Source organism: Gymnogyps californianus, chromosome 3 (assembly GCF_018139145.2).
Source record: "Gymnogyps californianus isolate 813 chromosome 3, ASM1813914v2, whole genome shotgun sequence".
In the NCBI taxonomy this organism is placed as follows: domain Eukaryota; kingdom Metazoa; phylum Chordata; class Aves; order Accipitriformes; family Cathartidae; genus Gymnogyps; species Gymnogyps californianus.
The window spans coordinates 12,793,990-12,923,540 of NC_059473.1; the positions used below are offsets into that span (position 1 = coordinate 12,793,990).

The following is a 129,551-nucleotide window of genomic DNA, read 5'->3' on the forward strand; positions in this document are numbered from 1 at the left end:
ACCTCCCACCTCCATTCCTTTTTGACATAGATATGCCCAAGGCTGATGTGAGTTGTCATGAGCTTTGCTAATGGGATTGGAGGGGCCAGTGTAATTACGGCACAGAGCTCTGCTGACACAGCTCTGCCAGGAGGGCTGTGGTGGTTCAGAGGAGCCTGGGGTGATGTTTTCAGGGAAGTAGGCACAGAGAAAGGCACATAGCATTAAATAGATGGGAGAGATGCAAAAGATGCAAGAGCCCTGGGTGGCTTTAGGAAATCGCTTCTGGTGTAGTCAACAGTGTAGCTTGGGGGCCACACACTTTCAACCTGACAGCTTTCCAGTGTGGAATTCCCAAGGGAGGAGGGTGGTGGCACCGTCAGGGCCCCTGAGACGGGGGCGATGCTGAGCATTTGTGAGCTGTGGCGAGGGATGCCTCTTGTGGTCAGGCTGGGAGTTGCACAGCCATCAGCATACCCAGATGGGCCTCTTGCTGAGGATATGATGTGGACTGAAAGGCTTCCAGCACAGTGCTGGAGGGACTTGGGGTTTAGCATCTTCTTGAGACTGAGGATTAATGAAAGGATAAACTTCTTATTTGTAAAAGAGCTGATATGAGATCTCCTCCTAAGAAGATCCTCTGTCTTCTCAGGACAGAGGATGCTTTGGTGACACATGTGGAAAACCTGAGCAAAGGTGGAGGGACTTTGGATGTGGACTTTGTACATACAGGTTGGGAAAGCTTCTAGGTGGACGCCTGGTTACAGTGCGATAAATGTAATAGTTTATTAAATCTGTTTTCTATCAGCTGATAGTGTAAAAGTTATTTTTTTGTTCTGAAGACTCTTAGGCTCATGGCAGAGTTTAGATGGGTAGGGACCTCTGGAGTTATCTGACTTAAAGCAGGGCTAACCCCAAAGCTATATCAGATTGCTCAGGGCCACATCTAGTCAAGGTCTGAGTATCTCCCAGGCTGGAGACTTCTCAGCCTTTCTGGGTCTGTCCCAAGGCTGCACTGCTCTCGTGGGGAAGAATTTTTTCCTTATGGCCAGTCAAGGTTTCACTTGTTGCAGCTTGTGCCCATGGCAGTTTATGCTTTCATTGTGTCTGTGAGCAGAGCCTGACTGTCTGGTCTATAACCCCTGTTAGGTAGTTGCAGATGGCTGTAGGACCCCCCCAGCCTTCCCTTCCCCAAGCTGAACAAACGTAACTCCCTCAGCCTCTCCTCATATGCTGTGTGCTCCAGCCCTCTTTAGCAGGGAAAAAAAAAAAGATTTCTTTTTCTGATAGGCATTCCAAAGAACGGCAAGAATGTTACTCGCTTCCAAAACACATAAATATGCAGTTGTTTCTTAAGTAGCTAATCCTCCCTTCTAGTAGTTTTGAGGAGAAGGTACTTAAGTTTGGGTCTCTGAGCAAAACAGACTTTTAAATTCAACTTCAGGAGCAGCTTGTTTAGTAGCAAAGTTGTTAAACTTTGCTCCCAGTTTAGACTAGTCGATGTCATAGCAAATTCCTGAGGCTTTTGTTATTGGGCCGTCGAACTGGGACCAGCTTGTTTAACACTGAGAACTGATTTCAAAATTCAGAATTGTTTTTCCAGTGTTGGGGGAAAAGGAACAAATAGGACAGGCAAGACAGATATGAAAGAAACATAAACCTCCTCTGTGATGAACATTTTCACTGAAAACAATGAAAACAGCTTTTTGCTGGAAATTAATTAATTTTTTTCTTTTTAACAAAAACACGTACATATTTTTATCCATTCTTCTTTTATATTATTAATGTTTTACCATGCCAGTTATAGCAATATAATAGTATATAATTGTTAATAATAATAATTAACAAACATCAATTAGTATGGAATGAGTTATATTAATATACCATTAAATACACTAACTGCATAGCCTACCTTAAAGATTTTATAATCTTACTATCCACTTCCTGCATTAGCCTGGGGATCCCTAAATCTCCAGTGACAATGTGACATTCATACCTCTGGCCTTTGCAAGGCAGGGTGACCATACCCTGCCGATACCAAGAACATTTACTGTGGGAGCACGCAAAAATGAGAATCTCTAACCCATACTGCTGCACAGCTTTAAATGGGTAATCAGGGGACTGTAATGCATGAGGAAACAATGTATAAACAGGTTGCAATGGCAGGCATCCAAGGTGAGGAAAAGCCAGAATTAGAGCATAATTCAGTTCCACCAAGTGCTCTCTACTTCCACTCTTAGAACAGCTCCTCTCAGGCATCTGAGACCTCAAAATGCTTGTGTCTCTCTAGGTCCCACTTCGGCAGGTCCCCTTGCCCAGTATATCACCAGGGCTATGCCATCAGTCTCACAGACGGTGATTCAGTGAAGGATGCAACATGAAGAGCATCTGTGGTTACCCTCCACTAACACATGGAAACCTGCAGTTGTCATGAGGGGCGATGCATCTAAGAGGAAAAGCTCACAGGAGAGCATTCCCCGCTCTGCTATGCTACAGGTGATGACATGAAACGTCTTGGGTCCAGTACAAAGAAAGAGGTTTGTCTGATATGGAGAAAAATAACCTACATGAGGTTTTAATGAGAGAGAAGTAATACTTGTAGAAGGAGGGGTCATATGAGGATGTGTCATTGCCCTGTTACCTATCTTCTGTTCTCATGCGCTTTCAACTCAGGGCCACATAGGGCTGGAAGGTAGCCCTTTGGCATTGTATCTTATCTCTCGGGTTGTAAAACCACTGTGGGTTCCTGGTATCAGAAGTAATTTTTCCTTATAGAGGGAACTCAAAACAATACCTGTACAGCATGGAGATTTAACTGAGGAGCTTCCACATCACACTCATGCAGACAAGGAAAATGTTTGAGCACAGTCTCTGTCCTCTGCAGAGCTCAGGAGTGAGGCTTTGAAACTGGGACACTGGGGATGCCGCCATCCCCTCCTGTTCCAGGCACCACCAGGAGCTCTGCTATATGACTGCACTGCAAAGTAGGTTGACCTTGGTTAAGTGGGTCCAGAAAATCTTCCCTGTTTTACCAGAGTAACTGTCTTTCGTGTGTCCTCTAGCTGCAGCCTGCAATTTCCTGAGTCACCCCTCGGTTCTTTGTTACATTAAATAATTGCATTACATTGGCTACTTCCCAGCATTTAGGGCTCACTGCTGGACTCCATGAATATATAACATTGCCTGCCTGTCCCTGGTTCTTCTGAATTGCCAAATATACGGAGCAAAACTAGTCAGTCCTTCCTCATCACTAAAATAAACAAAACATGCACCTCACCGCGGTTTGGAGTGAATGCTTGTCCTCTGTTCCCCCTGACTGCCAGGTGGGGAAGCTGTTAACACTGTCCTCACCAGGGACCAGGGTTTCAGTCAGCCTGCGTTGGCTGAACAGTGTCTGGCTTGTTCCTAAAGGATGCAAAAAGGGGTTGGAAAATAGGACTGACATTTGGCCCTAAGACCCTGGATGTGGGCTGCTTTGTCAAATCCTGCCTCTGCTGGCAGTGAACGAGTCATAAGCTCACAGCAGAGTCTAGGTGAGTAGGAACCCTTGTATGTCTCTAGTCCAACTTCCTGCTCAAATCAAGGCTAACTCCAAACTAGATCAGATTCCTCAGGGCTGTGTCCAGCTCAAGTCTGAATATTTCCCATACCGGAGTCTTGGCAGCCTCTCTGAACCCTACAGTATCCTGGAGAAGAATATTTTTCCTTACGTCCAGTTGGGGTTTCCCTTTGCTGCAGCTTGTGCCCATTGCCTTTCACTGTGCACCTCTGGGAAGAATCTGGACTCCATCTGCTTTATAGCCCTCTTGAGGCAGTTAAAAGCTGCAAGAGGATCCCCCCCTTCACCTTTTTTTCTCAGTACTGAGCAAGTCCCACACCTTTAACTCGTTCCCATATGCACATACATGAATGCATGTGCACATTAGCAGTGAGAGCAAGCCCTCCATGAGGCTGCTTTCCTAAACCACCGTCAGGCCTCCACCCACAGCAAATCCAAGGTTTGCCTGATATGCTAGCCCACCACAGGGCAGTTTCTTCATCAACAAGGAGATGTTATTGTTCCTCTGCAAGCTCCCCACTGGACAGGCTCAACACCCAGTCACATGAAGCCATCAGCAGACTGTCTTAGCCTGCAACCCAAGCCCATGGCCCCCCTGCTTTAGGGACAAGAAATGGCAAAGATGTGCTTGTTTCTTCAGAGCTGAGCATTAAAGCCCAGAGAATAGTTTCAGGGTGTTAAAGCCACCAGATTCCTCCATCGTGGCAAAAGAAAGTATTTTCCCCTTTTGTCTCTGTCTTCCCTCCAGTAGCCAAATCTGCTGAGCCCAGGAACCAAAGCTGAGTGCCACCTCTGCCATTAGTGATCGCCATGATTCTGGCCACTGGTGTTCAGCAAAGAATACTGCCCTGGTGCCTTAAACGAGCAGCTGGCGCTGCAGCCCCCCAGAGCAGAGTGGGCAGTGTGTGAAAGTTAACGGAGCCTGAGCCGGCACCCACTTCCCATGAGATCCCCAAGGGAGAAGGTGTGGATGGACAGGGAGGTCCCAGTGGGTTGCCTTCTTTAGCTATGCCCCAGGCATAGAGTCAAAGACTGGAGCGAGGTGCCACTGAGGCAGGTGGGATTCCCGCATGAAGCTGTGCATGGAGGAGGGAGGGGAGACAGGTCATGCAGCCTGTGCTGCATTTGTGGGACCATGCTCACCTTTCCAGTGCTCCCCCCACATGGAATGGCACAACTGGGAGAAACAATCAACTGTACAGAGGATCACTTGTTAAAAAGACCGACCAAATACCCCAAGCATCAGCATGCAAACAGGCAAAGTTCAGTAAAGCATTTACAGCCTAGCCTTGATGGACAACAGTTACTATTTGTTTGGCTTTCTGTCCCATTCTGCTTCTGAAATCATGACATGGGTAACAGTGCAGGGGAATCCATATGCACTTTTGCTGCTTCAGTTGTTAAACATCCACAATTTTCCTAATAAATGCTTGGAATCTTCCTGATGACTGTCTCAATCCTGCTGGCTGAGATTGCTGTCTGTTTTAAATATCCCACTTGGAGAACAACCCCCAGTCCTCTAAAGAGAGAAAAAAATCAGTGATTTACTCTCATCACTCTCGCACTTTGTTTCCAGCTAACTCTAACACAGTTGTCATTCAAATACTTCAATTCAGCGTGATACCTCAATTTAGGTCTTAAATGGTAAGAGCAAAAAAGGTCTTTCTAACCTCGTATTTTAGAGACCTTACTATAAATGCAGCCTCACAAGATTCTCTAGCACACTAAGAAGCTAGATCTCCATACACAGTCTTAGAAGAAATCAGCTGGAAATAACTGTGGGCACTGAAGATGCAAAATACTTTAAATACCATTTTATGTGCTGCACATGCAACATTAAATAGCTACGGCTCTAGCTTTTTCCAATAATATGAAAAATGGTATTATTAATCCCACTCTTCATCCCATGCCAAGTACATTTTAAACTTACCCCAGGCTAGTTGAAGATCCTTCAGCACTGGTGGTTGCTGGAGTTGGGAATTAGCACTGTGCAAGAAAGGAGAGAGAGAGAAGAGCAATGGTGGCTTGACTTTTCCCAGGATGGGACTGTCACATGCTAATCACTGATTTGAAATGCAGGCATAACAAATGCCTTCTAATTATGTAATCTTCGGGTCACATCCTTGCATCCCCATGCAATAATCAGGACTGTGTGCTTGGAAGAAGATGATACCGACTTTTTTCCTTTTTAATTAGAATTGCACACTGCTGCGAAGGGAGGGTGAGAAGCCTTGTGAAGTGACAGGCAGAGGGGGCCATGTGGTGAGAGCCAGGTGCTGATGTGGTCTCTGCTACTTCGCTGAGCTCAGAGGCTCTTAAGTACCTCCTGTGGCACCCAAGCGAGGCAGCCTGCAGTTGGTGACAGGGAGACGGAACAGCTCCTCCCCACTTTCTCTGACACCCTCAGACTCCTACCGTGCATGGCCTCACTAGGGATGCCAGGGCCAAGAGGGCTCCCCTTCTTTCATTCAGGGGCCAAGACCAAGGTTGCCAAAGTAGTCAGGGCAGGGGAGCAGCAACCACCAGCACTCGTGTATTTTCTGTTGCTTGTTAGATCATGAAAAATTTCCTTTGAGTAAAAATAAATAAGTGCTTGGAGGGAGGTGGGAGAGTAGGAGGCAGCAGCCCTCCACGCCTGCTCCATTTCTTCATTAAGGTCCTGCAGGGCTTTTTGCTCTGAAGGGTGTCAAGAAAGCATGGGGAGAATGCAGGTAACCCAAGGCCAGGTGTGTCAGGAAAAGGTTTGAGCCAGTCCAGTGAGTTACTCCAAAGCCTAAGAGCAGGGAGACACAAAGGAGGAGGAACAGTAACAAAAGGCAGACTAATTTCTCCCTGAAAGACAAAGATCTGCTTCAAAGATACCCTTCAGGCAGAAAACCTGAAGCGTAAAACCGCACAGCCTGAATCAGTATAATTGCTGTGCAGCACAGATAAATGTTGTGATGTGGAGTCCTAGCAAAGGAGCTGAAAGGACAGGCTCATAGATTAACAGAAGCTCTGTGGAAGATGCTGCTACCTCTGAAGTCAAGGACTAGGGAGAGAGGACACTGTATTTCTTTTTTGGAGCTGGCTATTTTAGGAGCAAGACACAACAAAATTGAACAAAATAAAATGATAATTCTGAAGGAATTTGCTGGAAAGTGCATTTTTGGTGGGTCAAAGATACCTGTGAATTCAACAAACAGCTCAAGCAAGGAAATATTTTTTTTTAATAAATAAAAAGAAAAACATTTAGCTTCATGAATCTATGAACAAAACATTTCAAATAGAGATTTTCCTAGACAGCTTTAAGAAAAAGGGCTGAAAGGTGTTATATTGCCAAATGATCCATGAGCTGCTTTGTTTCAGATGGCCCAGTATGTTTCAGTCTGCTGATAATGTGTTGTTTTTTCATTTTGCTAATAAACCACAGGCCCCAAGATTTTTCCGAATCCTAGCAAAATGAGCTGAGTATTTGAAGGCACATGTGAAGGAACAGCATTTGTACATTGTGTCTGCAAATGGAGGCAAGGACAGGTCTTTACTAAAACTCCATTAATATCTGGCAAGCAAAGACTCAACACACATTTTTTCCTGACAGCACTGGTACGTTGTGGGGTTTTTTCATAAACTAGAAAGCAGTCTTTCTGCTTTGTAAAGCAAAGTATTTAGATTCATAGTGCAGAGACCTCTGATGACCAAACGCAAACAAAAATAGAAATAGATTTTTCATTGCATTACACTTTCTGATGGGACAGTGGCAGCCATCAGTCTCCCCTGCACGTTCTCGTGTCTACTTCCCTTCCCAGAGAAAAGCAGCTTTGGTGCATGGCAGAGGTCTATCCTTGAGCAGTCTGGTACCAGAGCCTGGGGTTTATGGGCTTGACATATGAGGAGTAACTACCATGTTACAGCTGCACTTGCTCTCTGCCCTGACCCCACTATGCAACACCTGGCTTAGGGTAAACATGATCATATGAGCACTGTGTTTGCAAAAGCTTCTGTGGGTGGCAAGGTTTGTTTTCTGGGGAAAGTTACAAAAGTTGAGCATAAATTAGGCTTCATTTGTTGATGACAGGTTTTTCTGAAACTCAGGGAGAAAGACATTCCTAGGGCAAGTTAAAATAAAAAAAAAAAGAATTCTAGTCATCAACTGCTCCACTTACAAATTCACCCTTATCCAACTTCATTTCTTCAAGGTTTTCACTTAGGAGACTTCAGCTGATCAGTCTGAAAAGAAAAATAATTTTATTTACTATTGACATGCATCCTCAGGGGTTATTTTTAAGAAATACATGAAGAAATCAATGCCTGTTGAAAACTGGTCACAGCTGTTGAGCCCAGAATGTAATCAGAGAGCTGCCTTTAACCCATGCTACTGTCCATGCCAAATAGCTACATTTTCAACTTCTGCTTCAGTCCCACTGCTGCTGAGCCATGAAATGTGCCACTCCACTCCATTTTCATCTATAAAGTCTCCTTCACCTTCCATCCTGTAATGACATAAATCCAGCCTGTTGCAAATGCAATCAGTTTATGGCAGCACAGTGATGTATGCTCTACCCAGATAAGCAAATTGCCAGGAATCAGAACCTTCCCAGTGTAGTGTAAGTACCTGACTTAACTTTCTCCCACATTGTAGCCTGTAAAAGTTTTGACCTACAAAGCACACAGATTAGACAGCCAAGGAACATATTCCTTTCTTTGCAAAACTGTATTTATACTAGCGGCCTCCCAGCATGTAGCCTCTACAGGAAAAACTTCATAGTCCCAGTCATGATTTGAAGTTACCAGGGATTAAGTCCTATGAAGTTTATCCTGGCTTTCATTAGAGGCATCTTAAAGATGTGTAAGTGTATGCAGCCAGTTACTGTGTGATCTTCTTGCTGTAAAAATCCATCCTCTCTTACCCTTTCCCCATCCTGCTACGTGCTGTTATGAGAAAGTGCAAGGATTTACAGCCTCCTGCGGGGAAAAAAAGTAACTGCCGTTTGAATTCAGTCCTCATAAACCACGTATTTCTGCTGATCTTTGAAAGCTGTGATCAAGCTCATCATTATACCTGAAAACTGCTATAAAGAAGAAATGTCTATGCATCAGCATCCCTTGCAAATGAGGGGAAAATAACTTTGAAAATCAACTACTGGAAATTTGTTACCCTTAAAAAAATGAAGCCACCTAGCAGTCACAGCAAGTTGCTATGGTGCTGCGTATTTATGTTCTCTCACGAAAGCTGCAGTGATCTGGTGAACTGACACCTACCTCGTGTGAGTAGGTCGAAACTAGCAATCCTGAAACTTGGCAAAATAGCCTGCATTGGGCTGTCAGGGAGTGGCGCGTATTAACAGTTACAAACCAATGTCAAAAAGGAGAAGTCTTAATTCCCTGGTGAAAATGGCAGTGGCTGGCAAAGATTGGATCTCTGCTGCCAAGGGTGTATCTACATCAGCATTTTAGTTAGTTGAAATCACAAGTTCAAATCAGAACCAGCTGGTTTTCTCTACAGATCAGCTACTAGTGACAAGCACTGTGCTGGCCCCTTTGCGATGGGCTATATTTCCACAGGAGAGTAGAGGCATCACCCTAAGATTTTTGAGAGAAAATGCCTGTAAAGCTACATATGTGATCTACTGCTGAATGCCCTCATTGAAGTGATGAGTACTCACAGGTTTAGACTTCATGCAGAATTCACATCTGTCATTCAATATGACAGCAAAAGACAGAAGCTCTGTAGCAGATTTTAACATACCACTGTAATAGAGATGCAACTTAACTCAATCTGTTCTAAAGCATTGAAATAAATGTCTTTAATTTTTCCCCAAACATTTGAGTTTGTCATACAGGTTCCCATTTTGTATCCAGGTACATTCTGTAACATATATTTCATTTGGTGTCTGATCATTTAGAAACAGAATTGGTCATCATTCTAGTACTATTGTGGCTATTTTTGGTCAGCAGGGCAAGACAGAGCATTTTTTTCTGATGAAAGAACACATATTAACAAACATACATTTTAGATTTTTTTCAGATACTGGACTGGGGAGGTACTTAAAGAAAAACCTAAATCAAACCTAGCAAATGTGACAGAGAAGTCATTTAAGGAGAATAAACATGAATGTTCTCATGTCATTTTTTACGGTTAGTTTTCTCATTAAATCTGCTTTGTGGATTATGAAGCGAGTATCGACTTCTTGTTTTAGGAAAAGATGGTATCTTGGCAATTCAAAACACACGCCCTTATTCAAAAGAAATGAACTCAGCTGATGTTTATATAAGTGGCACTACAGTATTTTCTTCTGAGTGATGAAAATAAACCTCCACATTTTCCCATCTCTCTGGAATTTGTACTTTACCTCAAAAAATAAGTGAACACAAGCTTTGCAAACTATCAGCGCAAATCAGCGCTGTATTTCCGCATGCATCCGTAGGCAGAGAGCTTGAAACAACAGCTCTGAAAGGGGTCTGAACTGTTCTATTCTTCTGAACTCTGCCTGAACCCAAAGACCTGCTAACAAAAAGTGGGTGGGTGGAATAACCATCTTGAAAATTTCTGACTGGGAATGAGTCACAGACTTTTGACTGATTTCATGAAAAGGATACAACTGCGATCAGCAATCTCAGATACCCAGTGCAAGTTTCACTGGTAGCAAAAGAAACCTACTCCCATGCTGGGTGAATTTTATTTGGACTTTACAGCTTATGAAATAAAAACTAATAAAAAAGACTACATGACTTTTCCACTTCAAACGTACTTGTTTTCATTGAATAGTCCAACGTACTTTGCTCCATTTGGAAACGTGTAGGTTCCAGCCCCATGAAACATATTGTCTTTGAACTCACCTTCATAAACTGCCCCAGAAGGATGCTCTAGCCTTCCAGTACCATTCATCTGCATTTAATGAGAGATGAAGGATAAAGAAAATGGTTAATGTTTACGCTTACAGTATCATTTCCTTTCATTACAATTTCAGATTGCTGCCTTTGAGCCTGCTATCATATTCAGATATGATAATGGAGAGGAAAGTGACTATTCTTTCAGATTTAGACAGGTTCCTGCTTCTACAAGTATTTCAAGTAAGAGCTTAGAAGTTTTTGGCCAGCCACAGTGTCCAATAAACCCCTCCTCTGCTGATAGTCTCACAGGATCTTAACAATCTATGCAGTATGGAACTGCTGTCCTCAGCCCTGCAAATAACTCATCTACCCTGACAGCCTGAGGGGTTAATTAAATTTTCCGGAATTTCTTTCTGTGGATCAAGGCAGAGGAAGTCTTTCATTTGTTCAGCCTAGGCCACGAAGCCATGCCTGGGGATTTAAATCTGTGCTATAAAACACTTCTGTGCCATAATCTTAATTCTTATCATTGCACCAATATTTTTGTAAGAGACTGAAAAAAAGGCCAGACTAGATCTAATAAAGCCACAAGATGCTGTTTCCTAATTGCAGACCCTTATTTGTCTCATTTAAAGGACTGTCTCCTCTCCAGCATCAACAGAATAAGCAATTTTCCTATACTTACTAATTCATTCCTGGGGAACTCAGTAACCAAGGGCAGCTAAACAATGGTGTATCTGTCGATGGCCAGAGCTCCTCTGTTTCATTGTGGGATGTGAGTGTGGCGTATATACACATGCAGGAGGACCATGCCTAGCCCACTATGTGTGCACAGCCCATTCATGCAGTGCTTTCACGGTGGCTGTGCCGTCTGGGGAACCACTGGTGCCACACTGCCCGTGTGTTTCACCAGGGCCTGCCTGCCAGCAATGACTGGTGTGTTTGCAGGAGCCTCAGGAGGTGGCAGGACATCTGAAGACCCCAAGTGTCTCGAGTCTTCAGATTGGGCTGTGACAAGATTCCCAGGTGGAAGAAGAGCCTGCGGTGTTGGTCTGATCCTTCGCAGGTTATGACTTTCCTTTCTGGTACGTAGTTCCGTTGGCACCAGTGTGGACTCCATGACCGTTCCTCTCGAGCACACCCTCAGGTGTCCTTTTGCACTCCCCCTCTAGAAAATGAGAGTGGTGGAAGACAGGTATTTTCACTTCAAGACAGACAGCATCTGAGAAGCAAAAACGTATGAGATCGTGCAATGCATTTCTTCTGTTGCACAGAGCCGTTTGTCCCAGAGCTGACTCTCCATCTCCTGTGGACAGACTGCTCCCAGAGATGGGCCCTTGGAGCACACAAGCCCCACTGGAGCAGGCACCTTTGGGTGCCACGCACAGAGTGTGAGCCAGCAGCAGTCCCGGTACCCATTCTTCCACCACCACTGAGCCCCACTGTGGGGGTGGTGGGGAGCTGGCATGGGGCAGAGCAGACCCCAGTGGACCATCAGGGCGGTGGCTGTGACTGTCTGCAGGAGGACCCTGAGGGAACACCCCCACGGCAGCTTCTGTGTGTCTGTCAGGAGTTCTTACACAGCCAAAGCAGTGTGTTACTTGGGTAATAGTCCATTTTTGCTGGTAAAATTTTTTGCTTTAAACTCCAGCCTGGCACAGGTTGCCCGGAGGGGTTGTGGAGTCTCCGTCCATGGAGATATTCAAGACCTGATGGGATGCGGTCCAGGGCAGCCATTGTGGGTGACCCTGTGTGTGCAGGGGACCAGGGATCTCCAGAGGGGTCTCCCCACCTCAGCTGCACTGCTTCGGCATCACTTGTCACTTACATAAACCTCACCCTGAAACCGGTATAGATTTCCTCCATTTTAATCCCATACGCTCAGTTTTGCAAAAGGAATTAGCACCTACCAAGATTTTCTTACCATACTTGTCTTTATTTGGGAATATGAAAGACACTTTAAAACCCGCATCATCTGTTGAGAAAGAAACAACCAGTGTCACTGTTACAACTGTTGGCTGAAATTCAAATATATATATATATACAAATAAATATTAAAATACACAGCAGCTTGAAACCGCACATAATTATGAGTTTGCTGCTTGAGCGTGCGATTCGTTATAGGGGAGCCCTCAGTCCTGTCCGTGGGGCACCGTGTGAGGGGAGCGGGGCGGCCGGGGGCAGAAAGTGTCACCGTCTATGGTTGCCAGGCGGAAGTGTCCGCGGTTGCTAGGGAGGTCGGCGGCCCGGAAGGGGAAGCCGGGCACTTCCGGGTCAGGGGACGCTGCTCCGGGCCGGTGCGGAGCAGAGAGGTGGGACCGGGGAGTGGAGGCGCGGGCGTTCCTGGGGGTGTAGAGGGAGGCGGTGGAGAGCAGGGGTGCAGAGGAAGGGGGTGCGCAGGAAGGGGGTGCGCGGGGGGTCCGTGAAGGAGGCTGAGGGGAGGTGGGTGGGCAGGGGATGGGGTCCCGGGAACATGGGCGGGAGGAGGGGACGGGGACCCTGCGGTGAGGGAGGGGCAGGGCCAGGAGAGGAGTTTTGGGGGTCCCCAGGTGTGGGGTGGTGGTGACCGGGCACCCCTAGGAGGTGTGCTACGTGGGGGGCGCGGGGAGGTGCTGGAGGAGTCGGTAGGGAAGCGACCCAGAGGAGCGGAGCTATTCTGTGCCGGGGGCTCCGTGCTGTGTGTTGAGAGGAAGGAGACTGAGACCCCGTGTGACGGCGTCCTCGGGGACGGCTGCAAGCGTCTATGTCCAGCTGCCGTGCTCACCCTCTTAGCCTCCCTCACTTATGCCAGGCTGCTCTGAGCGGGGTCAGCTTGTCTGTTAAATCCTGTCCAGTCCTGGTGGAGCTCCAGTGGGGGGAACTACCACAAAAAGTGAAGTTTGCTGCTGTCCGAGCCCCAGACTGTTGCCGCTCTCCAAGCCCTCATTTGGGCAGGAGCAGGATGCGGGGGCATGTGTTAATGTTGGGCCATTCTGTCACTGACAACAGCTGCTTAACGCTAATGGGCTTGTGTCAGAGCTGGTGAAGATCCTGCTGTGAGAAGGAGGGGAGGGCTTTTGTTTTCCAAGACAGGTCCCTATTCACTCCCCTGCCTAGGCTCCACAGAGCGATCAGCCATCTGGGCAGCTCTTTGCAGAAGGGGATGGGTCAGGAGCAGGTTAATGTGGAAACAAACTGTATCTTTGGCTTTAGCTCCCCTTCGACCTTTTACTCTCAGCCCTGCAAACTCGCGAGTGGAAAAGTGGCAGGGCACAGGCTGCTTTCTGCTGTGAAAGTTCCCCTGAAGGTTTGTCCTTTGGGCTCCCATGTCCAAGAAAATTCCATCAGAGTGGCAGAACTGGAGCTCCCAGGCTAGACAGCACTGCTGGTACACTCATCCTTTTGCCAGAGATCGTGCAGTTTTTGGTTGAACAGCTGTGAGGAATATTACTTTTATTTTCTAAAACCACAGAACTTGTTTAACAGTGTTCTAGAAGAATGTGCTTTGGTTCAGGTGCATACAAATACGCCATCATACAGATAATTAACTGCAGTTTGAGAGGGTATCTTCTCTTGTCACATGGAAAAAAAAAATAATGTAATGTGTGCCTGGATATTTGCAATGTGCTAAGTCATCTTCCGTACTAAGGGCTATGGTTTTTTCCCTTCCTCAGCAAGAGAACATGAGTTCAGCAGGGAGGAAAAGAGGAAAGCCCAACAGAGGAGGAGGAAGAGGGAGAGGAGGAAGAGAGAGAGGAGGAGGCAGCAGTGGCCATTCAAACAAGTCTCAACTTGGTGGAAATAGGAAATGTTCAACCAAAATTTGGGATGATGGAGATGATTTTTGTCTCTTCGAGGAACCAAGGCTGGAATCCAGGTCTTTCTGTTAATTTGGCAGGGTTTGGCATAGAGATGTTTGGGATACTTGGGGGCTGGTTTTTGGACGTCTTCGAATATACAGAAGAGTGAAGGGGTGATGAAGCTGTTTCAGTATGAAGCAGTTTTTACATGTCTTTTTTGATTAACATTTTTAACATTTTATAGGTAGGAAAGTGTGTTTTTTAAAAAGATTAGAACCCCTGATTTTCTTCTTTGGTCATAAAGTAATTTCAGAACATCTTTGATCAGAAAACACTAATAAACACAGGATATTCATTTTTGTGTATTACAAAGCAGAAGCTGGGCCATGGAAAATAAGCAATTTAAAATTAATTTATTATCCTGAATGTATTCTGACCAATCTAGCTTAGAAATATGTGGTTGTACTGTAGTCTGAGAACAACTTTACCTAGCAAAGTGTCTACTAAATCACTTTGGATTTGGCATGGGATAAAATACATATATGCATGCGTGTGTGTGTGTGCAGATGTAGACACACACATCCTGGTCACATAAGAGTGAACCCTGAATAATCCTTAGGTGATGGACTTGTCTTATTTTAGTTTTCCTGTTTTGAAGTACAGGATTGGGTCCTAATACATCCCAGTTCAGTCAAGATCATTTGAGCCAGGCAAATAAGTCATTGTTATGTTCTATTTTAATTTTTAGATTAAATGCCTCTGCCAGAAGAGGAGGGCAAACAAAACAGAGACCTGAAGTGAGAATGCCTCTGCAGACCATACACATGACATCGGAGAATCAGAGAAGAGTGAAAGAACTTCTTCAAGAGCTTCAAGGGCAGGAGCTGGCTCCTGAATCAGAGTTAGTTTAAATGGAGGCACTACTTCTAGCTCTTCTAGATGAGCACGCTTTAACAGGCACAATGTTAGAAATGAAAACAGTATTCTTTTTTCCCTTAACTTTTAATTTGATCTCAAATCCTGTGGTTTTGAGTCTGCTTTGTTCTTCTACAATATTAACTCTGGGAAAGGGGTAGCAGAATCCTCCATTTACATGGAGGATTTAAAACTGCAGACGCAGAGTTTTGTGTCTACTCAACAGTATAATTTTGTTTCATTTTAATTTGATAACTCTTTTTATCAGAGTAGCTGGTTCTGGTGAAGATGATGACGAACCTGATTACCTTGATGATGAACAATGCTGGTCAACAGATCAGGAAGTTTCTGACATAATGCCAAGGTCGTCTGCTGAGCCAGCTGAGCACAGAATTGTGGAAAGTGAAGTGTCTTCATTTGCTGTGCATAAACTCTCCAGGTGATGCTTTTCAGTGAATAATTTGTATCCTGAAGAGGTAAATCACTAGTCTCGATACTGTAAGCCCTCAGTGCTTGGACTTCCTCTTGACTCCAGGGAAGTTCTATGTGCAGAACTGATGAGTTTGTATCTTCTACAAATTCAATCCTCAACTAGATGAATTTAAAATAATAGCTTTAGGAAAAGAAGTCACTCCAGCCTTTTTTCAGTGAAGTTTTCAGTTCTTTCTCCAAGGCAATGAAACAGATATTGGGAAAGGGAGCATTGCTGTTATATGTATGTTTCTTTCAGGTAGGTAATGTTTCAAAACCTTGTAAGTGTTCTTCATCCATTTTGCTCAGATATGAGCATTTATTAATTATTTTTGCTTTGTTTGAGAGTGTTTTATATGTGAGAGGACTCAGCTTTTTCTGAAGAGTTTAATTTGTATAGTTCAACTGGGAAATCTAATCCTGTAACTATTATGTGCTACATTCTGATGTGTGAGATAGTTCCCACATAAGGTAATTTGTCACCTTATAAACAACAGACTAGCATTCACAGACACCAAATTACTGCCTGCCACTGTCATTTAAAATAGCATAAATATTTTGGTGTGGGTTTTTTTCCCCAATAGTAGTAATAGTGTCTCATGCCGTACATGCTTCCTTACTGTAAGCCTAATCAAGCAGATCTGTGGTTATTTTGCTTCATACAAGTCTCTGTCACTCACTTGTTGCCATGTTGTCTCTGTTCTGTTGCAGGTATGGTTTTGACAGTGAGCGTTGTAGGACAGTACTGAGATCCTGCAATGGTAATATTGGTGCATCATTGGAGTATTTGCTATTGCAGTGCTTTACCGAAAGATATGGAGAGAAGATGCAGGTTTCTGCAACAGCTGCTGAAGCCAGTCAAGAAGAATGTTTAGAACAGAGACAAGAAGAGGCTTTTGCCCTCCGGTCAATCTATGGAGAAAAATTTGTAGAAAGAATTCAAAACCGTGTTTGGACTTTTAGTTTGGAATTGGAGTACCTAGCAAACAGACTTAGCAAATCTAAACAAAAGGGCGGTTGTACTAGGGACACAGCAAAGCAGACTTCAAAGGAAATATGTAAATTTTATCTCCAAGGAGGCTGCAGGTTTGGTTCAAAATGCAGATTTGGACATGAATTCCCTCCAAACCACCCACTAAAACCAGCCAGGAACTCTGTAGATGATGCTCATCTCAGACCTAACAGTGATGGTCCCGTATATGAACTTGAAGTAAGATTTCCTGAAGAAAACAAGTATCCACTTCAGGCACCTCTTGTGGCATTTTATTCCACCAATGAGAATCTGCCTCTTGCTTGTCGTTTACACATTGCTGAATTCCTCTTTGGAAAGGCCTTGATAGCTGCAGAGTCTAATGAACCAGTGGTGTACACCTTAGTGACTTGCTTAGAAGATGAATCTGAAATAAGCGAGTTACTTAAAAATACTCATCATAAGTATAGTGTTCCTCCTATGTCCCTGCTGGCAACACCTTCGGTAAAGCTACAGACAGAGAGTACATCTGGTTCAAATCGAATGTCCGAAGGTACACGAAATTTCCCTCTATGGTTTCTGGGCTAAGAACAGTCAAAAAGATTAAAATAAAAAGAAGAGAATGCAGAGAGCTCAATTCAGGCATCTGTTCCAAATCTATTTCTGGAGATTAAGGTCATGTGGTGAGCCAGATCCATAATCTGTGCCTCAGGAAGTCCCTTCCATAATAAAGCTGCAGCAGAGAGGTTTTCTGCTGGCAAGAACTCAGTTAAAGGAGCACAGAGCTGATGAGTTTGGGTTGGCAGAGTGAACAATGCCTGTTCCCACACAGTCAATAAAAAGCCATTGAGAGATATGGTGTGAGCTCACCAAAACTGACCAGAGAAGTGTGCATGGAAGGGAACGGGGAAGGTTGTTTGCAAGCTTTGATGCATCTGCTACTCATCAATTCAGAAATATCTTTTTAAAAAAAAAAATTACGTAAAATTACCAACCCCTCCTCAAAATTAATTTTATAAATGTGGATTTAAGGCTAAGTAAATGTTGCAAGCAGTTCTAGAATGTTGATCAAGGTATCATTCCTTTTTTTGCATGCAAGTGCAACTAGGTTGATTTCACAGGGAGAGAGTTGGGACTGTGTCACTTATGGCAGGGTGACAGCAAGTCCATGGCATAGATGACCTTCAAGCTCTCAATTCCAAAACTTTTTTATCTAAGGCAGACTTTCTTCAAGAGAGTTTTCAAGAACATCTGCATCATGTTTTAGAGCACCTAAATAGTGACAGCCTATTTTTTTATTACAGTAAAACAAATTATTCCATTTTTTTTAACAGCTCCACAGAAAGACAGCTTTGTTCCGGAAATTGAAATCAGAGATTCCAAATAATCTTCCTTATGTTATAAAATTTTCCTTATGTTATAAAATACCTTGTTTAGGTAAATGTAGCTTTAAAACTTTCAAGGGCTGGCATACCGTCTGAGCAAATCCCACTTCAGTTGATAGGCAGTAGGTGCCAAAGTACCCGGTCCAGTTTCAGCCTTGGTTTTAAAGTACTTGGCAGTGGCTTAACATTTAATGTTACAGTGTAGTTTTAATTAATTTAAGCTGGTGCTGCCATCACAGACTTGTGCTCCATAGAAGTGGTTGTGTGGTGAATTGGAGAGGGGAGCTGAGACACATGAAAAACGTTCGGGAAGGCAAACAAGTTACCAGTCTGGTTCACCATGTGGCCACCCAGACCATGGTGTTGCAGAGCACAGCTGGTGCAGGGGTAGTGACAAGTGGGTTGGAGCTAGAGAAGTTGTGGTTTGTTTCATGGGGTGAGGGGGAGGTTTGCTGGTAGTGTTGAACTAAATGCATTTCAAAAACAGTTCTGCAGACCCCCAGCTCCAGTCTAACAAGGTTCTTTATTGAGAATGCTCCTGGAACGTGTCTCTCCTCCAGTGCTGATGAGGTCCTCTTCCTTAGTAACAAGAATACCTAACTGTACATTCTCTGTCTCAAGCCTCAACAGTGTCAGAGCCTCAGGAAGAAGAGGAGGTGGCAGAAGAGGAGGAGGAAGATGAGCCTGAACAAGTTGTTGTGGAGAATGAGAGTTACGTGAACCTCAAGAAAAAGCTTTCCAAAAAGTATGATGTGCAGGCAAAGTCTCTGTATAATGAAAATGTTAAAATCTGCACACAGTTTCGGCTGAAAAAGGTATAGTGTACAGGACACTATCTATTTTCATGCTTACTTTAGAGAAATAAATTTTTAAGCCACAGGCTGCTGTTTCAAATGGTTCTGTTCCACTCCAGTGGTGTTCTTACTGCCATGCTGTCTTTTTTTGTGCATCAGTCTTCTAGGCACTTCCAGTCCATGTTGTATGAAAGACGGAAGCTCCCTGCATGGCAAGAGAGAGAAACCATTCTTGATTTACTGAAGAGCCACCAAGTTCTTGTTGTGAGCGGCATGACAGGGTAAGAGTGTGATTGCACATACAGACTTTATGTATCAAAGTATACACAGAAGAAAGTGAAATATGTATCCATGTCCTGAAAAGGTTAGGGTCGTGGTCCATCTGTGACCAGTGACAGCAGTCCTAGGTGAACTTCATGTGAAGGATGACACTAATGAAACAAAGCAAATTTCAAGTGAAATGCAGTCATCTTAATTTACATGGATGGAAGGTGTTGGGTTTGTGGGGTTTTTTTAAATTAATCCCTGATTTTGTTGTGCAGATGTGGGAAAACCACTCAGATTCCTCAGTTTATTCTGGATGCTTCATTGCAAGGATCTCCAAGCAGAGTTGCAAACATCATCTGCACTCAGCCTCGCAGGATCTCTGCCATTTCTGTGGCTGAACGTGTAGCTAAAGAAAGAACAGAAAGGATTGGACTCATTGTTGGATATCAGATCCGTCTAGAAAGTGTAAAGGTATATATGCTTTGCTTGTTGGTTTTCATTTAGTTCTATTAAAATGTTCTTAGTGCTTCTCTGGCATACAGAATCTCTGCCCTATGTCTGCCGTGTAGTGAGATAAGCAGGTCTGTATCACCTATATTTTATATTATATTATGAAATATATTCTATATTTTATTTCATCTCAAGTTGCACAGTCCACTTTATAGAATGAGAATGCAGTACTATGTCTTGTATTGTTGTTTTGCTTTCTGTTGAGACCGGTGAAGGGGTCTGAGAGTATGAGTAATACTTCTGTCCTCTGGAAGGCTACCCCCCTCCATTTCCATTTGTCTCCCAAGTGGAGATTGAAGGGTACAGCTTCAGTCAGCCAGAAGCGGGGGTTGAATTCAGACTGCTGTCTTGGAAGTGAAATTTTGTCTATGTTGCAGCTGATTGCTTTTTCCAAGAACTATGTTAAAAAAGAGATTCACTAAATCTTTTTAGGGACAGAGATCTGAGTTGTTTATCAGAAAGCAACTTCCACAGGAAAAACAGTTCAGATTTTTTGTTTACCCCTCATAATTAGCAATGCCCCTTGGTAAGAAGCAGGTGTTCTCAAGTATTAATCAAGAAAGAAAAATCGTTCAGCCCATCTCCAGCAGGGATTGGTTGTTCCCTTTCTGTCAGACCTGGCACTCAGCTGAAACAGAATGCTTTACAGCAACACGTATTCTCTTTGCACTATGTTAAGTTGCGCAGTCAACTGAATGCTTTGTCTTACTGTTCAAGTCCTCAGCTACCAGACTCTTGTACTGCACTACTGGTGTGCTGTTGAGAAGACTAGAAGGAGATCTGACTTTGCAGGGAATCACACATGTTATTGTTGATGAAGTTCACGAAAGAACAGAAGAAAGGTAAATAATCTCTTATCCCATAAGCAAAATGAAGAAACGTAGTCAGAAGGATAAAGATGACTCAGGTGTGAGTAACTGAAGTCAGACTTGTTGATCTGTGGCAGTAATGTGGGATGGTGGAAGAAGTCTGGTTTTAGGTTCTTGTCTTTGGGCAGTAGGAAGTTGTGTTGCAGCAGCTTGCACAGAAAGCACGTCTCTTAAATTTCTATACCTCCAATCTGCCATCACATTGTAGTGGTGTTGAAAAGAGGTTTTGGATGGGGCTGGAGGGTTAAGTAACTTTTTAAGCACAGTTGTCTGGTTCTTATTCTTCCCTTGTTTCAGCTTTTACCAAATACCCTAATTCTTCACGTGTCCTTCCAGGAATTATTTCTCCTGATGCAGGCTTCAACACAGCACCTGCAAGGGACAAGTGCTCATGTTTTCTTCCAGTCCATAGATTTTACTAGTTCTAGACAGTCTTGTCCTATCCTGCTCCAGCCTCCTGCAGTTTTACCCCACTTACCTGCTGATGCCAGTCAAAAGATAACGTCTGTCAGTATCGCTGTAAACTAAGTGGCAAGGATCCTTTCCTTTGATGTTTTCCTTGTGAAACACTCCAATGCAGTGGGTTTCCAGGAAGCTTTGGCTGTGACCCGTTGTTATTCTACAGCTCAGATTATATTTTAGCCTCATAAAAGGGCTTGTATCTCTCAAGGATTCTTCTTCCTTCTCATCTAAAAGCACTTCAAGCTAGTCTTCTAGGCATGCCACAAAAGCTATAAATATGTAGGGAAGAATACAGTGAGCAAGGAAGAGTGGGTAAGTTTGAATAACTCTTCCAGTGAGGAAGAGGAGCAAAAAGGACTCATCTGTTACTTTGAGTTAATTTGTTATCTAATGTTCTTGTGTTGTAATTAATGTAATTAATTTATAAGGTAGCTAGAGCTTTTTGTTGCTTAAATGAATTTGCCAAGTAATCCTGACACTCCAGTAAGGTACAACCAAAAAGTAAGCAGATTGCCTTCCATTAATTTACTGCATTATTAGCCTCCAGCCATTCTGAGAAGCTCATGCTTTTGTGATGGTATCACTGTGCTATTGAAAACACCAGGAAGGTGGACAGAATGGGGAGAAAAAAAGAGACTCTGAAAGTTAACACTGAAGAAATTCAAATGTCTTTTTGCTTGTTTTCTTCAGTGACTTCTTGCTGCTGGTTTTGAAGGATATAATGGTGCAGAGGCCAGACCTGCGTGTTATACTAATGAGTGCCACCTTGAATGCAGAGCTTTTTTCTCAATACTTTCACTCCTGTCCAATTGTTAACATACCAGGTGAAAACTATTAATTTTTATTATCTTGTCACATTCATTGTTTTAGGGGTTGGTTTTCAGTATTTCTGCTTGCAAAGTGTTTCTCAATTCAAGTGCAAGGGGCTAATTTGCAAAGTGGCAAGATGAGGATTTATACAAGTATGATTCCAAGGCCTTGGAAGGAAAGACCAGTGAGATTTAGGAGAGAGAAGACTTGGAAATGGAGCCTTTTTTGTGCTGTCTCTATACCAGCAGAATTTCCTTCCCCAAAAGACAAAAATGACATGGCGTGCATGACATGGTTCCCTGAGCTAGTTTCAGCATAGCTGAAGACTCTTCTCTATCCTTGTGAAAAAGAAGCAGTGAGAGGATCCAGCTGGATGTGTACACATTCAGCCAAATGTGCCTTTTAAATTGCTAAGTTATTACATGGAGTATGACAGAAACACGTAGCCTCGTGGATATGTTCCCGTAAGTGTATCAGCCCTTCTCTGACTCTGTAAGTGCAAGTTACGAAACCATGTTTGGAAAACATCCACTGTTTGTCCTAGACAGAAATTGTGTTGAAGAGTGCAGTATAGATAAGAGCTGTGAAGCCAGTGTATGACGTAATAACCTGTGTGAAATGGTGACCATCTTCTGTCTTTTTCCTCTTTTCTGCGTGTTGTGTGGCATGGAGATTTATTCTCATGTTTTCTTTTAGGTCGAACATTTCCTGTGGATGAGTTTTTTCTGGAAGATGTGATTGCAATGACAAGGTATGAAATTGCCAAACATTCTCAGATGTATTTGGCCTCTGAAGTTGCACTATTGACCTTGAGACTGCAGTAGTTCTGTGCACAGATTTAAAAATTAAATCCTCTCAAATCTCCCCCATCACCTGCAGTCTTGGAGTTCTACTAAAGCACTGACTTTAAACCATACTGCTTACACTGCCATGGGGTCTAGGATCTCATGCCAAAACAAGCCTTTCTGCATTAGATACCACATAAGTACTCAAGAAAAAGTGAGCTTTGCCATGAAGAGTTTGTCAGTGCTTGTACTTTACTTCTTTCAGTGGTGGTTAGACATTGGCAAGCAAAAGAAATTTGAAGGTAGGTTTCAGCACTGAAGGTGAAAAATGCAGGATACCAAACAATTCCTTTTTGTAAGCCCTACCTTGCAGCTTAGGTACCAGATTCCTGTTACCATTTGTAGTTACTGGAAAGTCACAGCAGCTCAGATATTCCAGATAGTAAATTGATCAGCTATTGTAAATTACTTGCGGATTGTTGCTCTGAGCTGCCCACTTAGCTGTCAAGATCAAGTTTGCAGTCCTAGTCTTTTGCATCACAGCTTTTAAAAGACTAACATCCCAGTGTGGAAGGACACCTTGACCTTGATACTGTCTATGGTTTTGCATCCCACTTATACAAAGTTCCTCTCAGATTTATATATAAATACTCTTGATGCCCTATCTCTGTAGCTAATTATTAGAAGGAGACTGTTAGGCTTCTTTCCACACCACTAAATGTTCTTCTGCTGTTCAGGTATGTTTTAGAGGACAGTAGTCCCTACAGGCGCAAGACAAAGCAAGAAAAAAAACAGAATGGAAGACACAGAAGAACTGCATTTGAAGAAGTAGAGGAGGACCTGAGACGTGCTGGCATTCTGGAAGGCACTGACACAGTTGTCAGAGATTCAGACCCAGACCAAAAATTAACTCTGAAGCAGCTCCTTACACGATATAAAGGTGAGCTCCTTCTTAAATTTAATAAATTGGCGTATAACATTTGCCAGCCAACATGATATGTTGGCAATATAATATTGTATGTTTGACTGCATGTATATAATTCAGAGTTTTGTACTTGTGAAGTTAAGCAAGTCACTACTTCTAGATGAGATCAGAAACCTCCTGCCAGCTTTTAAAAAAAAAAAAAAAAGAAAACCCATTGTTCTCTTAAAGTAGAACAAACATCTTGGCTGAAAACAGTTCTTAGCATCTGAAAATGGACAGTTTTCAGCTACTATCTGTTTCCATCCCTTTTCAGATGCCTTATTAATTCCACTTTCTTCTCTGTATCTGTTCTTGCTGGAGCAGCTTTACTTAAAACTCAGCATGTATCTGCCCACTTCAGGGAGGTCACTTCAGCATGACAAGCCTACCTTGAGAAATTCAGTCGCTCTTTGAATGGCTTAATAAGAGAGACAGACCTTTTCATGAACTTCCCACTCTGTCATCATCAAAATCCTCCTTGTGCTTAGTCCGGAAGAGTTCCTCCCTGCACACCCTTATGGTGAGCTCCACAGTGGTATTGAGTGAAGAGCCATTGCTTGAAAGCTTCAGATCCCTGCTAGACAGTTACCATCTCAGAAGAGTAAGGCAATCTGTCTTTTTGAGTTGGTGTAAGAAACATTGGAAGGGAGAAGAGAGAGCTTGAGAAGGTAGTCCTGGAGGTATCTGTAAGTGGCCATATGAAGGCTTTCGGCTCCTCTTACCACTAGTATGTGTGTGTGTTGTTCTGCTAGTAGATGAATCCTCGTCTAGGCTGTGCACAGGGCAGGTGTGAGCCCCAGCAAGGCATGAGAAAGGAAGGGAAGAGCTGAAACAGAGGAATGCATGGAAGGGGGAATGTGACGCATTGAGTCGCTTACGGAGCTACCTCTGTCTGGTCTAAGCCAGATGCTGTTTAAACCAGGGTGTGGTTGGTTGTGCAGCCACACTGGTTCAATGCATCCAGCAGATGTTTTTTACAAGAGATGGACTTACTGTGTGTTTTATTTCTTTTTCCCCAGGGGTTAACAAGACAGTGTTGAAAACAATGTCTGTCATGGACTTGGACAAAGTTAATCTGGAATTAATTGAGGCGTTGCTGGAGTGGATAGTTGCTGGCAGACATTCATACCCCCCAGGTAATTTCATTGTCCTTGAGAAATAAACAAAAGTAGATTCATGGAGGCCGTGCGCTTATAGACAGCCCAAAGCTAATGTTTTGCATGCAGAGTTTCTGTAGTTACTGACTATTTTTGAAGAAAATAAAGTTCTAGCTGAGTAACAAAGCCCCTGATATACATGGGATGGGGAAGGTGAGAGAATTGTCTACTTTGGAAAGTCTTTGGTGAGGGACTGTTGCAGCCTGTGTGGTTTTTGTACAATTGCAAAACAGAGCTGGAGTTTTGACTTGGGCCTTCTGCACATTGATAAAATATCATGCTGTCCTTTCTGTTGAGTGATATTTTTTTTTAAATTTTTTTTTAAATCTATGTATATAGGTGCTGTGTTGATATTTTTGCCTGGTCTAGCAGAAATCAAGATGCTTTATGAGCAGCTCCAGTCTAATGCTCTTTTTAATAACAGGCACAGCAAGAGGTAAGGCAGAAAAGCTCCAAAAATATCGGTCTTTACCCATAAATAAAGAGTAGCTTCCTGCACAAAGCCTGCCTTTATCCAGGGATAAATAAAGGTTATTAAATGTGTGAGACAGCTTGTGATAGGAAGGTCTTGACTCCAAGTCAGGGTAATTCCTTTTCTACTATCTTATTGGCTTGTTCTTTTTGTTTTTTCTCCTCAACTCAGGAAGGTTAGTTGTTGAAGTTCTCGGAGACCCTAGTGATGAATGTTCTCCATTTTGTGCTCTGCATGATCCAGCGGACCATTGAAAACTTCACCTCAGCCCTTGTTCTGTTTCAGAATGTTTGCTGAGACACATTCAGTTGTGGCTGCATTTGGCCTTAGATTGTTACATGGAGATGTAATTGGATCTCCTTGACTAAACAGTTTTTACACAGATGTCCATGACAAGGTTAGCTGGATCGATTTCTTCCAGTCTGGCGTTATAAATGGCAGATTCTAGACTCTTCAAAAGAGGCAGAGGCTCAACTCTATTCTGAGACCTGTCCCTTCTGTAAGCTTCTCCACCTTCCCTTAGAACATGTATCAGAAACAGTGTGGCCAGCAGGACTAGGGAAGTGATTGTCTCTTTGTACTCAGCACTGGTAAGACCGCACCTCGAATACTGTGTTCCGTTTTGGGCCCCTTACTACAAGAAAGACATTGAGGTGCTGGAGCGTGTCCAAAGAGCAGCAACGAAGCTGGTGAAGGGTCTAGAGAACAAGTCTTATGAGGAGTGGCTGAGGGAACTGAGGTTGTTTACTCTGGAGAAAAGGAGGCTGAGGGGAGACCTTATCGCTCTCTACAACTCCCTGAAAGGAGGTGGTAACGAGGTGGGTGTCAATCTCTTCTCCCAAGTCAAGCGATAGGATGAGAGGAAACGGCCTCAAGTTGCACCAGGGGAGGTTTAGATTGAATATTAGAAAAAATTTCTTCACCAAAAGTGTTATCAAGCATTGGAACAGGCTGCCCAGGGAAGCGGTTGAGTCACCATCCCTGGAGGTATTTAAAAGACATGTAGACGTGGCGCTTAGGGACATGGTTTAGTGGTGGACTTGGCAGGGTTAGGTTAATAGTTGGACTCGATGATCTTAAAGGTCTTTTCCAACCTGAATGATTCTATGATTCTGTGTCTTAAAGGTGATATGGCAGAGAGGTTTGCTGGTTTTATATTGCTGCGGGCAGTGTCTAGTACTAGTGAAGCAAAAGTGTGTGCAGGCAGATTGTTCCGAAGAGGGAAAAGGCTGGAGATGCACTGAGCATGCTGTCATATTGTCCTTCCAGGTGTGTTGTTTATCCGCTTCATTCTTCACTGTCTAGTGAAGAACAGCAGTCTGTGTTCCTCAGGCCTCCTGCAGGAGTTACCAAAATCATCATCTCTACAAACATTGCAGAAACGTCTGTCACCATTGATGATGTGGTCTATGTGATTGATTCTGGAAAAATGAAAGAGAAAAGGTACTCAGGGCTTTGTGATCTGGGAAACTGCTCTATGCCTTGAGCTGCATACTTTAGCTTTCCAAGGAGCTGGGAAAAACTTGAAGGAACTTGATCTGCAGAAAGCTGCTGCAAGGTGGAGGAAGCCAGTCTAGACTCAGATCCAACTGCAGGGGTGGGAATTGTGTCCATAGAGAAGTTGGCAGCATCTGCCTGCTTGACCTCCAGTCTGTTCACTCTGCACTCGTGAATATTAGCCTGTTTCTTGCTCTCCTGTAGATACGACCCAAGCAAAGGAATGGAAAGTCTGGAAGACACATTTGTGTCCAAGGCCAATGCTCTGCAAAGGAAAGGGCGAGCAGGCCGTGTAGCCTCAGGCGTCTGCTTTCATCTTTTCAGTAGCCATCACTATAACCATCAGCTTATAAAACAGCAGTTACCAGAAATACAAAGAGTGCCCTTGGAGCAGCTTTGTCTAAGGTGAGCTGTCATTCCTGTATTGCCTGAAAAAGCCAGCATGCAGAATGTCCTTCCTCCACTGAGGGAGCACCTGGAATGCCATTACCAAGCTGTTTAGTTTCCTCAGTCTTTTCTCACATTGTGAAACCAAGAAACTTGCTCTGGAGATCTAAGGCTCTGTTGACTGGTTGCTTTGATCTTACTATCACATTGCCTCTGCATCCAGAGCCCTCCCTAATCGCACCCTCCACCAATTCTCCCTGTCCTTCTTCACATTCCTTAGCTCTCATCTGATCCTAGGAAAAAGATGTGTCTCAGATCTCTCATCACCAGAGAAGACAGTTGCATTCCTGTACTCCAGACCCATGGTAGATGTTTGTCCCTTTCCGCTGTAAACTCTCCTGTGGTGTTTCTGTGCAGCATAGTGCAGTAAAGCCACAATCTGGATCAAGCACCACCATCATGCAAATACTAAATGAAGAAGCCCCACTATCCCTGCTGCACACTGTGCACCCCTTTGTACAAAAAGGAAACAAAACAACACAGATTTCTTTTTTTTACAGGAAAAACTTTATTTTAAACCCTAGTGTCCTAAATAGGAATCTGTTCTTACGGACTCTGTGAGGTTGGATGAGGTACACTGCCACCCAGCTATTATTTCACAATGCTTCCTGATTTGAAATACGCATTACAGGCCCTCTTCTAGGGAGCATGTTCTTAGAAGCATGTTTTCTGTTGTTTTTTTGTTTTGTTCTGCTTTTATAAAAGCTTGCTTTTTTGTCCTGTGTATGGAACTAAGCTGCTTTTTTTTTTTCTTTCTTTCTTCCTTTCTTTTTTCTTTTTTAAATTTTTTTTCTCCCTCCTTAAGAATTAAGATTCTGGAGATGTTTTCTGCACAGAGTCTTCATTCTGTCTTATCACGACTAATTGAGCCCCCTAGAACTGACTCTTTGCGAGCATCAAAGCTGCGACTACAAGACTTGGGAGCATTAACTCCGGATGAAAAGCTCACCCCTCTGGGATATCACTTGGCTTCTCTGCCTGTTGATGTCAGGATTGGCAAGCTAATGTTGTTGGGCACCATCTTCCGCTGCCTGGATCCTGCGCTAACTATAGCAGCCAGTCTGGCCTTTAAGTCGCCTTTTGTAAGTATTCTTAACCGTGTATCCTGCTTTGAAAGCAGTATGTTTTTATGCAGCAGCAAAATGCTGTTGTAACTTGCAGCATACTACAATTGAGTATTTTAATTCTCCTTTTTGGCCTACATTGTTTATATGTTAATGCAGTACTCATTTAAAAAGTCAAGTTATAAGCAGAAGACCAAAACCATGCAGCAGCGACAAGAATGTTATTTATATAGAGTAATGTAGAACAGTAGAAACAGAGTGGATATGAGTTTTAATTTGAACTAAGTACAGCCAGTCCATTTTGTCCAAATTTGGTGTAAAAATTGAAAATGAATGGTAATATAAGAAGCAGTTAGAAATAATTACAGAACAGTGATAATGATGAAGTTGACTTGTCTGAGCTGTGAATGCAGAGTTCAGTTTGGATCTCAGTTTGTGTGTTCACTTTCACTTTGGCTTTTTGAATCAGCTGCTGTACTTAGAGGTGCTCTTACTGTTGTTAATCTACTGCAATGTACAAACTTGCTTGAAAAGTCAGACTTTCTTGAAGTTTTGATTGCTATCGTTAGTAGTGCAAATAATTTGTATTGAGGATAGTTGTGAAGGAATTGGAAATAGATTGTTCTAGTTATTTAATTGCATATTGTTTTCCATATGCTTATTGGGCATTTTCTACAGCATTTTGACTTCAAGTGCTCTAAGTTTTTATATGCTGATATAGAATAACTTAAATTCAGCTTTTCGAATGTCTTGAGTTACTATTGCCTTCTCTCTCTCTCAGACCCAAGTGGATTTTAGACTTGCTGTGCTCTTCTCTATTATAGGCATTCTCATTTGAGTTTCAGCTCCATCAACTTGCTTAGATTTGTCAGACGGTGTTTTTCATGGATCTTGACATTCTGCAGCTGCAGAGAGGTCTGCCCAAAACGAAATATTTTCTGTGAGCTGGTCAATCACAAATTTACTTTTGGATCTCTTGTGGTTAGATAGAGCAATGGGCTTAGGTGCTCTGCTGTTGACTAGGCATTTTTGAATGCCTCGTATTTTTTGTTATTCATGGAGAAAATTTGCCTTCTGACCTGTGAGCTGCTGTGAAAATATCAGATTATGTGCCATGCAGCTCTCACAATGGCTTGTCTAAGTTGTGAGGGGAAGAACGCGCTTAATCCATTACTGCCTGTCTAGGTGTCACCATGGGATAAAAGGGAAGAAGCAAACAAAAAGAAGTTGGAGTTTGCAGTAGGAAACAGCGACTACCTGGCTCTTCTCCAGGCCTACAAGGTGAGCTAAAATTCAGTAGCCTCTCTCAGAGGTTTGTGATGTGCTTGAGGTTCAAGATGAAATATTTTATTAAAGGTTTCCTCCCATTGTCTTAATTAGGGATGGAGTTTAAGTATCAAAGAGGGCTCTCAGGCAAGCTACAACTACTGCAGGGAGAACTTTTTGTCAGGAAGAGTTCTTCAGGTAAGTCAGTTTTTGTGGCCTTGCACAGGGACTGGTTGTGAGACACTGGCAGAGTCCTAGTGACGAAAATAAGCAACTGGTGAAGACTCTCCTTGCCCTGTGTGGCACCCATCACAGCCCTTTGTCTGTTTGTAGGAAATTGCCAGTCTGAAACGGCAATTCACAGAACTGCTTTCTGACATTGGGTTTGTGAAGGAGGGATTAAGAGCCAGGGACATTGAGAAGAAGTGGTCCCAAGGAGGTGATGGCGTGTTGGATGCCACAGGAGAAGAGGTAATTCGCAGCATTTCAGTGCTCCAAAACGATACTGCAGTTTTTCATTTGACCTGGGTGCCAGGTGGGCCCTAGACTGGTGGGCTTCTTGCCACAGCCTGGCTTTGTAATCTCACACTGGCAACAGTCACCTCCTACCTCCTCTGTTCCTCCTCCCTGTACATCGTATGTGCTGGTACTAGCCTCGATTGCATGAGGCCTTATGTGCCCAGGAAGAACAGGCCCAGATGCGGAAATGAGCTGAAACCTGCTCCTTTGAGACAGTGAAACACTGCAGACTTGATACATTAGAAGTCAGCAAGTGGTGGAAAGGCACAGGTCTGACTCATGACCTGGCCTGAATGTTTGCAATTAGTGCCAACCTTATTTTGGGAACAGAATTACATTACAAAGCAGGCAGTGAAATATTTCAGCATTGCAGACAATCTTCAGAAAGCAGTACCTCCAGAGCCAGAGATCTCCCAGGGCTACATGATGAGGTGATAAGGGTTTGGTAATTGTAGAGTCTCACTGTGCATTGGGACAACTTGTGCTTGCTTTCTCTTGGGGGCAAGCTGCTTTGTAGCCAGATGTTAGGGAACAATTAGGTTAGGTACTAACTGCATCAAGATAGTTGGTGGCCAATTTGCTCCATTGATAGTGGGGGGGAACACAGCCCAGGTCTAGCCTGAGACCTTAGGAGCAGTAACTGGTCCTCCCCTACACAGCAGTGTGGCTATAAAAGTAAACCAGTTTCAGGAATTCAATCATTCCAGAAGCAGGGCTTTACCTTTATAGACTTACCTGTAGAATACCTAATGCATGCATTAATTTCACAGGCAAATTCGAATGCAGAGAACATCAAGCTGATCTCAGCTATGTTGTGTGCTGCACTGTATCCCAATGTTGTCCAGGTAAAAGAATGCTTTTTTATTTTCCCTTCTGCTGTCTAGCATATCCACACAGCCTGCTTTCACTCTAGGCTGATTGTGGCACCCTTGAGCCTGGCTTAGGTTGCCAAAGCTTGCTGCTTATAGTGTTAGAGCCAGGCAGCTGGGCTCCAGTTTGTATTGCTTGAGACTGCTGCTGTTCCTACAGGCTGATTTTAGTGTCACACAGAAGCAAGCAGCAAATGTTCTTAAGAAGCTACATTACAGCTTTTTAGAAGGCTGAGGTTACAAACGAACAGTCAGGGTTAGACAGCACCTGGAGTGTAATACCTGTCTCTAGTGACTTGACGGGTTACTACTTGAGAATTTCTGGTTTTGATAAAATTAAAATATAAGTGAAAAAGGTTTTCTGGTACAGCAGATTTTTATAACTTTTTATCTTACCATACAGGTGAAAAAGCCAGAGGGCAAATACCAGAAGACCAGTACAGGAGCGATCAAAATGCAACCGAAAGCAGAAGAGCTGAAGTTTGTTACCAAAAATGATGGTTATGTTCACATTCACCCTTCATCTGTGAATTATCAGGTCAGAATTCTTTTTTTCTGCAAAGCATGCTCTTTTTTTATAAAAGAAATCACCTTTGCTTGAGTAGTTGAGATTACAGTGAGGGTCCCTATTGATGTTTAAAAAAAAAAAATCTTCATGATTGAACAGTGCCCTGTTAGAATTGTAAATAATGGTGTGTTCCTGAGTTAAGAGTGTTCTCTTGGGCACACAGTTAAACTCCAGCCCCTGGAGTGGAATTAGCAGATGCCATAACCCCCCCAGTTCATGTTTTCTTAAGTTGCATCTGCAAAGCTGCACACAAAAATGTTGCAGTTGCAGTGCTCCCCTGCCTTCTTCTCGGTATTGACTGAGATTGCATGCACTTGTGTAGCACCTTCACACATGTAGATGACTTCTCCCCACTACCCCTCCCCAGGCTTTGTCTCTTCAGCTGAAATATTATTTATTGGTAAATAATTCAGGGAAATACTCTGGTTTGTTTCTTTGTGGGTCCTCAAACTCTGAAATTAATTTCCTTTTCAGCTTAATAGCTAATACTTAGATAAGAGCTCTTCTCTCTCTGCCATGATATATGGTATTTGTCTCATGAAGTCTCTCTCCATATTTGATGATTCATTGCTTTTCCAGGATATAAATTACTTGCTTTTAAAAAGTGGGTTTTTAAATCATTAACCACATATTTGGGTTATAAAGGCTTTGAACTGTTCATCGCTCTTGCTTTGAAAGAGCATAACAAACATGCACATGAAAATGTCCTTAGCATGAAATGGAGAACTTGGGGCCTTGAGGCAACATTGATGAATTAGCTGATGAATTGATGAATCACTGCAAAGCAGGAAGGAGCAAGGGATGACTGGCAAAGTTATTGGCAGCTCTTACAGGTCAGAGAGTCTGTTAGTCATGCAGGTGCATTTTAGGTACATTTGCTGTTCTTTGCAGCCATAGAAGAGGCAGGGGAGGTCTGTGTGGAAGAGGCAGGCAGGCCCATATTTGCCTGAGCAGGTAGGAAGAGATGTGGCACTGTAATGAGGATGTTGTGTACATGTTCCAGACTAGGCACTTCGAGAGCCCCTACCTGGTGTATCACGAGAAAATCAAGACCAGCCGTGTGTTCATTCGAGACTGCAGTATGGTGTCAGTGTACCCGCTGGTCCTGCTTGGAGGTGGGCAGGTTCACATGCAGCTGCAAAAGGGAGAATTTGTCATTTCTCTTGATGATGGATGGATACGGTTTGTGGCTGCCTCTCACCAGGTAAGGAAAAGGAGGGATAATCCTGGGTAGTGCTGCAGAGCTGTGCTTGTGTTTAGAATGCAGGAGATGCATTTCATGAGCCTTACACTTGCCTCTGTGTTTTACCATGTGTGTTAGGTGGCTGAGCTGGTGAAAGAGCTGCGCTGTGAACTAGACCAGCTGCTGCAGGATAAAATCAAGAATCCCAGCATGGATTTATGTATGTGCCCCCGTGGATCTCGGATCATTGGTATGATTGTAAAGCTTGTGACCACACAGTAACACGAGAACAGCTTTCTATAAAGACTGTTTGCTACTGCCTAAGAACAGACCAAGTAACATCAGTGTCTTGATGTATTTGTTGTCCCAAAACATGGTGCTGATCTCTGGAAGACCAAGTTGGCAACTGTACTATTGACAGGTTTTGGGGGTTTTGGGTTTTTTTTCCTTTGTTTGCAGAGAGCTCGCTTTTTGAAAATAAAAAGTGGCTTACAGTACCCTCTGGGAAATGGGAAAATGGCAAATCGCCCAGAAGAATAGAAACGTCCAAGTAAGAAAGTAAAGTGTTTTTTTCATGAGGCTATAAACTGGCAATTGTGTTTTCTGGTCACAAAAATACCTGCTACCTAGCTGCTCCTTGTAATGTCTGGAGGCAGCATGTGACATCATAAGCTGCTCCCAAATTGGTTTAAACTCACTTCTGCATTTTGGCCAAGACTTTACTGAGGTAGTCAAGTCTTGGCTGACCAGGGATAGATTTGCTTACAGTTCAACCCAAAGCCCTTAAAAAGGTGAGCGCCTTTTGATTCATGTCAAGGGGTTCTGAAATGGATTTAGAGAGCGTCCTCTGGCAAGGAGACTGTACCGAATCAGTTGGGAGTAACGTGTTGGATCAGTGCAGGCTGTTCTGGTTACAGTGTAAAACTGCAAGAGAGTGTGGACATTTCCACTAAAAGCCAGGCTTTTCCAGCCCCCTGTGCTGTGAAAAAGTAACACAGATGAGATGGGACTGTTGTAGTGCATTAAAAACAGATCCTTGGGTGGATGGTATTGCCCACTGTTAACCTCCTCTGGTAGGTGGTAGTCCTCCTGCCACCCTGCACAGCTGAAAGAAGTCCCACTTTTGAAAACTTTTAGCCAAACTCCTGCTCTGGGGAGTGGACTGCTACAGAAGAGTGTGGCAAAATGCCACAGTAATAATGAACTATTACTTCTTCCCTTTGACATTGCTTAATTGCAATGCTGAGCATTGCTACAGCTGAGCTGCTTGATGTACTAGCAATTGCAAGTAATAGCAAGTGCCTTAAGTGAAATTACTTTGCTGTCATCTGTAATAGTAAAACCAGAGTAAACACTGTCTCTACCACCAGCCCTGCCTAGAAATAGCCTTCAGGCTGAGGAATGAGCAGAGGGAGGCACATTGTTTGGGGATTAGTTCGATTTTTTCAAAAAACACATTTGAATGTTTGTAGAAGCAGTTTCACAGCAACACACCCTTGCATGAGGAAGTAGACAGGAATATCAAGACCGACATACCCATGCAGTAGAATGGTCTCTGCAGGTATTTTGAACTGCAGCAGGCTAAACTGTTCCCATAGCTTCATGTTGGTCAACAGTAGCACCATACTCCTGTAATTGCACACCTGGACACTTGGGGTTTTTTTCTGAGGTTTAGTGAAGAGCTGTTAATGCCTAGGAATCCTGGGGTGGGGTATTAAAGCACTGCAGAGGTATCAGAGTGTGTTGTCAGCCATTAGCTCTGTGTGAAGTGAGACTGTTAGATACGGCATTGCTTCTGTGTGTGCCTGGCAGCCATGCCAGTAAGGGGGTAAGCAAATACTGTTTCTGTTCAGGTTGGCTGTGGAGTGAAATAGGAACAGATTCCATTTTTCACCTCAGACTTCCATACACCTTCTGAGTGGTATCCTCTTGAATAAATGACTTCTCAACCAGCAGGGACTGCTGTTTTGGATGGAAACTAGTGCTCAAGCAGGATCTGTATGACTCTTCACCCAAGTACATGCTAAATTCCACCTGAGCTATCCTCAAGTGAAGGTGAGGGCAAGGACAGCCAATGATGCAGCAGGTGATAATTAGCAGCATCCACCCTGCTGGAAGGAGGACTTGTGAAATGTCAAAGAGCCACCTCCAGCAGCAGCTGAAGAGTGGTTCCTTCTCCAACCTCTGCCATAAGCACATGGATGCAGTCCCAAGCTAACCCCTTTCTTGTCATACTCTTAATAGTGGAAAGATTGAAAAAGAAAGTAGCACTAGAAGAGTTTTAGTCTACAGGTTTATTGTGGAGTCAGCTTGCTTCAGCAGTACAGAGGGAAAAAAGAAAAAGCTACCCCCCCCTTTAAAAGCACTGTTGCATGGGGCAATTTTACTGTCGATGCTGTAAACTGCAATGGAGCAGGGAGAAGGGAACCCAATAAATACTCCCCCCCAGCAGTGTTAACAAGGGCTTTTGGGTCACCCTAGTTTAATGCTGTTGCTTCCAGCTCCCTCTTCTGCAGCTTATAATGGACTATGATTATAACAAAATATTAATTGCAGCATCATCAGCAAGAGAAGTCACTTTTATCCTACCAAGCACCAATGCACTAAAATGTACAAACATGGGGAAAAGAGAGGAGGGGAGGGATGAGACAAACATGCTGTAGTACACAGGAAGAGGCTTTGCAAAGTCATGTATAGGGTCTCATTATCATTCTTTTAATACCTGGACATCTTGTAAAGCAACAATGACCAAAGTTCATCTGAAAACCTGGGGCTGGGTGCCCATGCACAGCAGCACTGCTCTACTCTTAACAGTAGACTATCAACCTGCTGCTGACAAATTAGAAGCCCCAAGAGAATTATTGCTGGCCTGTAAGACACAGCAATAATGGTGAGAACATACTATAAGGAAGACTTTTAAGTCAAAATCAATGGCACTCTGATTTCCTTACTAGTCTGATAACAGCCATTATCAGCTGCAAAGACAAATCAAACTGGCAAACACTTTGCCCTAGTTTATCATACTTATATTAAATCCTTCAGTAACCTATCTGTGGTGAGATGGGGACCATCTGTATACAGGCAGCTATAGTCCAGTTTCCGAAAGCAACAAGTGATCAGGACAGCAACAAGTCCCTTGCTTACACTTTACTGCCAAAGGAGAAGACATGACCAGGAAGATCAGGTCAGATCAACAGGAGCTGTTGATTCCACAAATGTACTACTACTTAAACAGGACCTGCAAGTTCTGCTTGTGACCTTCAATCTGTAAGAAAAGCCTTAATTTCCTAAAAAGAGTATCTAAATGTATTATCTGCTGCACCAGAACTGCCAATTTATCATAAGCATCACAAAGAAGTAGTACTATTTTGACAACCAGGACATAAAACAAGGTTTCTAAAAATATTTACTTCAATAGTTTACATTCCAGAAGTATTCCAAATACCTTCAAGTGAGAAGTTCACTCACCCTTTAATCAACAGGACAGACAGACCAGCATTCACACATTCCTTGGTTTTTTCCATCTGTTAATGCCCTTTGTAGACATTTTTGTAAGTCAAATCATCAAGTGCATAAGCACCTCCAGACAGGTTTTCAGCTTCACTGAGCTTTGAGGAGGTGCAAATAAAACCACGAAGTACAGATCACTGTAACATTCAAGACCAAACAGTAAGAATGACAGCTGGTACTGGTAACTCTTCACTCTAATCAGTGCTCTGTAGGAATGAAGGCCTACAACAGGTACATACTTGCAGGACAGCCATTGACTGGCTGCCACACTACGCTCAATTTAAAAGTGCCTGTAACAGCCTGCCTCTTGCTTTTCACCGTAGTGGCACGTGACCTGCTTCAGCTACCCAAATATTAACGGAAACAGCAGGGTTATCACAAAATATTTCTTCATTAGAAATGCACAGTTTATTTCAATGCGCCAATAAAAAAAGCCCAACATTTCCAGGTCACAGAACATTAACACAACAAAAGTTTTGCATTAGTCTACTAATAAGACTTTTAAAAGATCCAGATTCATGCCAATTGTTAGTCAATAGAAACAGCCTTCTAGGACTAAGCCCTTACATTTATAAAGACACCACAAAATCCCTTATAATAATGTAAACAAAATAAATTTTCTTCTTAAACTTTTTAAATTTGAATCCATTCATTTCAGGACTTGCACTCCCTTCAAGGGCTTCCTGATGGTGAGTGACTGAAAGGGAAAGAAAAAGATTAAAAGCAACTCCTACAGCAAAACCAACAGAAACTATGAATGCTACCCCAGGTTTCCTCTGCTCCGGAACCCTCCCCCCCTGCCTCATAATGCCCCTCCCCACACTGTTTTCATTTACAGTTCATGAATAATGAGGAAAGCGTTATATTTTACACCTTTACAAGTAACAACTGCTTTAAGCTTGAAAAGGGCAGGCAAAATAAGAGACATCAGCTGCGACAGCTAGATGAGACATCTAGCCTGCTCAGAAAGCACCTTGGAGCCTGCGCTCCAGCTGTGCAGAGGAATTGTTACTCTGCCATAACCTGCACGGTTCCAGTTTAGTGCCTCATGGCTAGCCCTATCTCAGACTACTTAAATTCCAGCACATACTTCTCTGGTTACATAGGAAAGCTTGCTTCTTACTTCACAGTGCACAGCAAAACTTGGCAGCTGTGCAACTGAGAGCCAGCTGTGAGGAGCCACCAGCAGGAATTTAATCCTACCACGTATTCATGGTTTGCTCCATACCTTACATTACTCACTTCTTCCCCAGATTCTAAATTCCTCAGGAACTTCGGGATAGTTGATTCTCATCTGCCCACATTTTCTGTTGTCCTTTAAAACTTCATTAAAGTAGGTTACCTTAGTGTTATTATCATGAAGTTCTGACTATCAGCGGTAGGGAGTGCCCATAAAACTTCATCTTTTCATAGTTCACAAATTAAGACAAGTAAAAAACTTTAAGCTTTTATCCTTGCACAAGTTAACTTCTATAGCAACCACTCCAGACACTAGTTGTACGTAACTGTATGGCACACTCCACTTTTTAAGATATTCCTACCTTCTCTTTGGAGATGGTGATCTGGACTTTGAGCGACTGTATTAAAACAAACAAACAAACAAAAAACAAACACAAAAAACAACACACCAAACCAAAACAATCAATGTGGTAAACTTGTATACACTTAGTAACCACTTTTGACCATTTAAAAATAGTAATAACAGTTTGGTGTTGTTAAATACATTACAAGACAACACCCTTAATGCTGCTAATAACAAGTATACCTAATTACTTTAAGCAAGAAGCTGCAGTTTAGAAGGAAAACTGCTGAAAGCTGGAGCCCTCGGGAAAAGAGCAACACACAGCTTCAAAGCAGCTACAAAATGATCGCAGTAATCCTGCAAAGCAGGAGCAGTGAATCAAGTAGAGGAGAGTCAGGAAGACCGAGAACTACAGACAGTTGAGAACAAAGGTAGGGAAAGATATGCCCCAAATCCTGTCAAAAATACTTTTTGTCACAATCATGGGTTAAACAAAAACTGGTATCCACAATCCTTTTGGAAGAATTGCCTACTGTCCCACAAAAATCAGCTATAAAAATACATAAATATATGAAAAATATTTTAAAGTCAGTATTAAAAAAACAACAAAAAAAACCCCAAAAAGCCTCTTCCACATGCAACTGAAATACTGGTCCATGCAGAGATTTTGAATCATGACAAAAAAAAAAAAAAAAAAAAATACTGAGTGCTACTTGTATTTATACGCTCACCTTTTAGCAGGTAAGCCAGATTTAGATCTACCATGGGACCCAGACCTATAACAGGAGAAAAATAAAGCTCAGCAAAGCAGCCAGTGGCGTGCACATACAATGAAAGTTAGCTAAACCAGCAACTGCAAATTCATACTACATAGCATCACAAACCAGAGAGGAATGCTCTGGTGCTGCAGGTTTTTCTCATGACATTTCAGGAGAATCCTTTAGCTCTTATTCCAGAGACCCCACTTATCAGAAGACAAGCATATAAGCACAAGAAGCTCCCCAGCAAAGCTTCAGCTACCACTTCCACAAAACAGAAGATCTTGTACCAGGCTCCCAGACTTTCTCCCCGCCTGCAAGTACCCCTTCCGTAAAGGGAAGAATAGTTTCAAGTGTCGTCTTAGAAAGTATTTTAATAGCACATTAAGAGCCTGGAATCAGCCACAGGTAAGCATGTGTGCTGAAGAGCTGATGCATTCATTCTTCAGATCAAGTTCCCACTGCCACTTTTATTCAAGTATAATACAGCTTTTTCATCAGTTATCCCAATGAAAAGAGCATTTCAGTTTTCTCTTTGATATCTGGCTACTAATGTATAAACTACTCCCAGTTCATCTTATGAATTAAAATCTACTCAAACAGTGAGACCTTCCTCCCACATTTATCATGTTACTTTATCAACTCAAGTATTTGCTGTTACTTAGAAAACGTTTGTCCTCCTAGAGAGTGGCACGTGGTATTACTGAACACCAGTATCTATTCAAGATAGATACTTGTTTAATAGACTTGGCCAAAAAAAGGGAGAAACTTTTGTTCTATTTCTGCTCAGAACTGTTTTTAAAGGGTAATCAAGATTCACCTTTACCTGGCCTATTAACTTATAGAAATACTACGTGGCCACTGTTGGCATAAGTTAAACAAAAAGTTATGTGCCACTGCTTCGAAACCTTCCTGATCACCATGCTAAGCCATCCTCTGTCACAGTTCCTAACACTATAAGCAGTAATTTTGTTACTGTATCACAGTTACACAGGATGGAGTTGCTCGCAACTACCCAGAGCTTGTATTTTGTAGCATGAGCATGACTTCCTTTGGTAAGAAATACAGTAAGGCAGCACACGAGCATCATCTTACTACAAGAACTGCTGGCAAATCCTCATTCTGAGAGGCACAGCAACAAAGCAGGACTGGAGATCAAAAGCTCTAGAAGCAGCACCGGTTACATACTAGTGTTTTGCTGTATTAGCAGAGGCTGGAGTTTTCACAATGCTTCTGTAACTCCAGTCCTGAACTACCACTTCTCACCACTGCAATTGCAGACCTATGCAAAGTCATCATTCCTCAGAAATTCAATACAAGTATCAAGTCTTTCATGCAGGAACATGACTGTCCCAGAACTAGAAGTCACCAAGCAACATCAGCACTATCCAGACTCTTCCACAGTAGCAGCATGCAGTTTGAGCCTGCCTAGTCATCTCCTGCATTACAGGCCTGTATGAGTAGTAAGTCAGGACAGCTCTAGTAATCATCATCATCATCCCCTTCAAGGCTCAATGTGCAAGTCCTGAAGTAGCAGGCAGACCCCTAAAAAACATTTCTCTTCCCCCATTCTAATGCAAAACAAAAGACAACTTTTTCCAACTTATCAGCTCTCATGTCCATCACATTTTTATCCTACTCTTTCACCCTTCTTCCAACTAAGACTTATCACAAAGGATAGAGGAAAATAATTGCAGAAACATTTACTCTATACCCATTTACCTCAACTTCCATTTCATCATGGAAAACATCCAGATCCACAAAACCAGGGCTACATGTCAGAGAAGTCCTTCAAAACACTACCTGTGGCATTAGGACTCATGGTCCTGTTCATTCAGCCCTTCAAACCTCTGGTCAAGCGTCCTACTCCATGTAATGTAGTTCTTAGCACTACAGCAATTTAATTTGATCTGACTTTCAGAACTAGAACTGACAAAGCTGAAAAGCTGTAAACAAGAGTTCAGTCAATAGTGGCAACCTTCCCATCACTTTTTTCTTCCCCAGCATTTGGGATTTACAAAAAAACATGCCAAGAAAAACCTAAGCAGCATTTCCTGCAAGACACAAGGTCAAGCATTCTCTACGTCCATAGGCATTAACTATTTTTCAAAACTTCTCTCCACAGACCTTAAATCATATATATGCTTTGTTTATGGCTACATATACATAGACTATATATAGCAGCCACAGACCAAAACAAACTCATGTTTATTACAAGAAATCAACCACTACTGTAGTCTGTGAAAAAGCATAAATTATTAATGTTAAGTGCAAATATTGCTATGCTGCACAACCTTCTAACCCCTTCCAGCCAAACTCCCCTGAAGAAGGCGGGGGGGGGGGGGGGGGGGAAGACACCCAAACAAAAACCCCAAACAATTATTGGTTTGAATTAAAACAAGTATCTTACCTGCTTCGAGGCCATACAACAGACCGGGACCTTGAGCGTGATCTGGACCTAGATCTAGAAAAAAGCAGTGAAAGCTCAACTACTACTACATGATCCATACAGCTGAGACAGTATTCTTTGACTTTTATGATACTGACCTCAGAGAATTTTGTTGGAACTACTGGTTTTGCAGAAGTAACTTTTATTACTAGAAAGTTGTAGTACATTTGGCCAGTACCACCATCCACATAAGAAATCCCACTTTCCTAGCTGACTAAGCATAATTATTCCCTGTATCCTTGAAGCTAAAGTAGGAAACCTTAACCATAGATCAAGGCTCTAACTTTGGAACAGTATAAAAAAAGCTGAGAAACAGCAGTTCCAAAGTTATATGCTTAAGTTTTTAACTTCAAAGAAAGCATTTACATTAGTTCGCAGGGATGTAACACCATGAAGGTACCTGCAACCACATGGACTGCAAAATATAAACTTAATTTTAACTCCAAGAGTTACATTACCTTCAACAAAGTTGTGGGCTTAACAGAAAACACATACCTTGATCTCCTTAGAGAACCAGACCGAGATCTGCGGGGTGAAAATGATCTATACCTACGAGGAGACATTGACCTGGACCTGCGGTAGGAAGCCGACCTTGATCTACATAACAAAGGGAAAAGACAGCCAAAATTACTGCAAGGTACTTCTCACAAGGACTACATAAATGGGTGGAGCAGAGGGAGGAGTAAGAGAAAGAATGAAAACACAACACCTAGAACCCTACCTCCTACCACGACTCCGACTGCGTGACCGAGAATACCTTCTTCCTCGGGACCTTGAACGGGATCTAGACCGGGACCTGGTTTTAGGTTAGAGAAAACAGGTATCAGAAAACAGCTGCAGCAATCAGTGCATGTGAGGCCCTGCTGAAGTCAAAACTGATTTCAGACAACTAAAAAGAAAAAAAAAAAAAAAAAAAAAAAGCCAAACCAAACCAAACCAACAAAAACACACCACTAGCATCTGTCGGTTGGAAAAATCTCTGGGCCTACTTGTCTTGAGCATTTTACTACCTAGAAAAATGTTAAAAGCTGAATTACATTGCAGAATTACATTAGAATAGAAAACACTGTAATGCGTATTTAAAATAAACCTTGCAAGTTTGCAGGTCGACCCTCTTTGGCCCAAGGTCTAGCAGATCTAGACGATCTAGAAGTATCTATAGCCGATCGCTGCATCTAGGTGTTCTCTTCAATCTAACGACGATCAAACTGACAGCCCAATGAGCCAGGGTGAGGCTTGATTGACGCAAGAAGATTTTTCTAGGTGGGAATGTGGTCAATCTGGTGTTCCTCTTTCTAAACCGGAGGGGGGCCCCAATTGAAAGCCAAATTTACTGTTACGGCGATCACCGTCTCAAATTTTCTGCCCTTAAAGAATAAGGTGAAGCTACGTGTAGATGGCTCGAGGGGATCTGGCCTCTTATGCTGATCACCTCAAGGTCTAGGAGGATCTTAAGTGTCGGATTTGCAAGGCGCCTCAGCATGAAATCTTAAGGCTCGTGACATTCTGAATCAAGGCGACTGACTCAAACGAAGAAACCTGAAAGGTTTTGACCAGGTTGATTATTAAGATATTAACATTTTATATGTATTAGCAAAAAAAATTCTGATATACACCTGTTGACTTACAACATTAAGAGTTAAAACTGGTGTAACATTCTGTTCTTTGCTAACAAGAGCTACACAAAAGTGAACTGGCGAAGCAACCCAGCCACTCTGGCCCCACACATACCTGCTCCTCCTTCGGCGACTATAGCGGTGACAATCGTAAGCATAGTGGCCTTTCTCACCACACTCATAGCATCTGTCATTAGGATCAAAGGGGCGCCGTGCAGGAGGCCTGTCGTAACGGGAGCGACGAGGCATCCCTGTTGACACTTCCACTCTAACCCTGGAGCCACATATTATCCTGCAGGACATAGTATGTATTAACCACAGGAATACTTTTCTCCCCCGTGCTTGTTACACACAGAACGGACATTGATGATTGGTGCGGGCTGAGGAGGTCAGAAACTGCAGCCAAAGCAGTCAAGGAGGTTTTAGGCATGCACATACTTCCCATCGAGCCCGAGCACAGCATCTTCAGCATCCCTCGGGTCTTCAAACTCCACGAAGGCAAACCCTGGCGGGTTCCTCGCGATCCACACGGTTCTCAGGGGCCCGTAGTAGCTGAAGGCTCTCTCCAGCTCGCCTTTGCCCGCGCCCGTGCCCAGGTTCCCCACGTACACCTTGGTCTCTGCCGGGACAGACGCCATGTCAGGGCCGGCGCCCGGCCCCGCACAGCGGCCGCAGCACGCAGGCGCGGCGCTGGACACGAGGCCACGCGCGCGGCGCGACCGCCGCCGCCCCTCCCCCCACCGCCCGCAGGCGCCGCCATCTTTGACGCCGCCTCCATTTTGGTGCGCTCCAGCCAATGCCGCACTTTCCTTCCCCCCACCCCCATCAGGGCCCACTCTTCGCCAGACCCGCGGCCGCGGCCACAGCCCCAGCGGCCCCACGGCGGCGGCCTAACCCCAATGTCTCTCTCCTCAGCCCCATCTTCTCTCACAGCCGGCCACCCAAAACAACGGCCACCTTCTCCCACCCTCAGCGCGGCGCGAACGCCGCCGCCCCCTCAATAGCAGCTCCCAACCACTCCACGCTGCCCCCACTCCCCATCCCCCCTACCGTAACGCCCGTAGCGCGACATCTTCCCGGCTACAGGCCGAGCCTCACACGCGACCCTTATATAGAGGGAGGGGGCTCTGCGACTGCGCGCCGCGCCCCGACAGCCGCACGGGGGCGGGGTTCTGGTCGCTTGGCAACGCGGGGCGGGGCGGGGCGCGACGCGACAATCCCGCTCCTCGGACGCGGGCAGGTCTCGCGAGAACGGCGGCGGGCGGATGCGCCTGCGCATTGCGGCGCGGGGCCGAGTTAAGCGTCCGGGTTGGAGGAGCCTCGGGCGCGTGGTTAGCGGCTCCCATCATGGATGCTCCTTTCCCGGGTGGTTTCCACCAGGAAAGCTGGTCGTGCCTGCTGTGCAGGCCCGACGTCCATTGTGGCCATAGCCACATGCCTCCCCTGGGGCTCATGTTGTCAGTGAGGCTCCTCATGGGCACAGACAACAGCCACTTACCCCCAGCCCCACGCAAGAGCTCCCACCCATAGCGCACCTGGCTGCAAGGAAGGCACGGTGGTGCAAAGAGGGAGCAGAGGAAACAGGAACCACTTGTTCCAGTCATCACCCCTCATGTGAGACCAGTAACTCAGCTTCTGGCCCTGCTGAGACTGGAGGTGAAGGAGCCTACCAGGCTCCTTAATTCCCTGGGGAGGAAGTAGGCAGCATTACTTTCCTTGTAACAAGGCATTCTCAAGCTATTCTTAAATCTCGAGCAGAGTTTCACCTGACGCTAGCTCTCACACCAAATACATCCCAACTAGTCTTGGGTGCCCTGGAGTTCAGGCACTGGTTGTTCCTCTCATTGAGACAGGCAGCTGAAGCATTTGTGCATTGGCATCTACTAACCTTTTCAGGGAGATACACATAGAGGCATACGTGTGGTAGACAATTTTTAAGAAAAATCAGCACGAACCTGACTGAGCCGAAGTAATTTTAAATAAATGACAGCAGGAATAAGGACGGCCTTTTTATTAATAAGGGTTAGACAGACTTTTCAAATGCATTTGAGCACACTAATGTGTTTTGGTGCTATCTCATAATAAGACAGAACAAATCAATACACTAAGAGATAAATGAGGGCTCTAAAGGCTCCTGACTGGATTAATACTCTCAGGAATAATCACATAATGATTCTTGCATGGTGTGTTGCCATAAGCTAGAAACAAAGCATTAAGAAACACAAACTTACTGAATTGTAAGAAGTTCTAAGGAACAAAGGTCTTACTGCTGCTCTAAAATAACAAATATAGATAGGAAATGTTTTTAAAGTCTGCTCTTTGCCTGCTAACTTTCCCTAATAATTTTACAAACTTGGACCTACATTATGATTCATGCTCTAAAACAGGAGAACAGTTGTGGGAAAAAAACAAAAAAAGCTTTCTGAACAATTTTTTCATCTGGTTTGGGAAGTCCAAGTGTCACAATTCTCTTTCTGAAAAAAAAAAAAAAAAAAAAAGAATTCTGGTAAGCAGTTCAAACAAACATGCTTACACCACTAGATAATTAAATGAATTTTAAAAAGGCAGAGGAAAACACAGTTTAAATTTATCATATATCATCTTTCATAATACTGTTACAAAAAATACTTATTAAACTGATATATCAGCTTACTACTGATATAGTGAACTGATGTATCAGTTTAATACATCATAATTATCCAATGGCTTGCTTTTAATAGAAAATAGTGCATGGAAAATGCTTCGTGCTTTTAGTTTATACTGCTTGTTTTATCCCTTTCTTAACATACAAAAATCAGACAAAAGGACCTAAACACAGCATTTTTGCAAATAGTGAATATTGATACCCAGAAAGGTTCCTAAAATAGGATGGGTAGACCCATTCCTAAAGACAACTGCTTTAAACAGCAGACATCATTGTTGTTTCTCAAGATAGCCCTGTATCAAGCCTTGAACCCGAGACAGAATAATCTCGTTGGAGCTGCTGCACTCTTCTGGGCCGTATGGTGGGTCAATAGTTAATACCCCCGCCACGCATAGCGTTCTTCCCAATTCACCTTGCTCTGTTACAGGGATGTGGTTTGTTTCTAGCCAAGTCTTCAAGTTGTTCTTCCTCTTTTCAAGTTCCTCTGGGCTGTAGGCTTTGCTTTCTTCAGGTGCAAATATGCAAGAAAGCCGTTGCTTCATTTCATCGTCCCCTTCTTTCAGTATTTCGACCTCCTGGACAGCATGGCCCAAGACAACTGATATGGACACTTTTCCATTCTCCAGGAATGTTGCAAGGACAACACTGCCAAGGAAAGAAGGATGTATGAGTCACTGTACTTAACTGAAGACTGAGAAACACAGGCCAAGATTCTTGGAGATGAGTACTCATTAGCATCAGTGTAACCCAGGTATTTAGGCAGTATCGAGTACCCAGCATTTTTCTTGAAAAGCATGCTGCTATACCCTTAAAATACTGAAAACGTGGGGCTTTGTGGGTAACTTCTGGCCTTGAATTTGAAAATACTCTAGATACTATCAAGCAGAACGTTACTTTAAAAAAGCAAAGTGTACATTAAAATCAGGGCTGGGAATCTAAATATTTTTGTGCAGCATTCCCAATCTTGCTGAAGAACCTTAAGTTTTCCAACATTCAAAAACAATGATACCTTCATACATTCAGCACTTTGAATGCTGAAGGCAGTGGTGGCAGCTAACAACATCAGAACCTTTTAATGACAAATTATTAATATTCAATTATTTGTCATTACTAAAAGAATAATTTTTTTTTTTTTAATGAGTGTTGCTAGTTTCTTAACAGAAAACTATAGCTTGATGTGCTGGTTTTGGCTGGGATGGAGTTAATTTTCTTCATAGTAGCTAGTATGGGGCTATGTTTTGGATTTGTGCTGAAAACAGTGTTGATAATACAGGGATGTGCCAGTTATTGCTGAGCAGTGCTTGCACAGAGTCGAGGCCTTTTCTGCTTCTCACGCCACCCCACCAGCGAGTAGGCTGGGGGTGCACAAGAAGTTGGGAGGAGACACAGCTGGGACAGCTGACCCCAACTGACCGAAGGGATATTCCATACCATATGACATCACGCTCAGCATATAATGCTGGGGGAAGAAGAAGGAAGGGGGGGGACATTTGGAGTGATGGCATTTGTCTTCCCAAGTAACCATCACACTGATGGACCTTTCCTGGAGATGGCTGAACACCTGCCTGCCAATGGGAAGTGGTGAATGAATTCCCTGGTTTGCTTTGCTTGCACGCGCAGCTTTTCCTTTACCTATTAAACTGTCTTTATCTCAACCCATGAGTTTTCTCACTTTTACTCTTCCGGTTCTCTTCCCCATCCCGCTGGGGGGGAGCGAGCGAGCGGCTGTGTGGTGCTTAGTTGCCAGCTGGGGTTAAACCACGACACTTGAGTATTACAACGGGAACACACCACAGCAGATTCAGGCTCATGTTGTAGCAGCCTGGTCTTTTCCCAAGGACATTTACATCCCAGAAGTCCTAAAATACAGGTAGGAAGGCAGGCTGTTATATTTCTAGGATCCCTTCCCCATGTATCAACGAAGAGGATCAGAAACTATTTTCTTCCTCTTGTGGGATGAAAACCTCCAGAATTTGATGCCAGCACTTTGCTAAGCTACTGTTGCCACCATTAGTGGAAGTAATGACTTTTTGGGAAGTGTGCAATGAAATATGCCTTGAGGCATATTTGTTAGCCTGGGCCATCCCCAGAATCACTCAGAGCTGCACGCACCTTTCCTACCAAAATGATAAGCAACTCCAAGAGAAGATTAGAGTATCGGAGCTACTCCAGAGTTGAAGCAACCACCAGTTCTTCTGAAACACATCAGAAGCTGGATATTTCAGTTTCTAACCTCCATCTTGTGCTCATGTAGGACAAGCTCACAACCAAAAAGGTATGAAAAAGCTCTGGCAGCAAGGAGCCAAATTTCTGCCTATTCCCTGGTGCATTCTGCCTTTCAAACCCTGTTTTCAATTTACTCACTTGAGATACTAGGGACCTGTGGTACCACTTTCTGTCCAATGCCCTTGCTAATTTTCCCTGCTTCCTCTCCAAAGCAGCCACTACACCTTCATGGGTGTCCAGCTGGAGGGGAAAGCAGGGCATCGATGCAAGAACTCTGGACAAAGGATAAGGATTTCAACACCTAAAGCATTAAAAGCATCCCTGTATCCCTGCTCTCTTTGTGAAGCAGGGCTTGGTATATTATTAAGAGTAGTCCTAAACACGTGGATATCATTTAAAGTACTAACCTCAGGACCACAATAAAGTCAGCATGAATCCAGATACTATCCATTCCCCAAACTCATCAGTCCTTTGAATGAGATTAAAGGCGATTTAGGTGAACTGGCATCATCAACTACAATATTGCTTTCTTTTAGGCCTTGCCAATTAAAAAACCAGGACTCACAGCCCCAACGTGCAGTTTTCACTCCAAATAAGTTTGCTTCAGTCTTGGGATCTTTTCTCTTCCTGAAAAACTTGTTTTCTCTCAGCTTTACAGAAACAAAAGCTTTGGTACTCACCTGGCAGAAACTGGATCAACTGTTAAGACCCAGCCTTCATATTCATGTTTCTCAATTGCAGCAACTTTCACCATTTTGTTCACATACGTCTCCCAGTCTAGAGGGCTTTTCCTCTGCCAGTCATTCATATTTCCTACATCCAGAACCTAGAAAATAGCCAGAGCAATTAGCAGAAGCAATGCATCCTTTTGCTTTGCCCTTTGCATCAGAACTGAGTTTGCCTCCAGGTAAAGATCTTCCATTTGTCTTAAGCACAATTTGCTTTTTTTAAAAGCAAACATTCACACAAGTGGTTTGCATATTGCTGCAGTTCTGTAATTTCTCACCCAGTTCACTTGTTTTTAAAGGCACACAGCAAAGCCTCAAAAATCACTGTTCTACTAACTTAACACTTCCCCGTTGCATTAAACATTCCATTTATTTCTCTGCCCTCTTACAAAACCTTCGGGATCCCTGTCCCTTGAGAGCAGAGGTTTACCGCCTTTGCTCTGTGTACTGGCACATCCCTTGTCTCAGGCTAGGGCCACGCAAGTGTTTGTCTCCATCCCACTATCCCTCCGCGAAAGGGGCTGGAGAGAGATGGGGGCAGCGCAGTGCAGAGAAGACAAAGGGCTGGAGGAAGCTCCCTGCTTTGTTCCCTCCAGGCTCCCTAGCACTGCCATCCCCCTCAATGCCTGCCTGCTCCCAGCTGAAGCAGCACGCGGCGGGACGGGCAGCGCAGGCAGCGAGCTGGACCCGGCAGGGAGAGCCGCCCGGCTCCCCGCGCTGCAGCAGCCAGGCTCCATGGGGGCAGGAGAGGGGAGCACCCCGGTCCCCCCTGGCCCTGCACCCGCACCCCCGCTCACCGACTCGGTGGCCGCCGGTCGCTCGATTCCCGGCCGTTCCGTTCCCGACCCTGCCGAGGGTGCCTGAGAGGTAGAGCTGGCCCCGGCCTGGCCTGGCCCGGCCTGGCCCGGCCCCCTGTGCTCCCTGGCGGAACCGCCGCTTCCTGCTGCCACTGATCACCCTCCCCCGCGACAGTTTAGGGGGTTTTTAAGGACGAAATTTGAGGCTTCTGAGGCAGGGAAATGCTCAGATCTGGAGTGTTTTATACATATGGGTGTGCATATAAATTATATATAGGTTTATATATATGAGGCCAGATTGCAAAAGAAGGAGGCGGGGCGTGTAGCACTTAAATCCGCCTGGTGTTGTGCCTCACTTAATTGGGTTTGCCGGTGTTGCTGCTAGTGGTGTGAGATTGCTAACTTGAGTACACAGAATCGTGGCTCAAGCCTCTTCAAGCAATCTGTGTGCATAAATAGGTATAGATGCATGCTGTGTATGTATCTGCTCCATAAAAATAAGATATTTTTGCTCCCTGGTTTTGTCTTTACAAGCTTTCCTGTGCAGCTGTGAAGGTGAGAAACTTGATTCCCCCCACCCCCCAAAGTTGCTCTATTTTAACACTACTAATGAAAAGCTTCCAATGAATGAAACAAACAAGCTGCCATCATTTCAGTAATTTAAGTGAAAGCAAGCATGCGATGATTTGTGAGTGTAACAGAAAAAATATCAAGGGTATAAAATGAGATAGTCTTATTTTGCAGGCTTAAGGAGGTAATTTCCTTTTTTTTTTTTTGAAGTTTCAATTCAACTTTCACAGTGCTATGGGGATTATTTATGAATGGCTTATGCCACTGTATGCAGCTACTGTTTTCTTTCAGAGTTATAGTTTATTAGAAAGCAGGGATTAGCAAATCTAATTGTTTTCACTATAAGAGCAAGCAACACAATGGGAAATCTTAGCTTCTGTTTGAAAGAAAAGTGGTGGAAAGAAGGAATGTGGTTTGTTTTTATATATTTATATGCGTAACATTTTAGTTGTTTACAGTCTAAATAGCTTCCTAACTGGTCCCCTTCTGGATCACAGACTGGAGGGCGGTTTGTTCAAAGTCCCTTTTGAGCAAAATACTCCAAACATTTTCAGTTTTACTTCTTGCTAGTCTCAGTCCCTACTGATTTTTTTTTTTCTCCATTGTTGCCAGTGTAGCTATTTAATTGTTCTGAACCATGAAGCCCTGAAGTATTTTTTAATCCTGTCATCTAAGCCATATCTTATAGATACAGGTCACTATTGTGGGCAGTTACTGCGGCTCTCCCACCGTAAATTTAACCTTAATCGCGGTCACAAAGAGGTGCAACTCTCCCAACTCAAGTAACTGTACTAGTGGAAGCTCCTGGCGCAGATCCAGTGGTAAATACGCAATTCGGGAGACAAAAGCCGCTTTTCTGGTGAGAACAGCTCTGCTGGTATTGCTGCACTGCTTTCCCAAGCCTACAGTGCCCTTTCGGGAGGATCGGCACAAGCCTGAAGCGCTTCCCTCCGCGCCGGCGGCGGCGGCAGGCCCGGGGGACCGGTGCTTCTCACGCGCTGCTGGCCTCCGCTCCAGAGGCGGCTTCCCGCCGCGGTCCCGTTCGTTCACCATGGGGCCCCGCCGCTGCCGGAAGCTCCCCCCGGTAGCACAGCGGTTACCGGGCGACCCCTGAGGCCGCGACGGGCGCAGGAGCCCACCCAACGCCGCCTCCCGCGCCGGCCCTAGCGCTGCCCCCCTCCGTCCCCTTCAGGCGCCATCGGCCGCACCCCGCCGTCGCCGTGGCAACCGGCGCCCCCCGGCCCGCCCTGCCCCCTGGCGCGCGCCACCGCCCCGTGCGCATGCGCAACGCCTCACGCCGCAACCCCGAGCCGCCTGGGGGAGGTGGGAGAGGAGGGCAGGGGGCAGGCGCGGGCGCCGGCGCGTGCGCGGGGAGAGGCGGTTGGCGGAGCCGTTAGGATGTCGCGTTACGGCCGCTATGGAGGCGGTGAGTTCCCGGGGCGTCGCGAGTGGCGGGCGGCTGCGCGGAGGGGAGGGTGAGGGAGGTTTGCGGAAGGGGTCATTACCGTGGGGAGCGGAGCGGCCGGCGAGGGGGAAGGAAGGTGAGGCGGCCGTTGCTGCCGTCGCCGCCGCCGCCATTTTGCGTCAGTGGCCGTGGGGGAGGGGGTGCGCCCGCGCGTGCCGCTGCTCGTGGTGAAGGCGGGAGCGGGCCGCGCAAACAAGATGGCGGCGCCCGAGGAGGGTGGGGGCGCCGCTTCCGCGCGCCGCGTGAGCCCGCTCTTGCTCCGGCGCTGACACCGGCTTCGCTCCCGGCAGAGACCAAGGTGTACGTGGGGAACCTGGGCACGGGCGCGGGCAAAGGCGAGCTGGAGAGAGCCTTCAGCTACTACGGGCCCCTGAGAACCGTGTGGATCGCGAGGAACCCGCCAGGGTTTGCCTTCGTGGAGTTTGAAGACCCGAGGGATGCTGAAGATGCTGTCCGTGGACTTGATGGGAAGTACGTGTGCATTTCAGATGTTTGCAGGAGCTACAGCCGGTTTTAAGACTAGAGAGAGAATCGGAGTTTTCTCTCTGATTCTTCTCCTGTTTGTAGTTCTGCCATAAACAGTAACGATTAACTTAGAGCCATCATGGACTTGTTGCAGGGTGATATGTGGCTCCAGGGTTAGAGTGGAAGTGTCAACAGGGATGCCTCGTCGCTCCCGTTACGACAGGCCTCCTGCACGGCGCCCCTTTGATCCTAATGACAGATGCTATGAGTGTGGTGAGAAAGGCCACTATGCTTACGATTGTCACCGCTATAGTCGCCGAAGGAGGAGCAGGTATGTGTGGGGCCAGAGTGGCTGGGTTGCTTCGCCAGTTCACTTTTGTGTAGCTCTTGTTAGCAAAGAACAGAATGTTACGCCAGTTTTCTTTAAACTTTAACGCTAGAATAAATGTATAGGTGTATATTACAATTTGTTGCTATTTCTATCAAATGTTAATATCTTAATAATCAACCTGGTCAAAACCTTTCAGGTTTCTTCGTTTGAGTCAGTCGCCTTGATTCAGAATGTCACGAGCCTTAAGATTTCATGCTGAGGCGCCTTGCAAATCCGACACTTAAGATCCTCCTAGACCTTGAGGTGATCAGCATAAGAGGCCAGATCCCCTCGAGCCATCTACACGTAGCTTCACCTTATTCTTTAAGGGCAGAAAATTTGAGACGGTGATCGCCGTAACAGTAAATTTGGCTTTCAATTGGGGCCCCCCTCCGGTTTAGAAAGAGGAACACCAGATTGACCACATTCCCACCTAGAAAAATCTTCTTGCGTCAATCAAGCCTCACCCTGGCTCATTGGGCTGTCAGTTTGATCGTCGTTAGATTGAAGAGAACACCTAGATGCAGCGATCGGCTATAGATACTTCTAGATCGTCTAGATCTGCTAGACCTTGGGCCAAAGAGGGTCGACCTGCAAACTTGCAAGGTTTATTTTAAATACGCATTACAGTGTTTTCTATTCTAATGTAATTCTGCAATGTAATTCAGCTTTTAACATTTTTCTAGGTAGTAAAATGCTCAAGACAAGTAGGCCCAGAGATTTTTCCAACTGACAGATGCTAGTTCTTTAGTTGTCTGAAATCAGTTTTGACTTCAGCAGGGCCTCACATGCACTGATTGCTGCAGCTGTTTTCTGATACCTGTTTTCTCTAACCTAAAACCAGGTCCCGGTCTAGATCCCGTTCGAGGTCCCGAGGAAGAAGGTATTCTCGGTCACGCAGTCGGAGTCGTGGTAGGAGGTGTGCTTAAGTTTTTCTTTATTCCTCTTTGCTTCTTTTGCTTAGAAAAAGCTACACTTGTACAACTCTCTAATTGACTTCTTTGCAGGTCCAGGTCAGCTTCCTATCGTAGGTCCCGGTCTGTTTCTCCTCGTAGGTCTAGGTCTGTGTCTCCCCGCCGGTCCCGATCGGGTTCCTTGAAGAGATCAAGGTAATTAGTAGTAATTTTTAATAGGTTGTGTGCTTTGTTTTTGTTGTTGTTTTTCCTTGTAGTTAAGGGATTCAAAAAGGTATTGGATAACAGACTTCAAAAGTTGTTGACCTCTAGAAAGCAGACTTTAGCATGCTTTAAAAAGTTTCTGATAATCCTAGTTGAATTTACAGGCATGGTAATACGATTAGTTTTGAGACCTTACACAGCTGCATATCCCATGATGAATTTTGATGTTTAAAATATCTAATGAGCATGTAGGTTTTAAGTTCAACATGTGGACATTTATCTAAATAGTGCTGCAATTGTCATCACTTCTGGTTGAGTTGACTTCTTTGATTTTGTTTTAATTTGTCTTAATTTTTTATTTCAGGTCTAGATCAAGATCCAGATCTAGATCCAGATCTGTTACATGGCCCCGAAGCAGGTAAGATCTCTCCGTGACTGCAGATTCTTAGTAAAAGTTGCTTAAAAGTCTGTTTAGGCTTTCTAACAGCTGTTAACATTTTCAGAAAAAGCTGTTTTTTCTCTCCACTAACTTAGGGGTCTGTAGTTTTAAAAAGCAGTGCAGAAGATTGTTCTTTCTCTTTTTATTGTTTTACGTATCACTGTTATCCAGGTCCCGATAGTCATCACAAATACTGTTTTGGTCAGGTTGTATTAACAGCTAACATAGCAAATAAATCTGGAATTAATCTGAAAAGTTTTTTTCTTTTTCGTTGTGTAGCACACACGAGATTGTGGATTCTTCCCGTTATTTGTCAGAGAAATCAGGATACCTTTCCGGTAGTGTGTTAAAGCATTAATGCATATAGCCAGGCAAGTCGTGAAGGGCTTGCTGGTGCCGTGAGTGTTACAGCTGTTTCCAGCTCTGTTGAATAACAAAGTGTCAGTCTGCAGGAGCTGAATTAAATTTGAGATAAACACTTGTCAGAATTATTTTGTACCAACAAATGTGCAATAAGAGTCACGGTCAAATTTTAAAGGAACACAGAATGTCATTCGTTCTCTTAAGTTGTAGTTTAATCCTTCCATAGTAAGCGAATGCAGCTTGTGCTTTGTGCAGCCTTGTCCAGGCAGCATGGCTGACATAGGTTGACCTGATGTCCTCGGCGAGCTGTCATAGGAGAACAAGAGTAAATTGAAGTTCTGCTCTGAAGGAGATGGTACTGCTGTTGCCCCAGCCCATTCCCAGGCCTACTGTTCTGGTTTGATGGCCGCTCTTTGAAATAAATAACATAATAGTCAACCATGAAGAAACACAAAAAAATAAAGGGAAGCTTTAGGTGAAGGGAGTAAGTGGAAAAGCCTACAGCTGAAGATGGGAGATTCAGTGCTGAAAGGTGGTGGTGGTGGCATTTTCTGAGGGTGGAACAGCAAGCAGTGACAGGAGTTTTTAGGGAATGAAGAGGTGAAGATCAGAAGATGGCTTAGTTAAGAGCAGAAATTCGCACAAACAGTCCAGAAGCTAGTAAAAAGAGAAGGGAAATTCCCTGAGGCAGTAGAGCAATGCCTTTCACTGGTCAGGTACACTTTCTCTACCTGTTGCTAAAATATGTTGATCTTAATACCAGTTGTTCCAACGTTACTTAATCATGGCTCATCACTGTTCACTGTCAGTGATGAGCAGAAAACAGCTACAGTCAACACGCTCTCAAAGAGAAAAATATCTTGATTTTACCACCATTGTTTTCTTTTTTTAGTACCAGGATGGTTTTCTGCAGTGTAAAGGATGCTTTATGTTAAATTTCTAGACTCTGTTGTGTGACACCTTTCATTGTAAGTAGAGATTAAGTGACTGAGGCAGAGGAAGTTGCAGATGTACAAGTACAGACAAGTGGCGAAATATTGGTGCTTAACTCTAATGAAGTCACTGTTAAACTTCCACATGAGGCAATTGAAAGATGGTTTCTTTACAGAAGAATCAAAGGAATGCATAGCACCCAGAGACAGGCTCTTGATTCATAAGGAAGACAGACTGAATAAGTATTACATGATGTTGGTGGTTTGACAGCATCAAAGCATACATCTGGAAGTTGTGGAAAGTAGAACACTTCCTTTGGGAACCTAAAAATTTCAGTTATTGTTTTAGGCAGTATTAGTGTTCTTATGGTGCAGCAGTCTTATCTCAAAGACTGACATTTTTGACAGTCTTTTCACAAGGGTTAAGTTCAGACAGATTTAAAAAAATAATTTGGGCAAGTGCATATATTAAGGTGAAGTGCACTGAGGAGAAGGTATTTGTAGGAGCATGCTGCCTGCAGCCAGTTTCAACTGTAGTGGTAGATGTCACTCAAGCCTAATAAAACTTGCAAGTTTAGAGCATGGCTTTTTATTAGCTTTGTGAAAATACTGGTCAGGATTTGGGTTGTTCATGTATTCCTGCCACCTGCATCAGCAAACACCAGTCATCAGCCAGGGACCGAAGTACAGAGCAACATGTGCAGCATCCATTTAGAAAGCTTTCTTCTGAAACTTAGCAGGAAAAGCCCTGGAAACTTGCAGGATTCTGTCTGTTCAACATGACAGTTGCTACACATTTAGTGTGAATCAAATGTGGGAACATGCATGCTACCAGCTTCCCTGCTGAGCTGTGTTTTTTCTTCTTGTTGTAGGTCTAGGTCTCATGGCAGATCAAAATCTGGCTCGCCGGCTAAGAGGTAAGCATACAGAGATAAAGCCTGCAGTAGTATCTAGAATTCAGTATTAGGTTTGCATGATTAACAGAGCCTGGTGCTTTAGAAAAAAATCCCCCAAACATGGGTGCCCAGCTAATCTGTTTGCGATATGACTGAGATTATAAAATTTCCTGTGCAGCTATTTGGAATATGTTCCTTACCCATCTCTTTGTTTTCATTAACTCTTTGTAGTTTTCAACATAGTACTGATTTTTTTCTGTCTTTGTGCTCAGTTCTGTTAAATTTTTCTATCCATCAGATAAAGGGCTTCAGCTTTATTACTGCTGTTGATACAACAGCAGGAATCTGTGATGATGTTTCTTTTCTCAAAGCCTCACCTCAGTACTATTCCTTGTTTTCCTGTTTTGCCTACTGAAGACAGTTGCTTAAAATTAATCCATGCTAAATGAATTGAGAATCCCTGTCAGAGTAAAAGTTGATTTGAAAACTTTGCTGTTTTAAAGAGCTTCTGGCTAGATGCCCATAATAATTCCATTGCTGTCTAAGATGCTTATTTTTTTGAATATAAAAGTTCCATTTGACCTTTAAGCTGCATTGATGATATTCTGTTTTGACAGTCGGTCAAAGTCCCGATCACCATCTCCAAAGAGAAGGTATGTTGATCTCCCTACTAATAACGTAGACTCCATAGAGCTGGCATTTTAGTATCTGCAGTGATCTCTGCTGAGGAGTTTGACTGCTGCTTGTAGGAAAATACTGGAAAGGTATTTTGCTGAGATCTCTTTGACAGAAATAATGTTGTGATTGTGGTTTTATGGTCATATATATGTGGTAATAATTCCTCAGGATACTGGTTACGTAGCAGTGTTACATCTTGCCTTTGTCTGCTCCTCTGTTCATTTCAGTTCACTAACAGTTTTATTGCACAGAGACTTTCTACTGGTGAGCTTAAAGCACATAATAAATGTGGGAATCGGCTTTGAGTCTCGTTAAAAGCTACAGTGACATTGGGGAGCATAGAGTGAAGTAACCTGGCATAGCAGTCAGGAATGGAAGATCGAGCTTGTTATTTTTACTGCTGTTACTCAGATTTTTTTTTTTTCCCCCCAATAAGTTGGTAAATCATTATCTGTGTGTGTGTGTATGCATATATGTGTAGTGACAGAATCAGCAGCATTTTTTGCCATGGTTTGAATTCTTTAATAGTTCATTTTTACAACTTCAGCGTTTGGGATTTGTGGGGAGGGGATATATCCTAGTAAGAATAGCTGTAGACCTGCCACAATGTGTCCCTTGCCTTGGTGATCTTTCTGCCCTGCAAGTTGGTTGTTTTTTTGTTTGGGTTTTGGTTTGGTTTTTTTTTTTTAACATACTTACAGAACTTCTACACTTAGGTTTGCTTCATTTAAAAACGTGGCTGTATGTAGTCTAACCTCACAAACAATCACAAGGGACTTGAATAAATGCTCATAAATGCTGAGTGATCACCATAATAGGTTTTGACAAGCTGCTGTATCAGAACAGTGAAGAAGTATCCTGCCTCCATGAAGGTCACTATTAGTAGTACCCTTTAGATGATTTTACAATGATCACATTTACATTGTATTATAAAAGTAACAGTAGAGAAATGCAAAAATGTGAAAGTAAAAAAAAGGTATTATCTCTAACATTAAATCATCAACACATTAACTTTGTCAATAGTGATTGGTTATTTTATTAAAAAACAGTGCTTAAAGGGTGCCGGAGTAGTCTAGGTATCCTCCTGTTGCTTTTTCCTGTATTTGCGAATCCCAAATGACTACTGAAATGTTAACTGTGGATTCTTTTCCTTTCAGTCGTTCACCATCAGGAAGCCCTCAAAGAAGTGCAAGTCCTGAAAGGATGGATTAAAGTTATGAAGTTAATCTTTTAGGAAGAAAGTTATTTTGCTTACATTATTATAAGGGATTTTGTGGTGTCTTTGTAAATGTAAGAATGTAGATAGAAAAGTATATCAACTAAAATTTGGCATGATCTGGGTCTTCTGAGTTAGTCGCACCAATAGACTAGCACAGATCTCTTTTTATTGTATGAATTAACTTCCTGTGATACAAAAATGTGGGACTTTTTTATTGGCACATTGAAATAAAATGTGTATTTTTAACTAAAACTTCTCTGTAGTAACCCTGCTGCTTCTGTTAACATTTGGGTAATTTTAGCTGTGTGCCATGTAATGTGGATGAAAAATGTCTAAAATGGGAATGACTAATATCGGTGCCCTCTCAAACTAGTCACTTTTCACATTTATTGTTGAATGGTGTTTGGTGAAAGGATCAGTTTCTGCTTTCTTTGAAATGGAATTTAAAATCCATCTCTGTCTGCAGATGGCTAAAAATTTGCATATGCCCTTTTTATTTCTTTATGATACTTCGTGGGCATTCATTTTTCTCCCTGATCTAATTATTCTGCAAAGTTTACTCTCTAGTGCTTGACTAGTTGTGATACCAGATGCCCAAAAATTTAAGGATGAGATTTTATTCAAAACACATCTTCTAAACGAGTAACATCTGCAGAAGCCTCTAAATGTAATAGAAATCATTAATAACTTGACGATTGCTACTTTCGCTTGTTGCATTTTTTAGTTCTTCAGACTATTCACATAAAGAAAACTTCTTAAAATGTCTCAAGGCATGTTTTCCTTTTTTGAGGGAAGACATAAGGTCTTCTGACCTACTTTCTGAAGGACCTTAGGAAAATGTGTTTGAGAGGCAAAAAGAAAGCTGTTATTAGTCTTTCTGCAGCTCGCTCAAACTTTCCTCCTTAAAGTGAAAGATTCTCACAGCTGACCTCAGGAATTCTAATGTGCTTCACAGAAATTGGTATGGTTTTAAAACAGCCCAGATCCTGGAGATGATTTTGTTGGATTAAGATAATTTCTTACAGCACATACACACCTTCCAGATTAATTATTTGTGCATAGGTATGTCAAACTGTGTTTGTCCTCATTCTGTAGTCAAGAATTGCATGATAAGGCACTTTGTTGACACAGATCACAGCAAAAGACTGGAAGCAATGTTAGATTATGAACAAACAGACTGGTAGGCGAAGGGGAAAAAAGCAAACATTTTTTTACTGCGATGGGATATCTAGCAGAAATAAAGGCCAGTTTCGGCAGTAAACAAGCACTGAAATGGAAAGTGAGGCCTATTTGGGCTTCTTATGAAATCTATCATGGCAGTTTGCTTCCAATGTGTAAACCACAGCAGAGCGTCTTAAATGAAAAAAATTATGAGATTAATTTTGGTCACACCTTGGGTAACCCATGATTTTCAAAAAACAGGTTTCCTGTTAACAATGACTATGGAGCTTTTTCAGTGTGTAAGTAAATAGTCCAGATTCTGAACATACTGTCATGCTGCAGCATTGTCTGGCCTTTATGCCTAGTCCTTGCTGTTGTGGTGCTTGGTGTCTGCCTGGACACTCCTGTGGTGCTCAGCAATGGGGATTAGTGTTTGATCTGCCGGGTGCAATGATCAATATTCTGGCAATATCCATTAAATTCCACTGTCGCCACAATGGGAGAGCGGGGGTGACACAGATGTTGCCCTGCAGTGATTTAGCAGAAATACCCAAAGCCTGTGACTTGTGTTTGGAACATTTATTGGTTGTGCGTTGCCCACTCGGTTCATAGTGTATGTGGTGAGAGGCACTTTTTTCTCTTCTGTACTCTTAAGGGAAGCCTACTCCACAATAAACCTGCAGACTAACACGGCAGCTGTACTGGTACCTGTTTTTCAGTACCCAGAGACACTGTGGAAGACAGAGCAGAGGAGCCTGGGGTTTCTGTAGGGGATGGGGATTCCCCTAAACTCAGGCCTAGCAGTGAGAACCTGAGCAAGGAGGCGGGGCTGTGCCGGTGGGGGCAGCCCTGCCTGCAGCTGTGGCAACTACAAAGGACAGCCAGCACTTCTGAGGTGCAGAGAGGGAGCAATGGCAAATCTGGTATCTGTGCAGCTGTGGTGACCAAAACTGAGGGTGGCTGTGGTTCTTCCCTCAGCTCCAGTTGTCATCCTTGGAGCAGGCAGCGCAGCTCCAGCTTTCACCTGAGTTTGATAGGATTTCACCAAAAATTCCATACAGAGTTTGCGAGCTCTTGGAAAAGATGCCCGGACAGGGGTGTGTTTGTGTGACTGCTGCTGCTGCTGTGACCCTGGACCCTGCACCTCTGGGCGGCGTGTGTGCACCCTGCGCAGCCTGGCTGGGGGTGGGGGGCAAGGGGATGTGTACCTGAGGTCTCTAGTGCGGTGGGCAAACCCCACTCTCATAGGGGTGATGGTGCTTCCGCCCCTGGCTTGCAACCTAGCATTTCCCGAGCTTGGATCAGCTGGGCTTTATTCTCCAAATGATACCAGCCCTTACACAGTATGAACTGCAGCCACATAACGTGTGACCACTGTGCATGTCCGTGCGCTCGGGGCATTGCAGGAGAGTAGCGGGGTGCTCATTTTGGGGGTCATGGTGGCAGAACTGACTGTGACAGGTGTGCATGTTTGCGAGCCCGATGGCCAGGCACTTCCACTGGGGGCAAGATCATTCCTGCAGCTCTGCAGCCAAGGAAGCATGCTGGCGTGCTGCGGGCCCTGGGCACAGTCTGCCAGTGGGAGCTGGGGCTTGTACGGCCCCTTCAGCAGCAGCATGGCAGGAGAAGGTGGGAGTCAGGCTGCAGTGCCTCGCACTGGGTTCCGTCCCCCTGGCTTGTGCCAATTTTTTATGAAACCTCAGAAACGTGGAGGTTTTCATTAGACAGGCCCCTGTTACAGGGTTTTGGGGATGATACATATTTCACAGGGAAACACAACGTCAAGATGATGGTTTTCCTCCTGCAGTTGTATATTCAGGACTGTAGATGGATGCACCTGCTTCACTTCAGCAGCCAAGGCGTAGCATGGAAGATGCTCTTGTGCAGCTATCACTGCTGGCTTCGAAATAGGAGTTAAGCCAGAGGAGCCAGGGCAGCCAGCTAGGATAATCCCAGCACACCATCCTCCGCAAAGCTATTCAGCGTGACCACTGTGTACCCGTGCCATCGCAATGCTGCTGTCAGACCTGGCAGCTCTGGCTGTGAGGGCTGCCCTGTTGCCCGGCATGGGAAGGACAGGGCACCCTTTGATGAGCTGACACCGAGCTGTGGGGCAGGTCAGTGGCGGGGAGAGAGCAGCAGCCAGCGCAGCTCAGAGCACTTTGCTGGGAATAGCTGATGTTGTAATGAACAACCATAACTTTATCAGCCTTCCCACATGCTCCACATGAATATTACCAGATATTCCCCTGCTGCAGTTTGAGCTGCAACATGCCATGTCCCTAAACAAGGTGTTTTCAGTGCATTTTTACTGCAAAACAAAACCTAATGCCCAGTGTGAGGCTGGACAGAGGGTGAGAGGTTTGCACAGACCAGACAGCAGCAGAGGTGGTGACAGGAGTTAAAGCCGGCAGAAACCACGGGTGAAAACCACAGAGGAGGAAAAAAGTTCCCAGATGGGATGCATCACCCAGGGTAGTTTGAAAGCACCATTCAGCACCTGGCAGGATTTCTGGCTAACCTGCTAGAGGCACTTACCCCTCTCTGTGGTAGGAGTCAGCATCCCCTCTCCTTAAGCGGTGTTGAACACGAGCCACGTGGTGTGGTTGTATTCCTCGCCCGGCCGGAGTAGGGCGTTGGGGAAGTGGGGCTGGGGAAAGACAGCAGCATGTCAGTGATTGTGAGCGCACACCGCGGGACCAGAAAGGGTCATGAGGGCACTGCCGCGTCCCCTTGGCCTTCCTGGCGCTGCATCCCATGGCTCCCCCTGGGCATTTCCAGCGGCAGTGTTTAACCGCCCGTTACTTGCCAGCTGGCTGAGTGGGCAAGTCCTCCCCCTCGTTGAATTCAGGCCCCGTGGAGAGGACGTGGCAAGGCCCCAGTGGGGTCTTCTGCTCTAGACCCTGCGCCCTTGGGAAGCTGGACTGCATGGGACTGGTCCCCACTGCACTGGCCGACTCCTGCCTAACGCCGCAGGATGCTGTGACCTGTGCCTGCCCCAGTTCTGGTGTCTACAAAGCATCCCCTCACCAAATGGACTCCATTCACATATTTAATGCCCCAGAGACATCGGTGATGGTGGTGGTATGGTCCCCTGCCGCAGGACTTGAGCAGCTCCCAGGGGTGGGGGGATGGTTCACCTTGTTGACGGCGTCAGGCCAGTTCTGGGTTTCCAGGCAGAAAGCCGAGTGCTTGGGGTACGCGATGGCTCCTTTGCCCTTCAAGGAGCCGTCCAGGTCGTTCCCAGTGTAAAACTGGATGCCAGGCTGGGTGGTGTGAACCTCCATGGCCCTGCCAGTGGGCAGGTGGCAAGCCCTGGGGAGATGCCAGTGGAGGATGCCAAGGGGCTGGCCAAACGGGTGCCCCGCGGCTCCAGGGGTGGGGGACCCCTGCCAGCATCCCAGCCTACCTGGCCACGAGGCGTCGAGCCTGCGCCTGCTGCAGGCAGAAGTTGTGGTCAAAGCCATCCAGGCAAAACTTCTGCAAGTGCTTCCCCAGCTCCACAGGCTGCCGGAGATCGAAACTGGTGCCCTGCACAGCGGCCACCTCCCCTGGGCAAGGAGAACAGCAGTGTCAGCCGCTCACCCACACACCAGCAAACATCCATGGCACTGGCCCCTGTGCAGGGTTGAGATCCCTCGCTTTGGTGAGCTGAGCGTTTTAAGCCATTTGTGATCCTTGTCTTGTTGCGGTGCCCTGCTTCAAGCAATCTTGTCTTGTGGCCACTGTGACTTGGGCTGGGACATCACCACCTCGTCCCCCAGCAGAGCTGGCAGCCCATGGGAACACTACTGTGCTTAGCTGGAACAAAGCAAAGCCAAGGAGCCAGAAAACAAGAGGGGGGGCTTGTATATGTAACTATACAGCTAATTAATATAAACCCAAAACTTATTAGCTGTTAATATTTGTATATGCATAAGATTTATATACATATACTATCTCTCTCTAAATAAATAAATTAATCCTCCCAGATCTCTGAACAAACATCCATGAGATGACCACAAAGGTGGCCCACCTGCTGGGATGGTGAATATGGGCTGTATACTGGGACCAGTCCCCTCCTGCTTCAGGGCATTGTTTCAGGAAAAAAAGGTTTAAGACCATAAAACCAGCATCTTCTCTCAAGTCCTTTTTTAAGGTCTGATGTGGGGACGCAGCATCCTGTGACAAAGCTCTTGCAGTGAGAACAACCCTAAGACATACTAAACACAGTGCAAAACACAGCCATCCCAACCCAAAGGCAAGGGGTTTTGCATGGGGGAGGTGAGAGAGGAAGGGCAAGGGAGGGGATTTTTCGCTAAAGTCACACTTTTCTACCCCTCTCTGAAGGGAGAGGTTTCCAAGGGTCATCAGGCAGCTGCCAGTGTTGGGGATGGTGGTGCGCAGGCATCCCGGCCCCGCTGCCAGCCCCGTGCGCTGTGCTCTGCTCGCTGCAGTCACACACCCAGCTCGGCTGCGGCTCTGCACCGGTTCTGCTCTGCAAACCTTGAGAAACATCAGTCTCCACCTGAAAAACAGCACACTTCTGTGGCTTCTGATCCTATCTAAAAGGAGTGTATTTACTGACTTCAGCAGTGGGGTGCAAAAACACCTTGAAAAAAATAAACCATTTTGATTTAGGCACTTAAATAAAATACAGCAGCCATTGCATGCAAGGGCTCTGTCTTTAATAGTTGCACAATCTTGTCTTCACCCCAGGGCTAAGACTATACAGTTTTATCAGCTTCAAAGGCTACATTTACCCAAAACACCTAGAGGGAACTGCAAAAAGCAGGGGCAGCAAGCTGGCCGCGTGAAAGCAGTGAGGAGAAGCAGGGCAGCGGGTTTGGTACAGTCTTAAGCTCTTCTCCAGCTTGAACCCAGGCATGACACACTAAGCTGAGCAAAAGCTGCCTGCACTGGGACACCCACTCCTCCAGATGCAAGCCAATGCATGCACACACAGCGGTTTTGGTTCCTGAACACAGATGTAACTCTGGTTTTAGCAGGCGCCTGAGCCAGAAAGCTTTCTTGCTTTCTTTTTTTTGCTTTTTAAAGCTTCTCTTCCTCTCCCTCCTGAAGTCAGAAGGTGCACTCAGCAAAGCAGCCCTGCAAGAGCATCAGGGAAACAAGCCCTGCCATTTCCAGCAGAGCCTACACTTACCAGAAACCACCTCACGGGCTCATGCAGCCCTCGGGCACACATCCCGCCCCACACCCAATTTCTCTTCCGTTGATGCTACCTGCACTTAGGAGCACAGGCTTCCTGGCATTTATGCCCCAGACTGGCTGCTTGGTGCTCCCATCACTACTCTGTCCTCCAGAGACCTCCAGCACAGCACTGCACCCTCACCTGCCATGGCTCAGCATCTGCACTCTGATGGCCTCCATTTCTCTAAGCCAGTCGGGCTGGATGAAAAGCCATCACTTAGGAGCAAATCTAGAAATCCACTTTTTTGATTATTTTAATCTATTATACATTTTTCAAAAATTAAGCCAAATGCAGCTTTTTTTTTTTTAAATAATGCTTTTCACTCTTAAAAACAATAAAACTTGGTATCAGATTCATTTTGCAATTAGATCAACTCTTACTGCAACTCAGCACAGTCACACTAAATGCAAAGTGAGTGTTGGAGCGGCACAACAGGAGGGTTGGAGTCAAGCTACCCAAAGCAAGGTGCCCCCTTGTTAGCAGTGGGACCATTGCCGAGTGCATGTGTTTGCTGCTGGCTCTCCTGCGGGTACGGGGAACGTGATCCCTGTCCCAGCTTGTTCAGATTATTTAACTTAGCGGCTCAATCGTTTATGGGCAGGAACAGAGTGGAAGTGGTGGGGGGAAAAAAAAAAGAAAACTAGAAAGCCCTGTTTTCTCCTTTTTACCCCCTGAATCAAGACTGGGTGCAAGAGGCTGCCAGCTTGCTTCTCCGCGCTGAGGCTGGAGACAGCAGCAATACCACCTTTGTTTAAATAACCTGCTTAGCATGCAAAACATGCTGTTCTCCTTAACTTGCTTTCCTCTTTTAGCCATGCAGGACATTAAAGACAGGAAAGAAAAGTGTTGGTTTTGTGTCTTCAGCCTCCTGGCCCAGTAGCGCCAGCTCTCCTGTCCTGATGAGGGGACTGATGGCTCAGCTCTTGCAGGGAAGGACGATGCTGGGCTCCCGAGCACCAGAGATCCCAGCAGCTCTAGAGCTCAGTGCTGGGCCTGGGACCTGCCCTCCAGATCAGGGAGTCTAACCATGTCCTGGTGTGCCATCGCACTTATCGACAGTAACCCTGTGCCTGGAGCATGCTGCTTACATCTCCCACATTTTACTGAGGCTTAAGAAATTAATTCTCCTGCTTTCTGTGGATTTTGAGCATGGGCTGATCTTATGGAAATACTTACTTGTGGAAGTAAGACCTTGACATCACGTGGAAAATCCTGGTAGAGAAGTATGATAAAGCTGAACAATGCTGGAGAAAGCAAAGCAGGTAAACCCCAGGCCAATCCCAGCTCTCAAAGTGCTGAGTGACCCTCTCTGGTGGCCCCACTGGCCCTGGGAACAATGGATTGGCCTGCAGGGAAATGCTGGCCAAACAGGTCTGGAGGGACATGCTTTGGTCCGGTGTCATAGGTAGCTTGTCTCGTGGATGGGCTCCTTGGACCCACATAGCAGCCTTGCATTCCACTTGCCTCTGGCCCCATTTCCTGCTGTTCCTGCCTGCACCCCCTGGACAGACCCTGGTCTGCCCCCTCTCCAGGTCTGGGGCTGGCGATGGACCCTGTTACCAGCACCTGGCTCTGCCCACTCTGCTCAGGTGCTGTGGGACTGTGCCCATGGATGAGGGTCCTGCTGTGTCCCCCCTTGCCGGGCAGGGCTGTTCCCCGATACCCACAAACACTCATCTGCAAAACCGTCTCCGCCATGTGCCACAGGTGTTGCACCACCCACCAGTAGGGATCTTGGTGTCGTCCACAGGCAGGTAGGAATCTGCTTCAATAGAAATCTCATGGTCGTAGATATCCCGTGAGCCCTGCAGGAAGATGGGAAATACTGGGATTCCTGCTGCAGCCCTTCCACCATTTGAGCAGCCCTAAGCACACCCGGGAAGCGACTGCCCACGGTGGTGCTACAGCTGATCTGGTAGTGCCTGGGGGACCTCCTGGCTGTCATCCCACCTTGATCCTGGGCACAGGACAAAGGTATCAGCACAGGCAAAAACCTGCATGGGACCTAGGAACTGTAAATCCTGGAGGGCTGAGACTATCAGTCTGAACTTGCACCTCACCAAGCACCACCACCCTGCAGATCGACTAGCCAAAACGTGCTGGTTGCTGAGTACACAGCAGTGGGCAAAAGGGGAAGGAAGCAAGTGTGGGGAAGTGCAACCCATCCTCCTGGCTAATCTCCTGCAGCGTGGGGGGTTGCACTCCTCTTCCTGTCCCGCAGCCTTGGCGATGCTGGCAGGGAACCTGCTGGGCTGGAAGGGGAGCAGGGTTAAAGCTGAGCCTGCACGTCACTGTCTAATCTGAGCAGCAATTTCATGCCCAAAGGTCTGCTGTTCCTCTGGAAACATGCCTGAGTTGCATGCTGTAGGTGTTGATATTACTCTACCGCTGGGAGGACAAACGGAGGGTACACTAACAACTGCATAGCCATTATTAGGGCAGTAGCCTGAGCAGACCTCCTGCACAGAGGAGCTGGGATGTCTCTCGCTAGCACTTTTAAGGGTCTTTGTCTCACGTCCAAGTGTGACTGCACTGTCCCATCCTATTGCTCTGCCCAGCAACATTTTATTTCCCAGACCCTTTTCCTCCAAGCCCAGTTATAAACAGGGTGAAATTAAAATGCAGCTGCAATACAGTGCCGGTCTAGTCGGCAGAACCGTGGACTGGTGTGTGGGAGCCCTCTGCACCCTGCTACTGCCCTGCTCTGCAACCTTGGCTGCCTCACATCCCCTTTCCATGATGTTTCTCCTCCCCATTTTGACCTGGGTATTTTGGTGCTGCGCTGACTCTGGCTGGCACTACAGGCCCTGATCTCAGCTGCGCCTTCCACGCAAGGGTTCAGTACGTTGTCTCAGAAGCAGCAACAGAAGACAGCTAAGAAATGCCAGTCAATCACTAGGGCATGCCAGTTCTGCACCTTCTCTGTAATCTTCCTGAGGGACCAGAAGAGACTGAAACTCCCCAGTTACACACAAAAGGAGAGTTAATATTCATGGGATGTCTCTGTTCACGACGCACTGGGATAATGCATCCTCAGTTGAGGTCTTTGTGATTTAATCCTGTTCCAGCTCATAGGCTGCATGCAGCCCACAATGCATAGAGACAACCCCCATCACTGTGTCCCCAGACCAGCATGTTGGTCCCAATGATCCCATGGGAAGCCCATGGATCATCCCATGTGTCCCCAGGCTTTCTTCCCCTGCACAGTGTCCCTCCACGGGGTTCATCTCCCAATGCTTACCTGCCCTGCGAGGTTGAAGTATGCATGGTTTGTCAGGTTGATGGGTGTCGTCTTGCTGGTCTGCGCTTGATAGTTGATGGCCAGCTCCCCGCCACTGAGCGTGTAGGTCACCCAGACTTTCAGATCACCGGGGTAGCCTTCCTCACCATCAGGGCTGAGCCGGAAGAAGCAGACACCATTCGGGAGGACCTGGGGGCTCCAGAGAACCTGCAAGGAGCATGCCCGTTGGTGGGACAGTCATGGGAAACACGGTGCCCTTCTCTCCTGCCACAGGCTGGGCTGAACCCAGGGACAAAAGGTACTCAAGGAATGACGCACTGAAACAAAGGTTTTTTCAATCATCTTTCCTGCTCTTACTCCTATAAGACCAAAAAAAAAAAAAAAAAAAAGCCCAAACAATCTTATTCTCCCTATGAAGGACTAAAAAACAATATCCCCTTGCTGAAAAAGAGAAAGGGAAGTGGGAGAAAACACAAGCACCAACCTGCTCTTGGTCAGGCAGGGCCAGCAGCAGGGAACAAGTTTTCCAATGAACAGCCAAACAAACGAGGCAGTTTGCTCTGATGGGGGTCTGTCCCAGCCTGTGCTACTCCATGCCTAAGAGGGTCCATGAGTTTGTTTTTTTGCCCTGCAGCTGGACTGATTTCCCCCTCCCATGGATCTCCTGGTGTGCAACATCACCTCAACAAGCTGCTGCCCTTCCCTCAGCTAACTCAGGGCTGGCTTCTAGGACAATGTAAATACACACTGGGAGCTCCTGCTTAGGGCTTGGGGTTGGGTTAAATAATACCAGACGTATTGCCAGATACATCCACATGTCAGTGCTGATCCAGAGAACTGGGACCTCTCCTTTCTTGCCCCTGCCAGAGACCAGGGCTCTGCTTGGAGCTGAACCTGCTGGCAGGCGAAGCAAGCCAGCACACTGTAAATTTAGCTGGCCAGCCAGCCTGTTTGACCCTGGCCGTGGACCTGATGCTAAGCAGATGTCTCAGCCCCTTGCACAACAGATGTGTGACAAGAGGCGAGGTGCCTAGTCTCTGGAGCTTTGTGTCTACCTAAGGAATAGTTACTGTCTAATCGAAGAGGACAGATCTAGGGGCAGAGGCCAGATAACGCTTTTGAGATGATCCCTTTCATGTCCTATGCAGAGATCACAAACTCGGGGCACTTGCCAAAAGCCAACATTTTCACCAAACATGGGAACTGAGGGTGCCAAATGTGATAACCAGGCTGCAGAGTAGGTTCTCCTGCACCCAGTACAGTTTGACTGCAGCTCCCACTGCTGTGGAATGCTGTGGTTTTATATGTGAGTTTCTATTTAAGTTCTTTGAAGCAAAAGCTATTAAAGGCCAGTAAGCATACAGATATCACTATTTTTTAAAGCTAAGAGGGTTATTTTCTAAAGTCCCCCAGTCCCTCAGCAGTGTGGTCAGATATTGCTGCCACGTAAGTGTGGCTGCAAGCTTCCTTGTCATCAGACCACACACTGACCACAGCACCAAGGTCTGCAAGATCAGGAAAAACCGACAAGATGGCCAAGACAGTCACAGCCAAGAGCCAGCATGTCTTGTTTTTGTTAGGGCTGACCACAAGTCTCTGCACAGTGACTGTTACCTGGCTGGAGGGGTCTTGAGCAGGTGCCCGAGCGTGCCCCATGGGCCGGAGGACACAAAGCCCTGGCTGGGAGGTGTCTCTGCCTTGTCTCCACCAAGTTGGCATGCCTCCAGCAAGCAAGGGGAAGAGGCAGGAGAAGAGACTACATCCCCCGTCTTGCAGAAGACAGCCGGGAAGCCCCAAGTGCAAAGGAGTGCACATTTTCAGCTCCAGCTCACACGGGGTCAGGGCATATAAAGAAACTTTAAACCAAATTGTCCTCTTTGGGGGTACAACAGCCAAGTCACCCCAGTACTCCCCTTTTTCTAAGGCTGCTGAGGAGCGTTTGATCCCGATCTGATGCCAGTTCACACTGCGCTGCCCAGAAGTGAGCTTTTTTCCAGACACTCTGACTTTTGCCCCGTCAGCCTGGATGTCCTTTCACGAAACAAAACATTAACCCAGGAAAGCAGCTGCACCAGCACATTCACATGCGTTCCTCTGGGGAAATGGTGGATCAGCTACTTGCTGGTTACAAATACATTTGATCCGACAAAGCCCAAGACTTCAGGAAAGCAGAGACTTCTGAGCCTGCTACGCAATTAGCAGGGTTATCAGCAAGGCTTTCAAGAGAGGAAATGCTCCACTGCTCTTACCACTTGTAGTGCACGGATGGTTATCTGGGCTTCAGCAGCAGCTCTTGGGGAGAAAAGGCAAGTGTTGAGTGCCCTGGGGCCAGGGAAAGGTTATTTTATCTCAGGAGGTCACAGGGAAGGGCTGGGGAGGGGACAGAGTGATGCTGGGGCATTTTCCAGGCCTGATCTAGTCACCCGCTGCTGTGAGTCAGAACGAGAGCCTGGAGTATGCTGTCACTGGGATGAAGGCGGCACTGAAGGGGGTAATGCAATAACTGCACCGAACCTGCAGCACCACCCTGCTCTCCCCTTACTTGGGACTGCTGTCAAAAGCAAGCAGCAATGATACTCAGTTTCTGCAAACCCAGGACCTTCTTACTCCAGAAGGAGCTATGGGCAGGTAACAGCCATGAATCCGCAGGCACAAATGAGTCTGCATGAATCACTGTTCCTCAGGGAACTTTCTTCGGACACTGGGACAACTACAGCACCCACTCTGGGGCTGTGTGGCTGGTGCCTCAGGAGCCTCCATCATGCACGAGGCTGGGTTCTCACCGCCGTGTCCCAAGCCAGGCTCTGCGGGAGGAGCACCTCGCGCCAGGACAACCTCATCTGAACTGGGCTCACGAGGCATCAGGGCTGCAGTAATGCAGAGGAAGCACAGCAATCCTCTGCATGGCATCCAAGGATGACATAAGTTAGCACTGCTAAGCCACCTGGGCAAAGACAAGCCAACTCAGCAGCTCACAGGGTCTCACTTCCCCTCGCTCCTGCACTCACAGCACTTTCTGGGAGCTGATTCAACTCCATAACCACCAGAAAACCCTACAGGGTCAGGAGTGAAGACATCATATCCTCTTGTCACAAGCCCACAGGCTGTGTGCCAGAGGACACCAGGACCCGCCAGCCTGATTTTCACCTTGTCAAATCCCCTGGCTCCTCCGTGCAGGCTGTTGGGCCCATTGTTGAGGAACAGCTGATACTCCTTCCCATCGACAGTGAACCTCCCCTTCGCAATCCTGTTGGCAACACGCCCCACGACGGCACCGAAGAAGGGGTGCTTCCTTGTGTAACCTGGCTGGAAAACAGCATGCAGTTAAATGGAAGGATTGGGACAGGATGGGTGGTCTCCAGCTGTGCTTATGGACTCAGAGGTGTCTCTCTCTGCTTCCCCCCAGTATGAAATAGGTGACTGCAGTCCTGGTGTTTCACAGGACACAGCTCGCTAGTCATGCACATCTTTGATTAAAACAGCCTGATGGGATCTTGTGTTCTTTGCAGATTTGCAGAAAAGGCCTCTGTCACTGCCAGTCAAAGCGTGACGCAGAGCTGCCCCGTTAGAGGGGCACACTGCAACCTGGAGCCACCAGTGTCCCTGTTCCCTGTCCACCACTGAGCCCAGCACAGGCAGCAGGAGTTGTATTTATTCAGCCCATGATTTGGAGGGGACCCTTAGAAGCAGATCATGCAGTGTGGCAATAAACCAGAAAACGCTGGTTAAATTGCCTGATTGGTTTTTTTTTTTTTTTAAAAAGAAACAGATTTAGACCCACCTTCCAAAGTGTCAAAGCCTAGGACAACATCTGAAAACTTCCCATCCCTGCCTTTCGTCTCCAGAGCGGCGATTATGCACCCTAAGGACAGGATCTCCACTTTCACACTGTCCGACTTTAAGACGAACTTTTCCACCACTCCTCCTCCTTCCTCCCGGGGCATCTGCCCGAACACCTCTCTCTTCACTTCTGTCATTGCTGCCCAAAACCTGGTCCCCGGCACCGCTGGCAGGAGCTGTGGCCCTGCCAGGGAAGGACGCTCAGGCGGAAGCAACGGTGGCCGGGAGCAGAGCAAACACGATCCTTGAGAGCAGTCATAGAAATCACATGATTGCCTTCCAGCACTGGGAGGAGCTACACCGTGTAGTAGCTACTCCCTGCCACCCCGGCTCCGGGACGGCACGCCGGCAAGCGGTGGCACCGCGGAGTGACGCGGTGGAGCGCGGAGAGGTGCCAAGGGCTTTCACCTGAGGACAGCGGCCCTCTGGGTCTGGTCGGCTGGAGGTACTGGAGGAGAGAGGGAAGGATGCTGAAAAGAGGGAGGAAGGCTGTGCATGCTCAGGCTTGTGCTGCTGGCGCCAGGCAGTGGAGCTGCCAGCCTGCACGTTCGGGCTTTTGGAGGACAGAGCAAAATGCTGTTTTCTCCCTTTATGCCCCCCGCTTAGCCCCTCCACAAGAGGCACAAGGCAGTCTAGCTCCTGCTGACGGAGCTGTAAATCGGGCTCAGGGCATTTGCTAGCCAGATGTTATTCTCAAAGTCACGTTCACGTGGCCCTGACCCGGACTCCATTAAAAATCATCATCTTTTGAAATACTGACTTCTGTCTGTCTCAGGTCTTTGCAGGCAATTGCAGTCTGCGGGAAAACTATAGTAACATTTAAGTAATGTGTGTGCACATTTTTGACATCTCTTGGCAAAGGTCAAGTGCAAGGCAAAAGAACTTCACTACAATTTGATATTGTTATATTTTTTGAGGGCCCATTTTCAGAATTTGTTCAAAGAACCAGTAATTCCAAGAACTGCCACCAAAAAATCTCTATCAATCAACCAGTGGTTGCTAAATATTCATTTCCAACACAGCAATCAATCACCTTTAGACAAGACAAACTACATATTCCAAGCCGACACAGAAACAAAACCTCCCACCTGGGGCTGAGCAGAGGTGGTTTTGAAATCTGCACTACTTTGTTAACGATGGCCTCGTGTTTGCAGTGTAACACAAATGGCTGTTCCTGTGTTTCCTTTTGTACCTTCACAACTAGTGCTCTCTATCTGAAAAAAACATGGCAAGTAAACATGCTTTTTACTGCTCATCAATACCACCTCCCTTTTGAAACGGGCCGGGGAGCAGCACAAACTTCAGAGCGAGGAAGGCTCCTGGCAGGTGAAAGAGAGGACAGCCGCGTTTATAACCAATTCATGAAGTGCTTTCACGTGCAAAGCATTCCCAGAAGCTCACTCCTTAGCACCTTGGCTCCCTCAACACCTCTCTCTTAATGTGCTTCTCCAGACATAGGAAGCATTTCTGCTTCGCAAAGACAGGTTTTCATTAAGGTGTGGGTTTTTAACACGATAGGAGCTGCCGTTTTGATTTAGTTCTCTGATTCACACCAGAGAAGGTCCACATCCAACTCTTTGTCTGGTATAGTAGTCATGCACACTCTTTCATTTTCTCACATACCTTCACAGATGCGAGATCACTCAAGCCCCAGTGACATCTAAGACTGTGCAGATGCAAAAGCAGTACCACAGACAAATCTGTTCATGAACCATCCACCCAATTTTCAAGCTGACAGATAAACCAGAAAAGAAACCAGCTTGCACAAGACTGAATCTTGGATGAAACAGTAAGGGCAGTGGAGCAATGTCAGCTTCAGAATTTGAACAAGGTATTTCAAGAGTCCTGCTTCATTACCTAGAGGATTTCTCACAGTTCGCCTTTGCGTGCGTCCTACCTGTTCATCTCTGGTGAATGGGGGAGACAGACCAGGGGTAGAGGCAGGATACAAGCGAGTTGTGTTCAGCATCTCGCTACACTGGATTTTCTTTTTGGTCATTCCTATTTTTAAGAGAGAGTTTGTTTCAGGCCCTATTCACTGTGGCACTGAGTTTTGCTTACGTTGAGGGTCAAATGCAAGCTCCTCACATTTTTCTTTTCTCTCTTCCCAGAAGAAAAACGCAGTACTGGGCCTGAACATGCCTGACATTGGCAGCAGGCTACTTCCTCAGCCAGTGAGTGTTTAGAAAAACTTGCTGCACATCTCCAAGACTTTGGTTTCACTTCTCTGCCTTGCGGTTCTGCACAAGTAGCTGGGCAGTGCACTAGCTCTCTTCTCCATATCTCCCCTCACCCTCACTGAAAAGGTACTATAGCAGCCTTTTGCAACCCAAAACCCTAAATGTTTGTGCGGAACAAGGATTTATCTGCTCTATCACAGCCAGTGACCCTGTAGGTATAGCAGAGGCATGGCATGAAGGCAGGTTACGTGCTACCCAGAAGCCCGGCCCCAGCTCCTCTAAACCAGGCAAGAGATTTCTGTTTAGTAGCACAGGCGAACTGGGAAGTCAGCCTGTGAGTGAATGGTCCTGTCTTTGCTGCACCAGAAAGCTAATAAAAAGGCACACTGTGAAAAAGAACAGTTTGGGGTTTTTTTTTTTGAGAGGGAGCCATTTAATGCACCATCAACTACTGTCAGAAAATAAACTTGTTATGAGAAAAATTACAGGGGAGAATTTATTTCCCTGGGATCAGCAGTTTGGAAATTCCAGGTGCCTGCAGGGCAGCTACCATTTTGCAAGGCAGAAGTGAGGCATCAGATTTTACACATGGTTATGCTATTTTCTTATGGATACTTTATTTTTGTGCTTTTTTTCAGGTGTCTTTCTTTAATTCAAAATAAAGTGACTTTGCTTAAAGGCTACAGTCAACCAAAACTCTGTCATGCAGTACCTGCTATCACAAGATCCTTTTTTGGTTGGTCCTAAGGTACTTCTGTAATAAATTACATCACTACACTTCCTTCCTTAATTTTGTCTTTATTTTAAACCCAGCTGTGATTTTCAGTTTATTCTGGACCCAGAGCAAGACTTAAGGACTCAACTGATGAAAAAATATCTTAAAAGGCAATTCAGGTTTGTGAAGGGACGTGTGGTGCTCACTGTTCTGGTTTCGGCTGGGATAGAGTTAATTTTCTCCCTAGTAGCTGGTACAGTGCTGTGTTTTGGATTTAGCGTGAGAATAATGTTGATAACACTCTGATGTTTTAGTTGTTGCTAAGTAGCGCTTATCTTAAGTCAAGGATTTTTCAGTTTCCCATGCTCTGCCAGCAAGCAGGTGTGCAAGACGCTGGGAGGGAGCATAGCCGGGGCAGCTGACCCAAACTAGCCAAAGGGGTATTCCATACCATGGAACGTCATGCCCAGTATATAAACGGGAGGGAGTTGGCCGGGAGGGGCGGATTGCTGCTTAAGCATTGGTCAGTGGGTGGTGAGCAATTGCATTGTGCATCACTGTTTCCCCCCCCCCTTTTTTTGTTATATTCCTTTTCATTACTACTATTATTATTATATTTCATTGTTATTAGTAGAAGTATATTTTACTTTAGTTATTAAACTGTTCTTATCTCAACCCACAAGTTTTACCTTTTTTCCCCATTGTCCTCCCCATCCCACTGGGAGCAGAGGGGAGTGAGGGAGCGGCTGCGTGGTGCTTAGCTGCTGGCTGGGGTTAAACCACGACACTCCCTTATAGGATCCAACTCTGCTCTGAGTTACCCAGATCCATAACCCCCATTTTCAGCAGAGCTGCCTTGCGTAATGGAGCAAGAGTGTGATGTTAATGGCACTCACCATCCTTGAGATAGGTGACATGTCTCTATCTGCCCTGTGGGGAATCTTTGGACAGTACTCCTGGGCCAGGTTCCTTGGACCAGATCTCTTGTTTTAGGGAACCTAAGCTGTTTGTCTCAGCACCATGAAGTGGTGCAGCTTTGCACGCAGAGCCCAGAAACGATCAAGCTGTTATTACACCAGCAGCATTTTGATTTGAAGGTGACAGAAACACTCCAAATGCTGTAACACTTAAGCAATGGCCAATGATTACAGTTTGCCGTTGCCCAGGAAGTTTCCTTATTCACCAATAGCAACAGTAATGTACCCAGCACTGCAGCTGGAGATGGGGTCTGTTGGGGCTGGTTGCTGCACAGACACAGAAAAGAATGCAGGCATCACTTGTTACACCCTCCAGCATTACAAGGCTGTAATTAAATACCCTTTTCCCAACAAACTTTGTGTAAGCCTGAGGGGACAAGCTGGCACTAAAGCCTGCAGGGAGTTTGCATTGTACACAGAACAAAAGGGGAGACATCTCCCCCCCCCCATTTTATTGTCTGTTTATCGAATGTATCTTCAGCTCTGCTGGGTACTTCCCAGCACACAGGCTTAAAATGGACCCTGCACTTTTTTTGCTTCATCTCTTCAGGGGCAAATATACTGAGCCATTGATTAGGTTATTTTAGGATCATGGCACGGTACAATTGCTTGCCGTTATTCTGGCAGTCGTTTATCAGGAGCCAGTTACGCACGTTTTATAAAGCTCTTCAAAAAACACAGCTACCTGAGAACACTTTATACAGCATGTTTCAGATGTGCCTTTGTGTGCAAGTTGTTTGTGTCTCAGTAGCAGCCAAAGAGCCATTCGGATGTGTTGGTTGCTATAGTAATTACTTTCCTTGGGAGCTAAAATAATAGCTTACAGCTCCTGCAGCTTGCTGTTGTGTAGGCTGCCTTGAATCAGAGATACTTCCAATTTTTTTTGGAGGGGACTGGGGACTATAGTCTAATGTATGCTGAGAGACAGACTTCCCTTTCTGTGTTTGTGCAGCTAATTTTGAATTTAACCTTTGTAGAGGTTAAATTCGCAGGTCTAGATGTTCAAAATAAAAGCAGCATATGAAATGGTAGGACAGCCTCGCGGCTGAGGTTTCTGACGGGAGTGAAGATTTCGATTTGGTTTCCATTTCTATACTGAAAACTGGTAGGAATGGGACTGAGGGTAATGCTGAGACTGATTTTCAGTGCTGAGGGCCCTACAAATCAACGGGTGGGGGGCTCACAGGAGTTTCAAAAGTGCCTACGCAAGTCAAGCAGGAACGTGACAAGGAGGACAGCTCTGCATCGTTTAACATTTTTTTCACTGGTGACGGCACTGGTGAAGTAACTGCTGTATGGACCTGCAGCTCTGGAGAGGGTAAGGGGTCTCACTGCAGACAAAACAGCCCTTCAAAGCAATCCCACAGCTGGCAGACACCAGCTCCCCCCTCCATCTGCAGGCACAGAACATTTCTGAGTGACATTTTAAATTGCAGTCCTGTGGGCTGTGCGACTTTTGCTGGAAAGGGCACTGTGCAGAAGCATTTCACAGCAGTAGGACAAGCCCCGTGTTCATGGCTCTGTGTGGTCATGAAGGAGGCACCAAATGGGAAGGTCTGTAAGTCGTTTTGGGCTCCTGGCCTGACAAGCCAGGGATTTTTGTGCAGCTTGCAGCCAGGTGGGCTGGCACAGCATGGCACTTCTGGTATCTGCCAAGGAAGCAGAAGAGAGGCAGGGGCAACTGGCACAAGAAATGATCAGACCGATTACCCTCCTGCATCAAGAAGCAGCTGCAGGGCCACTGCAGCTCAGATTCATGACTCACAGGGCTTGACCTACATAGGGTCCCAGCACCAGCAACAAGTACCAGTTTGGTTTTGCAGACAGAGACCAGCAAAACGGGAGGAGGATATAAAAAAGGGCTCAGAGAAGGGGGCAGGAGGAGCTAGGATGAAAGGAGAAAGAAAACAAATAGGGAAAATGTTTTGCCTCACAGTGCTGTCCTAGAAAATTCGCTCTCAGATGCGTACACAGCTGCATTGGCAACTGGCAGGGAGATGCCAAAGGGAGATAAAAGAACTGCATCATCTGCTAAAGGCTGCGAACACAAACAGTTCCTGTTTGAGTAACAGCAACATACAAAGATGCAGGGAGGGAGGGTGTTTGGGGAAACCACAGGACAAAACTGGGCTTTCGAATGTGAGGAGGGTGTGCTTGGCTTGCAGGAAGCAGGTAATAAGAGCTTATTTCACACATGTAGACGTGCAGATCCCCCCTCCCCCCCCCCCCCCCCCCCCCCCCCCCCCCCCCCCCCAAATTTAGGCATAGCATACACACAGGTTTTGTGCCTACACAGCTATGCTGCTGAAGTGTAATGCTTTACCAACAGAGTTAAAGCAGCCTAGCAGGGAGTTATATGAGCATCCCCTTTCTCCCCAGGCAATGCTGGATAAAGCACCCTTTGGCATGCCTGCATGTTTCTATATGAGGCTTGTATCTAACGACACTGGTACAACTAAAGCCAGGTGACCCTTTTATGGAGGGATAGCCCTGGAAAGCCATGGGTGATGCTGACCTTGCAGTGAACGGCAGTCCAGGACTGCTCTGACGACCAAGCCACGGCCCCTGTGCTCACACATATGTCCCGGAGCCCCATGGAGGCAGGGAGAGCAGGTGCACAATGAGCATGGGGGGCTCAGCCTGCCCGCCTGTCCCTCCAGCCCCGGGGCAGACACATCACACCCAGCCTGCAGGGGACCCAAGGATTTCCCCCTTGGTTGGAAATCAAGAGGACATGGTTTTGGTGTTCCCAGGCCCTCTTCCCCTCACAGTGTGGATGTAGCCAAGATTACTTGTGTAGTGCCTGTAAGGATAATGCCTAAAGATCATGGAAATCCCAGCGTAAGACAGGATGATAGACTTCGTCAAGGAAACCCCTGAAAAAAATGATACTGGAAATCTGGAAATGCTTCATTGCAAGGACTCATGGCTCTTTATTTTCTTTTTTTAATTTTTTCTTTTATGATTAGAGAGCCAAACTTTTAATTCACAACAGTCTGATTGTGCAGGCTTCAGCTATAAGAACATTTAAAGTGTCTGTTCTGTATTAAACTTGTTGTGATGTTTCAATTTTTTTATCTGAGGATTTCCTATGGCCTTTTTATAAAGCTCTTGGGCTAAGTTTCCTGCTATTGTATCAGAAAATTTGGCTGCATTTTTAGCCCTGGTTGATTGTGGTGTACCAAAATCTTAAAATTGTCACTGAACTACTCCAGTAGAAACAATATTTAAGATGCAAAATCCTAAATGCAAGGGGAAAAAAAGTATTTCTCTGGCAAGAAGCTTTAAGAAACAAAAAAGTAAATCGAAAGGCATACGAAGATAAAATTTCACAATCAATCCAATGTACTACCTGATTCTATAGATTATCAGCTGACTTTGAAACATACCACCTGTATTCACTGTAGCCAACACCTGCAGTTTTAGCAGAGTAACAAAATTTGTTTCTTTACCCAAAACGGAGTCAGGTGTGGGAGAATCTTGGCTTTCCTTAAATAGGAAATCTGCAGCCATCATGGGGACTTAAAATCATAATTAAAAACATGATTTAAGTATGAGATACACTCTCAAGTTACCACAAGATGAACAAAATAATTCAGACTGTTTTAACCACAAAAAAATTACTTCTAATTTTTAAGCCATGGTTTGGAGGGAAGCAGGACAGGGCTAATTCATTATTTGATTTCTAGGATGGGCAGTACTGGTCTAAAGAATGATTAATGAGAGTATTTCTCGACCACTAGATTTTTCTTTGGGTTAATTTGGGAGTAAATTTTGTTATTAATTATTTGATATTTGACATTTGTAATGAGCTGCTAATGACTCAGAACGTGCACTTTAGGAAGCCTTGTTATATTAAAAGCAAAAGCTGCAGCTACGTTAAAAACTCGGGGGAGGCTGCAAAAAACTTCCTCTACTGGAGAACTAGTTTGTGCTAGATAAGTATTCTTGCTGGCATAATTATGAATTCTTCTCAGCAGCAACTCTTCTTCAGCACAGACATCATAAGATGAAAAAAAAATCTTGAAAGTTTGCTCACACATATCATTAAAATGACTTATCTTACATCAATTTATGGTAGGTAGCCTGTCTAAATGTGTGGCTTAGCTGGACAATGCATGAATGCTCCTATGAAGTGGAGTGTGAAAAGATGAAGTGTGTCACCCAAGAAAGTGTATCAAGGACACCCTAAGGACATGCTTCATCAAGTGCAACTTCCTAGTCAAGTCACTGGAGCTCTTAAAGAGTCAGCAACGACACTCCACAGACCTTATTTGTATAAACAGCATTACCTCAGGCAGGGAGAGTGTGCCAGCCGAAGGAGTAGTCATGGAATAGCTCAGGTGGTGAATTGTATTGCAATTGCATAACAGAAAGCTGACTGCATATAGATACCTACCATGCATTCACTGAGCCTGATTCCTCCACCCCCACCACAATGTTGTCATCTTTGGCTGCCAGCAGCAGCAGCCGCCATTTAATTGACACAGGTTTAGATGCTGTCAGTTAGGGCAAAGTGAAAGTGGGATTTATTTTTTATTTTCTTTTTCCTCCTTGTGAAAGCAATTGAAGCAATACTTGGGAACTCACCCCCTTTGTTGCACTCAAAATCCTTGTGCTAGTGCCCTGCTTGGGGAGTCTGGGAAGGTGGCAAAAGTTATGCTAGAGGGAAGTCACAACGGATTTATGTCAAGCCTATTGCAGCTAACTATGTGAAATGGTACAAAACATTTTATTTGGCTTTAGCCAGCAGAACATTCTTTGTAATGGGCAAAAATAAGCAGAGACAACATTTTAATGATAATCAATAAAACTAATCCTCATGTACCACATACAGCACAAGGACATTAGTAAGCAGAACTGCTTTGAGCTTACAAAGTGTTTGTGCTGTACAATGTACATTAAACCACTCTGGGAGTCCAAGCAAAGATATATACAAGACATTGGTTTGTGCTCTCGGGAGGTAGTATCTCCAGCCAGCCACAAGGGTGGGGAAACCTCTGCACTGCACCTGGTCTCACCCTGTAGACATTCTTGCTTACCAGTCAGTTAAAAATCCATCACTAATTTGCATTCCTGCCACAGCAAGCAAAGTAGTCCAGTGGTGCTGCTCCATCCTGGATGGAAAGAGACAAAGGAGATCATGATTAGAAATAAAAGACAATAACTTGTAGGAAAGCACCTGGCTCTCAGACATTCTCTCATTTAGACACTGAGTCTTATGCTCCAGTTAAATTTTCACCAACAAAGAGCAAGACACAAACCACAGAACATCAATTAAATTTCTATTTTAGAAACGCATATCCTTTCTGGTAGCTCTTCTTCACAGGTGCTTACCAAATGGTGATTCTGGGAAACAACCCCACTTCACAAATTGATCACTGCTCATTTTTAGGAACTGTTGCCTAATATAAATCCAGAATTGTGACCCATTCCTCCTTGAGGGATGCAATGCTCAGGAACAAAAAATGCTTCCAAAATCTGTCTTTAAAATGGAGCAGCTGTTTTAAGAGAGGGAGGACAGTCCTGGTGTCTGGATAACTATGCCCACAGATGGCAGTTCAGGTTGTAAGAAAGAGTCAGAGCTGGCTAAGGGCATGATTTGTGTCTGTCTGCCTCCTCAGCAGCAGAAGCTGCCCCAGGATTATTTTGTGTGAGCAGCCCTGAGAGCATTATACTGACAGGTAGCCAAGGCCTCTTACCCTGGCAGGCCATGTTGGTCAGCCCCTCTTTTCTCTCCACACACTAGGACACCCCAATGTCCTGCTTACCACTCATGATTCTGTGTCCACATTTCCTGAGCCAGGCAGGACAAGGAAGCTGCCTGGGTTTCTTTCAGAGCGCTTTGCTATGCACAGGGCACAGCCAACACGCGTGCAAATGAACTGCAGGAACACTGCGAAGTCCTTGATTTAATAAGACCAGGGATGTGTGTAGCAGCTGCAGAACTGACTTTAGGCATGGGCAAAGGTAGTTTTCTAGGACAGCAAGGCAGCCATGGCTCTGCTGCTCATTTCACCTACACCAGAGCCCTGGAGAGATAAGTTAGCCCTGCTGCCAAGAGGGGGTGTGGAATGGCTGCTTTGAGACGCAAACAAAGCACCTTTGTGTGGCACATCTATATGGTACTGGAGTTGTCCACCTCTTCTGGACTTGCTGACAGATCAGCAACCCACCAGCAAAAGGAAGAAATTTCAGAACTGCAGTTATTTTATGCTGCAGCCCAGAAGAAGCAAAACCAGCCCTGGATGGGGATGTGAAAGTGCCATTACAGTGTCTTGAAGAACAAATGGTGTCTAGTATTTATGCAGAGAAAGGTGATCTGAACCAGAGAGAGGAAGTACTGACTAGACAGATATGTTACACTGTCCATCCAAGAAAGAATGCTGGTAACCAAACAAACGATAAAGGTAAAAAACCAACCACCACCACCCCCCATCCTCCCGGGGGCCCCATATGTGGGTCAGAGCTGTGACACTGGGGCTTTTATCTCTGCTGTGGCTGCACTAGCGCAGACAAGTGTAGTGGCTCTGGTCTGCTGGTGTACCTCTGCTGTACTCAGGTCTGAAAAATACCATCAGGTTGCCTTTTTATTCTTTTAACAGAGGGAAAACACGCATGCTGTAGATTACAAAGAAAAAGAATTCGGCATGCGAAGTCAAAAACATACATAACGGAAAATGCCAAGATGAAAGTTGCAAATGCAGGCTGATTTTGTCCCCTCATGCCTAACTTGTGATAAGGGCTTTAATTTTACAGCCATCGATCCATTTGCTCATGGGGCCTCAGCCTCACTTGATGCACTGGACAGGCTGTGCCCAGGTAGCAAGCAAGTGCTCAGTCTTTGCTTTCCTCCCACTCACGCAGGGAGCCCAGGCCATGCCCAGAGCATGCTCCTTAGCTCTTCCGCTGGTAAAAGAATGACTTGTTTTCTTCTGAGTATTTTTCACTACTGTAGGGAAGTGCGTCACTGCCATGTGAGGTGAGCAGGTGCTGTAGTCTGCTGCAGAGGTAGAGGACTGATATGTAGACAGCTTTTGGCCAGATGTATTCTTAATACTTTTCAAGGGACCATTTGAAATGCTAAAGGCCTGATTCCACAGGTAATGCAATTTTATTTTGCACTCAGTGCTGAAAATTATTTCTGAGGTTGTCAGCTCAGGTGTAAGAAAATGAGGAAAAACCAGTGAGTGATTGTAAGCAACTGGTTTAAGTGGCTTGCCTAGTTATTACATCAGCCTGAGGAGAAAGGAAGCAGTGTCATTGCTTTTAAACTGTGTGCGTGTGTGCGTGTGTGCGTGCGCACTGACTCTGTATATACAGAAGAGCAGTGGTAATAAACTCAAACACTTGAAAACTTTGTGTCAGGACATCCAAAAGAAAACCTGAGTTTTGCCTGTGAGATTTTATGGATCATGTACTTGAACTGACTACAGTTGGGTTGCCCCTGGCATGGGAGCATATAAGAATCATGTTTTTCAGTTGCAATCAAAGGAATTAAAACCTTTTTTCAGAAGTACTGTCTAGACAGAGGTAAACTTCTCTAAGTTTACTTAGAGGATTAAATTTGGAGTTACTTGGATTCTGATGCTTTAAGAAACAATAAATAGCACAATATTTGTGATCCTTTTGAAAGTGCTGGTAATAGTGCTTGGCGATTCTGCTATGGAAGGCAATGATTTTAAGTCCTTACTGGTCAGTGGATCTAACCTCTACCACAGCTGTTTATCACCAATTTAGATATTCAAGCCACTGTCAAACATGCTGAGCAGTCATAGTTTCTCTTGACAATAACTAGTGTATTACATGCTTAGTACTTCTGGTTTTTGGCTTCAGAAGTCTTGTAATGAGTACCCAAATGTAGAGGTCTATAAACTGCTGGTGGATTGAAAAGAGTAGCAAGTAGCAAGGAGCTGTAAGTGCTGTCCAGCCTAGAGGAGAGCATGGGTAAATCCAAATCAAAATAATAAAAAAGAAGAACTGAGAAAAATTTTCCAGTTCAGTTTGTCCAGGTATGTTGGTGTTTTCACCATCCCTCTGCAGCTGAGGTAGTGGTAACTTCCAGCAGGAGGGTGGTCAGAGCACTAATTTCTTAAGCTGTTGAGACTAAATTCAAAAAAGCAACAAAACCCCTGCACATTCATGCCTCAGCTGTAGATAATGAACACCAATGTAACCTTCCTTCACATTGCTACATGCCAGACTTCACATTCAACCTGCATGCTGTGTGCTACATGTAACTTTGTGATTCCACTGACTGTCCCTGGGCTCTTGAGTTTTTGGCAAAAGGGGAGAGGTTGATTAATGTGGGAAGATTAATGTGGGAAAGCCACACTAATCAGCACTGTTGGAAGGGAGGCCTTAACCTTTGAACATGCAAACTCCAGCAACACAAAACTTCCCAAGAGCTGTTGCCCTTCCCTGAAAGTCAAGACCCCATCCTTGGTCAGAACAGCTGAGTTTTGGCTGAGCAAGAACTGCAGAATGAAACCCTGCAGCAGCAGAGCCTCCCTCGCCACCAACGTACGCTTACATGAGCCACTGCGGCACCTTTACTGGTAGGGCTCAGGAGGTCATGCTCCTCCCATCCTATCCTGCCGGCATCCCCCTGTGGCATGCCTTCTGCATCGTGCTGTGGCAGAGCTGTGCAGAGCTCTCCGTTTATACTGATCTAGGCCTGTAGTGAAATTACTTTTCCTTCAAAACGGCATTTTCTCAGTTTCAGTCCTTGACTGAGGCTTCTGCAGTTGCATGCCCTCAGCTGCAACAGCTTGTGTCAACAGCACACACAACACGCCAGAAGGGAAGAACCATGGCTAACAGCCCTCATGTCGATGTATTGAGAAATGTGCTGACATTTTCCCCACAAACTGAATGTCTACTTACGATTCTCCTCAAGCTCCAGGAAGGTCCCTGGCATTGGTTTCCATCAAACGTGCATGTGAAAACATGCAACCTGGGGGTGAGACATAATGAAATCAGAGAACTGATCATTATGGGAGAACCTTTATGGAAGCAAAAAGTATAAATGGGGGGGAAAAAAAAAGACTAGGGAAGAGCCAGCTTAAGGCTATTAAACAGAAAGGTATGGAAGCGGCTTCTGACTCAGAAGATCCTTAAACTGCTGATGGCTGGAAACTGGAAAGTATACCTGGGATTGCTCACTCCGTGCATTCTGTTTTTTACGTGTTGCTATGTGCCCCCATGGCTGACAGCTCTCCAGTATAGGATGCTTTGGTACCTTTGGTCTGACCCATTTTTATGTTACCTCTTGTTGACTCAACCGAAAAAGGCAGATCAGGTCTTAGTGTAACATCACCCCTAACACGCTCAGCACAGTAACGTGTGATGGCTAAAGGACTAGTCTCACCTCACATTTGAAAGTTGTATCCAGGCCATTTTTAGGTATCACCTTCTTGTTAACATCGCAGTATGAATGTCATCGCTGGATCAACTCATGCTAATTATTTTTCCCTTATGGCCAAGCAAACTAAAACCTTTTCCCATTTTTATTCTAGCTGTTACTTTCATTCCCATGGTATCTAAATACACTGATCTTAGCACAGGAAGTGTAATGTGTTAGCATGGTAAGAAACATTCCTCGCTACAATGAGCTAATAGCTTAATGTAATATAAATTACAGTAAAGAATGTAAGAAACACAAGGCAGGAAAGGAAGAGGAGAGAAAATTGTACTGGTAACAACATGTACTTCCAAACTATGTGCATAATTAGGTGGTTTAAATTTCTACCAGGTTTGGGGATTTTTCTTCATGTCATTGTTCTGCTCTTTATGTAATTATGTGGTTGTACTTGACTGCACAGTGGTAAGCAAATAACACTAATTGCTTTTCTTATTGGATGGTAGTGGACTGAAACCATGACTTCTGTTTATCAGCTCCAGGTAATAAAAATTGTATGGAAAGAACTATTTCAGGCAGTATTGGCATCTTTCATCTCTCTCTCTCTTTTATACAAAAGAAGCAGGTCTGACAAGCAACATAACAGTGAAATCCTTCTGCTGAGTCAGATGCTCAGTTTCAAACTTACATAACTGGGATGTATTTCCATATTCCCTCCCTCCTTTCGTATGCATGAAGCACAGACAGAAAGAATGACTGCTCCAAGGCTGCTCACAGTAGCTTAGTGCGGAAGCCTCAATGTCACAACTTAAATATGAAAAATATCTTAACATCTCCACTGTGGAATAATTAAATACCACATTAAGTCAGCAAAGCAGGGTCTGCTACCAAGTGACATTGGGGTCCATATGCTGCACAGAAGCATGCTGAAACTTTTCTGTTTCTTGGAACACTCAGCAAATAAGGATTTGGTCAAACAGTAAGTCATTTCCTCATTTTCAGAAAAGTAATTTTAAATACATGTGGGGAAAGAAAATCTAATTATTGCAGAAAATCTAATTATTGCAGCATTTCAATGCCATTTTCTGACTATAACTCTGGTATGTTCTGTGATTTCTCAGGCTGTTATTTTTTGCAACGATATGGTGTAAATGTCTGCTAAAATCCCAGAGCTCTAGCACAAAAAACCTAATTTACTAGAAACTTCATCTGGCAAGTAAGCATTTATGTCCACAGCAGAAATATCGGTAGTGTATTTAGAAATAAATCAAGTGCCAAGAAAAGTAAGTTTAATGTTGACAGATGGCATGTTCCTCATTACTTCCTCCTTGAACGTACAACAGATGTATGTACAGCTTCAGCCCTGTGGACTGTATGCTTTCAAAGTTGTAGTGAGTTTTTGTTAAAAATGAAAAATAAGTACAAGAAATACTGAAAGAAAAACATAAATTAAGAAACAAAGACCAAAGAGAAAACAAGAAGGTGAGAAACACAGCAAGTTAAGTTAAATCAAATGTATGTGTTTGTAGATAAGATGACTAGATGAGCTACCTGAGAGATGCAGATTCAAATCGTCAGGCAGAATGGGAAACTGAACCTCCTCCCACTTCTTGGAGGAGTGCCTGTACCACTGAGTTTCAAGGATAACAGAAAATGTTTAAACAGCAAACCATTTGCTTTCTTCTCTAGCTTACAAATACCATTTCAGGCTGAACAACATGTTTTGTTTGATACAAGTGTGGGGTTTTGGTGTGTGTCCCCCCAAAACAAGAAGAAAAGAATAACATTTATTTTGGCTGTCTTCTGAATTACTTCCCTCCCTCTTATTTGGCTGCTCAACTGAAAAAGCAATTACTCGCACAATCCTATACCCATTCTCCATTGACCTACTTTCCGCAGGGTTCCACTCAACATCCACCTGGGTTTGCCAGCCACAGCAGCAGAAACTAATTCAGCTAGAAAGTCTGGTAAGCCATTTATAACATTGAAAGTCTTCTTTCTGTGCCTCCATCCATGAGGAAGCCTTCTCCTGGGCAAACTGGCAAGATACAGATTGGATAGGTGGTCTGCAAGATGGGTGGAAAATTGGCTAACAGGCTGCACTCAGAGGGTGGTGATCAATGTTTTTTACTCAGGCTGGCAGCCTGTCACAAGTGGGGTCCCCCAGGGATTGACACTGGGCTCCACGCTGTTCATCTTCACAAATGATCTGGATGATGGGATTGAAAGCACCCTCACCAAGTTTGCTGATGACACTAAACTGAGTGGTGAGGTGGACACATGACAAGGCAGAGCTATCATACAGACAGACCTGGACAGGCTGGAAGAGTGGGCTAGGAAGAACAGTATAAAGTTTGACAAAGACACGTGCAAAGTCCTGCACATGGGACAACATAAACAAAGAGCCCAGGACAGGCTGAGACCTGTGTGGCTGGGGAGCAGCCTTGCTGAAAGGGAGCTGGGGTTCCTGGTGGACAACAAGCTGAACATGAATCAGCAGTGCGCTGCTGGAGCAACGAAGGCAAATCAGATCCTGGGCTGCATCTACAGGGGTATTACTAGCAGGGATAGAGATGTGGTGATCCCACTCTATTCAGCGCTTGTCAGACCAGACCTGGAGTACTGTGTCCAGTTCTGGTCCCCACATTTCAAGAAAAATATGGACAGACTGGAGAGGGTCAAAGGAGGGCCACGAAGATGATCAAAGGGCAGGGCAACCTGTCCTATGAGGAAAGACTGAAGGAGTTAGGTCTTATCTCCCTGGAGGAGAGAATGCTCAGGGGGGAGCTCATCACAGTATTCCAGTACTTAAAGAGTGGCTACAAAGAGAATGGAGGCTCTCCCTTCACAAGGAGCCACATGGAGAAGACAAGGGGCAACATGATTTTTTTTTACAGTGAGAGCAACCAATCACTGGAACCCTGGGACGTGGTAGAGTCCCCATCACGGGAGGTTTTCAAGATGCGACTGGAGAGGGTGCTAGATAATCTCATCTAGGCTCCCCCCCATGAAAGGTTGGACCAGATGATCTTTCCAGCTCCTTCCAGCCTGGGCTGTTCGATGGTTCTATGATTCTATGCAGACAGGCATGGGCTCCAAAAGCCACCTTCAGCAACATCTCCCTGAAGAAGGAACTCTGAGCAGACCCACCTACTGTTTGCATTGCCAGCAAACAGACCCGTATGCAATGCAGTGCAGTCTTATGAGCGCACATTGCCACTGTTAGAAACGGTAGTCCCAGTAACAGAGCCCTGCAGGGCCACAGACAACTGTCCAGGCAGTTGTCCGTGCTCATCGAGCTTGTAGGGAGCGTATTTAGTGCGGTATTGTTTCTCACCCGATGAACACAGGACCCCGCCGGCCCACGTGAACAAGCACACAAGCTTCCTCTTCATGGGCCAGGGGCTAAGGGCTAGGTGTGGAGCTAACGGCTGTGCGTGAGGAGGTGCCTCGGGAGCCGCCTCATGGCTCCCTGAGGGCTCTGTGACCTTGGCAACTCACGGCTGCGGCGCGCCGGGGCGCTCATAGCTGGGACACGGGACACACGGGCCGTGCCGCCGGCCCGGCCGCTCCTCGCGGCCCGCAGCGCCGGGGCCCGCGCCTCGGCGCCCCCCGCCGCTTTTATCAGCCGGCGGCGCCGGGAAGGAGACAAAGGCGGCGGCGGCTGCGGGTGGAGGCGGTCGGCGAGGGAAAGGCTCCCTGGCCGGCGGCGCTGGGCCGGGCCCTCAGGGGCCCTTGGCGCGGCCTCCCGCGGGCGCGCGCCCCCGCCGGCCGTTGCGCCGTCCGGCCGTCGCGCGCCCGCCACCTTCCCTTTCCCGAGCTCTCAGACATCAAAGAGCGAGGGAAGGGAGGGAGGGGGCGGTGCCGAGGCAGCCTCGCGGCGCGGTGACGGGCGCGCTCGCCGGCCAGTCGCCGCGCCAGCGGCGCCCGATGGGCATGCCTCCTGGCCCATCGCCTCGGCGTCTTCGTCGCCTCCCCGACTCGGAGCCAATCGTGGCGTCGGTGACCGGCGGGGAGGCGTGACCCGCTCCCGGCGCGGGGAGGGTGTGTGCGGGGGGAGGGAGCGCAGAGCATCTTTCGGGTTCGCTGCCGCCGCCAGGCTCCGTCCCCGCTCCCTCGTCGTCTCCCCCCGCCGGTAGCCAGGCCGTTCCTTCCCTCTCGCGGCCATGTCGTCGCCGTCGTCTGGAGAGCGGTACGAGGAGGAGGAGGAGGAGGAGGACGGCGCCTACGAGAGCCAGGCCAAGCGGCTGAAGCCCAGCGCTGCTGCCGAGGAAGGCGAGATCGAATACAGCGGCGCGGAGGAGAGCGACAGCCGGCGGGACAAGCCCCCCCGCCGCGCGGAGGGGGCTTCTCGGGCGGGGTGAGGGACGTGGTGGCCGCCGGGGTGGGGGCGCCTTCCGTCAGGATGCCGGCGCGGGGGGGAGGCCTCCGAGCCGCCCGCCCCACCCCCTCCCGCGGGGCGAGGCTCATGACACTCCCCCTCCTCTGTTTACCCGGCGGGGGGGGGGGGGGAGCTCTCCCCGCTCCCCCGCGGAGTGGCGGGAGGCGGGCGGGAGGTGGGTTTCCCGCCGGGGTGGGAGCCCCGGCCACGCGGCCTTCCCGAGGCTGGACCCGCTGGCCCTCTCCAGCGGGCATGGAGGCGCTTCCGGTGGGGGTGCGCTTCTCCCCCCCCGTGGTCGGGGGGCGGGAAAGGAGGGGAGGGAACCAGGCTGGGTGCTGTCCTTCTCTCCCTTCTCCCCGCGGCAGGCGTGCTCAGGGTGCACGGCTAATTATTTCTCACCGTAGTTGCCTGGGGAAAGGGACTGAGCTTGCAGTCTGCTAGATACACGTGATTTGGATTTTGCAGTTCTGAGATTGTCTCTGTTCCGTGGGCAGCTTGTTGCCTTTTGGGATATTGCCATTGCAAGTTGTGTGCTTGCCCTGTTGCCGAGTGTAACTATAGAAACGTAGAGCGGGGGAAGAAAGCGAGGCAGAGGGTTTCTTTCATCCTTCTGTTTTACCTTTGTGTCTGGCAGCGTATGGCGATAAGGCTGATCGTAAATGATTGCCTCCTTTTTAAGTTCCTTTGTATTTCTACTTTCTCCGTCCCCCACGAACAATGTTAATAAGCACGCTGGTTCACTAAATTTTTACTGTGTACCTTTTATTCTTCATGAATTTCTATCTAAGTGTCAAGATAGTCCTTGACCCATAAATTTGGGCTAACAATACTTTTGTGTCTACTGTTTGATTTCTTAGCTAACTAATTGTCCAGCTGATTGTAATAATTTTTCTTCTTGATGGCTCTTTCTGTTTCTTACTTGAAAAAGCAAGATCAAGAAAACATTGATTTAATGGCAGACCTTGACAGTTAGAATACCTCTGTTTCATGATTTGTTAAAATGAGCTTGCTTAGCACTGGGATAAGTTAATGACAGAGCATTTGCTGTTACCATCTCTCTGTCAGTTAAACCTCTCGATGGAGAGGGTACCTGCTAAATTAGTACAAAAGTTCCCTGATAAACTGCAACAAAGATACATCTCTGGAGAGAACTATTTTAATTGTATAGTTTCTTATGACGGAGCATTGTCTGTGTTGCAGTCAAGGCTTAGCAATGTGCTCGGTCTTAAAGGCCAGTTGTGAATGAAATCCATATGCTTGCTTAAGTTATCTTGAAATTTTGTCATGTAGGAGAGCTGGACATCATGCAGTGTTTCAAGTAGGAACAAGATACTGCTCTTACCTTTTCTCTTTTCTGCAATATTTTCTGAAATCAGCTAGTTTTTACTTTTTTCTTTTTTTCCTTCATTCTGGGTTCTGGCTCTGATTGTCTTCATGTTGACCTCAGTATCTCAGTTTATCCCAGTTAATGTGCAGGAGACACTGCCCTGCCACTTTAGGTAACGAGAGCACGGAGTATGTCTGTACCTTTACATTTTGGGTTTCAAGAATGGCATGTGCTGAGTCTCATGAGTAAAGAAACTGAAATGTGTAGCAAGTCAAGAACATGAGGATTTTTAGGCAGCTTGTTGTGTCAGTTGCAGTGTGCCTCAAGGAGGTCACTGACTCTGACTTATTGGCAAAGCTGTATTCACAGGTCCACTATTGGAGAGGCAGAAGTTGTCTTGATAATAGAGATCAAACTAGTTTCTTAAGAATAAGCTATAACGTCAAGTGGGTATATGAAAAATGAACAACTGAGCACTTTTGTTAGTAATTTTATGTGGGGCTTTTAGTAGCAAAATGCCAGCATCTATTCATTAGAGTTAGTTAATTTGAATTTTAGTTTTTTTCTCTAATAGATTAAAAAAATATGCAGGAAACTTATTTATTCTGTGACATATCTTACTCATTTCTCTCCAGGGAAATGTTCTTAGCTTATAAAAGTGTACGTGGTTCAGGGCAAAGACACATAAGATGAAGGTAGGCTGAGAGGAGGGAAGAAGTGTAAGTATCATGGGTTCCTCAGAAGAGAGCAGAAAAAGAATAAGTGAAGATGAAGTAGGAGGAACTATAGGGAATGGGGAATTAGAAGGAGAAATGGGAAAATGGGTGACTGGGGTAGAAAGAGTGGTAGGAGCCTGGTAGCCTTACTGTTTTTTTCTTTTTTTCCTAACATGCGTCCTAGAATATCGGTGAACTGTACACTCATATGGATTATATGCTCTCTTTGTATAAAAGCTGTTTTGTGGTAGGACCCTGCTAGCTGGTTGGTGGGGGTCTCCCTGCTGAGCTATATTTATTATTGTGGCATTTTCCTGTTCCTCTGGGAGTGTTTCATTGGGTTGAATAAGCCCTTCATGCCTCTAAGGTGTGTGTTGTGTTTTTTTTGGTTTTTTTTTTTTTTTTCGAATGGGTGCCTAGAAGTCTGTATGCGAGATCCAGATGGGGAAAACCAAAATTTATTTTGCTCTTCTTTTTCCTCTGTTTCCCACTTGTGTGGACACTCCTCATAGCCTGGAGGTGTATCCTCTTCCTCATGGCTCATCTCACGGCTGAGGAGCATGGAGAGCCAGGAACAGACCAGAATCTTGACTGGGTGAGGAGTAGGAAGTGGTCTTGCAGAAGTATTCTGTGGGGGAGAGCATGATTTGGAAGAATGACTTTTACAGAGGCAACGTTGAATGGTGGTGAAGCCTTGGCAGAGGAATCAGAATTGTGGTGTAGCAAAGGGTCAGGACACTGGGAGAATGTGGGTTAAGAGCTGTGTTTGAGGGTGTTTGGAGGGCCTTTCAGCTCCATCCCCTCTCCCTCCCTTAAATTTCAGTTTCATTGATTACTGTTGTATTTATACAACCTGTATTTTCTGTAGTATCCGCCTGCCTCACTGTCTCTGACATACCTATTCTTAAATATTTTTATGAAGTAAGGAAGATCTATTATCCCTATTCTTACAGTTGGGGAAGTGAGATGTGGTGTACAAATACATAAACATAACTACAAGCTACCGCAAGGTAAGATAGGGATGTGAACTTGCAGCTTCTCAGCTACTCTGCTGTAGCTTCCTGTGTGCAGTGTTCTTGCTTTGCGGTAAATGGAAAGCAGCTCACTTCGCAACTCAGTTGCTTCATGTCTATCACAGGCAGTTGCGGTAACAGTAGCTGCATGGCAATGAGTTCAGATCTTGACCTATTTTGCAGTGACTTGTTCATATATCCATTTCTTAAATGAAGTACGTCCTAGAAATCGGTTAGGTTAAGTGTAAATCATCCTCCCTCCTTTGTTCTCCATCAAAAAAAGTAGCTGTTACCTTCAGGCTAGTTCTTCCAGCACCTCAGGTTGAATCTCCTGATGATGCTGTGTGTTGTGTGGGGTTTTGTTTTGGGGTGTTGTTTGTTTGTTTGTTTTAAAGGGATATTCAGATTGTGCTGAGCAGAGAGGAAAATAGAATAGAGTATTTCAGTTGGAAGGGACCTACAACTATCATCTAGTCCAACTGCCTGACCACTTCAGTGCAGATTCAGAATTAGCAGAAGCGGCCAGAGTGCAGGTATTCTGTTCTGTAGCAGTTGTAATCATTGAAGGGACACAGTGGCAGAGAGTACTAGGAAGAGGTAAACAAGATAAACGACACTCCAAACTCCACATCCAAAACAAAACTAAATTGCCTGGTAGCCTTCCAGAATATGGGGTGTGATTAACCTTAACCCCCTTCTCCTGCCTAGCCCTCCACCCCCAGCCCCCAAAACCAACCAACAACAACAAAAAGTAAGTCCAGGATATACAAAACTGGTATATTCTTCTACTGCCGTGGAACCTCAACTTTGTTTTGTTTGCTTGGCTCTTCTGAGACGCTGTCTTCACAGTGTACTGGAAATACTGTTGTCACTGCAAAGCTACAGGAATTCCAGGTGGCACGGAGGGAGGTGTCTCCTGTACCTCTGTAGGGAAGAGGCAGAACTGCTCAAGTCAGGCAGGTGTGATCAGCAGGGATGATGTATGACAGGGCAAACAGCTTTAAGTAATGCCATCATCATGTCATTGAAGAGTGTGCATGAAATGCTGCGTATCTGCTTATGAAAGCCTTTCATCAGACCATCCACAGTGGGAAGAGCTGAGATTATTGGGCAATGTGTTGTGTACCTTCACCTTGCCTTTATAGTGTAGTAATTTTAGCTACCCTTGATATCCTGCAAGGCAGTTGGATGCAGGTAAGTCCATAGTTAGGCGTTAATGAAGTTTTGGGCACTTACATACCTAATAAGCAACCTTTTGGGGCTTCCCCCCAAGTCTGTCATATTTATAAAAGCAGTTTCAGAGCATTTAAGAGGGATGCAGCGAGAGGAAAAAGTTGAGAGTGAATAAGATAATCTGAATGGTGAGAAATAAAATATCAGTATATTTAGGTAGCTGGGGGAGACAATATGAAGGAGGAGTGCCATCCTTTTGCAGTGAGGAGAAAAAGAGGGATGGAGGAGGTAAGCAGAGAAACGGTAAAGGAGCAGATGGTCCAAAAAAGGTAGTACAAACTAATAGAACTAAGGTGAATATAGTGACTGGAAAGTGTCTGGAGAAAGGATAAAGGACACATTTATGTGCAAACGGTTGGTGAAAAATTCTCTAATCTGGAATTGGTGAGCAAGAGAGACATCATCCTCGAGCCCATGACGACTTTCTTCCTTTTTGGAATGGCAAATCGTAATTTGTTAGTAAGAAACCAGTGATATATTTAAAATTTTGTCCAGAACTATGTAGGTCACCAAAGAATGCATGTTAAAATGCTACAGCCGTTCTTTGAAGCTGCTTCTATTGCAGTCTTATGTATGTAAAATAATTTGGTTTTGCTTCATGTGCTTGGTTATGTCAGCACTTCCTTTCGTGCCTCAGCTTGGTTTCAGTGTTAAGCATTTTTATGTTCCTAGCTTCTTTCTTGAGGGAAACCTTTTCTGTCCTTGTTACTGGTCTTGCGCACTTAGAAAGGAAGTCTGTTTCCATTATCTATTTAATAATTGCATTTTCTGTCCAGATAACGATTCTTCAAGAAATTGTTATTGAGCTTTCAAAAACCCTTAAGCCATATATATTAATGGGTACAGCAGTAACGTTAGCTAATCTGTTCTGGCTTTGGTGGAGTGCAAGTGTCGTGTTGGAGTTTTGCATGGGGCTTTTGTGCCATCGTGGAAGTTGGAGTTACTGAAAGACTCTTTTGTAAGCAGAGAAATACGGGTAGTGGTTAATCTGTATGTGAGCAGATGCTTTGATGTAACCTTTGTCTGTGTGCCAACTGTAGCATGTGTAGTTTTCAAGATACAGTGACTGTGAGATCTTGGTCAAAATCCTATATTTTTCATCTCTGGGAAGAAATTATGGCAGCAGTTGGATGAGTTGTATACATTCTAACCTTAGCTGTGGAGATGCTTTACACTTACAGACACGCTTGGTTTTTCATGTGGTCTAGTGGTTTTATTTCTCCTTCTTTTAGAGGAAATCAAGGATCATATTAGATTTGCTTGATACTGCAGCTTGGTAACTGCAAAACTTGTTTGACGATAATGTGTATGTCTGTCCTTCGTGAAGACTTTTTTGCACTCAAACATATGCCTGTGGCACATGTTCATGTCTTTCACCAATATGGTCTGTGAATGTTAGTTTGCGGCTTCCTGGCTCAGAATTGACTTATGCTCTGTGCTGCTGTTCACTGCTGCTGGTTAGAAACTATTTTGAGTAAAGCAGAGGTCCTCTGATTTGGCCATTTATAACCTCAGTGGTTTCATCTGTATAAATCAGTTTCTGAAATGCTATGTAGATAAGTCCTTAATTTCATGGCAAGTGACTGAGATTTCACTGTTGGGGGGGGGGGGAGGTGGTTGTTGGTTTTTTTTTTTTTTGTTTTTTTTTTAATTTTCATTCCATGCTTCTTGAGCTTCTGCGCAAGTTGCTACAATAGCAACAGTGTTACGACTTTGGATTCTTGCTAAATCTCCTACTGTACAACACCCTACTAAAGGATGCTTTCTATATGGTGTTATGGGAGAAGGAAATTTGGCTTGGAAAGCCAAGTGTTGCTTTAACTACAAAAGAAAGCAAAATTTGTATTTGCTGATGGTTCTGAGAATAATTCCAGTTGCAGAAGTGTGGACATCTGTATATGTGCATATAACTCATGTATAATGGATTTGAAGATGCAAGTATAAAAGTCTTAAACTTTGAGAGAGTTTGTACTATTACAAAGATTTATATCTTCAGTAGGCAAGCTTAAATGGACTGCTAATAAATAAAAATACAAAGGGATATGCATGACAAAGAAACATGAACTGAAACTATAACAGAAGATTGAACTGGGAAGGGGAGGGAGAGAGAAATACTGTTCTGTTATGATCCACTCTCTGAAAAGCTTGACTTGATGTATGGGGGTGCTAATTAAGTAAGGTAGCTCTTTGTAGTAAGTCTTTGCTTCAGTGAGAAAATCATTGCTTATATTTGCCATCTGATTAGACAGAAATGTTTTTAGGTGAGATCTCTTGAATGCATTAAAGAAAAGAAAACAGAAGAAAAGAAAATGCATACCCCTAGCATTAACTGGGATCTTAATATAGTAACAAGTATGCAGGGCAATGAGTAATTGATTTAATAACTTCTGATTGTTCTGTAGACTGTAAATAAAGTAAAGGTGCCTGCTATCTTAACACCTTAGAGTAACAGACTTTGCAGGAAAAACTGGTAATTATTGTTATTTTTCTTTTGAAGGTTTCCTCAGGTGCTTCTTTCAGCTTTGAAAAGTGTGTATGTGGGTAAAGAACATATAAGCTGAAAATAAAAACCTCTGTGTAGTTCTGTTCCTTCTGCAATTGCCTAAGTATTTGCAGTTCAAAGTATTAACCTTTTATGAATACTTTGACTGCTACTGCTGTAGACCTCAGCTGATTAATTCAGGATATATGGTATCTTATGCAAATATCACTAGTGGTGTTTTCCCACAATTGTCACAGCTCTTATTCAAAGAAATGTGTTGCCACTTAAAATGCTTTCATACTGCAAATGAATAAAATGTAAGCTAAGCTAGAACAACAGCAGGTTGTTCTGACGTCTGACGAAGTCTGAAGTGCTGGCTTTTGTTTCAAACAGAATGGTCAAATCCTCGATTTAAAAAAAACCAACATAATTGTTTTGGGAGAGCTGTGTATGGAACATAGGAATTAAACACACAAGACTCAATGTGTAGTTATCTGGAATGTGTTTTTTTCCCTATCTGTTTGAACTCCAGATTCAAGGAAGAGAGGAATGTCTGTAGCAGTGGTAGCAATCGTTGTGGTTACTTAAAGGAGCATTCAGCTCCAGCAATTGTGCTACAAATGAGAATCTCTCTCTAGTTCCAGAAGATGCTATACTACTAATTAGAAAAAAGTGAAAAATTGACAAGACTTGACCTATTAGATCAAACACATTGATGTAGTTGCTAAATTTGAATACATCAACTTTACACTGCCATTACACATATGAAATTTGGGTGCTGGTAATTACAGTATATTTTAGTGTGTCCTTTATTATATCTAATCTTTCTTTGATTATCTCTCATTATTGGCTTACATCGTTTCATTCTTTTTACACCCGTGTCTTAGAATATGTAAGGTAAATTTCAGCCCTACTTCAGGCTTTGCATGGAAAGATGAGCTAATTCCAGCCCAAATTCTTCAGTCACACAGAAGCGAGACTGTCTGAAGTCATAGCAGTAGCTCTGAAAAATGTTCATAGTGGGAATTCTCTCTGTTAATGTATGACGGCTGAATCTGTTAATGGTAGTCACCCTTGGGGTGAAAAGAGAGCATGCCCATATGTACAGAAATTGCAAGTTTTTAAAAACATGTATGAAGAGTGTTCAGAATTAGAAGGGAGGTTGGGTTTATTTCAAGTGTAGGATGGAGCTGGTGTTTTCTTGCAGTGGGGCACAGCTCTGCATACATTAGAAAAATAATCAATTTTCATTCAGTTTACTGATGGCCCTTGTTTGTTCTTGCTTTTTTATCCCCCCAGCCTGTCTCAAACAAATACTGGCATAAACAAACAGGAAGAGTGTCAGAAATATTTTAGCTATTGTGCATGTCCGAGTACTTTTTTTATGCTTTTAATTAATAGGGTGGAAGACCTCCTGCAATTCAACCAAGTGTTAAATAGACTTTTTTTTATATTAGAAAAATCTTGCCTGTGCAAACACATTAATTAAATCTGCAAAGCATTTTATTTTAAGTAGACTTCAGCAACTGAACTTGGCAATCTGTTTGGAAAGAAAAGTTAAATTATTTAAAATATGCTTGGATTGTACATTTAGATGGCTGCTTCTGGACCCAGTGTAGTGTCTGCCAAATATTTAATTTTAGTTAATGATAGCAGTATTCCTTGTTCTGTATTGAATTTTAAATTGTCATTTTGTTTCTAGGATGCTGGGGGAAGTCATCACAAAGTCTCTGTTTCTCCTGTCGTCCATGTCCGAGGGCTGTGTGAATCAGTTGTGGAAGCAGATCTTGTGGAAGCTCTTGAAAAGTTTGGAACCATATGGTATGTCAAGCAGTATAAAGTCATGTCTCTGGACAAGTTGGGAGCATTATTTAAAAGTCTCTTGGACTTCTTTAAATACATTATGATAGCCATTTGAAATCCAGAACTTAGTTAATAGTAAAGCATAAAGATTTTCTAGCTGCGTGAAGATTCGGTGTTTCTGTACATGGCAAGTCTGGTCAAGCAGAGTTACACTGTCTGCATGCCCTGGTGTCTGCTATCAGACTTCAGTAGCACAGCTAGTCCTGTAGCTAAACTGAATTGCAGAACAGCACGAGGGTGGTTGTCTTGATATAAGTGAATATACCAAAAATAAGGATGGGCCACAGAGCAGATGATGCATTTTCCTATGGTTTCGTATGGGAGGAGTGCTTGTGATATGATAGGACCTTCAGAATGAGATGGTTATTCAGAGAAAGCCTCTTCAAAGGTCATATAGCCTAAAGATTCCTCATCTGTGAACAAAATAGTAAAGGTGAATGGGTAGAGCCAGCTTATTCTGACTTTTGAGTGCTTCTTTTTGGAAATATGTATTTCTTGTCAAGTAAATGCATGTATTGAAGTCAAATAGGGTTTTGTAAATAGTACGATAGTATTTTTCACTGCCTTAATATTCAAATTATTGAATTTTACTTGTACCAGTATCTTAAAATAAATAAGTAAAATAAAGTGAGCACAAGCTTGTTCAGGAATACAAATAGGTACATTTTAGCCTGAGAGTTTTACTTTTCAAAAACTTAATCAGCTGACAAAGCTTCTTGAGTTTGTCTGTGTCTGAATTTGGTTAACTAGAATACTTCTGTTTATTTCCTCTAAGGTAGTTTTGTGTCAAAAACAGTATTTTGAATTTCTTTAGCAACAGCAAAGATGTTTAATGTATCAACTTTGAATGTATTTTATAATTTGTGTTTTTTAAATTTATATATTTACTTTGATCCTTTACCTTATAATGGCTTTAGCAAGTTTTTTTTTAATATTGTAGTTCTAGTAAGTTAGTAGATGATTAACTGTTGTATTGGTTGTATGTTTTTATGCATTAAACTTTTTCAGGAAAACAACTTATTACTTACTTATCTTATAGCTGCATTTCTTTGTTTTGTGCAAATGCTTTAGAAATGTGTTGACCAGGTTTGGGAAGTGTGAGCAGGGAGACCTACCTTCCTTTTATGTCCTTGTTAGGAATTGTTTAGAAAAAACATACCATATATGACAGTTACGGGACTTTGGAGTTGTTTTGAGTAAGCATATAGGAAAACTTACTATAATGTTTCTCTCACCAGCTACGTCATGATGATGCCATTTAAGCGCCAGGCTCTGGTGGAGTTTGAAAACGTAGAAAGTGCGAAGAAATGTGTAACGTTTGCAGGAGATGAACCTGTATACATTGCTGGACAGCAAGCCTTTTTCAACTACTCAACAAGTAAGAGGATTACTCGGCCAGGGAACACTGATGACCCATCTGGTGGAAATAAAGTTCTCCTGTTGTCCATTCAGAATCCTCTCTACCCAATTACAGTGGTATGTTTCTTTTTTTTTTTTTCTTTTTTAATAAAATAATAAAAGGTAGGGAGCAGCAATTTCTGTTACATTATCTCCGTTGTGTACTATTTGTTAAAATTGTACACTCTTAACTTGAGTCAGGAATTAAATTCACCTACCAAAGCTTTACACCATCTTCACGTAAGTAACATGCATGTTCTGGAAAAAAGGTTTTTTGAGATGATTTAGTCTCATTTTACAGATATTTTGCAATACATTTGAAGACTTCAGTGGTCAGGATTTTGAAATGTTTAAGTTGCTACATGCTTCTGAAATATTTCCAAACGTGTTGCCACAACATCAGGAATGTCATTTAGCTTTTAGGCTCTGAGTGGTGTATGTTTAAATAGCAAGTAATTTTTCCAGTAGGAGGGGTTATTTTATTGCAGTCCTTCATTCTTAAGTATGTCCTTTGTGGAAAGTTGAAACCTTCATCTGTTGATGATCAACTCCAGTTTGATGGAATCTTCCTCGCTTTTATTTGGGCTGATACATTTTACTTTTCAGTATTTCAAGTCATACCATATATACAGTTGCATCCTAATTTATTGCCATCTATTTATGGCACATGTGCATGTTTTTTTTTTTAATGATACAGATATTTTTTGCTAGTATTTAAGAATGTGTGTTTTCTCGTGCATTGAATGCTTGTATTTTTCGTAGAGATTTTATAGTACATGTTGAATTGCACAGAAATATTTCAGGAAAAATGTAAAAAGTCTGCTTTAAGCAGACTTGTAATACTGTGATACAAGCATAAGTTACTTGTTCTTAGGGAAATATATAGGATAGTATGGATCAATCAAAGTGTTTGGGTTGTGTGGAACTGTATAACTTAATGCAAGTATTAAGTTTTGGTTATGTGCCACATGTTATGTTAGCAAATTGATTAAAACTTAGTATTCCTGAAATGACTTCAAGCAGTCAGCTCCATATGCTTTTTGCTTCACTGTATTGTGAATATCGATAGGTTTTTGCCTATCGATCCACCATTCATTAGTGGATGATGCCTATTTGATTACCTATCCATCCACCATTCATTAGTGGATGATGAATTTTCTTTCTCCTGTCAGTTTTCTTTATAGAAAAGCATGGCAAAGTATTAATTGCTTTTTCATCAGTGTTTAAAAATATACCTGCTTTCAGCTGTGTGAACAAATCCACTGACTAAGTTGAAGTATTCTTTGCATGTGACTATAATACAGATTTTGGAAACTACGTTTCATTCATGCATTTTAAATTTGGCTTGCATAAGCAGCTGAGTTGAATGTAGATGCTTGAGGAAGCTGCTAGCAGAAGCGTCGTTCTGGGCTAAGAGAGTTTCATGGAAATTATGAGGATGAAGCCTCTAGCACAGTAGCTCCTTTTTGAAAACAACCAGCCAACCCCCACCCCCCTTCCTATGGCCCCCAGCTGTTTGTCTAGAGTATACCAATGAGCACTAGAAGCAGATATTTCCAAAATTCCTTGCAGGCATCCGAGCTCGTTGAAGATAGTGTAGACTAGTAGAGTCATAGCAACTGGGAAGAGCAGTTGTACCCATAATAGCTAGGAATGTAATGAGAAAAATAAAAATTTTGCACTTGGCCAATGGGTTAAAGAAACAGTTAACTTAAGAATGCCTCAGGCAAAGTCTGCGTTATTAAAAAAAACCAAAACAACCCAAACACCACCTCTTCCTCTTCAACACTTTTCTCTCCTTAAATTTGAACTACAGTTAGATGAAATAGATGAAAAATTGCAACCAGTTTTAAGTGGCAAGTGTGAATAACTGCAATAAACTGTTCCATAGTTCTTAAGAGCTTTTCTTTCAGAACAAGATAAGGTTTTGCAGAGAAATTGGTCTGCTCAAGGGCATCTTGTGGAAGAAGCTAAATTGTTCTAAAATTTTACTGCAGCTTATTTTCTCCATTACGATTGTGATCTGCTGCTTTCCTAGCAGAATTTTTTTTAGAGGGGTGTGGCAGTGAAGGGCAAGTTAACTGTATTTAATTCCTAATTGCTTTCCACCCCTATGTGATGGAGGGCTGGTGTTTTGAAAAAGTTTTGCCTAAGGTGTCATATATAGGTCTTTGAAGTTCTGTTTCCCAGTTTCCTTATCTGTGGGCAGAACTTTGTCAGGGATTTGTCTGTAAGAACAGACAAATTTGTCTGTTGCCTCTTAGTTCTCACTTACCTTCTAAACCTTCTGTACATGCACGGGGAAGCTGTGGTATGCCTTGGCAATTGAAATGTTTTAAACTTAACTATCAACTTCTGAGATTAGGTTGCTGCACCTCCTTTTTTATGATATTCTAGTACGCATATAATGCTAGTGTTAAATTTTATTTAAAATAACCCATGTTACTCTATCTTGTGAATAACTTGTTTGATTTGGTAATCTAAAGTAGCTGAATTAAAAAAAAAATAAAAATCAAGTTTTGTGTGTGCCTGCTGGCTAACGACACTGATGGTATTTTGAGTAGAGTTTACATTTTGAAAGACAACTTCTTTTTTTTAATTAAGTGACTGTGAAGAAATCTTTTGAGAGACAAATTCTGGAAGAAAGTCATATGCCTGAAAATAAATGTCACCTGGAGCTGGAAAGTTTTCAGGACTCTGTTCTCCCAAACAAGAGGAGATGGAGGGCAGCTGTTTGTGCTATTGAGTGTGCATAGAAAATATACCTATAAATGATCTCATAAATTTTATTTTTTAGGGGTTCAGGCTGCTTGAATCCTTTCTAAAAATGTCTGTCCATCATCTGAAAACCTTAAGGTTGACAATCTCTTCTACTTGCTTCATTTAGCTATGTGAAACACTCACTGGAGTGTCTGGAGCAAAGCCCCTGAGCATCAACAATGTTCTTGGTTTGTTGTGGTGTTTGGTTTTTTTGTTTGTTTTTGGGTTTTTTGTGGTAATATGCCCATATATTGAAGCTTATGGTACTTTATATAAGCCGGGAGTTACACCACTGCAGCTGTAGCCAGCAATAAGACATCCTCTTTCTCGTTTCTTGTTGGGGGAGTTGGGGGGGTATGTGGGGGTGTGTTTGTTTTGTTTTTGAGAAATCCAGCATGCCCTCCACCCCTTTGCCTCCCAGTTGCTCTGCTATTCTGCAGAACATAATATAAATAGTATACCTCCTTCCTTTCCCCCTTCTCTCTCTTGTCTCCCAAATAAACCTGAGGATGTACACTAAGATCTTGGAATGAGCATTTTGGAAGTATTTGGCTTAGATATAAAGAAAGGAAGGGAAAAATAGATTGTGGTAGAGTGTTTCACCGAGATGTCAGTGCCTTTGCCTGGTAGGTTTAGCTGTGAAACTGGCTGTCTAGTAAAGCTTATGTGCTTTCAGCTGTTTGAACATGATCTAACAGGTAAATTGTTTCAAGAAATCACAGTTCCTGTTTGTTCAGGTTCTCAAGCCTGAGTCTTGGGAATTCTGAGTATGGGTGTATAATCATTCTAAAATAAACTTACTTTTCTTGGCCAGATTCATGCTGGAGACTAGTTTCTGGTACCATGATGTCAGAGTTGTTATGTGTAAATGACTATTGTTTGAGATACTCCTAGCACCACATCATAAGCCTGGCCTGATGTGCAGTAAGGTGAACTTTTCTCCTCGCTGTTTGGTTCCCCTGCAGCACTGAAGATGGTCTTGAATTTTATTGGTTCCTTGTAATATAAACAAATGCTGGTGCAAGCAGAGAGTTAACAATGAGTTTGCATTAATCCAGTGTTTCCTGTCAGAAGTTTTCTCTGCCTTAAGTGGAGATGCAGAGCAACCACTTGCACTGTCTTTAATTCAGGTGAATATGATTGAAATTCTCCTTTTGATAAGCTACCTAAGCTTACATCATGGACTACCCCTGGTTACTCTTCTGAAAATGAACATGAACAATTAAAAAAACCCCCAGCTGTTAGAGTGTTATGAAATGAAATGTGCTAGAACTACAATGTCACTTTGTCTCTCTTTGCTTTGGTGAAACTACTGCAGTGCATGCTTAAAAGGGAGCACAGCTTGAGACATGGATGCAATTACTGGGTTTTAACACAGTTGAAGATACTTGTTAAACTATTTGCATGAGTACTTGTTATAGAAGTTTTTTCCTGTTTTTCAGATTTGAGTGCCTGTACTATAGTAATCCATAAAAATGCTGATCATGAATGTATAAATTGTATAGGGAAAATTATAAATGAAAAGTTAACAAGCCTTTTCTTGCTCTTTGGCATTTAAATGCCAGTGCAGGAAAATGTTCTGTGGACCTAAAGTGTTTGAAATTTCACATCTGACTAAAATTTTTTTTTTCTTCTTCTTTAGGATGTCTTGTATACTGTGTGCAACCCTGTTGGAAAAGTTCAGCGCATTGTTATATTCAAGAGAAATGGAATACAAGCTATGGTTGAATATCCTTTTTGAGTGTGATTTTTTTTTTTTCCTGTATGTTCTTGACTGCAGATGGGATTTAACATGAGAATGTCAGAAAAATACTGTGTAATTTTGAGACCAAATTATTTTTTAATTTCTATCTAAGACATAATAATTTCTAATTTCTATATGTCTATAAGACAAAATAGCACTTACACATTTCATCTTTATAGGAAAAAGACATTGTCAACGATGGTCTTGATAACCATGTTTACAGGTGGCCCTAAGGCTAATAATTGCAGATATGAAATATGTCATAGATTTGACAATGCATTATACACAAAAGTTTCATGGCTTCTGCCTATGTTGATACACAAGAAATGGGTAAGGGATTGCAGAGGTGCAGTTTGACTTCTTCAGACTCTTCTAAAATAGTTCTAATATATACTGCTTGTCTTACTATTCTGACTTCAGTAAAGCACGAGACCAACTTAGGCCTCCTTGACCTGTTTATACTGTGTTGAGGAAGTTCCCTGCTCTCTTACCCTGCTGTTTACTGTATTTGTAGCATTAAGTTGTACATGGGATGAATGTTCAGAGTTGTTAATGTGTTACTGCAGTTTGCAAAGTCCAAAGTCTGATATGATTACGCCTTAGTTTATAAAACTCTGGTAGCCCTCTTCCTAGAGACTGATTACCCTCCACTTCTGAGCTGTTATCTGGACAAAATTGTACCAAAATCTCAGAAATTCTTTTGTGATTTCAGATGCTACGGATGTGGCAGGCTTTATTAGTGGGTCACTTCTGTAACATATGACTTAACCGGTGGCTACATTGATGATTTGCCAGGCAAAAAGAATTACCCTAACTTCCATAAAAGCAAACTAATTGCTGTTTATCTATGTAGGAGACTTAAACTGTGTGTCCTAACAGACAGTAGTTTGACTTACTGTGATAGTGTGTCGAGTTTGTGGTAAGCAGTGTTGTCTGGATCAGATGACTTGTACAGTTGGAGGTTATTCTGCATCTTGTGAAAGATTAGGGAAGTTGTGGGGAGGATCCTGCACGTACTCTGAAACTACCATACTTCTGTCCTTTGAATTAAATTCTGCAACATGCCTTTTATTAAAAAACAAAAACAACCAGAAATTGAAAGAAAACTCACAAATGTAAGCAAAGTAATGCAGCAGCATAGTTTGGGGGGGAGGGGGGAAAAAGTGAGCTTCAAGACAAGCCTTGTCTGAAAAGTTCAAAAATTTACTCAAATTTCAATGCTAATCGCAGTATCCACTACTTTTGCAGATGTGCTCCCACAGTTCTAGCCAGTGTCAAACAATTTCTTAGAGGTCTGGGAAGCTTAACTTTTCTCACTCTTAAATTCCACAGTGAACCTACATCACCTTGGAAGAAGTTGGGCTGCAGGAATGTGGTAAAACACAAGGGATATGCTATTGATACAGACTACATCCAAAATTTCACTAAATTATATCAAAGGACAGTGTGGTCCTGCAAAATGTATGGTCTGCTGCAAGGTTCAGGCTTTCTGACACCATATGTTATTGAGTATGTATGAGATCATGGATTGCCATGCGCCAAGGCTCAGGTACATTTTTCTGCTAGTCATAGAACTAATCTTGGAGTATGTAGAGGATATGAAATAACCTACATGTTGGAGCCTGGTACGTGCATTTGCCTTGAGCAGTGGATTTAAAGCAATCTGCTTGTATTTTTTGATGCAAGATGATTATTTGTTCATTCAAAGTATCTCTCTTAGTTCTGTGGTTTTATTTGGCTAACAAGCTAAAAAGGGCATACTCCTTCTTAGTTCTCTTTGCTGTAAAGTAACTACTGAGTTCATGTTCTCCCTACCCACAAGTCTCCAGCTAATGCTAGCTGTGAGAAGGGATGCATTGTCTTAAGTCACGCCTTCTCGCCCCCGAGCTCTGATCCCTTCCCAAATGATGCAGCTTGAACTTTCCCTTCAAACTTTCCCTTCAAATATTCTCTAGGCTTGCTGGTAACTTTCTATGTCCTCTGATGAAAATTACTAAATCCACCAGAATATCCCCTTCCAAACAGCATAAGCTCAGAGCATAAACAAAGCTTGCATCTATATAATCCACACTGAAGAATTTACTAATTTATGAATGGTCTCATCATGTGCTACTTACATCTCAAAAACAGATGCCTAACGTAAGTCTATATTTGTTGGTAATTTTATATTAAAGTCTGTATACAGTTCTTGTAAGGTATACAATAGTGAAATATCTGCAGACATAAAGCCCTATCAGAAGAAAGGGACATGAATGAGACACCTGGGGAAAAAAATCCTTAATGTGATGTGTATGTTTGAATCAGTGTTTTGTGCCCAGAAGGCGAAGGCTGCGCTCAATGGAGCAGATATCTATGCAGGATGCTGCACACTAAAAATTGAATATGCAAGGGTAATGCTTGGACCTTCTCTTAATTTTATGAGAAAAATATAAATAATCAAGACTTAAATCTTTTTCATTTTTACTTTATTTGAACAGCCAACTCGACTTAATGTCATTAGAAACGACAACGATAGTTGGGACTACACTAAACCGTATCTGGGCCGACGAGGTAGGTTTTCATATGTTATTGCTGTAGATGTTTGACTGTGCTAATGACAATGCTTTATACGTGGTCAGGCTGTATCGCAGTAGTCATTTCAAAGCAAGCCAGTGCTGCTGAAGGCTGTGTTCACAAGCCAGGAAATTAACCCTGAGCCCTAGTGCCCCCTACTGCCGTGTGCTTGAGCCACTTAGTTCAACAAGGAGCCCACACCTGCAAGCACCTTCGCAGTTCTCAAGGACTTGCATTTCTCCAAGCAGCTCTCTCTCTTTGGAGGAGAGGAAACCTGGTACAGACTATTCCTTACAAACTACAAACTTGCACACTGCTTCTCCTTCGAAAGGACTCTTTTCCCCTATGTTGGACGAGGCATTAAGAAGGATAGAGGACTTCAGCAGGCTGACTCTACACTTCATCATGCACCACATCGGCATCAGCAAAAAAACCCAAACAATCAAACAAAAAAACCCTCTGAAAAAACTCAGACTTGCAATTCACCTTGTCTGCATACTGCATGCACCACCACCACAAGTTTTTAAAGGAGGACACTTTCAGTACTTCAGATTTGTATGGGATGAATAACATGATAGACTGTACCCATTGTGTTCAAGTTTGTATGTATGCTGGTCTTATTTCCCTTAAAACTACAACTGAAAAATTGAGAATCTCCAAAACTAAGAAACTCTCTTGTTGATATCATTGACGTTGTAATCTTTTTATTACTTGCTGTATGTGAGAGTTGCATTCAGTCTTAACAGTGTAAATATTGTCTAGTAGTAGGGAAATTTAATCCTTATCTGTAGATAGTTGGAACTGAGCAGTGCAATATCAGATAGGTCCCCTCAGTTATATTTAAGTATTAAAATAGGGACATTCATAATTGGTACAGGCATACTGTCTCTTAAGTACTCAGCTGTAAAAATTACCAGAGCTTAACTCATGTCAGTGGAAACTATGACTATATATGTAAAGACAAACTGCTGTGTAGCCTAACTCCTGTAAAGTGTTTATTTAAAAAAAAAAAAAATCTGTAACTAGAGTGCAGTGTTCAGTAACTTATGTACAATAATGTGTGCAATGTAAAGTTAGAAGGGTGAAGACAATGTGTCCAAGATAGAGTATCTACTTATTGAAGGCTATATGAGAACCAGGGCTTTGGCCGTCTCAAGTGATACACACTTTCAAAGTAATTCTGCAGAGACGCTGGGCTTGTAAAACTGTTGTACGACTAAAAACTTAGGGCTTGAATTTTCAAAATGAAGTTCTTGTAAAAAGTTAACAAGGGAGCTACAGTATTGGTTGCAGCTGCTAGATTATGACTATTTGTATCAGGATTCAAATTTTTTTCTCAAATTCCTGAGTTAAAAAAGGGATTTTGAAGAAACTCAAGGGCAAGAAAAAAATCTGAAGGTTTGAATTCAAAAAATCTGAAGGATTAATTTGACCCTCATGTCTTTTGATCATTGCAGTGTTTGGAGGCTGACTTGTAACATTGTGCCATCTAATTACATTATGTAATTGGTCTGCAGATAGATATGGATGTATGAACTAAATGTTCCCCAAGCTAGAGAAAACAGTGGAAAATGAAAAACTTAGGATACGTACGGCTTGCTCTTTCTCAAGAACTCTCACTCTACTCTTTTGTTTTCCTTTTGTTACTTTGACAGCCTGTCTCTATTTTCTATACATCACTCTGCTACACATAAGAGAAGAATTAGACTTGTATTATATATATCTCTCTCTATATATCATGCTACGTTGTGTATAGCATGATTTTTCATTTGCTGTGGCCCACGTCCATTTATTTAGCAAATGGGAATATAAATTGTTGAATGAACACTGAAAAGTACTTGAGAAAGCAGGCATCTAGAGCAATTCTGCCCATAAAGTAATCCAGGACTTTTTTTTTTCTTTTGAGAGAGAGAGTTGTATTTGTGCTTCAACTTACTCTTGCAGCAGTGTTTTTTGGCTTTTGAACTTAATGTGACCCGAACTGTAGGGATCTGACTGCAGCAAACAAGGTCTTACCCCAAAAGAATTTCATTCTGAGGACAGGCATGCTAATACAATCTTTCAGAATTTCACACCCCCCCTCAAATCTTAGGAAGGAAATGCATTTTACTAATGATTTTTTTTGAAAGAACTGGTTTTAGTTCTTTATGGTAACAAATTACAGACTTCCCCATAGTATTTCTCCACTTAAGTAAACTTCCTAACAAGTGCCTGCTGCTATGAACCCATATTGCATTAGATTGAACCGAAAAAACCACCTGACTTTTAGTATTCTACTTGCTTTTAGCCAGAAGGTTCAAACTGCAGTTTGGAGCATTTCTTCTGGTGGTAATACCAGCATACGCAGTGACTCGAGGACCTGATTTAAAAACAAAACCAAAAAACAACAAACCCCAAACTTAAACTAGATTATAAAGAATCTTTCCTTTCGGAATTATTTTTTAACACAGATCATTTCTCATGTTTCAATGCCTGTTTGCACAAGTATTTGTACTGGCACAATTGAGGGACTTTGATCAAGGAAGGAACAAGTATGGAGCAAGGAGAAAGCAGCGGACTACACCATCCGGAGAGGGAAATATTTGTCAAACTGTGTTCTTCCAGAATTCTTTATTTGAAGAACATGGTCCTTTACTGTATTACTGTGTGCAGTTTCAAAGGATTTAGCTCCACAGACTGGAATTATAAACTTGATTTTTCTGAAAGATGATTACTGCATACAGTTTAAATGCTCAAAATACTTTATATGACTGCCCATTTGCTCTCTAGAGCCAAGAACCAGAGCTGTTACCCTGAAAAGGGAATGGAAAAACAAAACTTGACAAAAGTAATCTTTCTTCTATATATTTGAAGGCATTCAGCACTGTTCTCTCTTCAGGCTTTATTGCCAAAGTAAATATCTGACTTGGAACCTGTCCTTAAAATCCTGAGCAGAAAGGGCACGTGTGTTTTCATCTCCCACTGTTATGTTGTCTAACGCAAATAGTTCCTGTTTTTCAGAGGAAATACCTCCAGCTGCATTGGGCTGGAGTTGCCATTTTCAGCAGTCATAATTAAATTTCCTGGGAACTGTTGTAAACTGATAAATGCCTTGCCCTGTCTTTTCAATGTGGCTTTTTTAATTGTGAGAAATCAGTTGTTGCTTACCACAAAGAAACCTGGAAGTTTAGATTTTCTTTGTCATGCAGCATGGATCCGATTAGAAAATACAGCTTTGGCTGTGATGCACTGCTTTCCTCCAGTAACGTAGACCCCTTGCTTAACTTTATATCCTAGAGAACTGGGTTTTCTTAAAGGATTGACCGTTGTTTAAGTGCATTATTCAGTGATGTTTTTCTTCAATTGAACTGTAATGTGCTGCTGATAATGCAATAATGTACAATCCTTTCAGCACGCCCATAAATCAGTAGGTGTTCTGTAAATATATATGTACACATATGTAATGCTCTCTGTTTACTGATTATGAAACCATGTAATACAGGTTGTTGTTGGCTTATGCTGAAACTTCTTGAAAGAAGCCCACTTTGAAAATGTGTTGCTGTTGAAGCTAATATTATGATTCAGGTACTGTCTTTCAAAAGTACTGCATTTCAAAATTGTTTTAAGAGACACATAGGTAAATCCTGCTGTATGGTGTTATCTATACTAATGTGTGGTGTCTGTTTAGGAAAACTATTGGGTATTTCCATAAACTTTAAATGTCTGCATCTCCTCATTGGCCACTGCCCCCAATCAACTTAAGTGCAATTTGTTATACAGATGGCAGTCTTTTAATTTTGGTGTCCCAGGGCTACACCTTGTGGTTTTAGACATATAACGAATGAGAAATTGTTTATAAAATTAACAAGGACTCAAATTACTTTTTTGCTTCTTAACTAGAAGCTTTGTGTCTTAACTGGAGAAATCAAGTGCATAGTTGTGCATACTAAACTGTTTTCTTTCCCTTCCCACATGTTAGACAGAGGGAAGGGCCGCCAGAGGCAAGCTATTTTGGGAGAGCACCCATCATCATTTAGACATGATGGTTATGGTAAGTAACATAGGATGACAGGTGGTTATGATTTCTTTACATGTTATGTGGAATTATAAATATTCAATCAATGCTTAACTGTGGACCCCTACAGCATGAGTAGTTCACTATTGTGCTGTACGTGCAGTGCTGTCAGTCCATGTTCTGACAATGCTAGTGATTCACTGAAATCTATGTGCATTTCTTGCCGTACCTCTTCGTTTCACGGAGAGCATCCGGCTCTACAAATTTGTTCCTTGGAAGAATGTTTCTTTTCAGCTGCCATCACCCTAGCAATGGATGGAAAATGACATCTGTACTGGGAAAGCGGTTTTCTTCTAGAAAATGGCAGCATAGCTTGATCAATGGTTTGATGCAACACAGAGCTCTCTGATGTTCTTGCATGCAAAGCTGTGAATTGTGGGCTCTGTGTTTCTTCTAATTTAGCTAATTCTGAAAAGGTATAGCTATGTGACTGTATAAGAATGATGTTTTGGAATTAGTGCTATAAAGTGCTGCAGTTGTTAACAGTGCTATCTGTAAATGAAGATTTGCTGTCAATTTCATGTGTTGAACCTAGACCTCAGGGTTGAGAAACTGATGTCCCCAGTTAGATGTGACTTTTCTAGTTATTTACTCTCTTAACTGTCAAATGTAATGTGGTTTGTCTTGCCTCTTTCTTTGCAAATGTATTTATGATATTTTACGATGTAGGTTGACCTTCTACCTACTCTTTCCAAAGGTTCTTCAAATCACCAGAATTTCCAAGTTCCACCTTCTATTCACTGATGTTCTTTTTTCATTCTTCTGATATACCCTTCTACCTTAAGTAATGTGGCTATCTCCTGCTATACCACTGTCTCCCTCTCATTACTGCTTTTTCCTGGGGAAAAAAAGGACAAAAGGTTCCTTGTATACTTGGCTTATGTGAATTTCACGTTATTTTTGTCTCAGAAGAACAGGGATCCTCTCCTTGGTCTGTAATACTGATGTTTTCTATAAACAGAAGTAATGCATACTAGTAATGTCTCTTCATTTAAAAAAAAAAAAAGGGAGAAAAAAGAAATTGTTTACTTCAATGAAACTTGTCACTTTACCTGTAGTGGAAAATAGGACAGCTTCATTTTGCATTAATGCAGGGGTTTAAGTATTCCTGTTTCTTCCAAATGAGCTGTTTGTAGAAAGGCAGTCTTCTGACTTAATCTCTTGTCTCTGGAAAAGAGCTGTGTCATCTCCTCTCCTGACCTCTAGCTAAAAGTTCACTCCTTCTGGTTTGTTTTCCTTACTTTGTAATATTCTTTCTTGGTGTCATGTAGCTCTATGAGTAGACATGGCAATATTGCTGAAGGTTTATTTTAAATATTTCTTCTGATAGGTTTATGTTAAAATATTTTGTATGGTGCAGGGCAGATACTATTTTTATGATTACTGAAATAACTTTTTTCACTTGTGTATAAAACCAATACTATGAAACAGCTCCTTCCTTCTTGTCTGGTAATATAGGAGGAGACTTGGAACATTAAAGGGAATGGAAGAGGGTTTTTTGTCTGGGTGTGGTTTTTTTTTTTCCTTTTTTTTTTTTTTTTTTAAATTGGAAAAAGAATTAATGGAAACTGCTGTAATGTTGTTTCCCACCCCGCCCCCCACCCCACCCCCCTTTAAATATGCATTAAGTATGTGGGCTTTAATGTATGATTAAGTAGTGAAACTTGTTTCAAACAATATGAAAGCATGGTCTTTCATCTCCTTAGGGTCACATGGTCCTTTGTTGCCCTTGCCGAGCCGGTACCGAATGGGATCTCGGGACACTCCAGAACTTGTTGCTTATCCATTGCCCCAGGCATCCTCCTCTTACATGCATGGTGGAAATCCTTCTGGGTCAGTTGTCATGGTTAGTGGGTTGCATCAGCTAAAGATGAACTGTTCAAGGGTCTTCAACCTGTTCTGCTTGTATGGGAACATTGAGAAGGTAAGGCATAATTGATTAGAAACTTGGAAACTACTATAGTCATTTTAATTGTTTTGGAAAAAGCCTGGCTGAGATGGTCTAAAAATATTTCCTAATAACTTATAAAACTCTCGGTTGTGCTGTTTCTTGCAATGTCATTTTTTCCCTTACCTATCTTAGGTGAAATTTATGAAGACTATTCCAGGCACGGCACTGGTTGAAATGGGTGATGAGTACGCTGTGGAAAGAGCTGTCACACATCTCAACAATGTCAAGTTATTTGGAAAGAGACTTAATGTCTGGTAAATATGTTTTATCAGATTAATAGTCAACCAGTGGGCAAATGAAATGAGGTTGCAAGTGGACAATATTCCATTGTTCTCTTATCATTGTTGGAGTTATGATTTCCAATTTGCAACTATTATTTATTTATTACTATTTATAATTTTTTTACTATTATTATTTTTTTATATTAATAAAGCATATGGGCATTACGTGGATTGGCTGTTAATAAGCTGTATTCCCTAATGTGTCTTATCCATCCTTTCTATATTTTTTTTGAGGAAGGTGTCAAATCCAACCCATCTTGTTCTCCTTCTATTTCAAATTGTTGTAAAGAGATGTCAGTTCTGTTCCAGTTAGATCAATAATCTATGTGCAAAGTATGCAAGTCTTAATTACTTAACTATATATATGTCCTTAAATCCCAGTGTTTCCAAGCAGCATTCAGTAGTTCCAAGCCAGATATTTGAACTGGAGGATGGCACGAGTAGTTACAAGGATTTTGCAATGAGTAAGAATAATCGCTTCACCAGTGCTGGCCAAGCATCTAAGAACATCATCCAACCGCCCTCTTGTGTGCTGCATTATTATAATGTTCCCCTGTGTGTAACTGAAGAAACATTTGTAAAGGTAGGCAGTTGAAATGACTGTGACATATAGTGCTTTGGAGCTCTATCCTAGCTTTACACTGTGCTACTTTTAAAAAGAAATAACTGGGAGAGTTACAGCATAGCAACTGGAAGAGAACTGGTTTTTAAAATAGGTTTGTAGCCTCTCTATATAGAAGCTGCTATATTTTCGCAATTCTGGCATTATTCTCTCTTTTTTTTTTTTAATTTTTTTTCACGTGAGAAACAAGATCTTGGAAATAAAGTTGAGGAGCTTAGTATGTTTTTATGAAGGAAGGGGAAGAGACTCATCCAAAGCCAAATACAGGGAAAGTTAGGACTACAATTAGCAAAAGATTTACTGACTCCCTGAGATTATTACTCTAATGACTGCTAGGATGTTTTGGAATGGAGAGAAGCATGCACCTGGAACAGTTTGCACAATTGAGTCCTAAATGAACTCTGGATGCTTAAAACATGCAGTACTGGGCCTCTCAAGTGGAGGCAGTGGTAAAACTGATGATAGTTCAGTGAGTTCTTTTTCAGTTCAATAAAAATATTTTTTTTCAAGCTCTGTCTGAAAGTTAACTCTGGTTCATGAGTGGTGTGCTTGTATGTACAACTTCTGAGCTACTGTATTGAAGGGGGAATGTTGAAAAAAAGAACTTGTTTTTATTTAAATATGTTGTTTGAGGTAGTAGTGATATCAGTACTAACAATTGTTGTGCCTATAAAATCATATTTATCATGGGACAGCACAGATATAGGAGCCTTGTTTTGCATACTGTAGAATGGTATTCTAAAGAGTTACCAATCTAAACATATTTTTAAAATAATAATTTGCCATAAATTCTTGGAAGCTCTCTTCAAGAATCAGTATTTTCCTTTTTGTGTGTCTCTTCCAGGAACTTGGAATTTTTGCTAATGTGTTTATGTGCATTTTTATTGGAGTTTTACCTCTTATTTTATTTTTGTGACAGTTATGTGAGGATCATGAAGTTCTCAGCTTTATTAAATACAAAGTGTTTGATCCAAAACGTAAGTAAACTTTGACCTGTTTGGGGAGTTATTCGAATTCCAGTTTTAATAAGAGCATACACTGTCAGGAGACATTACTGATCCCCTCCTTCCCTTTTTTATTTCTCATTTTGACAGCTTCTGCCAAAACACTGTCTGGTCTGTTGGAATGGGAATGTAAGACAGATGCAGTGGAAGCTCTCACTGTACTTAATCACTACCAGATAAGAGTCCCAAGTAAGTCAATTTTACTGATCTTACTGCTATAAATTTTTTCTTGTTTTCTTTCATGTTGATACTGCCTTTGTAAAAGGTGACGCTTCAGCAGCTCAGTCTGCAGCTAAAAACTGCGTCGTTCTTATTATATGTATATATGCTGTATTTTATATATATACATATATATAGTATTTGTATACTGTAATATATAGTACAGTATATTACAGTATTTAATCTCTAGTTTAGATTCCATTAGTTTCTATCTAAATGGCACTCTTTCTTCTTAGTTTTTAAGTCAACCTATAGAACTCAAAATATGCTCCACAACTTTGAAGTTACGGAAGGATGGAGAAAAAAAAAAAATTGGTTTGGGATAAAAAGAAGGCAGGCAGAAAAAGCATTAAAATCCACTGTCATCAAAATCAAACCTAACAGATAATGTCTTACTGAAGCTTTTTATATCTTTCACAATAAATGCAGAGAAATCTGCAGTATCTTTGGGCAGAAGATTCTTTAAGTTACACAGCTTACTGCTCTGAATTAACTGCTACTGTAGTGGGTTCTCTTTCAAATCAGAAATTGTGAGGCCAAGCTGAGTTTAGCTCCAAACTAGTAAAAATGGAGGAGGAGTTCACCTGCTAAACAAGTACACAATAGGCCAGATCTGCACTGGAAAATTAAGATAGTTTACTGGATTAAATGGAATTTTTCCGGGTGTTCACAGACATAACTTTGAATCCAGCCCAGTGTCTAATATTATTTTAAACTACCTTCTCCAAACTATTATGAATTTGTCTCCCTGTCAATTGTTAACAGTTTAAACCTTTCCTATTCCCCTCCTCCCCTTTTGCCCACCTTCTCAATAATGGACTGAGATTACTTCAGGGGCAGAATATTTTTTAAGATATTATTGATAACATACTGTTCACAATTTCAGATTTATCTCAGTTTGGAGAGCTGATAATAGCAGAAGAACTTACTCTTTCAACATGAAAAAGGCAAACCCTAATGTATAATCAAATATAGCTATCACAGGAAAAGACAGTATTTTAAAACACATGCAAATACTGTCCAGTGCCACTCTGTCACTGATAGAAATGCCACATTCTACGTCTTGACTTCCTTAAGTATCTATGCCTTTTGTCTTTGAAATTGCCTGTTAAATACTTTTATAAATAGTTCAGCTAGGGAGAGGGGAGCGATAATGGTAAAGTCTTTCTTGTGTATAGTACAACATTTGGAATTCTATCTACGTTCCCTTGTGATCAGATCCATCACTTTGTTTTTATGTCTAAAAAATGCTGGTAGACTATCAATAACACCTACTTACAGGTCATCTGGTGTCTGCAGGCCACTGGTGGGGGTAGGCAGGGAGGTGTGAGCCTTAAATCTACAGAATTGGTAAACTTGTCAGATTATGTGAGGTGATCTTGATTAGCAGGAGAGCTATGCTCAGTAAAATGCCCTGAGTATGTTATATGTTGTCTCCTGACAGATGGCTCCAACCCTTATACCTTGAAGCTTTGCTTCTCTACGTCATCGCATTTATAGAGAAGAGGACAGCATGTTAAGAGCTACGTTCACCTTGATTTGCAAGTTTAAAACTACACTTCGTTCACAAAGCTCTAAAGTGGTTCTTCTAATGTTGCCTTGTTTCAACTTAATTCTAATATCTTTTATCTTGTTTTATAATAAATGGATGTTCCTTCATAAATACAAACCAGGTTTTTTTCTTTTTGCCTCTGAGAAGTACATGTTGTAAGCTTACTACAAAGTTTGTATTTTGTTAGTGTAGTATCTTCAAATGTCTAAAGAAGCACCAGTAGTGTAAACAAGATTGCTTTCTTCCAAAAATGAAATATATTTGCATTTTCGATAATGTTAAAGATTAGCAAGTATTTTTCCATTTGTAGTCTTAATTGGCAGATAGAACTATTACATCAGAATTTTAAATGTAGAAGTTGTTTTTCAATATGTTAAGTAGTGAAGTATGTTGCAATACTAAAAAGCTTGTATTTATAAAATGCTTTAATCAGGTTAATGTTGCACATACCGAATTTTTAGTAGTATAGATTTGATTTATTGTTCAAACAAAGCTAACGTAGAAAATTATTAAGTATGTACACGTGTATGGTGTGAATTCATACTTATTTAAAGTGGCTTTGTTTTTTTTAAAAACTATTTTCCATTTGCATTAGCCTGATGCCATCTATAGCTAGTCCCACCGTAGGAGCCTTTTAAAAATTAAAATTGCAAGCCTGTATCAATGTGTTCATCCTCATTTTCCATAATTTAAACTTAAATCTTTGGTGTTTAACATATCCTCTTGGCATTTTTTTTTTTTTTTTTTAAATAGTGGTTATGACATACTAAATGGTAAAAGTTGGATATGTGAGAAGATTGATCGCAATAGTAACCAAGGTGGTAAAAATAGTTAAAACAAAAAGCAAGCCCCACCATACTCTCTCATACCTGGACAGTTAATTCAATCTTTTTTTTTTGTCTGATTTATCTTACACATCTGTTATGACCATGAAAGAATTCATAGGGTGAATAGACTTGGCTAGCCTTTCGCTTAAACTGAGGTAATCTACGTGGGATTCAGATAATGTAACTAATTACATGATGTGAAATTAATGAGGCGAGAAGTCTTTCGCTTTGGGAAAGATGATTTGTTTTGTCCCAGTACTTAGAAACCTCTGTTCTCTCTTCTAGAACTGGAGTTGGGTCTTACTTGGGCTAAACCTGCAGAAATGGGAATCCAAGCAGGGAAGTCTGGGAGCTGTTGTCCTAGGCTCTGTGTTTGTTCCCCTTTCTGAATTTGCCGCAAAGTGTTTGGGGCTTCTTTTAGTTCTGCTCTTAGTGATCAGAGAGAAGTTATTTTAGCAGATATTTTATGTTTTATCATACAAGTTCTTTGTTCTGTCTTTACGGATTTTATCCATATCCATCCTTTATGCAAGATTATTTGTGCAGTATGCTTGTCCTTGAGAGATGAAGTTGCAGTATGTTTACAGACTGGGGGCATTGCACATGTCTTTAAATACAGACTGGATTTTCCCCATTCTTAATTTCAAGGCGAATACACCTTATCATACAAGGGAAAATGTGTCAGCTGTCCTTCAGGTTTTCTCATCAACAATGATTCATTTTTGCTCTGTCTACCTCCATTTTGTTCATGCTTCAGGTAATGAGTATTTCAGGTATTCAAATCAGGCTTCTAATATGTCTGAACTGGGAACTGAAGGACAGCTGCTCTTCAGCAGCTCTTTCTTCATAGGGTTTGGAATAATACTAGCCTCCTGTCTGGTAGGTGGCAAACTGACTTGCATTTTAGGGGCGCTGCTAATACTCTTTCAGCCTCAGTGCTTTCCCCCCAGAAATTGCTTCCAGAGAGCTCCAGCGTAGAAGGCTATGTGCCATATCTTGCTACTTGCCAACAGAAATGCTGGGTACTAGTGAAACGTTCTGTGCTGCCTAGTGTTTTAACTGTAAAAGATCTCTCCCAATCATTCATTTCTCTTCCATCAACTTTAATTTTCAGTGGAAACTTGTTTCTTCTGTCATAACTTGCATTGCTGTTTGTATTAATGTAGTTTCAGAAGTCAAGTTGTTTGTAGTTGAGCATTAAAAATAGTATGTTATCTGTTGCTCCAGTTTGGGATGTAGGATGAGTGACCCTTAAAGCATTCAGGTTTTATTAAAAAAAAAAAAAAAAAGCACTTTAATGTTTCAGTGTCCTCAGTGGATCACAGCATTCAGTGCCTAAGATGTTCAGGTAAAAGGCATCTTTCCTGTGGCTGCCCAGATCAAACAGAGGACAGACTAGTTCCAGGTGTATCTGAGAGGACTTGATACCAGCTGGAAGTCCCAAATGCAAAATGAGTAGCCTGTGCCACGTGGGGAAGAAAAGAGAGGAGACTGAAAAATTGTCCAAGCTTCTTTCTCCTTAAAAGAATCATCTTATTCATGTAAAAGTTGAGAACATGAAAGATTCCTTGTTGGTGTTCTGCTGTAAAAAGAAACTAATGTCTTCCCTTGGGCCTACAAGAATGGATGCTTGTCCTCAGGGCGGAATGAGGTTGGTCTCCTCCTTCTACAAATGAGGTCTGTGTTCACCTATAATCTGGCTCTTTACAATAGAGCCAAAACAGTGGGGCAGGTGAAGAGTTGCTCCAAGGGGAGTGAAGTTTGTCTATCATTTGGCAATGGTATTGCTATACTTGTTAGATTAACATTAAACCATTAAGGTCTCTCAATGCAGTTTTTTCTGTCTCTTTTTCATAAGCCATACAAGCAAAATAGTGAACATTGCTATGCACATTCCCTGTTTGTAAGCAGCTGGCATTCACACTATAATATCTTCATGTCTGTTCCACTGGTTTTGTTTAAAAAAAAAAAAAGTTTATTTTTTCTAATTGATCACCTTTCATTGGAGGTAAATGATATATTGAGGTGGAGATCTATTCGTCTTCTCTCATGATACTCTAATCCTTGTTTATATTTATTTTTCCGTATGTGCAAGAAGTGGGAATAGTTGCTTTTTGACTTTCTATACCACCACAGCAAGATAGAGTGTATCGCTAGGGTGATATAAGAAGATTTAAAAGAAACCATTCAGGAAGTGTTTGGGTGTCCTGCTTTATGAAAGGAATGATACAACTTAATGTGGTATCACTAAGTCTGTCTTTTAGTAAGGGATAATGTTTAGGGCAAGCTGGCTTGTAACTGGCTGAAACCCTCTTTGTTGTAATTAAATGCAACTTGCTCCTTTTCCTGCTGTGTGTTTTCTTGTGAACAGTGCTTGAACTTGTTTGAATATTGTGATGGCTTAGCAGGAGACATTCAGTCTCTTCTGTTAAATAATATGTTGAAGTCTGGGAAAATGAACATGCTTGCTCAATATTTTTTTTTTTTTTTTTCTTCTGGGATGTGTTTAAACATCTTTGGGATTTTTTTGTGTCCTCTTTTGAAAATACCTTGTATTGTAACATCTGTAGCTACTAGTGGGTTTTTTAGCCATTCCGGGTTTTTATGTCTACCCAGTCTATTGGTTTATTCCCTTCTGGCAATTACAGAGGTGGTAATAATCTCAAAAATAATCTTGTTTGCTTTGGCATGGCTTTGGCCAGAAATAGTGTGCAAGAAGGCATGGGAAAATAAAACACTAGTTATGGGCTCAGCTTCCTGTGAGGAGTTCTTAAAGCACAAAATACCATTGTTCTGATTTTGACCTTAAACTAGATGCAGTTGTGCTGCGATTGAGAGCCTCCTACCTTCACATATCTAGTCTATAAAAGGTAACGAGTCCTGTAAAACGTGCCTTGCAGTGGTTGCATATATCAGTTTGCGTGTTTGATGCAATGACCAAGCGATGCTCTGGCATGTTGTCATAGAAGAGCTGATAGTGGCCTCTGAATAAGTGGCAAAAATGTGTCAGCCTTAAGGAAACCAACCTTGTTGATGTGGGTCCCCTGGTAGCAACAGTCCCAAAGAAAGGGAAGAGTGTAAAGGGAAAAGCAGTCTGGTGCTCCACAGAGTTTCCTGTGTGTTGGTTTGCTGCTGATACTGTGGTGCTGTCCTACATCATAGGTTGTGTTGGTCTAAGACTGGTGAGAAAGGCCTCACTGAGTAACAGCTGGAGAGAAGTATGTTGTGTGACCTGATTTGTTGGGAAATTCAAGAGTGAATGGAGAATCCTATCTAAGTAAGGGACAAGTGGTGCTGCAAGACCTCTGGAAGAAAGGCACTAAGGAACAAGGGGTGAGCACAGTTCTCTAGACCTGCATTTCTCTCCCGGACTGTGGGGCTGACAGTGGTGAGAGGTGGACGTGAAACTGCAGCTGGATGAAGTGGTCTGATACGTGGGATCTCACCTAAGGCCATCCTATCTTAGAAGTGAGGTGTTTTTCACTTCCTTCATTTCTTCTATCTTGTGCTATTTTTCTTCTTAATTGTTGAGACCACATGTTTTAGATTAATCTAGGCTCTTGCCAGCCTACCTTTGCTTCTGTAAGGAGAGGCCTGGGAGTGGACTGGAATGTGAAAAATGTTAATAGTATTCAGCAGGGAAGTCTGAGTTGAGAAATACTTGGCATCATTCTTCATTTGTAAAACAAGGGATTTCAATTTTTTTTTCTCACCTGTTAAACCTTATGCACGCTAAGAGAGTAGTAAGACAGTATCTTCTCAGTTGCACCATTAAAATTGACAGTTGTGGAGAGGGGTGATCACATGCGCTCACGTGATAATGTGATGTTTCTAGCATGCCATTCGGGTTCCTTACAAAAGCTGGCGGGGGCATAGTCCGAGATGAAAATAAGCTGAAACAAATAGCTGTGCAGGGTTTGGGATGACAGGCCCCCCAAGTTCTACTGCTAAAGCATCTGATTTGATAAAGGGTGAAGAGCTTCCATTTCTAGACAGCTGTATCATCAAGTTAAAAGAACAAAATATTTGTGTTCTGTTAAGTCTCCTAATGCGTAATACTCTTTCCCTGTTAAAAACCGAAGATTTCTTTCTCAAAGGGTTGTAATTCCCACACGATGTGGAGGAACCTAATGCAGCCAGATTACTTGTGCTGTGCTTTGGCCATGTCCCTCTAAAGGAAATAACCTCAGTCCCTTTTCTTGTGTTCAAAAAGCTTTGGTATCTGTCCTGTGTCAAGCCTTCCTGTTCTGGCCTTTCACAGCCAGCTCCCTGGGCTAGAGCCACGCATTAATTCAGATAGGTTCTCTGCTCTTCCTCTTGACTGTTGCAGCTGCTGATGCGAGGTCTTAATTTCTGGCATGACTTATTTAACTTTTTCCTTCTCTGGTGTTCATGGAGCAGCTGCAGACTGAGCGGGTCTTCATGCAAGGGAATGAGTACTCCTGCATGAATGTGCCAGGGAGCCAGCAGCTATTAAAAAGGCAAGATAATTAACCCTCTTTTCCAAAGCATCCAGGATCCAAGAATACAAATTAGTCCTGGCAGGGGCAGTATAGCAGTATTCAGAACAAAACACTGAAATGGGCTTGTAGCATGGGGGATGGCTGAGGTAGGCAGTTGCTGCAGAATACACGATGTAATTACTCAATTTCATATAAGCCATTACCTGTTTATTTTCTCTTGCCACCTTTTTCTTCTCTCCATTTGTGGTCTCATCCTTCTTCAAGCTAGTAAGAAAATTAAATTGCAGATGTTTGTGCTCCACTCAGATTTGAGTGGGTAATAGTCAAATAAGCCCCCAGAAGTTATTAGTTGGAGTGCTTGCTTACTAAAACTCTCCTCTCCTGAATTTTCTGTCACTTAGGCTGTTAATACAGCAGACTGTGGATATTCCAGGAAGCACAATTTGTATTAGTTGATGCTTTCTCTGTCATCTAAGTGTAAACTTCTGGACATTTTAAACTTAATGGCACGGATGCAGGGATTTGCATGCAATACAGATTATGCTTCTATTTTCTCTTCTGTTAACCACAGCACTGGAACTACTAAATCAGATTAAATTATTGGGCTTTTAGATAAGCATCCTGTCGAAAGGCTTCAGAAGAGCATCTAAGAAACAGCCTGGTGAGACAGTGACCTGGGTAATCTTTTTTGAAGTTACTGCATGGCTTCTGTCTGAAACATGGTAACCTAAACCTTTGCTAGTTTAAGGTGGGAATCGCACTCACTGAGCTTTTAATTCTCACTTACCTGTCTTCTTGGGGGGCACTTTAAATCCAAAACAAACTCCTGAGTTCTGAGGATAGAGCTCAAACTGGAGTGTTTTAGTTATACTTAAATATGTTCCTCTTGCCCAATAATTCTGTGGAGATTTTTCATCTTTTTATTGCTATATAGACAAAGACTTGTCTGTGCCTTTTTAAGGATCCTTTTTGTGCCTCTTAGGATCCTTTTTGTGTCCTTTTAATGTGAAGCAACAAGAACTAACCACAGGATTTCAGATTAGGACTGTGCTATTGACTTATTTCAAAGCATTTCAGAGTAACGTGCTCTCTAGTCTTGCTTTTTTTTCAGCTATAGCTTTCATCTAATAATACCCCCCCCCCCAATAGTCTAAAGGACAAGTTTCTCTCCATGAAGAGAAATAAGGTGATAATACTTCCCCATGTCTTTCAGGATACAGACATATCATAGCTAAGTTCATAGCTAAGTGTGACCCTGCTCTTCTTGGTTTCTCCAGCATAGGCTATAATACACCATTTATGTTTGAGTGTTGCTTCAACCTGCCCCTGCTATTACCTCTAGTGTCTGCATCTTTGATGACCTTGTAATTGCAAAAAAAGAAATGGAGCTCTTCCTTTTTATCTACCAAAGCTTCCAAACAAAGCTTGTTCATCTGTCTGTGTTATGCACATTTTGAGACTTCCTAAGAAACAGAGCATAGATGTTTGGGGATGCAGGGACAACAGAAACTAATCTTACTTTTTTAGACTGGTAGGAAGGAATGAGTGGTAGCTCCTGTCCTAAGGCTGCCAGCACAATCTCCATTTCTTATTGCTGAAAACAGACTCAGCTTTCCAGGAACTCTGCTTTGTAGACCTTTCTGGAGAACGCCCAGCTAAGGATAAACCTCCTTTCATACTGAGGACAGAGCAGTTCAGAAACCCTGATGGCATGAGTTCATCTACAGTATGTGTGGGGTCAGGCTTTATGTTCCAAGAGGACAGTTACTTCTTTCTTGTAGCATGCTGCCATCCCAACAGCCTTGGCAGGAGACCTACCTCCAATAAGCTGCTCATAGCTGACCAATGTTTGAGAGGGGCTAGTTTTTAAACCGCTTTAGAAGCGGTCACTTTCCATGTGAAGCTGCTCTTAAGCCATTTTGCAAGCACTTATGCTGCTTCTATCTTGTACTCGTCTTGACATGCTGATATTCCCCATTTCCTCAGTCATTGTGTGACTGCCTGTACCCTGTATTGGCCTGGTTCCTATTAAAGACCATGAAGATCAGTGTTCCCAACAGTGTCATCCTCTTCTGTGCCTGCCTTGAGTTGTGTATGAGGTTTGAGCTTAGGTCTGCCAGCTGGGAGGTTAGCTCCTGAACCAAGGATGGTGGGAGTCTGCCCTGACACAGCAAAGCCCTAAAAACAAATTGCTCAGAGCTCCTGGTTTCACTAGTAGCTCAGAAACTTGTCCACACTTGTCCTTGCAGGTTGGTGAGGAGTGGATTTACCTTTTGGAAACACACTGCCAATAACCCTGAATCAGCTTTGTAGCTAGGGCTGAAAAACACAGAGACCAAGCTGATAACCACTGCATTTTGCTTTGTGTCCTTTCCAAGTACAGACCAAGACACTGCTGAGATCAGACAAAACAGTGGGTGGAGAGGCTGACACTGTTTACCTGGGAGATACCGTTCCTTTCTGCTCTGTTAACAGGGAGCTGACCGAAGGAACAAGAGAAACATGAGCACACCTTTGGCTCCTGGTCGTGCCAGCAGTACAGAACAACCACAAATGTCTGTGCTGCTGGCCTGTAAAGTAGAGAAACTTTCAGAGCAAGGCTGGTTAAGTTTTTATAGACAGGTGTCTGTCTGGTAGATAGATTGCTGTAAAATGGAATTTTTTCATGCTATTTGGGTGGCTTTGGGCTTGGTACAAGGTAGCTCTGTGCACCTAGCTTGCACATGATGAATGCATGAGGCCCAAGATCTTTGACTTCCCTGTTGTTTTCTTGCCAGTTCTTCCTAGTTTACTAGTGAAGTGGTGAAATGGAGCGGCTTGCCCCTGCAGCGTCCCCATGCAGCTTGCTTGATCTTGGGGATTGCATTGGTCCTCAAGGCACAGCCAACGTGCCTGCCCTTGTCCTCACACAAGTCCACACTTTGCAGGGGAATGTTGCTGGACTGGTTGTTGCATTGCGTGGAGCCAAGGCTATGTGAATAACCTGCCCTATGTGAATAACCTGCCTGTGCATGGGTTTTGCCTGCTGGGCTGCGTGGGGCCAGGAGATACTGGTTTCTGCCAGGAATCTGGTGAGAGTGAGAAGTTGAGGACAGTGAAGGATGGGGCAGCTATTGCCACAAAGGCATTTTTCAACTACTTCTCTACAGACCTTTCACAACAGACTTCTGCCTCTCTGTCGTGGTTTAACCCCAGCCAGCAACTAAGCACCACGCAGCTGCTTCTCCCTCCCCCTTCCCAGTGGGATGAGGAGGAGGGGAAAAAAAAAAAGGTAAACTCGTGGGTTGAGAGAAGAACAGTTTAATAACTAAAGTAAAACAAAATATAATACTAAAATAATAATAATAATAATGTAATAATAACAGTAATGAAAAGGAATATAAAAAAAAAGAGAACTAAACCCCAAGAAAAGACAAGTGATGCACAATGCAGTTGCTCACCACCTGCTGACCAATGCCCAAGCAGCGATCCACGCCTCCCGGCCAACTCCCCCCCGTTTATATACTGGGCATGACATTCTATGGTATGGAATATCCCTTTGGCTAGTTCAGGTCAGCTGCCCCGGCTATGCTCCCTCCCAGCTTCTTGCACACCTGCTTGCTGGCAGAGCATGGAAAACTGAAAAATCCTTGGCTTAAGATAAGTGCTACTTAGCAACAGCTAAAACATCAGCATGTTATCAACAGTATTCTCACACTAAATCCAAAACACAGCACTATACCAGCTACTAAGAAGAAGATTAACTCTATCCCAGCCAAAACCAGGACACTCTCCTCCTCCTCCTGGTTCCTTTCAGGGCCTGTGGTTCTGCCTATAAATAAATGATACAGTATTTAATAAAGAGGATGCAAAAATGGCTTTAGATGATGTGTAGTCCTGAATTCCCTTTGTGCCAGGCACAGCCCAGCTGATGCAATCCTGGGTTGCCCTGTTTATCTGAAATACAAAAGGCTGCTGTGGAGGAACGGGCAGGGTCCTGAGTGGGTCCTGTTTAGGACCAAGCACCTGCAGCTCTGCTGTTGTCAGGCTTCTGCAGCATTTTAACAGATTTTCCTCTCTCGACCAGACACCTGATCACCTGAAATGCTACCTGGCACCCACTCCTCAACTTATTTGTTCTGTCAATTGAAGCAGGAAACTTACTATTTCAAAGTAGCAGGCATAGATTTTATTTATTTTTAAAATTATTATTTCCTCTGTGTCTGCAGCTCTCACCTTCCCTCTCTCCCTGTGGTGGGCTGAGTTAGCAGGGAGGAAGCTCCCCTGTGGGCATGTCCTGACTAGCAGCAAAGGTAGGCCACCGCTTCCCAGGGCTAAGTAAGGGTCACTTGCTGCAAGGCGAATGGCTGACACGTGTCTTCTTGCTGGTGTGTTCATAAGGCACTGAAGGCCAGCTGGAGCAAGGAGAGCACTGCATTCATAAGTGCTCGGCATGGGATTGAGCTTCAGCAATGACTGGTCTTGGGGTGGAATTCACTGAAGTGAAGACAATCTGACCTGGAGATAGTCAGGCAAATCGTGGACAATGACTTCAGCCTGCAAGGAGCAGTCCTCGGTAAGCATCCACCTGGGTGCGTACCTGGACACTGTCTCTAAATTACTTCCCATCTCCAACGTCCTCTGAGGCCTGGAAAATGAATCGGATGTGTTTGTCTTTCCTGGCTGCCTGCAGTGTGATCCTCCACTGCACCATGCCTGACTAAGGCTGGCCTAGCCACAATTTACACCAGCATAAAACAGGACCTTTTCTGCACAGGTGATAGCATGAGGTAATCCAAATTACATAAAAGTGCTGCTATGAAGTAGATTGGTGAAACTGCGTTAAGCCCCTTTGTGGGCACAATTCCAGACTGAAGGAAGCGAAGTCAAATACAGGCCACTCAAGCTCTGAAAAGGCATGTGTGAGTGGGGTTTGATGCCCATTGGCAAATCCCCTTGAAGCACCAAGTTGAGTTGAACTTTCTTGAGTGTCCCTGAATATCCTACTGCTGTTGTAACAAGCTAAATTTTCTCCTAGAAAAAGCTGCAGAGCAAATATGAGCAAGTCCCATCTTTGTGCCCTTGGAAACGCATCAGAAGGACAATTTTAGCCTAGTAATAAAGTTGCTGTCTGTGTGTTGCTCAAACTGCTCTTGTAGTGGCCACGAGGATCCTTCTGTGTTATCTTCTTCACCGTCTCTTCCCAACTGTGCACATGCTGCATCTCCTCAGTCTCTGTTGCTCAAAGAATTGCAAATAAAATCCCTGTTTTGGCTCCTGCTGCCTTTGAGCCAATCTCACCTTGTCTCGTGCTACAGTGCCCTGGGGACTTGTACGGCCTTTCCCACTTCCCCTTGGGGCTTTTCACTGCACCAGTTGCAGCCTAGATTGTCCTCCTGGGATGTCTCTTGGGTTGTGCTCAAGCCCCTCTTGGGCTGCAGATGGAAGATGCACAAAACAACCTGTGGGTTCCCAGTGGGAGCAAATGGCCCCGGCTTGTGGCAGCTGGGAGTCAGCAGGCTTCCTCCTGCCAGGTAGAAAATCAGGTGGAGCATGTGACCAGGAGAATTGGGACACAGAAGCCACTACTTTTGTTTCTCTGTTAGTGTCTGTGGGTGGACAAACCAGGCTTTGGGTACCTCTAGTGCTTAACGGGGGGCAGGGGCTGGAGGGAGGGCAATAGGTCCTGCTGTTTCCTCCCCAAGGTCCGGGCTGGGGACTCCCTGGGGCAGTGCTGGCAGGGAGAGCTGAGCAGGGCCTGCCCTGCTGGCAGGGGACAGCAGGTGGCAGCAGGAAATTCATGTCCCTTTGCTCCAAGTTCAGCGCCAGGGACAGTGTGTGTTGACTTCTCCCTGGCACTTCACCTGGGGGCAGGAGTCTGCAGCTCAAGGCTGGTTGCTGAATGGGGGACAGTGAAATCTTACACAAACTCTGTCTTAGGTAGGTTTTACACTGCTTTTGGTTTGTGCTCGTAGGCTGTTTGAGGTCATGGGATGCTCTTTTGCAGCATCTGCACTGTATCACCAGCAGGGACGTACAAAGCTAGACGTGCAAAAGGACTCCCAGGTGCTTGAGTTTGGACTCTCTTATTCACCAGGATGGCCGCTCCAGCTCATGTGGGGCAATTTGCTGAGACACCTGTGAGTGAGGACAGAGACTGCGTAAGAGCATGCCAAGGGCAGCAAGCACGTGTGTTGCTGAACACAGCTATGCTTTGGAGAGGGCAGTGTGTAAGGTTGTTTCTGCAGAAACCCATCCTTGCCTTGGGAATCCTCTCTGGGTTACTCAGAAACATCCAAGTTGGAAAACTCAATGCCTGAATCTCTCCTGCAGTCTTGCCAGCTCTGGGGTGTGAGCTAAGACATCTCTGCAACCCTTCTCCTAAGACCAGCATTGCAAAAGAGCTCCACTGGATAATCCAGAAACCTGGATTTGATTCCACTTCTGTAAGCAATTTAATCTATCAGGCAAAGGAGGATATTTCATCCCTCTTCCTTGAGGGAGCTGATGTGTTTCCAAACATGCGCAAATGCCCTTGATACTTCAATAATAATGGATGAACGGCAGCCTGGCTTAGGAAGAACAGATCTCGCAAGACAAATGTGATTGCTTCCACTGGGGACAAAAAGGAAAAGGATCCAACAACCAAAGGCGTGAGCACTGCCTACAGTGGCCCAGGACCTCTGAGGCATATTTGTTAAATAAATGCAAAGAGGTGCGGTGAGAGGCATGAGAAAACTGGCTGTGACAGTGGCACAAGTGGAGCCCGGAAGACATCAGGGTCCCCTGTGGGGCAAGACATCTGCCTCAAAGGGCTCACAAAAGGGATGCAGGATGCAGCCTGCAGGTTTACCTAGAGGAGGTGGGACTAGGTCCCGTTCCCTTTCCTCCTCGTTTTCCTCTAGGCTCTGCCTGTCCCACTGACCACAGCAGGGGCACCTGGGAAATAATGGCAGAGGTGGAGTTGTATCTGCCTCCCTGGATCCTGCGCTGGCTGTCGGATTGTCCAGCTCCCGAGCCATGCCCTGTGGGCTCCGTCTGGAGCTCACCCCACGCAGGGAGCAGCAAGCCTGGCCTGCCTGATGAGCTCTCTGGTGGCTTTTTTCAAGGAGGAAGAAGGCCTGTATCGTAATGATGGGTTGCAGAAGGAAGACATGGGTGAGGGAGAAGCATTAATACTGGTGGAGACTGCCTTGGGCTAGATCAGGAGCCTGGCAAAGGCTTGGTCCCGCCAGCTGTGTGCTGTCAAGCTCTGGCTGTTCTCCGGATTCCCTAGCGTTATCATCACTCCTGGCAAAGAGCAGGGCCAGCTTCAAACTTGGAGCCAGATTGCTTATACCCAAAAGAAAACAGTTGTTTTGATACCAAATAAACTGTGTTGGTTATTTTGGGGAAATTTCCACCTTCTTTTTGTTTTCCATCATCATCACATGTAACAAAAATTGGCCTTAAACAAGTTTCAGAACAGGAATGGTGCATCAGTCGTACAGCAGCTGCGTAGTGCAGTGAATAATTGAGCCCATTGGAAAGCTGTTCCTTTGCCCTCCCTCCTTGGCTTCAACCGGGGCTTGCTCCTGCTCTGCTTTCCTTCTGTATTTGCTCTTTTTTGGTTTTCCTTTTGTCTGTGCTCCCTTCTTTCAGGCCAGGGCACGTGTTTTCCAAGGGTCAGCCCAGAGCCAGAGGTCACAGTCTCTTTGGTGTTTAACCTTGGGCATGGATTTTGTAACTCTCAGGGGAAAAGAAGAACCAACCTCGGTTTGACATTTCTAGCAACCCTCTGCCTCCAGGCTGAGAGCCCCTTGCTCTGTGTCTCTTGCACAAGCTGCCTGAGTGCTCTGGGGCTGCTCGCTGGACTGCCCCTGCTGTCTTGCTGGGGACAGGAGTAAATGGAAAGTGCAGGGCAGCTGCCAGCATCCCCACTCCCCAGGCAGTTGTGCCAGGCAGTGAACATCATGACATTTGTCCTGCTGGCCTGGGTGAGACGTGGGGCCTGGGGTCTCAACCTTTTCTGTGCCAGGACACCTCCAATGCTTGTGACTCAGTGAACATCCCCTACCATGCAATTTGGCAGGTTGTCCTTAAGGGTTAAAGCGTTGCTGGATCAGTGTGATCAGATGGCAAAAGCAACTGTGAGCTCCTGCCCTTTGAGCAGGGTAGAAACTCCTGCTCACAGACAGCTGGAGGAGCAGCCTGGTAAACACAGCCACGTGAATATGTGATAAGGGAGCACTTGCACCCGGACACACTCCTTGGACAAACCCTTTGCCCAGAGCTGTTAAATACCCAGCCATACGGTGAGCATGCTGCAATCCCTAATCCCCAGCCTCCTGCGCTTGCAGTGTGACCCCAAGCTGCTTCCCTTGGGGGTTTGCTGCCAGCTCTGGTTTGCTACGGAGGCAAAGTGCAAAGGCATCTCTTGCATCCCACCGGAGGGGGTGACAGCCAGGCAGGGGCTGTCCCTGCCAGCAGGAGCACTGCAGGCCCCAGGAGCATGATCAGGTGCTGCAGCACTGGGTCACTCGCGGCGAAACCAGACATAGCCATGGTAGCTTCAGCCACAGTGAGTGTGTTCCTGTATGTCGTGGTTTAACACCAGCTGGCAAATAAGCACCACACAGCTGCTCGCTCACTCCCCCCCGGAGGGATGGGGAAGAGAATCAGAACAGTAAAAGTGAGAAAACTCATGGGTTGAGATAAAGACAGTTTAATAGGTAAAGCAAAAGCCGCGCGTGCAAGCAAAGCAAAACAGGGAATTCATTCACCACTTCCCATGGGCAAGCAGGTGTTCAGCCATCTCCAGGAAAGCAGCGCTCTGTCAGGTGTAACGGTTACTTGGGAAGACAAATGCCATCACTCTGAATGTCCCCCCCTTCCTCCATCTTCCCCCAGCTTTATATCCTGAGCATGACATCATATGGTATGGAATATCCCTTTGGTCAGTTGGGGTCAGCTGTCCCGGCTGTGTCTCCTCCCAACTTCTTGTGCACCCCCAGCTTGTGCACTTCTTGTGCAACCCCACTTCTTGTACTCACTGGTGGGGTGGTGTGAGAAGCAGAAAAGGCCTTGACTCTTGTGTAAGCACTGCTCACCAATAATGAAAACATCCCTGTATTATCAACACTGTTTTCAGCACAAATCCAAAACATAGCCCCATACTAGCTACTATGAAGAAAATTAACTCCATCCCAGCCAAAACCAGCACACTGTAGCATTACTGCATTCAAACTGTGTCCTTGCTTAGCTTGGCTCTTTCAGAAGCTGATCCAAGCCAGAGACCTTGCTGCCCAGCTGGAGCAGAGCTCTTGCACCCCAGGAAGGCTGAGC

General features: G+C 43.8%; 7 protein-coding genes across 17 annotated transcripts; 3 read left to right on the forward strand and 4 right to left on the reverse strand.

The window, feature by feature from the left end:
• Positions 1-7,912: 7,912 nt before the first annotated feature.
• On the reverse strand, positions 7,913-13,863 carry MORN2 (MORN repeat containing 2). The gene is given in 8 exon segments (XM_050893044.1): positions 7,913-7,973; positions 7,975-8,010; positions 10,270-10,406; positions 11,037-11,046; positions 11,441-11,519; positions 12,276-12,326; positions 12,546-12,694; positions 13,859-13,863. Coding segments are annotated over 8 exon segments (528 nt in total).
• DHX57 (DExH-box helicase 57) lies at positions 12,636-34,362 on the forward strand. Its single transcript, XM_050893830.1, has 24 exons — positions 12,636-12,663; positions 14,005-14,207; positions 14,879-15,031; positions 15,314-15,484; positions 16,228-17,039; positions 18,493-18,686; positions 18,825-18,946; positions 19,208-19,403; positions 20,160-20,284; positions 21,464-21,597; positions 22,280-22,334; positions 23,106-23,308; positions 24,352-24,468; positions 24,829-24,925; positions 26,231-26,404; positions 26,663-26,863; positions 27,711-27,987; positions 29,155-29,250; positions 29,350-29,433; positions 29,569-29,706; positions 30,525-30,599; positions 31,027-31,161; positions 32,195-32,395; positions 32,513-34,362. Exons 2-24 carry the CDS (start codon positions 14,014-14,016, stop codon positions 32,654-32,656), a joined length of 4,098 nt encoding a protein of 1,365 aa, XP_050749787.1. The 5' UTR covers positions 12,636-12,663; positions 14,005-14,013; the 3' UTR covers positions 32,657-34,362.
• Positions 34,363-35,762: 1,400 nt separating this feature from the next.
• Positions 35,763-43,337, reverse strand: LOC127014110 (serine/arginine-rich splicing factor 7-like). 5 transcript variants are annotated; one of them, XM_050893214.1, is made up of 9 exons: positions 43,280-43,337; positions 42,668-42,848; positions 42,345-42,521; positions 41,335-41,409; positions 41,109-41,210; positions 40,575-40,628; positions 38,138-38,182; positions 37,426-37,461; positions 35,763-36,581 (listed from the first exon to the last, which is right to left on the reverse strand). In XM_050893214.1, exons 1-9 carry the CDS (start codon positions 43,299-43,301, stop codon positions 36,557-36,559), a joined length of 717 nt encoding a protein of 238 aa, XP_050749171.1. In that variant the 5' UTR covers positions 43,302-43,337; the 3' UTR covers positions 35,763-36,556. The 5 variants fall into 5 exon arrangements, with proteins under 5 accessions (XP_050749171.1, XP_050749173.1, XP_050749174.1 ...); XM_050893216.1 differs by lacking the exon at positions 38,138-38,182 and adding an exon at positions 43,181-43,186 and having other exon boundaries at positions 43,280-43,301; XM_050893217.1 differs by lacking the exon at positions 38,138-38,182 and adding an exon at positions 43,181-43,186 and having other exon boundaries at positions 41,103-41,210; positions 43,280-43,301.
• Positions 43,338-44,222: 885 nt separating this feature from the next.
• GEMIN6 (gem nuclear organelle associated protein 6) lies at positions 44,223-50,739 on the reverse strand. 4 transcript variants are annotated; one of them, XM_050893013.1, is made up of 4 exons: positions 48,625-48,705; positions 47,780-47,925; positions 45,286-45,518; positions 44,223-44,703 (listed from the first exon to the last, which is right to left on the reverse strand). In XM_050893013.1, the coding sequence occupies exons 2-4, from the start codon at positions 47,905-47,907 to the stop codon at positions 44,690-44,692; spliced, it is 375 nt and encodes a 124-aa protein (XP_050748970.1). In that variant the 5' UTR covers positions 47,908-47,925; positions 48,625-48,705; the 3' UTR covers positions 44,223-44,689. The 4 variants fall into 4 exon arrangements, with proteins under 4 accessions (XP_050748970.1, XP_050748968.1, XP_050748969.1 ...); XM_050893011.1 differs by lacking the exons at positions 44,223-44,703; positions 48,625-48,705 and adding an exon at positions 50,700-50,739 and having other exon boundaries at positions 44,763-45,518; XM_050893012.1 differs by lacking the exons at positions 44,223-44,703; positions 48,625-48,705 and adding an exon at positions 49,936-50,110 and having other exon boundaries at positions 44,763-45,518.
• SRSF7 (serine and arginine rich splicing factor 7) lies at positions 50,566-57,391 on the forward strand. Of its 4 annotated transcripts, XM_050893006.1 has the most exons (9): positions 50,566-50,620; positions 50,950-51,130; positions 51,279-51,455; positions 52,339-52,413; positions 52,502-52,603; positions 52,977-53,030; positions 55,219-55,263; positions 55,860-55,895; positions 57,078-57,391. In XM_050893006.1, exons 1-9 carry the CDS (start codon positions 50,593-50,595, stop codon positions 57,130-57,132), a joined length of 753 nt encoding a protein of 250 aa, XP_050748963.1. In that variant the 5' UTR covers positions 50,566-50,592; the 3' UTR covers positions 57,133-57,391. The 4 variants fall into 4 exon arrangements, with proteins under 4 accessions (XP_050748963.1, XP_050748965.1, XP_050748964.1 ...); XM_050893008.1 differs by lacking the exon at positions 55,219-55,263 and having other exon boundaries at positions 52,502-52,604; positions 52,969-53,030; XM_050893007.1 differs by lacking the exon at positions 55,219-55,263.
• On the reverse strand, positions 56,624-70,765 carry GALM (galactose mutarotase). Its single transcript, XM_050893005.1, has 8 exons — positions 70,514-70,765; positions 69,880-70,034; positions 66,733-66,939; positions 65,215-65,296; positions 61,710-61,851; positions 61,441-61,615; positions 60,839-60,950; positions 56,624-57,115 (listed from the first exon to the last, which is right to left on the reverse strand). The coding sequence occupies exons 1-7, from the start codon at positions 70,707-70,709 to the stop codon at positions 60,873-60,875; spliced, it is 1,035 nt and encodes a 344-aa protein (XP_050748962.1). The 5' UTR covers positions 70,710-70,765; the 3' UTR covers positions 56,624-57,115; positions 60,839-60,872.
• Positions 70,766-87,944: 17,179 nt separating this feature from the next.
• Positions 87,945-115,618, forward strand: HNRNPLL (heterogeneous nuclear ribonucleoprotein L like). Its single transcript, XM_050893355.1, has 14 exons — positions 87,945-88,165; positions 88,351-88,378; positions 96,660-96,778; positions 98,059-98,296; positions 102,621-102,706; positions 105,016-105,112; positions 105,200-105,272; positions 109,234-109,305; positions 111,036-111,253; positions 111,413-111,534; positions 111,943-112,144; positions 113,103-113,160; positions 113,278-113,376; positions 114,851-115,618. Exons 1-14 carry the CDS (start codon positions 87,972-87,974, stop codon positions 114,904-114,906), a joined length of 1,662 nt encoding a protein of 553 aa, XP_050749312.1. The 5' UTR covers positions 87,945-87,971; the 3' UTR covers positions 114,907-115,618.
• The last annotated feature ends 13,933 nt before the right edge of the window (positions 115,619-129,551 follow it).

Coding starts and splice junctions, on each gene's coding strand:
- GALM (XM_050893005.1), bottom strand. CDS start 70,709: ATGACAGAAGTGAAGAGAGAGGTGTTCGGGCAGATGCCCCGGGAGGAA. Junction 66,940..69,879: donor GAGCCAGGGGATTTGACAAG/GTGAAAATCAGG, acceptor TGCTCCTTGCAG/GTTCTCTGGAGCCCCCAGGT. Junction 65,297..66,732: donor ACTTCAACCTCGCAGGGCAG/GTAAGCATTGGG, acceptor ATCTTCCTGCAG/GGCTCACGGGATATCTACGA.
- HNRNPLL (XM_050893355.1), top strand. CDS start 87,972: ATGTCGTCGCCGTCGTCTGGAGAGCGGTACGAGGAGGAGGAGGAGGAG. Junction 109,306..111,035: donor ATTTAGACATGATGGTTATG/GTAAGTAACATA, acceptor TCATCTCCTTAG/GGTCACATGGTCCTTTGTTG. Junction 111,535..111,942: donor GGAAAGAGACTTAATGTCTG/GTAAATATGTTT, acceptor CTTAAATCCCAG/TGTTTCCAAGCAGCATTCAG.
- GEMIN6 (XM_050893011.1), bottom strand. CDS start 47,907: ATGAATGACTGGCAGAGGAAAAGCCCTCTAGACTGGGAGACGTATGTG. Junction 45,519..47,779: donor GTTGATCCAGTTTCTGCCAG/GTGAGTACCAAA, acceptor TTTCCTTGGCAG/TGTTGTCCTTGCAACATTCC.
- SRSF7 (XM_050893006.1), top strand. CDS start 50,593: ATGTCGCGTTACGGCCGCTATGGAGGCG. Junction 51,131..51,278: donor GTCCGTGGACTTGATGGGAA/GTACGTGTGCAT, acceptor GACTTGTTGCAG/GGTGATATGTGGCTCCAGGG. Junction 53,031..55,218: donor GTTACATGGCCCCGAAGCAG/GTAAGATCTCTC, acceptor TTCTTGTTGTAG/GTCTAGGTCTCATGGCAGAT.
- DHX57 (XM_050893830.1), top strand. CDS start 14,014: ATGAGTTCAGCAGGGAGGAAAAGAGGAAAGCCCAACAGAGGAGGAGGA. Junction 22,335..23,105: donor GATGTGATTGCAATGACAAG/GTATGAAATTGC, acceptor TCTGCTGTTCAG/GTATGTTTTAGAGGACAGTA. Junction 29,434..29,568: donor TGTCAGGAAGAGTTCTTCAG/GTAAGTCAGTTT, acceptor GTCTGTTTGTAG/GAAATTGCCAGTCTGAAACG.
- LOC127014110 (XM_050893214.1), bottom strand. CDS start 43,301: ATGTCGCGCTACGGGCGTTACG. Junction 37,462..38,137: donor TCTGGCTTACCTGCTAAAAG/GTGAGCGTATAA, acceptor GTTTTAATACAG/TCGCTCAAAGTCCAGATCAC. Junction 36,582..37,425: donor TCACCATCTCCAAAGAGAAG/GTAGGAATATCT, acceptor TTTCCCTTTCAG/TCACTCACCATCAGGAAGCC.